The 144,179-nt window shown below is 40.6% G+C and overlaps 6 protein-coding genes across 9 annotated transcripts in view; 2 read left to right on the top strand and 4 right to left on the bottom strand.

Annotated features, from left to right (window-relative positions):
• Positions 1 to 9,092, top strand: part of LOC117520820 (calcium-binding protein 2-like) — a 16,285-nt gene extending 7,193 nt beyond the window's left edge. Inside the window, exons 3-7 of the mRNA XM_034182152.1 lie at positions 5,401 to 5,431; positions 5,532 to 5,666; positions 8,184 to 8,293; positions 8,744 to 8,891; positions 8,992 to 9,092. Coding sequence (XP_034038043.1) covers positions 5,401 to 5,431; positions 5,532 to 5,666; positions 8,184 to 8,293; positions 8,744 to 8,891; positions 8,992 to 9,017 — 450 coding nt within the window. The 3' untranslated portion in view covers positions 9,018 to 9,092. The remainder of the gene's footprint in view (positions 1 to 5,400; positions 5,432 to 5,531; positions 5,667 to 8,183; positions 8,294 to 8,743; positions 8,892 to 8,991) is intronic.
• Positions 9,093 to 21,001: 11,909 nt separating this feature from the next.
• crybb1l1 (crystallin, beta B1, like 1) lies at positions 21,002 to 23,185 on the bottom strand. Its single transcript, XM_034181292.1, is given in 6 exon segments — positions 21,002 to 21,664; positions 21,776 to 21,918; positions 22,011 to 22,143; positions 22,890 to 23,008; positions 23,092 to 23,111; positions 23,114 to 23,185. Coding segments are annotated over 6 exon segments (657 nt in total). The 5' UTR covers positions 23,184 to 23,185; the 3' UTR covers positions 21,002 to 21,492.
• Positions 23,186 to 27,280: 4,095 nt separating this feature from the next.
• Positions 27,281 to 36,815, top strand: cryba1l1 (crystallin, beta A1, like 1). Its single transcript, XM_034181325.1, has 6 exons — positions 27,281 to 27,391; positions 27,746 to 27,828; positions 27,925 to 28,043; positions 28,221 to 28,362; positions 35,759 to 35,901; positions 36,255 to 36,815. Exons 2-6 carry the CDS (start codon positions 27,754 to 27,756, stop codon positions 36,400 to 36,402), a joined length of 627 nt encoding a protein of 208 aa, XP_034037216.1. The 5' UTR covers positions 27,281 to 27,391; positions 27,746 to 27,753; the 3' UTR covers positions 36,403 to 36,815.
• A 1,528-nt stretch (positions 36,816 to 38,343) lies between these two features.
• Positions 38,344 to 46,162, bottom strand: LOC117519649. Its single transcript, XM_034180922.1, has 5 exons — positions 46,017 to 46,162; positions 44,641 to 45,938; positions 41,078 to 42,178; positions 39,596 to 39,712; positions 38,344 to 39,474 (listed from the first exon to the last, which is right to left on the bottom strand). The coding sequence occupies exons 1-5, from the start codon at positions 46,117 to 46,119 to the stop codon at positions 38,344 to 38,346; spliced, it is 3,750 nt and encodes a 1,249-aa protein (XP_034036813.1). The 5' UTR covers positions 46,120 to 46,162.
• A 19,266-nt stretch (positions 46,163 to 65,428) lies between these two features.
• LOC117519809 (catenin delta-1-like) lies at positions 65,429 to 116,313 on the bottom strand. Its single transcript, XM_034181053.1, is given in 23 exon segments — positions 65,429 to 67,065; positions 73,209 to 73,263; positions 73,442 to 73,509; positions 73,630 to 73,671; positions 73,812 to 74,020; positions 78,078 to 78,270; positions 80,107 to 80,257; positions 80,452 to 80,579; positions 81,144 to 81,212; positions 81,538 to 81,555; positions 81,758 to 81,908; positions 82,010 to 82,127; positions 82,340 to 82,532; positions 83,097 to 83,319; positions 83,458 to 83,698; positions 83,828 to 84,112; positions 86,928 to 87,193; positions 87,381 to 87,500; positions 87,747 to 87,815; positions 97,625 to 97,639; positions 97,642 to 97,790; positions 109,500 to 109,631; positions 116,172 to 116,313. Coding segments are annotated over 21 exon segments (2,817 nt in total). The 5' UTR covers positions 97,786 to 97,790; positions 109,500 to 109,631; positions 116,172 to 116,313; the 3' UTR covers positions 65,429 to 67,006.
• Positions 116,314 to 124,616: 8,303 nt separating this feature from the next.
• Positions 124,617 to 144,179, bottom strand: part of LOC117520745 — a 24,023-nt gene continuing 4,460 nt past the window's right edge. The window contains exons 2-4 of one of the 4 annotated variants that reach the window (XM_034182064.1): positions 134,184 to 134,284; positions 134,000 to 134,075; positions 124,617 to 125,747 (exon numbers count right to left, since the gene is read on the bottom strand). In XM_034182064.1, coding sequence (XP_034037955.1) covers positions 125,062 to 125,747; positions 134,000 to 134,075; positions 134,184 to 134,284 — 863 coding nt within the window. In that variant the 3' untranslated portion in view covers positions 124,617 to 125,061. Of the gene's footprint in view, positions 125,748 to 133,999; positions 134,076 to 134,180; positions 134,285 to 144,179 lie in introns of all 4 variants that reach the window. The other 3 variants (XM_034182062.1, XM_034182065.1, XM_034182063.1) reach the window with 3 other exon arrangements.

Here is a 144,179-nt window from a genome sequence, read left to right as displayed (position 1 = left end):
ATATTGCACAAATATCATTGTCTCTGAGTAAACACACAAACACTCATCATGACGTGTTGTGTCACAACTGCGTGTAACTTACAACTGCTACTCTGTCATTCAACGCTGACACCTGAAGGTTTACACAAACGTGTGAAAAGTAATCAAACTGAAACTTCATAAGATAAATAGCCTGTGTACATGTACACATATCGATGGCAAGTAATTTGGCTGATTAACTGAAAACATCAGTAACAGAGAATCTAATTGGTAATTAATCAGGCTTAAGGGTATTGGATGCAGTTCGGGTTACTCAAGCAGCTCCTGGTGTCAGTATCAAGAACCTTCAAGGTCATTTAAAAAAAAAGCTTCACTTCTTTGCTTGATGATGTTGGTTTGTAAGATGAAATAATCAGCGTCACCCCTACATTTACTTTGGCAAAACAAAAATTTGGCTGCTACCTTGCTTAGGGACATTTGCTGGCATAGTTATGTTGACTGTCGTCTGCCTCATTTTGAAGGTTCAAGTTGTAAGTTCTAGTCAATCATTATCATGTACACAAAGTGGATAAAGATTGAGTTATGTTTAAATTACAACCATATTGTACTCTGACGTTTATGAGCATATCAATCGTGATGCCGCGTGAATTAACATGGATTTGCCAAAACCTGTAGGTCCTCCAATAACCACTTGAACTCAATCCCCAAAGACCCTCATGTTGCAGTGACCACCTTTACAGCAGAAATAAACATGTTTAAAGACTGGTATATGTTCAAGTCTCAAGTCATAATGACCACCAATTGTTTGCAAGATGACTTGAGACTTGTCTTGGGACTTGCAGATTGATGACTTAAGAATGACTTGACAGTGACTTACTCCCACCTCTGATTATAAATAGCAAAAAAAAAAAAAAAGTGCCATGAAAATCGGGTGCGTTTCGTTGCACGGGCATGAAAAAAACCATGAGACTGGGCTGGGCACACAGTCTGAGAGCCAAGTGAGACACAGGATACAAAGAGGTTGCCTTTAGTCAATTAATCATGGGTGTATTTTTGGTGCAAAATCAATCAAACTGATCAGATTATCATTGCTTTTAAGAGCCGTGTGCACTGGAACCTGGTGCATTTCCATTTTATATGGCAGAATCTGAAGAGAGAGGCAAACTACCAACCGTCGGTTTCTGAAAATTCAGTAAGGTATATCCAATTCTAAGGTGAAACTATGCTAGTATACTAAGGTACAGTAGTGTTCAGAATAATAGTAGTGCTATGTGACTAAAAAGATTAATCCAGGTTTTGAGTATATTTCTTATTGTTACATGGGAAACAAGGTACCAGTAGATTCAGTAGATTCTCACAAATCCAACAAGACCAAGCATTCATGATATGCACACTCTTAAGGCTATGAAATTGGGCTATTAGTAATCTTTTTGGTCACATAGCACTACTATTATTCTGAACACTACTGTATATCTAAATATCTAAAAAGGAAGAGTAAAATAGAAGAGTAGAAAAGAGCAGAGTAGAGTCACTTAGTTGCCTGGTCTTGAGAACCAGGGATGGTAGGTTGAAAAGCTTTTTTATCCATGGGAACTCTCCCTACCCACTCAAGCAGCTCAAGAAAAAGGTATATATATTATATAATAAGTAATAAGACATAAGAAAGATAACACATCATATATATAACTATATTTATTATTATTATATTTATATTCTGCTAGCACACTATAGGAAAATAAACAATCAATCAATATGCTATCAAATGGAAACCTAAGTAATTAGGTACTATATGTTGATATCTTTAAAAAGAACACAATGTCAGTCATGTTAGTTACTATTTTTGTATTGTTAAAAGATTAATTTAAGTAATATTTAATTATTTACAAATTTGGAGATAGAGTTGGCTTTCAAATGACAAGTTAGTGCATTTTCACACTGAGGTGCACTTTTATTTATTTATTTATTTATTTATTTATTCATTCATTCATTTAAATCATTTTTCTGTTGTAGACATGTCTGCCCGAATTTGAAAAACAAAATAAATAATTTATTATCAAACATAATGTACAATATTAGATACACAATTAAAATGTATTTATTAGTTCTTAAATTAAATTATTAATTAAAACGATCTTGCTAAATACAATGAGTGAAAATGTAGTAAACACGTAAGAACAGTGTCTTAGTATATCAGTCTTACAGTAGAAGTTAAAAGCAGTGATACTGTACGTGTGACGGTTAAACGTGTCACATAAACACGCAAGCTGTGTGCTGCATTTGGAGGAACTGCACATGCAACTCGTCAAATCTGCTCGTGGAGAGATTTGTGGAGAGAAGCTTTGGACGAGCTCAGATCCTCTCATCGGCATCGACTTGTGAATTTAAGCGGTGTCTCCGTGTGAGGTCGTGAGAGGTCACTTACAGTGAGTGCACGGCGCAGCGCGCGTCATCCTGTTGAGCTCTTCACAAACACACACTCGCTGTGTCTCGGGATGTGCTGCACAAACCGAACCAACTCAAACTCGCGACGCTTCTTCGTCACTAAAACTGTGAAGGATTTGTGACGCTTGATGGCAAAAACAGAACTGACCTCAAATATTTGTGATGGGTTTTCTCTCTCTCTCTTTGAATTTCTTATTCAAAACATCAAATAATTTTTTTTTTTCTATTTCTGCTTGTAAAAAGTAACCTGTCTTAAAGTTATCCAAATGAGTGTGTACTTTATAATTTATTAGATTGCTTACGATCTTTCCTTTGTTCACAGGACTACTCAAAATCTTCTCATCTCTGGTCTCACACTGACACAGAAAAAAAAAGAGATTATAATAAAAGATTTTACATCAGTTAAAAATGTCACATTTGAATGTTTTAATTCTGGATTCATAATTTGTTGAAAATAATCAAGTTTCACAGCATAACTGAGGTTTAATCTCATCAAATCCTCTACTTTGGAGATGGTCAGTGACCTCTTATGTATTAATTCTTAACTGCTGTTACTTATTACTGTTGTTATATATGTTATGTCACTGACTTTTTTTGTTACATTTATTTCCTTTTTCAATGATATAACACACAAAAAGATTTAATCACATAAAAATATTCATCTGGTTATCTGAAAACAGTGACATAACTGATCATCTCAAGAGGAGGAACACCAAATTGTGGATCTTCATCTGGATCCACATGTGGCTTCTGAATCCTTTTTTACTTTCTTTGATATATCCGTAGAGGAAAAATTGCTGTTTTTCTCATGTCTGCAAGACAGAGTGTATTGGGCAAGGGTCAGCCCTTACTTGCTTGTCTTTCTTGATATAACATGTTGTGTTTCTCCAATTTCACAACTAAACATCTGATCATGGTCCAGACGAGCCAAAGGCCATGTTTGTATTATAGTTTTGTTTTCATTATGGCAGAGGGTTAACACAGCTCTGTGAGTGTGGAAAGCCAGAAGGCTTGGTGGGTACGTTGCATGTGGTACCTTCTGAACTGCTCCAGGTGCACCTGTGTTCTGCATCGACCAAAAATAAATCTCTTTGCATCACTATGTCTGAAACCTGAGTGCTCCTTCGTCACCTGTCTCACTTAATTCTGACATCATCACAGAAATTACACAATATGAAGAAGACGATGGGCATGTTACAGCAACACACACACACACACACAACACGACACACTCTGTAATCATTACAATAATAATAAATTAATTAATTAAACTGAATTAGTAAAAATAATTGAGAGTAAATTTAAGTTGGGTCCTTCCTTTCAGTCTCTTTAATAATATATCACTTTATCTTTACACCATGTCTTCGTGCTTAATCTGACGGATTAATCCCACTCTCTATACGTCCTCTTAAATCTGTTGCTCAAACTCGTTTCAAAGCTGTTGCATCATGAGAGAGATTGTGAGATAGTGACAGAAGAGCAAAGACACAGTTGGATTAAATGCTGATGAGAACTGACAGATAGATAGACACCGATACAACCATGAGAAGACAGAGATGAGTTTAGGGCCGCTTTCCTTCATGACATCATTTAAATTTGAATAATATAGAAACAGCTGGAGTCTGGGAGCAGATTTTATTTCTCTGGTATCTGACACTGAAGCCCAAAAGCAGCACAGGACACCAGGAGAGACCTGAGCCAGGTGCTTTAAGAAGCAGAAGAACACAGAGAAACAAAGAGAAACAGATTGTGTGAGCGAAAAATCATCAGTGAGATGATGGCGAGTAACTGGCAACTGCAGCAAACCATGAGAGCTAAACTGAGGACGTTAAGAGCAAATCAAACTGACTCTGACTGCTTCTTTGGTTTAGTCAACTTACATCGTGAATGCATTCAACTGCAACACATTTGTTGTGATTTATGCTGTTTGCTTGAACCTGCTCACATAAAATGTTTCATTTTGCTGTGAAGTTGTATTGTTCAATATTTTACCCTATCCAAACCATATGGATACTGTAAATGTTGCACATTGTGTCATTTTTAAGCGTAAATGTTTGGAGTCAAATGTTTTTTTTTCTGCATAACCCTCCATACCACAACCTTCACTGAAAAGCAGATTTTTTTTTTCATGCGTCACATTATTCCAATTTAGGTCAGGTCAGGGAGCATGCGCTTGTGCTGTTCTTCATCACACCCAGCACAGTATGGAACCAGCCTCGGTCCAGAGTTGTCCCCACCCAGACAGACCACCCATTAAAAAATAACAATCTAGCTCTCACAGCCAAATGGTATGTGGACATTCTGTTGGTTTTTTCCAATTTCTCGGGACTTGAGTACCTGTGTGTTGGATCTTGTTCAGGGAAGTGCACCACATGGCCATAGTTTGGTAGCTGACATTCCCAAACAATGCAAGTAGTAAGCCTTATAGGAGTCTCTGAAAATAACCGCTCATTTTACACAAAGTCATTCCAATAGTGCCCAACGATTCTTCAGAGACCTGGTGGCAAAGACATCCAGTCATTGCTTTCGGTCACTGGTTAGAGTCCAACAGCTCTGTGTTACACCTGTTACAATGTGGTGCACAGTGAAGCATAGTAGGTGTTACTGCTAGTTTCCACCCAACCCAATTGTCATTTTAATGCCCAGCACCCATGTTATGCTAATAGCATGTGCACACATGTAGGTGTGTTGGTCTAAAAATGAGGTGTGGTCAGGTGCTGAACTGACACATTCATATTGTCTGTTACAAGAACACATTTGTACCTTTTAAACACGCATGGAAAAAATACAAAACTTGACCTCACTGTTGCATTGCTTCACCTCAGGGAGCTTTGTTTGAGCTTTTGGCAGTGTGTTTGCTGTAAATCCGATTGATTGATTGTTTGTATGCTTGTTATGTTAGCTTTAAGTTTATTTCAGCTGGAGTTGATGTTTGTTGATGGTTGTATATAACTTGTTTGTTTCTCCTGCCTCTGACAGGACAGAGAGTTGAGACCAGAGGAGATTGAAGGTGAGCAGACATCTCTGCAAGCAGTTTTGTTGATGTCGTTTTATGTTTTACAGCATCTTAGCAGTTTATTGTGGTGTGTTTGTGTGTGTGTGTTTATCAGAGCTCCGTGAAGCATTTGTGGAGTTTGATAAGAATAAGGACGGCTACATCAGTCACAAGGACCTGGGGGAGTGTATGAGGACGATGGGCTACATGCCCACAGAAATGGAGCTCATTGAACTGAGCCAACAGATCTGTGAGTGGAAGAACCAGACAACATTTCTGAGGCTATTCCATCTAATAGTGCTGGTCTGAAATATTGTCACCCAGAATTTTAAGTAAACAAATTGAAAAATGTTCAAATGCTTTCAGATCATGAAATAAATACTTATTGCTGCCCTCTGAAGAATTTACAGTACATGACTTGCAGCCAGTTTTCTTTACATAATTCTGTGAATGATTCATGAAGATTTCTGAGTTGCTGAATATGTCTTGGACTTTATTCATATCAATCTTTAAGAAATTCAAACGGTAGGGTACTGTATAGTCCTGGTTCCGCACCTGGGGTCTGAGCCAGAGATAAGAAGTGAGGCCCTGAGATTGCTGTTTTTTTCCTCCTGCTCCGGGGGTGTTGAAATTAGAACTGCATGTTACATAAAGTAATAATTACTAACTTGAAAATCAAACCTAATTTAAAAAATAATTTTCTTTGGATGAATGAAAATGAAAATAGCATGAAAATAGCCTACAATGCAATTTTTGCTAATGTATACAGTGAGGAAAATAAGTATTTGAACACCCTGCAGTTTTGCAAGTTCTCCCACTTAGAAATCATCTAAATTTTCACCTTAGGTACATGTCCACTGTGAGAGACATAATCTAAAAAAAATCTGGTAATCACAATGTATGATTTTTTTAAAATAATTTATTTGTGTGTTACTGCTGCAAATAAATATTTGATCCCCTACCAACCAGCAAGAATTCTGTCTCACAGAGACCTGTTAATTTTTCTTTAAGAAGCCCTCTTATTCTGCACTCTTTACTTGTATTAATTGCACCAGTTTGAACTTGTTACCTGTATAAAAGACACCTGTTCACACACTCAATCAATCACACTCCAACCTGTCCACCATAGCCAAGACCAAAGAGGTGTCTAAGGACATCAGAGACAAAACTGTAGACCTGCACAAGGCTGGGATGGACTACAGGACAACAGGCAAGCAGCTTGGTGGAAGACAACAACTGTTATGATTATTTATTAGAAAGTGGAAGAAACACAAGATGATGGTCAATCTCCCTTGGTCTGCGATTCCATGCAAGATCTCACTTTGTGGGGTAAGGATGATTCTGAGAAAGCTCAGAACTACACAGGAGGACCTGGTCAATGACCTGAAGAGAGCTGGGATCACAGTCACAAAGATTACATTCGTAACACATGATGCTGTCATGGTTTAAAATCCTGCAGGGCAGCAAGGTCCCCCTGTTCAAGCCAGCACATGTCCAGGCCCATTTGAAGTTCACCAGTGACCATCTGGATGATCCAGAGGAGGCATGGGAGAAGGTCATGTGGTCAGATGAGACCAGAATAGAGCTTTTTGGAATCAACTCCACTTACCATGTTTAGAGGATGAGAACAACCCCAAGAAAACCATCCCCACCGTGGAGCATGGGGGTGGAAACATCATACTCTGGGGGTGCTCTTCTGCAAAGGGGACAGGACGACTGCACCGTATTGAAGGGAAGATGGATGGGGTCATGTATTGCGAGATTTTGGCAAACAACCTCCTTCCCTCAGTAAGAGCATTGAAGATGGGTCATGGCTGGGTCTTCCAGCATGACAATGACCCCAAAAACACAGCCGGGGCAACTAAGGAGGAGCTCCGTAAGAAGCATTTCATGGTCCTGGAGTGACCTGGCCAGTCTCCAGACCTGAACTCAATAGAAAATCTTTAGAGGGAGCTTAAACTCCAAACCTGAAAGATCTAAAGAAGATCTGTATGGAGGAGTGGACCAAAATCCCTGCTGCAGTGTGTGCAAACCTGGTGAAAAACTACAGGAAACGTTTGACCTCAGTAATTGCAAACAAAGGCTACTGTACCAAATATTAACATTAATTTTCACATGTGTTCAAATACTTATTTGCAGCAGTAACATACAAATAAAGTATTTAAAAAAATCATATTGTGATTTCCGGATTTTTTTTTTGTTTTGTTTTAGATTATGTCTCTCACAGTGGACATGCACCTAAGATGAAAATTTCAGACCCCTCCATGATTTCTAAATGGGAGAACTTGCAAAACCACAGGGTGTTCAAATACTTATTTTCCTCACTGTATGTGTGTGGGTGTGTCACATACAGCAGTCCGTCATCCTCAATTCGGATGAGGGACTGCTTCAAGTTTAGTGCACTTAAACAATTGTTGATTAATTGCTGTATTTTGTCTGGGGTAATTGGGTGTGAAGATGAATTGCACTTTTAGGAATCAATAAAGTTGTTTGAACTTGTTTTGAACTTGAACAGATTGGCTGACGTGTCTCCCTAAGCAAGCAAGAAGTTAGATATGTGACATATGTAACAGAAAGCTTGCAAGAGCTGTTTCATGTTTAACATTTGCTTTTAGCAGAATAATTTCCACATGCACAGTTATAGAATTGTGGAACTTTAGGGGTGTTCAACAAAAAACCCCAGCATTTATAAAAGGGCCATTAAAACTGATTTTGTACAATGTGACTCCCTTTAAAAAATTGCATTGGGCATTTGTGCATTTTGTAGGTGGAGGAAAAGTGGACTTTGAGGACTTTGTGGAGCTGATGGGGCCTAAGATGCTGGCAGAGACAGCAGACATGATCGGAGTCAAAGAATTGCGAGATGCATTCAAAGAGGTCAGAGGTCACGGATGATTTGTGAAAACTCCTTTTTTTCTTACCAGGAAATAAAACACATTGCTTATCACAAGAGAAGGCAAGAATGCATGAATCCCCATCGCCAAAGAAGCTAAAACATATTTTGTCTGGCACAGCATGATGTAATCTGTAACTTCACCACTCAATGACACAAAATCCTACAAACTGTTGCTTTAAGGCAGTGTTGTGTTGAATGTGCAGTATATTTGTGAAGAATTACTGCAGTCTGGATGACGCTGTCCCTCTTGTCCATGCCTGTCCCTCCATCTGGTGAAGACATAACACATGCTTGACTAAGCAAAGCACTCAGAGAAAATTAGTTAAGAGTCACCTCATCTCCTTGCACAAAGTGAACACGTGCATTGACAGTTTGATACTTTAACCACGAGATCGCTGAACCCTTTCCGTCATGTGATCCTCTCTGCCCAGTTTGACTCTAACGGTGACGGTCAGATCAGTTTACCAGAGTTGCGTGAGGCCATGAAGAAGCTGATGGGTGAACAAGTAACCGGCAGAGAGATAACCGAGATCCTGCAAGATGTTGACCTCAACGGAGACGGCCTGGTAGACTTCGAGGGTGAGACAAGATCTGGATTTTGGATCACTTGTACTATCTGTTATATGATCAAATTCATTTTCTTCTTTTTCTCTTGTTTATTTTGTATTATTTTCTTCAGAGTTTGTGAGAATGATGTCACGCTGATCTGATCAGCTGCCCACATGTCACACGGAGAGATGTCATGCAACTGCTGGATTCCAGGACATAAAACGTTGTTGTGGGGGGTTTGCGCTTGCATTTAAAATATTTTTATTGCAGAAATTACAAAATGACACTTTCTTCAGCCCTACATGCAGCATGATGGCACAAATCTGACACACACAGATGGAGTGTCTGTGCAGCTGCTGTTTTTTTAAATGTATTTTGATATATATTTGTGTTTATCCTCTAAGTGTAAAAATCTGATTGTACATATGTTACATTTTTATTATTATTATTAAAAATTGTACAAAAATTGGGTGTATGAACAGTTAATGGGTAAGTTCACTTTTTTATGATCCTAGTCAAAGTAAAACATTGTTAGCAATCACGCCTCTGAGTGTTAAACTCACTTCTGATGTTTGTTTTGTTTGCATGAAATTCTGTGGAGGAAAAAAAAAGGTTTATGAAGGAATGAGTGACAGTGAACAGTACATCCACCCAATGAGTTATTTCTTCCATACGCTCACAGTAGCAACAACTAACAATTTTGTAGCTGTCGGTACACACGTTTTGCAAAAATATGTCTACTTTTTTTTTGCCTAATATATGTCTTCATTAGTCAACTAGTCAGTTTCAATTCAATTTCCATTTTAACTTATTTATATCACATAAAAACAGTCACCACAAGGTGCTACCAGTGGTGGGCAGAGCTAACCAAAATGTTAGCTTTGATAACCATTAAACTGCTAACTGAAAAGTTAACTTTTATAATGCTAAAACCGCAAAAAAAAAAAAAAAATTGTGGAAGTTACTGCTGACTTTGAGTATTGGCTCGGTACACTGTTGGATTCTGATACCAATTTCGAGTTTAAGCGCTGCAGGGGCTGCTGGGTAAATTGAAAGGCGATCACAAACATAAAACGAACACATGAAAATAAATACATAAAAAGAAAACCCCCAAAGACGGTCATCGTCTTTATCAAAAGCAGTAAATCGCAGTATTAGAAGTCATAGTTTATCTCTATATTATTTATATTTATAAACCATTAATGGAGCTACAGCTCACCCATATTGCGTTCACAAACACAAAACAAATGCACAAAAAATAAATAAATAACAATGCTGACTTTTGAGCTGCTTATATACAGCTGTTGTCTGCAGTGCAACTTGTTTTCTTACCACCTAGCTCTCTGCATTCATAAACAGGAACTAACATGTATGATTTTAGGGTTTACAAAGGTTTTGACTGTTTACTCACTTTACCAGCCCCCCACCCCCCCAAAAAATGTTAGTAGACTGAAAGTTAGCGGAACTAAATTTAGTGGAAGCTAATTGTTCCGCTGATGTTTTTCAAAGTTATCTGAAAAGCTAATCTGCTAACAAAAACGTTAGCTTCACTAATTAGCAGTTAATGGATTAGCAGAACTGTGCCCACCACTGGGTGCTACACATGAATAAGGTCTAACCACACCGAACCCATGGGCAAGCACACTGGCATTAGTGGTGAGGAAAAATTCCCTCACATGTTTTTGATGAGAGGAAGAAACCTCAAACAGACCAGAATCAGTGGGGTGGCCATCTGCTTTGGTTGTACTTCCAAAAGCAAAACGACAAATAAATCAAACCACACCAAAAATGGTCAAACATGTAGAGGCAAAAATTTTGCAGTTAATCAACTAAACACATAAATAGAGTAAAGGTTATTCCAATGACTGATGGCTCAAAAGACAAGAGATGAAGAGCAAAGTCTCAGTAAATGGCAAGTCAGTGTTAAATGCTAGATCAATCACTGAAAGGAACACACCCCACTTTTTGTGCACATCATGCATCTGTAATCCCTTGGCACACTCTGGACTCCTACAGTTCACCTGGAGATCTCACATGCCCCAGTCCTGGATGGATCACTGAGGAACTGATGAATAGCTGGTGGATGGACGGAAGGATCTATGAAGCTCCAGGATGGAACAACAAAATACAGTAGAAGAATCCCAATCCATGCAGCGTCCTCTCCACTGATGGTCCATGTCTTCATCGGTAGCTTGACATGTGATAGAGAACAATACAGAAATCAATCAGCCAGAATGAACAGTTCAGAGTGACACCATCTTACAACAGCAAGCTAAGAGACAGAAGGTTAATGTGTTTTCCAGCAACAGTAACTTGCTTTCTCCACCAGCAATGAAACTGATGTTAGAGGGAAAGACATTAATTCAATACAACCAGTGGTGATTCTACACTGAACAAGTCCCAGGGTGAGACCTCCCCCGAGCCCCCCCCCCCCCCCCCCCCAAACAATCAAACTTTTGCACAAACAGCCATTTTTTGTAATTATTTTCAATATTTTAGAAGTGCCCCTGAAATTGCAATCGAAATTGACATCAAAGGATCACAGGCTACAGTATAACATACAAAACATCCATTAAATGCAAATTTGAATAAACACGCCCTTACATGCTAAATGTCTGTCATTAGACGCTTTATTAATCTGTCTTTCAGGGAGGAACAATTAGCTCCTTCATTACTACCTCAAATTCTATGGCTAAACTATGCTTTGTCACAAAATAGAGTTGTAGCAAACAGCAAATGTTCATCTTTGAAACTACCGACAGACATGAAAATTCCATTGGCTAATTACAGGACCCATCATTAACCCAAATGATGGATATAACTTACAACTTACATCGTAAATGCATTCAACAGCAACACATTTGTTGTGATTTATGCCGTTTGCTTGATTTGATTTGATTTATTGAACCTCCTAATTCATGGAGAAAAAATAAATAAAATAAAATAAAATATATAAAATCAACAATAGACAGACACAACAATATTAAAATGGTGACAATAAATCATTGACATTTGAGCGCTCAAAGCCGCCAGCGGCAGTTAAAATGAAGCGAACACTGTCAGCAACACCACATTCAGGGGTTCTTTTGATGGTTCTCTTGCTAGCTCCTTTATGAGAAGTGTCGCATAGATATCTAGCTAAGGATATACCATACTCCTGGCAGATATTAACAACAGCTGAAACAAGATTAGCCTGACTAAACAATTGACCCTGAAGTGCTTGACATAAAAGATATTTACACAGTACATCTGTACGTGAGCTCGACAAGAACATAGACCTGAACAATGATAGTTTCTGGATGCTGACATATTTTTGACACAATCGACACCTAATGCTTGGAGAAGGGGAGATGGCCTACAGTAGGACTTGAGATCAAGGGCAGCTTTAAGAAACTTACTTTGGGCAACTTTAACCCTATCCATAACAGTTTTATTCTGGTAGGTACACTCTAAACCATAGGTCAGAACAGGTCTTATAGCAGAGATGTAAATATGAGTGATGGTGCCAGGATTACAACCCCCTGCACACAACCCCGCACCTTGCAGGGAGTAAAACACGTGTCTGGCTGCCTGAATGTGCATTTCTGAGTGACTTCGGGCATTGTTGGCAAGAGTGACTCCTAGATGCTTCACCTCTGTGGATTCGACGAGCCTAGTGCCATCAAGGGTCCAACAGCGGTTGGTGTAAGGACTCTTACCAAATGTCACACACGTGGTTTTCAAAGGATTGAAGCTGAGTCCATGTTGGGTAATGTAGCTGTTAGCGTGATCGATTAGATCCTGGAGACTGGATCGTCAGGCTGCAGAGTAACAAGTCATCAGCACAGCAGCAGACATTATGTGTCGTTCCGTCTATAGCGATGCCACGGCTCATTGAAGACAGACCCGTCACCAAGTCCTGGTACAACAAGTTAAAGATGAAAGGGGATGAGAGTCCACCCTGGTGGGTCCCCTTCCGAATAACGATCACGTGGCTGAGCCTATCACCCCATTTGATGCATACAACAAGTCTGCTGTACCAGTATACCAAAAGACGCCAGTATAAAGTCTGTAACCCGGCAAGCAACCTTTGCAAACATCACTGAATGTGGGATACCATCGAAGGCACCTTCCGCATCAAGCTTGCATACATAAACGGGCAATCCTCTACTGACACAATACAGTAATGTCACTTGTCACAGCCACAGCCACGGACGTTCCTCGGCGATATTGACATAATCAGCGTATAACTGGCACTGGGAGTCGTCCGACCAGTCTATCCTAGGGAACCTAGGAGTGGAGGGGTAAAGGTTCGAGTCCCTAGCACCATCACTCGCCTGTATAACAACTGTGGTTCTAATAGGCAAATGGTCACTCACAATATCTGGCAAACACATAATAGTACAGTCACAAACATTTTCTTGAGTGAATTTAGAATAAAACACGTGATCTATATATGAAAAAGACCCTGCCTTTTGATAGGTGTAACTAACATCCATCCATCCATCCATCTTCTAGGATACACAGGATACAAAGAGGTTGCCTTTAGTCAATTAATCATGGGTGTATTTTTGGTGCAAAATCAATTAAACTGATCAGATTATCATTGCTTTTAAGAGCCGTGTGCACTGGAACCTGGTGCATTTCCATTTTATATGGCAGAATCTGAAGAGAGAGGCAAACTACCAACCGTCGGTTTCTGAAAATTCAGTAAGGTATATCCAATTCTAAGGTGGAACTATGCTAGTATACTAAGGTACAGTAGTGTTCAGAATAATAGTAGTGCTATGTGACTAAAAAGATTAATCCAGGTTTTGAGTATATTTCTTATTGTTACATGGGAAACAAGGTACCAGTAGATTCAGTAGATTCTCACAAATCCAACAAGACCAAGCATTCATGATATGCACACTCTTAAGGCTATGAAATTGGGCTATTAGTAAAAAAAAAAAAAAAAAAAAAAAAAATAGAAAAGGGGGTGTTCACAATAATAGTAGTGTGGCATTCAGTCAGTGAGTTTGTCAATTTTGTGGAACAAACAGGTGTGAATCAGGTGTCCCCTATTTAAGGATGAAGCCAGCACCTGTTGAACATGCTTTTCTCTTTGAAAGCCTGAGGAAAATGGGATGTTCAAGACATTGTTCAGAAGAACAGTGTAGTTTGATTAAAAAGTTGATTGGAGAGGGGAAAACTTATACGCAGGTGCAAAAAATTATAGGCTGTTTATCTACAATGATCTCCAATGCTTTAAAATGGACAAAAAAAAAAAAAAAACAGAGACGTGTGGAAGAAAACAGAAAACAACCATCAAAATGGATAGAAGAATAACCAGAATGGCAAAGGCTCACCCATTGTTCAGCTCCAGGATGATCAAAGACAGTCTGGAGTTACCTGTAAGTGCTGTGACAGTTAGAAGACGCCTGTGTGAAGCAAATTTATTTGCAAGAATCTCCCGCTAAGTCCCTCTGTTAAATAAAAGACATGTGCAGAAGAGATTACAATTTGCCAAAGAACACATCAACTGGCCTAAAGAGAAATGGAGGAATATTTTGTGGACTGATGAGAGTAAAATTGTTCTTTTGGGGTCCAAGGGCCGCAGACAGTTTGTGAGACGACCCCCAAACTGTGAATTCAAGCCACAGTTCACAGTGAAGACAGTGAAGCATGGTGGTGCAAGCATCATGATATGGGCATGTTTCTCCTACTATGGTGTTGGGCCTATATATCGCATACCAGGTATCATGGATCAGTTTGGATATGTCAAAATACTTGAAGAGGTTATGTTGCCTTATGCTGAAGAGGACATGCCCTTGAAAAGGGTGTTTCAACAAGACAATGACCCCAAGCACACTAGTAAATCAGCAAAATCTTGGTTCCAAACCAACAAAATTAATGCCTCGCAGATGTGAAGAAATCATGAAAAACTGTGGTTATACAACTAAATACTAGTTTAGTGATTCACAGGATTGCTAAAAAAGCAGTTTGAACATAATAGTTTTGAGTTTGTAGCGTCAACAGCAGATGCTACTATTTGTTGTGAAAGTGTAGTGACACGGACTCACAACAGGGGGCGTAAATGAACGGACAATGGAAGGAGTCAAATTATAACACTTTACTGGTGTGAATGTCACAACCAAACACAGCAGAATCAGAATGTGCAACAGTCAATTAATAAAGGTGTCATGTGGGCAGGCTCGACGATAGGAGACGCCCGTCTGGAAACGAACCGGAACCACACGATCCCCACCGCCACCTGAACCCGAGGAATACTGGAGCCGCCAAGTTCCGGAGTCCCCAGGTGGCCACTTTCCCGGAGTGTCGGATCTGGTACTGCTGGCAGAAAGCAAAAGACAGTCAAAGGGTGGGTGTGTGAACACCCAGTAACAATGGTGGGAATGCCACCTCCACCTCTCACTCAATACGTGTTAAGCAGTGATCCTTCAGAGGAAAAGAGTGCCGTCTGCACTCACTCAGCCTCCACAAACTAAGGACCAGTACTCCTGCAAACACTCACAATAGATAGATTAGTAATTTACCACACAGGCTGAGGATATTACCTCCAGATGAAGATGATATCTCGGCAGTTTGGTGGAGGTGTCTTCCTGCTTTTATACCAGATGTGTTGATTAGTGACAGCTGTCACGGATGATGGGTGACAGCTGTCACCACGGCTTGTTCCTGAGGCGGCAGCGCCCTCTCGTGCCCTTTTTGGTCACATAGCACTACTATTATTCTGAACACTACTGTATATCTAAACATCTAAAAAGGAAGAGTAAAATAGAAGAGTAGAAAAGAGCAGAGTAGAGTCACTTAGGTGCCTCGTCTTGAGAACCAGGGATTGTTTCGGACGTGGTCGGAGCACTGACCCAGCGTTTGAAAGGACCCAGCATAAAATAAGCAGAGCACGGTTCAAAAGATAACAGAATTTAATAAACATAACAGTGGGTGCGGTGCTAAACAACTAAAAGGTCCGCGGTCTGGTAAGGTGGAAACACGGCGCGCTCTCAACAGCGCAAACGGTCCGGAGCCACAGCAATTCGGACCCAGGGACCCCGCCGACACCCCCCAGGTGGCCGCGACAAACCGAGTCTGTGAAGAAAGAAAACATGAGGTGAGTCCAACTCCACACAGAGAGACACAACTCAAAGGTGCACGCAATCAGCAAACACTTCCTGGCATGTCTTTGGATGTGGGAGGAAACCGGAGCACCCAGAGGAAACCCACGCAAACACGGGGAGAACACGCAAACTCCACACAGAAAGGCCACGGGAATCGAACCCACAAGTTTCTCGCTGTGAGGCAACAGTGCTAACCACTAAGCTACCGTGCTGCCTGTGTAACTAACATTCTGTTTAAATTCGACTCAGTGAGTTCGTCAATTTTGTGGAACAAACAGGTGTGAATCAGGTGTCCCCTATGTAAGGATAAAGTCAGCACCTGTTGAACATGCTTTTCTCTTTGAAAGCCTGAGGAAAATGGGACGTTCAAGACATTGTTCAGAAGAACAGCATAGTTTGATTAAAAAGTTGATTGGAGAGGTGAAAACTTATACACAGGTGCAAAAAAATTATAGGCTGTTCATCTACAATGATCTCCAATGCTTTAAAATGGACAAAAAAAAAAAAAAAAACAGACGTGTGGAAGAAAATGGAAAAAAAAAAACATCAAAATGGATATGGCAAAGGCTCACAAAGGATCAGCTCCAGGATGATCAAAGACAGTCTGGAGTTACCTGTAACTGCTGTGACAGTTAGAAGATGCCTGTGTGAAGCTAATTTATTTGCAAGAATCTCCCGCAAAGTCCCTCTGTTAAATAAAAGACGTGCAGAAGAGGTTATAATTTGCCAAAGAACACATCAATTGGCCTAAAGAGAAATGGAGGAATATTTTGTGGAGTGATGAGAGTAAATTGTTCTTTTTGGGTCCAAGGGCCGCAGACAGTTTGTGAGGCAACCCCCAAACTCTGAATTCAAGCCACAGTTCACAGTGAAGCATGGTGGTGCAAGCATCATGATATGGGCATGTTTCTCCTACTATGGTGTTGGGCCTATATATCGCATACCAGGTATCATGGATCAGTTTGGATATGTCAGAATACTTGAAGAGGTCATGTTACCTTATGCTGAAGAGGACATGCCCTTGAAATGGGTGAACTGTGGTTATACAACTAAATACTAGTTTAGTGATTCACAGGATTGCTAAAAAAGCAGTTTGAACATAACAGTTTTGAGTTTGTAGTGTCAACAGCAGATGCTACTATTATTGTGAACACCCCCTTTTCTACTTTTTTTTTTTTACAAATAGCCCAATTTCATAGCCTTAAGAGTGTGCATATCATGAATGCTTGGTCTTGTTGGATTTGTGAGAATCTACTGAATCTACTGGTACCTTGTTTCCCATGTAACAGTAAGAAATATACTCAAAACCTGGATTAATCTTTTTGGTCACATAGCACTACTATTATTCTGAACACTACTGTATGAAACCGACACCTCCGTATGGTCGCCTACAAGAACCTGCTCGGGGTCAGTGCTCGACTTAAGGTTACACCATGCTTGAACCTGCTCACATAAAATGTTTCCTTTTGCTGTGAAGTTGTATTGTTCAGTATTTTACACTATCCAAATCATGAATTTGGGGAATTCTATCGAGTATTTCCATCACTGTTAAAAGTGAATCTTTGTACACAAGGTCACCTCACTAACATACTCATCGATGATCCTCTGAAAACCATGGAAGAAAGGCATTGATCCTCCTTTCTTTATACTGTTAATAATAGGAAAAACATAAGAGCTGTGAGATGTTGTTTGAAAGAATAACTGCTAATAAACAATCAATTATCAAAGAAATAAAACACAAGTTTAAGTCCACTATGAAGGAAACGTCAGCTTTCTGTTGTTTTGTTCCAACAGGCCTGACTGCCCAGACTGGGTGGTGATGGAGTCACGCTGCAGGGAATGGTCCACCCTGGCCTTTTTGGGATCCTCTGTCCCGCTTCCACCACTTAAACCGCCATAAATCCAGTTGTGAAACATTCACTAAAAATCTGGGCGCAATTTTGAAAATGTTCTGATCTTCCTAGTTTTTCCTCTTTACAGCCCTGTCATGTCTAACTACCTTTTCAAACCCTCATCTCAGGACTCTGTTTTTAAAGAATGGCAGAAAAAGGGCATAGTACACTTCAAGGACATGTTTTTTAATAACATGCTTGCCTCATTTCAACAACTAAGTGAAACACTTCACCTTCCCAAGTCACATTTCTTTAGGTATCTTCAAATACAGCATTTTATCACTTCTCATTTTTCTAGCTTATCCATCCCAACAGACATAAATATGACATATAATGACACTGTTCTCTCTTTAAAACCTAACAAATAACATCTTATTTCATCCATTTACAGTGAGCTATTGGACTTGAAGTGTGCCTCCTCAGACAAACACAAAGATGCCTGAGAGGAGGATCTGAGCTCCTCTATTTCAGAGGAGTCCTGGACCTTCATACTCAGACTGGTGAGCTCCAGCCCTCTGTGATCCAGTTCAAAGTGATAAATTTGAGAAGTTTTGGGGACCATTCTTGAAACTATTCCAGTCTCTTTGACGACACAGTTTACTTTGAGTAGTGGAGTTTCTTGGCGATTTCCCCAAATTGGGTACTTGACCCGTTTTGGAACATTTGAACGCTCATAACTAACCAATGCTGACACAAACATACACTTATTATACATCAAAATGTCAAGCGAAGTCTCCTCTACAAAAGTATCCACTTCAATCACATATCAACTAACCACAGCCCAAACGCCAAGCAAATAAAGACATAAATCAGAATTCATTTTATGGGAAAAAAAAAACCCCTCATTTACTCCTACCAAGTATTATTTACTTTCAGTTTTTTGCATCCACAACATCCCCTAGGACCTGTCTTTTAGCTGATCCAAAGTTTTGCATTTTTGACCTTGTACAAGCTGAGAAATAAATCATAATGTATGGGTATGTGATGTTGGTGAAATAGGCCATAGGGCTTAAGGGCCCTGTCCCACTGGGGAGAGGATCAATTGCGCATGAATTGAGTACACAAATACGGGCGTTCGTTGTCATCCGCAACAAAAATGGCAAAAAATGACAAATGTCCCAGTATGAATTATGGATATATTAATAATATATAGCGAATATATGATGAACAATCATGGTTATACAAGTATAACGCATGTAGTGAGGAAACTGATCCAACACATTGAGATTATCACAACAGTATTACGGGTGTATAATGAATGCATCGCGCACATGTTGCGCATGCACAGCATCTGCATTGCGGTCATAAAATAAGCACACTCGCTCCTTTCGGCATCACTATTCACACCAACAATACAGCCTCTGGAGCATTTGCTGGACTTGGACAAGTTGATCACAGAGTTAATGTTAATTTTGTCATGCGAGGGTTAACTGTTCATGAGTTTGGGGAGAGGGAGGGGGGAAGCCGTTTTGGGTGTGAGACAGTTTTTTTTTTTTTTTTTTGAGAGTGTCACAGAAAACAGACTTCAGCGTGAGTTGTGGCTAAACAGCAACTCTTCCTTTTGTTGGTGTTAAATAAAAGTCCTGGAGGAGACGCGATTGCAGCAGCTACGTCTTTGTGGATCTACACAGCCGGACCGGCGCTGACTGGCAGGTATGATGCTTTCTACCACAGTTTGGGTTTACGTGACGTGTTTGTTATGCATTCACAGAATGTCCGCAAATCAGCTGCAAAGCAGATGTAATAAAAACGCTTTATTTGTGGCCAATTTATATGCATTCGCTACAACATATTTTAGTTTGTGATGTGGACATGATAGGCACGATATATATATCTGTTTTACACACTGTCCCGGTCTGCTGCCAAGCCGCAAATCCCCGTCAGTTGCGGATATCAGCGGTTAACAGCAGATATACAGCACATAGAGTGAGTATGTATTGTGTATGAATTGAGTATATATGGAGTATGTAAGGCGGATGTTATCTGCATCCAGATTTTTGAACAGCTCAAAAATCCTGGCTGCGGACATGCGTGCCTCTGTGGATGATCACGGGCGTGTTCGGATGACGGCCGACTCATACAGGCATGTTACACGGATATTGTGGATGTTTGGTGAATATGGGCCAATTTTGTGCACAATCAATATGCAAATCCTCCTAAACGCCAGTGGGACAGGGCCCTAACAGGTTAACAACCCCCTTTTTGTGGCAGGGATGAGATTATTTTCTCATTCTTTTTTATTATTGTTCTTACTGCACATGCTATGGTAGAGAAGCTTGAACCTTCGAATGGACTGGGTTGCTTGATGCAACCCAGTCTAATGTAGGTTAATTCTCCAGCCAAGGCTGGTGCCCATTTACTACAACTTATTTATTAATGAGAGAAACAAACAAAAACAACAACAAGGACCAAGTCAGCAGATAGATAGATAGATAGATAGATAGATAGATAGATAGATAGATAGATAGATAGATAGATAGATAGATAGATAGATAGATAGATAGATAGATAGATAGATAGATAGATAGATAGATAGATAGATAGATAGATAGATAGATAGATAGATAGATAGATAGATAGATAGATAGATAGATAGATAGATAGATAGATAGATAGATAGATAGATAGATAGATAGATAGATAGATAGATAGATAGATAGATAGATAGATAGATAGATAGATAGATAGATAGATAGATAGATAGATAGATAGATAGATAGATAGATAGATAGATAGATAGATAGATAGATAGATAGATAGATAGATAGATAGATAGATAGATAGATAGATAGATAGATAGATAGATAGATAGATAGATAGATAGATAGATAGATAGATACCAACCCACCCATTTTTTAGTACTTTTGTTGGGTTATGAAGCTTTGCAAAGTGTTTGCATGCATTGCCCAAATTCGTAGCATACATTAACAAATCCAATTCTGTTTGTATTCTTTATGTTGGCAAGCATTTTTTTCCATTTGCAAGTTTTTTTTAATGCAGCAGCTGCTTGTTGAACTGTTATTTGAAGTTGTAAATGTTTACCACTGTGCAACCTTTTATGGTTTGCAGACATATATTTCACCCACATTCCTCCCAGAATGCTAATAAAAAGACCATATTTGAAACCAAGATTTTCCTTTTTATTGAAAACTAAGCCAGGATTCTGTACAGCAGAGTAGAGGTGCAATGCACAGGGGCCAGAAGAGGAGCAGGGGGCTCCAGAAACTCAGTTTTCAATGGTGCATCATACCCTGAGCTGAAAATCATGTGTAAGACAGAAAATGATGTTTTGTTCCCTCTTTGGTGTTTCAGGGGACTGGATGGGGAAGGAAGAGAGGGACTAGGAAAAAAAAAGGATAACTAGCGAAAAGCAAAGCTCTGCCCACAGGGGAGAAAGAAAAAGTAGAAAGAGAGAGAGAGAGAGAAAAGGAGAGAGGAACGAAGGGTGGTCAGATCCAGGTGCTCCTTCTGCTGAGGTGCTTTGTCAGATCCGGTGTAGATCTAAATCCTCACCCTTTCCCTCGCTGCATAGATCACAGGCCATTTTATGAAGGAAACTCCTCAGACATCTCTCCCCCGTTCCCTCTTCCTCCGTCCCTCTCCCTCATTTCCGCTCTTTCTCTTTCTCTCCTTCACTGAGCCTCACTTGCTGGCCATGGTGTAGCAGCCCTGTTGGTGCCACTGCATGTCGCGGATACGCCTCACGGACTGGAACTGAGGATAGCGGGCACCATACTCATTGAAGTGCCTGTAGTCTCCCTTCTCCAGGAGGTACTGGCTGCCGCGGTATCCAGGGAACTGGTATCCCACCCAGCTGCAAAAACAACAAACACAATTTTTTTATTTGCATTGTATATGAGTGCAGTCTCATCCAGATGTTTCTTAATTTGCTAACATTAGACTGATTTCACTGACGGATACTCACGTGCCACAGCTGACGATAATGCTGCCCACTCTGTCAGTGAAGCCGTAAGAAAACATGCTAGGAACGTCGTCATCCATAATCTCCATCTTGCGGCCCTTGAACTCTCCCACCTCATAGAGGCAGATCTTGTGCTTCTCGGGGTCCTACAGACACATACAGAAGGGCGGCAAAGTCAGCAAACAGACTAAAGCAAACTACAAAGTAAGTATGTTCATTTCAGGTGTAGGTTTAGTACCATTCTGACAGGCCTGAAGGACAGAAGGTAGTCGTTCTTCTGGCAGTTGCTCCAGCAATCCCAGCGAGGATACTCTCCCTTCTCCAGGATGTACATCTCACCACAGAAGTTCATCTGTTCAAAGCCCACAAAGCTGCAAATAAGAAGAATAAATAAGACCTACACAGACACTGATGTTCATTGGTGTCAAAGTCGATCCACAGATTTTGTAGCGTGAGGCACGTGATAGTCTATGACACTCCCTGGACTTGACACCAGGACGACACAAGTTACTTTCTAAGCCAAGGCCAATACCCATTTGTAGCTGGGCAGACTTTGACAGCACAAGATGAAGTATCTTGCCCAGTGACATAGACAGGTAGCATGACTAGGAATTAAATCCGGGTCTACATATTGGTAGGCCCGACTATTTATTCAACTGAGCTACCTGTAGAACAGAAAGTAGACAAAGGACGACTGCATTTCTATAGTACTTTTCCATCGAGCAGATGCTCAAAATGTTTTGCAATGCTGGCTTACATTTACTTCTCCAGCCCCAGGCGCGTACCCATTTTACTGCTAGGTGGACTGGAGCAATACAAATCAAGGCCCAATCCAAAGTGGCCTTTCGTCCTTTCACTATATTTTGCACATGTGCAAAGTGAAAGAAAAGGGGCAAAGGGAGAGTATTGGGATTGGGCCTTTGTGTGTTGTCCATTGACACAGGTAGTATGGGTCATATGTTGGCGTTCCAGCTCCTTATTCACGGATCGAGCTATTCGACAGGTAGCAACTAAGACTGCACTATGAACCATCTAGACAGTACCTGCTAAAATGAAGGTAAATGAAGACATTTTGCAAAGCCTGTTATGTGCATTCTAAATTTTAAGGGATACTTACGGTCCACACTCAACACGCAAGGAGCGCACGCGGTCCATGCCCATTTCACACACATTCATGCACTCATTGGAGATCTCAATCATCCGACCCTGGAAGTTCTCCTGGTCGAACACGTACATCTGGTGGTGACACACGCACACAGAGGAGTCGGTGTGGGTCGATATGTTTTTAAAATTAGCCACTTCTATGAAGCAAAACCCACCTTGTAGGACATCATTCCATCTCAGACTTCTTGCTCTGAGCAGCTTTCCCATCAGTCTGGGATGAAGTCTTGGACTTATCTCCACTAGACATGATTACTGGGGTGAAAAGAGAGCAAAACAAAGGACCATGTAGATTTTTGTCAAATCCCAACTGTGCCAAGTGGTGCAAGAAATGAAATGATGACTGACAAATCACAGATGAAGTATTCTCTCCTTTGCATCTGTGCACACCTGCCGTCAGGAAGTGCAGGTTGTGTCCCTTACCTGTTGGTGTGTGCAATGTCTGTGCCGCACCGAGCCTCACTGAAAGTGTGTGGCTCGGAGTGCGCTCCTCCCTTTTATACGCTGGCGCCCACAGGATGGGGATTAGGGAGAGAGAAATGAACCTGCTGAGGTCAGAGGCACGACACAAAAGAAAGCCCACATCATCAGAGAGGGACAGTCAGAGGGGAATGCTCGGAGGAAGAACATGACCGACAGATACTGGAGAGCAAACTAAAGTCTGACTACCTGATTCCTGATATGACTATTCAGAGCTCATGTTTCAGCTTCTTAAATTATTGGACTCTACATAATAATTTTCTCATTGTGTGACTTAAGCCCACTTACCAGTTTCATGAATACACATCACAGAAGGTCATAATTTGAAACTGCTGAAACCCTTAGAAAATCTGGGAGTGTGCCCATAATAAACTAGGATGTTATATCATTGTGCCATGGTCTTGCTTTAAGGATTGCAGGATTTTTGTTATGTTTAGGTTCTTTTTTTTTTTTTTTTTTTGCATGAATGTGAGGTACCTTTTGTAATTCCTTGCATTTCCAAGGAGCCTGTAACATTGCAGTCCCACGATTTGATTTTGTGATCCAGTCACATTTTCGTGATGCGTTTATTTATTTATTTTTTTACTTTTACTTCCTCTTACCCAAACCCTTAGCCCCACTGACACTCCCCCCCCCCCCCACTCCCCGTGCATTTCATGATGCCGTCACAAAATCATTTTGTGCTCCTGTTACAAAAATGTGCTGCTTTTTGTGATGTATCAAGAACTAATATATAAATTTCCTTGTTATGATGCCATCACAAAATGGCATGAGATTGGGTTGCACATTGTTGTACATGCCATGACATCAAGAGAAGGTTGTCTAAAAGTGCCAAGGACATGCTACAGATGCAGTACATCCATTAAGTATTCACAGCACTTCACTTTTTCCACATTTTATGTAACAGCCTGATTCCAAAATGGATGAAATTCATTTTTTTCCCTCAAAATTCTACACACAATACCCCATATGACAATGTAAAAAAGTTTTTTAGATTGTTTGCAAATTTATTAAAATAATAAAAAAGAAATCATATGTACGTAAGTATTCACAGCCTTTGCCATGAAGCTCGAAATTAACTCAGGTGCATCCTGTTTCCACTGATCATTCTTGAAATGTTTCTACAGCTTAATTGGAGTCCACCTGGGGTAATACAGTTGGACTGGACATGATACATATAAGGTCCCACAATTGACGGTGCATGTCAGGAGCACAAACCAAGCACAAAGTCAAAGGAATTGTCTGTAGACCAGTGAGACAGACTGTTTGAGGCCCAAATCTGGGGAAGGGTACAGAAATATTTCTGCTGCTTTGAAGGTCCCAATAAGCACAGTGGCCTCCATCATCTGTAAATGGAAGAAGTTCAGATCCACCAGGGACTCTTCCTAGAGCTGGCCGCTCGTCTAAACGGAGCGATCGGGGGAGAGAGATCTTACTCAGGGAGGTGACCAATAACCCGATGGTCACTCTGTCAGTGCTCCGAATTCCTCTGTGGAGGAGAGGAAAAACCTTCCAGAAGGACAATCTGCAGCAATCTACCAATGTATGGTAGAGTGGCCAGATGGAAGCTATTTTTTAGTAAAAGGCAGCAAAAACAGAACAAAGGGCGTCCATGTTACTCAGACAAAAACATTGGCAATAAAAACACTAAAAATACTGAAAAAGAACATATGCAAAACAAAAGCATGACACAGACACAAACAAGTACTCACGGGCTAAAAGTTTAACAACAGGAATAAGAGAAACCACTAAAAGGCTGCCAACATAAAATCAGTATGCAAAGGGAAATTAAATAGTTGCATAAATAAATAATAAGTAAATAGATAAATAAATAAATAAATATGTGCAAACCCTGGAGTTTTGCTCAAGTGACCAATCGCAGATGGAATAAAACTGCTCCTATAGCATTTTGACCTACACCTTGGGACTTTGAAACTGCAACCAGAAGGTAGGAGCTGAAATTTGTTATCCAGAGGGATGTGTGGGGATGTTTTTTCAGCGGCAGGAACTGGGAGACTAGTCAGGATTGAGGGAAGATGAATGCAGCAATGTACAGAGGACATCCTGGATGAAAACCTGCTACAGAGCGCTTGTGATCTCAGACTGGGGCGGACGGTTCACTCCTTTCAGCAGGACAATGACCCCAAGCACACAGCCAGATATCAAAGGAGTGGCTTCAGGAATGTGAATGTCTTTGAGCGGCCCAGCCAGAGCCCAAACCTGAATCTGACTGAACATCTCTGGAGAGATCTGAAAATGGCTGTGCACTGACGCTCACCATCTAACCTGATGGAGCTTGAGAGGTGCTGCAGGGAGGAATGGGCAAAACTGACCAAAGATAGGGGCACCAAGCTTGTGGCATCATATTCAAGAAGACTTCAGGCTGTAATTGCTGCCGAATGTGCACCAACAAAGTATTGAGCAAAGGCTGTGAATACATGTGATTTCTTAGTTTTTTTATTTTTAATAATTTTGCAAAAAAAAAAATTGCAAAAAACTTTTTTTCATGTTGTCATTATGGGTGCTGTGAGTAGAATTTGAAGGAAAAAAATTATTATGGAGGAATATTTGTGGACTGATGAGAGTAAAATTGTTCTGTGAGATGACCCCCAAACTCTAAATTCAAGTCACAGTTCACAGTGAAGACAATGAAGCATGGTGGTGCAAGCATCATGATATGGGCATATTTCTTCTTCTATGGTGTTGGGCCTATATATCACATACCAGGTATCATGGATCAGTTTGGATATGTCAAAATGCTTGAAGAGGTCATGTTGCCTTATGCTGAAGAGGACATGCCCTTGAAGTGGATGTTTCAACAAGACAATAACTCCAAGCACAGTAGTAAACAAGCAAAATTTTGGTTCCAAACCAACAAAATTAACGCCTCGCAGATGTGAAGAAATCATGAAAAACTGCGGTTATACAACTAAATACTAGTTTAGTGATTCACAGGATTGTTAATAAAGCAGTTTGAACATAATAGTTTTGAGTTTGTAGCATCAACTGCAGATGCTACTATTATTGTGAACACCCCCTTTTCTACTTTTTTACTAATAGCCCAGTTTCATAGCCTTAAGACTGTGCATATCATGAATGCTTGGTCTTGTCGGATTTGTGAGAATCTATTGAATCTACTGGTAACTTGTTTCCCATGTAACAATAAGAAATATACTCAAAACCTGGATTAATCTTTTTAGTCACATAGCACTACTATTATTCTGAACACTACTGTATATATATATATATATATATATATATATTATATATATATATATATAATATATATATATATATATATATATATATATATATATTATATATATATATTCTATTTCTACCTCATTTCTTATGTTTTGTACTGTTACAAGTATTATTATTATTGCTTATCTTTGCACACGCTGTTTGATGAACATTTTCCTCTACTTGCACCCATCTTGTGATTTTTAAGAGCTGATGTACCATGTGAATTTCTCCTCTGTGAGATCAATAAAGTTTATCTTATCTTATCAGGACAACTATATGTTTTATGGGTTTCTGTCATTTGTGCAATAAGTTATTTCATGCCATCAAAAATCACTGTGCACGTCTGCTGGTGTGAGACGGTTTGGCGATAGGTCTTGACACATGAAGGTAAAACTTTCACCCATCACCCTGAGTATATGTTCATGTACAGTTGTGTTCTCCGCCTTTAATCCCCACATTCTGCATGCAGATCGCGGCCCTTTGTGCGTGAGCGCTCGCTGGACTGCTGACCGGGGTCCGAACATACCGGAGCCCTTTTGTTTGGGGCCGCCAGCAGCACTATGAGATCTGCTGAGCTGGCCACTGCACAGCGCACGACAGGAGCGCGCACACGTCGGTATGCGTGCTCCCTGACCTGCTGGTATAAAACTGAAGCGCCAGGTTCTCTCAAAACTCTATACGCGAGGCAGGCGGCAGGTGCGTAACACTCCGGACCTGTTCCATTCAGTCTAGGTAAGGATCCAGCTCTGCTTCCAGCACTGCAGCGCAGCACCCCCCCCCCCCCCCCCCCCCCCCAAAAAAAAACACTTAAATAATCTGAGCAGTGTCATCTCTTCATATTACCATTCATTTCTGAGGACAAAAAGTGCTTTTGTGACATGAAATATTAAATAAATAGCTGATTGGTCTTGATAGAATGGCTCCTGGTCACCAAATTAACTATAAGTGATTTTTTTTTTTCTTTTGATATCTTTTAAAAATTCACTGTGTACCACTTTGATCCTCCGGTGGATCAAAGTGGTACACCTGGAATTTCCTCTCCTGTTACGTCCCACATCTCCTTTCTTGTTCTGTTTGCCTCCTCAGACATAAAGATGTTCAGAACTACAAGATCCCCAATGATGCAGCCGCTGGTCAACTCAGGGATGGGCATGGCTCCTTTCTTCAAGGTAAACATCCCTCTGTTGCCATTTCAAGCAATTCCCAGCCTGATTCTCCAAAACTAAATAGATTTTGCTGCGTTGTTGCCCCATCTGTCCTTCCAGGTGACTGTGTTTGAGCAGGAGCATTTCCAGGGCAAGTGCCTGGAGTTCACCTCAGAGTGCTGCAACATCCAGGAGTGTGGCATGGACAACATCCGCTCCATCAGGGTGGAGAGTGGAGCGTAAGTTCAACCATATTTCAATATTCCACTAACATTTAAAAAAAAACACACAAACTCTGAGTGAATGAAGGAAAAGCAGACGTCCTTGTTTTTCTGTTTGGTTTATGGCCATCAAAGCCATGTCTGTGAGTTGACCCCTGTCTCTCTCTCTCTCTCTCTTTCTGTGTGTGTGTGAAGCTGGGTGGGTTTTGAGCATCATGACTTCCAGGGCCAGCAGTTCATCCTGGAGAGGGGCGAGTACCCCCACTGGGATGCCTACAGTGGCTCCCTGTCCTACCACGTGGAGCGCCTCATGTCGCTGCGCCCCATCTACTGTGCTGTGAGTCCATCCCGACTTTGTGTTTGTGGCTCCAAGGAGCAAACGGGAGGGGGAGAGACAGTGTGTGCTCTTTTCCTGTATTCAGCAAATCAAACATTTAAAACAATGTGCAACTGACCACAGGCGGAGCTACGGGGTGGATTTCTGGTTTGAACCCCCCTCTTGAAATATCCAACACTAGTGATGGTGAAATTATTGGGAAAACAAGTGCTGGCTTGGCTAACAGCTTAACTTCCGCATAGCCATGGAAAAGCTGAGGACAAGTTTTCCACGAGGAAAAGTTGAGATTTCCACAATGGCTCTGCTTTATAGACAATTTTTAAAAAAAATTATAATAATAAAGAGCATTGACAAACATCAGGCAGAGCAACCTGATCTCATGCTAGTTCGTGATAGCATCATGAAAATCAATTTAATCTATTTACTCCTTGCTTGCCTCTACTGGTGGTTGGCTCTCACTGCGGTATTGTATCACTTCCTGTTCCGGAGCACAGCGGTGTTTTTCTGTATCTGTTAGCTGTTTAATCTGCGCAGTTAGATTGATCTAGTTATCTAGATTACGATTTGTTTCCCAGTGTAATCTTTACGTGCCTTAACTAAAGCACTCCTTCTGCTGAATCACCTCTAAATTATTTACACATTATTCACTTTGCGTGTTTTTAGGAATCCGCTAGCTTAGCGTAGCTACTAGCTCTTAGCCGATTTAGCATGGCGGTTTCTCCTGTCTCTCCCGCACTTTTCTGCTCTGGGTGTGAAATGTTTAGTTATTCCTCGGCCTCCTTTAGCAGTAACGGTACTTGTAATAAGTGTAGCTTATTCGTAGCTTTGGAGGCCAGGCTGGGCGAATTGGAGACTCGGCTCCGCACCGTGGAAAATTCTACAGCTAGCCAGGCCCCTGTAGTCGGTGCGGACCAAGGTAGCTTAGCCGCCGTTAGTTACCCCCTGGCAGATCCCGAGCAGCCGGGAAAGCAGGCTGACTGGGTGACTGTGAGGAGGAAGCGTAGCCCTAAACAGAAGCCCCGTGTACACCGCCAACCCGTTCACATCTCTAACCGTTTTTCCCCACTCGACGACACACCCGCCGAGGATCAAACTCTGGTTATTGGCGACTCTGTTTTGCGAAATCTGAAGTTAGCGACACCAGCAACCATAGTCAATTGTCTTCCGGGGGCCAGAGCAGGCGACATTGAAGGAAATTTGAAACTGCTGGCTAAGGCTAAGCATATTCACGTCGGCAGTAATGACACCCGGTTACGCCAATCGGAGGTCACTAAAATTAACATTAAATCGGTGTGTAACTTTGCAAAAACAATGTCGGACTCTGTAGTTTTCTCTGGGCCCCTCCCCAATCAGACCGGGAGTGACATGTTTAGCCGCATGTTCTCCTTGAATTGCTGGCTGTCTGAGTGGTGTCCAAAAAATGAGGTGGGCTTCATAGATAATTGGCAAAGCTTCTGGGGAAAACCTGGTCTTGTTAGGAGAGACGGCATCCATCCCACTTTGGATGGAGCAGCTCTCATTTCTAGAAATCTGGCCAATTTCTTAAATCCTCCAAACCGTGACTATCCAGGGTTGGGACCAGGAAGCAGAGTTGTAGTCTTACACACCTCTCTGCAGCTTCTCTCCCCCTGCCATCCCCTCATTACCCCATCCCCGTAGAGACGGTGTCTGCTCCCAGACCACCAATAACCAGCAAAAATCTATTTAAGCATAAAAATTCAAAAAGAAAAAATAATATAGCACCTTCAACTGCACCACAGACTAAAACAGTTAAATGTGGTCTATTAAACATTAGGTCTCTCTCTTCTAAGTCCCTGTTGGTAAATGATATAATAATTGATCAACATATTGATTTATTCTGCCTTACAGAAACCTGGTTACAGCAGGATGAACATGTTAGTTTAAATGAGTCAACACCCCCGAGTCACACTAACTGTCAGAATGCTCGTAGCACGGGCCGGGGCGGAGGATTAGCAGCAATCTTCCATTCCAGCTTATTAATTAATCAAAAACCCAGACAGAGCTTTAATTCATTTGAAAGCTTGACTCTTAGTCTTGTCCATCCAAATTGGAAGTCCCAAAAAACAGTTTTATTTGTTATTATCTATCCTCCACCTGGTCGTTACTGTGAGTTTCTCTGTGAATTTTCAGACCTTTTGTCTGACTTAGTGCTTAGGTCAGATAAGATAATTATAGTGGGCGATTTTAACATCCACACAGATGCTGAGAATGACAGCCTCAACACTGCATTTAATCTATTATTAGACTCTATTGGCTTTGCTCAAAAAGTAAATGAGTCCACCCACCACTTTAATCATATCTTAGATCTTGTTCTGACTTATGGTATGGAAATAGAAGACTTAACAGTATTCCCTGAAAACTCCCTTCTGTCTGATCATTTCTTAATAACATTTACATTTACTCTGATGGACTACCCAGCAGTGGGGAATAAGTTTCATTACACTAGAAGTCTTTCAGAAAGCGCTGTAACTAGGTTTAAGGATATGATTCCTTCTTTATGTTCTCTAATGCCATATACCAACACAGTGCAGAGTAGCTACCTAAACTCTGTAAGTGAGATAGAGTATCTCGTCAATAGTTTTACATCCTCATTGAAGACAACTTTGGATGCTGTAGCTCCTCTAAAAAAGAGAGCTTTAAATCAGAAGTGCCTGACTCCGTGGTATAACTCACAAACTCGTATCTTAAAGCAGATAACCCGTAAGTTGGAGAGGAAATGGCATCTCACTAATTTAGAAGATCTTCACTTAGCCTGGAAAAAGAGTCTGTTGCTCTATAAAAAAAGCCCTCCGTAAAGCTAGGACATCTTTCTACTCATCACTAATTGAAGAAAATAAGAACAACCCCAGGTTTCTTTTCAGCACTGTAGCCAGGCTGACAAAGAGTCAGAGCTCTATTGAGCTGAGTATTCCATTAACTTTAACTAGTAATGACTTCATGACTTTCTTTGCTAACAAAATTTTAACTATTAGAGAAAAAATTACTCATAACCATCCCAAAGACGTATCGTTATCTTTGGCTGCTTTCAGTGATGCCTGTATTTGGTTAGACTCTTTCTCTCCGGTTGTTCTGTCTGAGTTATTTTCATTAGTTACTTCATCCAAACCATCAACATGTTTATTAGACCCCATTCCTACCAGGCTGCTCAAGGAAGCCCTACCATTATTTAATGCTTCGATCTTAAATATGATCAATCTATCTTTGTTAGTTGGCTATGTACCACAGGCTTTTAAGGTGGCAGTAATTAAACCATTACTTAAAAAGCCATCACTTGACCCAGCTATCTTAGCTAATTATAGGCCAATCTCCAACCTTCCTTTTCTCTCAAAAATTCTTGAAAGGGTAGTTGTAAAACAGCTAACTGATCATCTGCAGAGGAATGGTCTATTTGAAGAGTTTCAGTCAGGTTTTAGAAGTCATCATAGTACAGAAACAGCATTAGTGAAGGTTAGACCTCAGTGCTGCTTTTGATACTGTTGACCATAAAATTTTATTACAGAGATTAGAGCATGCCATAGGTATTAAAGGCACTGCGCTGCGGTGGTTTGAATCATATTTGTCTAATAGATTACAATTTGTTCATGTAAATGGGGAATCTTCTTCACAGACTAAAGTTAATTATGGAGTTCCACAAGGTTCTGTGCTAGGACCAATTTTATTCACTTTATACATGCTTCCCTTAGGCAGTATTATAAGAAGGTATTGCTTAAATTTTCATTGTTACGCAGATGATACCCAGCTTTATCTATCCATGAAGCCAGAGGACACACACCAATTAGCTAAACTGCAGGATTGTCTTACAGACATAAAGACATGGATGACCTCTAATTTCCTGCTTTTAAACTCAGATAAAACTGAAGTTATTGTACTTGGCCCCACAAATCTTAGAAACATGGTGTCTAACCAGATCCTTACTGTGGATGGCATTACCCTGACCTCTAGTAATACTGTGAGAAATCTTGGAGTCATTTTTGATCAGGATATGTCATTCACAGCGCATATTAAACAAATATGTAGGACTGCTTTTTTGCATTTACGCAATATCTCTAAAATCAGAAAGGTCTTGTCTCAGAGTGATGCTGAAAAACTAATTCATGCATTTATTTCCTCTAGGCTGGACTATTGTAATTCATTATTATCAGGTTGTCCTAAAAGTTCCCTAAAAAGCCTTCAGTTAATTCAAAATGCTGCAGCTAGAGTACTGATGGGGACTAGAAGGAGAGAGCATATCTCACCCATATTGGCCTCTCTTCATTGGCTTCCTGTTAATTCTAGAATAGAATTTAAAATTCTTCTTCTTACTTATAAGGTTTTGAATAATCAGGTCCCATCTTATCTTAGGGACCTCGTAGTACCATATCACCCCAATAGAGCGCTTCGCTCTCAGACTGCAGGCTTACTTGTAGTTCCTAGGGTTTGTAAGAGTAGAATGGGAGGCAGAGCCTTCAGCTTTCAGGCTCCTCTCCTGTGGAACCAGCTCCCAATTCAGATCAGGGAGACAGACACCCTCTCTACTTTTAAGATTAGGCTTAAAACTTTCCTTTTTGCTAAAGCTTATAGTTAGGGCTGGATCAGGTGACCCTGAACCATCCCTTAGTTATGCTGCTATAGACGTAGACTGCTGGGGGGTTCCCATGATGCACTGTTTCTTTCTCTTTTTGCTCTGTATGCACCACTCTGCATTTAATCATTAGTGATCGATCTCTGCTCCCCTCCACAGCATGTCTTTTTCCTGGTTCTCTCCCTCAGCCCCAACCAGTCCCAGCAGAAGACTGCCCCTCCCTGAGCCTGGTTCTGCTGGAGGTTTCTTCCTGTTAAAAGGGAGTTTTTCCTTCCCACTGTAGCCAAGTGCTTGCTCACAGGGGGTCGTTTTGACCGTTGGGGTTTTACAGAATTATTGTATGGCCTTGCCTTACAATATAAAGCGCCTTGGGGCAACTGTTTGTTGTGATTTGGCGCTATATAAAAAAATTGATTGATTGATTGATTTTTCCGTGATACCGTTACGAAAATGTAACATTTTGTTACAGTGTCACAAAATTATTTCATGATAGTATCATGAAATTTGAGGTGACGCATTTCGCAACAGTATCATAAAAAAGCATGACACTAGGCTGGACAGAGAGGCAGTCTCACGCTTTTTTTCGTACCCCTGCCATTTTCGTGACTTTTTTTTCCTTTTGGTATTTATAATCCTCCACCTTCTCCTAACTCTAACCACAACCATGTCTCCCCTCCCCTAACCCCCCCAGACTCCCCCATCACCCCACACTTTGTGCCATACGTCTCTGAGCTGTCCACCTGACACCCCCCCCCCCCCCCCCCACACACACACACACACACACACACGTTACTCAAAGTGATGAAGAAAGAGGGAACAATCCAGAGGTGGGACAAAGTCACCAAGTCAGTTTCAAGTCATGAATCAGCAAGTCCCAAGTCAAGTCTCAAGTCATAATGACCACTAATTGTTTGCAAGCTGACTTGAGACTTACAGATTGATGACTTGAGAATGACTTGATGGTGACTTCATCCCACCTCTGGAATAATCACAACAGGAGCTTATACAAAGAGCCACAGAGTGCCTCCAGTGGCCACTTGTAGTACTACCGCCCAGGACAAAACAGGAAAGCTAGTGAGTTTTACAATAGCGGTAACAAGGATTTGTGGAAACTGAACCAAGTGAACAACGTCTTCTGAAAATATTTGCTGTTTTAAAATGCTCCAAACAAATGAACTAACTGCTGCAAAAAAGTGATTTGCTGTTTCAAAACACATGAAACACTGAATGACTGTTGTTTTGGAAGATGATGGTATTAGGAAATACTCAAAAACAGTTGTTTCAAAACACATTAATAATGAACCAACTGTTTGAAAATGGTTCACCCACTAAATGTTCCAACTCCTTCAGAAAGTGAAACACTGTGTCAAAACACTGGAAACTTTCTAATAAAGTTGAACAGCAAAGTACGCATTTCAAAACATCCAAAACACCCAATGAACCAACATCTTCAGTTGGTGATTCACTGTTTCAAAATTCTTGACACACTAAATGAACCATTTGTGTTCGTCAGTTATTCAATGTACCTCAAACATTAAATGACATAATTGGCAAATTGTTTAATAATACAGATTCAGTTTCTAAATGAACAAAACGTTTTGACAGCATTCCAGTTTGTAATAATAGTTTACACACTAAATAATCCAGTTTCTTCAGAAAATCAGTTAGTTTCAAAACACTGGAAACACTGATACAGTTGCCTCAGAAAGTGCTATTTTAGTAACATTCAGAAAAGTAAAGGAATGATTTGCTTCAGAGTGATTAACTGTTTCAAAATGTGGGCAGACTAAATAACTGATTTTTTCAGAAAATATTTATTTCAGAATGTTTGAAACACTGAATGACAATCCTTCAAAACACTGTTGTACAGTGATCCACCATTTTAAAATAGCACAACTGTAAAATGAACCAATTTTTTAAAACAATTTAAATGTATCAAAACATGTGAAACATTAAATGGCACATTTGCTTAGAAAATTGTTTTCAAGCCTCAAAAAAAAAGAGAAAAAAAGTTCCAGGTAGTGATTTAAAAAAAAAAAGATGTGTAATAAACCAATTTCTTTAGACGACAATACACTGTTTCAAACTGCTTGAAACACAGAATGATACAATTGCTTACAATACTCTTACAAAACACCAGGCAAGGGTGGTGACCAAGTGGTTAATGCGCTTGGTTTCAGTGCGGCAGGTTCCTGGTTCAAATTCCACCCCTGCCACATTTCTCCATGTAATGTGGCGTTGCATCAGGAAGGGCTTCCGTTGTAAAGATTGTGCCACAATCAACTTGCAGGTCCACCTTGGATCTGCAGTGTCGACCCCGAGTGCAAACCAGGGAGCAGCCGAAGGGACTTACTTACTCACCTGACTCCAGCAGGTGATTTCACTGATTAACATCCCTTTGAGCAGATGGAATCAGTTAATCAGTGAAATCACCTGCTGGAGTCAGTGGCTTCAAAGAAAACCTGCACCCTCTTGGCCCTTTCTGGAATACTTTGGAGACCACTGGATTAACTGTTTCAAAATGCTTATAATGATAAATAATAATAATAAAAAAAATGTTTCAAAGCAGTGACACAAATGATTAACAAAATACTTTCTAAACACAAAATGAACATCCTCCTTCATTGATTATCAGGTTCAAACTAACACTGGGACACAAAATTAACCAATGGAACCACAAATAATTTAGCATTTCAAAAAACCAAGAACCCCTACAATGGAAACAGGTAGTGGAATCACCCCCCCCCCCCCACCCCCACCTGAAACATTTGACTACACCCCTGTGACTGACTGTTCTCCTCTGTCTACCAACAGTCCCACCAGAGCAGCCGTATGATCATCTACGAGAGGGAGAACTTCATGGGCCGCAGTGTGGAACTCTGTGACGACTATCCCTCTCTGCAGGGAATGGGCTGGATGATGCCTGAAGTGGGCTCCATGCATGTGCAGTGTGGCGCGTAAGTTATTGTGAACTACTAGACACCTGGACACATTTACCCATTAACCATATCCAGGAACTGTCACGTGTACAAGGACAGTGTGACAGTGGTAAGATGTGCAGTAGGATTGACACATACATTGATTTGTATTGATGCGTGATCTGTAGTGAGGGTAGAGAGCAGGTTAAGACAAGCCTGGAGTTGTGGAGATATGCTCTGGAGAGAAGGGGAATGAAAGTCAGTCAGACTAAAATTATGTATGTGTGAATGAGGTTGCCCATGGTAGGACAGTGAGGTGAGCTGAAAGAACAACCTGTCACACTTGTCACGTTGGCTGAGCATCTCCTAAAATAATGTTTGTCCATCCACAGCTTTGTGTGTTACGAGTACCCTGGCTACAGGGGCCAGCAGTACATCATGGAGTGTGAGAGACACAGTGGAGACTACCAGCACTGGAGAAACTGGGGCTCCCACTGCCAGACACCGCAGATCCAGTCCATCAGGCGCATCCAGCACTGAGAGGAGTCTAGGAGTGAGACTAAAGCTACAGCCCACAGACAGCTGCTCCCATCCTCTCCTCTTCCTGTGACCCAGAACGCCACCTTTCTTTCTCTCTTCATCCTTTTCATCTTTGATCCGCCCCAAATGAAGTCAACACCACCACTGACACACAACCTCTGCCCTCGTGTGATAAGAGACAATATCACACTGTTAAAGCACGGGGAAGCACACATCTGCACACTGACACCGAGGGTGTCTTTTTATTTGGTTTGAGGGATTGACACGCACACTCGTGATGTGGGCGAGGAGCAATGCAGCACCTCAGTGCTGGAACACTCCTCAGGATGACAGACAGCGTTGATGTGATTTGTTGCGTGTGGTATTCTGATCTGCAGCAGGTTGATGACTAATAAATTCATATGTCCACTTCACACGGTCTTGCCCTTTTTCCCCCCCAGTGTCACAACTTATCAAATACACGCCCTTGATTATGAGCGTGACTATAATGACTTGTGACTGATGCGGTGTGATGGACTACAGAAAAATGTAGTGATGTACAGTATACAGCCCCAAATCAGAACATGTTGGAATGGTATGGAAAATGATAAACAAAGAAAAACAAAGTGATTCTTACATTTACCTTGATTTCTATTTCATTGCACAGTATGAACCCAAGATATTTCAAGTTTTGTGTGTATTCCTGCATTTCAGGGCTGCAACACACTCCAAAAAATGATGTTAGTCAAGCAGGTGATGTCAACAGGTAATTGTAACCATGATCTGGTATCTGTGAAAGTCTGAGTCTTTCAGAAGCAAACTCGGGGAGAGGAACTCCACTGTGTCAACAAATGCATGACAAAATTATTGAAATATTATAAAACAATGTAACAATGTTACTCAAGAAAAAAAAAGAAAAATGGAATGGACCCAGTGGAGTTTGGTGATGTGGTGCAGCACAGAAACACAAGGCTTGACTTTATAGAAGTGGGGAACACCCCCCCCCCCCAAAAAAAAACACCCCCCCCCCCCAAAAAAAAACACCCCCACAATGAATATGACAAGTGATTTTTAATTGACAAATCCGAAACTCAGTGCCACAAAGAACATAAAGCCAAACACGGCTTTACAGTTAATAAAAAAAAATAAAATAATGATTTTTCCCTGAACATTTAGAAATATGTGGCAGAACAGAGGCTGACATTTAGAACGAGTATATTCATTGTTATATTTACAACAGATAAAAAAAAAAAAGATTCTTCTGACAACGCAAACCTGATTTTTGTCTCATTCTTTCTAAATGATTGTAATTGCGTTATAGTGCTGTTGCTGACAACTCAGGACAGTTAAAATAAACTTCAATCTAAAACCTGAACATGACTGCTGAACAATCACAAATTACTGAACCTCGTAATTCCTCACACAAAATCAGTCGCAACACTTGTCAGAAATGCACAGATGAACAATCCTAGTTTGCAGTTGCACAGTTCTCAATTTTGCAGTTCTCAACTAAAGAGCTGAAACGCAGCAGCTCCCGTTGTACCTGGTGAAGAAGTCACCTTAGAGGCTTCACGGACAGAAGCGCAGAGGTTTTCTCTTTTACAATGGTAAGTATCAAATAAAACACGCTGCGCTTTAGCTGAGTATAGATGAAAACAAGGAATAACTTCTGCTTGTGGGCATGCTAGTACAAAAATATAACCTGGACATAACATATGTAATGAATCAACATCCGTCGAGGTTTCTGTCAGTACTTTTTGATCTGCTGCTGTAGGGAAGAGGTAAATTAACCTCAGGAACGTTCTCTGGAGGAGACATGCTCTTAAATGCTAAGTGGAAACACTGGGCTGAGGGAAAGCAGGTACAGTACATCAATTAAAACAAAAGTAGTATCTGGTTGTTCTGTACTGGACTGAAAACACAGAGTATCTGCATAAGCCTTTCTCTTAGTCCTACATTCAGTCACAGCATTGAGAACAGCATGAGAGAAGATGAAGCATAATCCATAGCGGGTCCAACCACATCAATCTCTTCATCTTCTTCCACTTCTTCACATCCTGAAGAATCCATCCAGTTGATACATACCACACCGGGAACAGGACTGCACCCCTCAATCACGTCGATGTATTCTTCATTTTCATCTTCATGAACATCATACGAGTGTGAGTGCAGCAAAACAAGAGGATTCATCTGACCACAATGTGCTCCTGCTGCCTCTCTGGATGGAGAGATCTGGCTGAGCTCACCTTTCATTTTCAGCAGAAAGCTGCTATCATCCCAGTTCTCGTCCACGTCAACTATCGAATCACTGCTGCTCTCAAGATCTTCATCTGTCAAATATTCATTCTGTCCCTCTTTGGGATCAATGTTTCTCTGTGAAACATCTCCTTCGTTGGTGTCTACGTCAGCGGCCTCCATGTAGATTTCCTCCTCTGTGGGACTGAAGCCACAAACACAGGTGGACACATTTGCCTCAGCTGCTGGCTGTGATATTTCATCAATGCAAATCCTCTTAACCACCGTGGCATCTGTGCTCCTCTCCTCCACTGCATCCATTTGTCTTTTTCTTGCCACCCTCATTGACCCTTTCAGCTGTTCCTGTGAGAGTACAGTCGATTCTTCACATGTTCCTTGGTTTTCCTCTGCTGTTTCTTGAGTATTCTCTTGGTCTTCATCTCCTTCTTGGTTTTTCTCTTGTTCTTCATGTATCCCCTTGTTTTGTTCTTTGTGTATTTCCTTGTTTTTCTTTTTTTCTTCATCCATTTGTTGCTTTTTCTCTTGTTCTTCATATATTTCTGTGTTTTTCTCTTGTTCTTCACGTGTCTTTTGACTTTCTTCTTGTTCTTTATGTCTTCCTTGGTTTGTCCCTTGGTTGTCTCTACTGTAGGACTCCACAGGCTGCTGCTGAATTGGGACTACTAAACTCTCCCTGACTGATAAATAAAGATGTCCATTTTGGGGGGACCTGTTACTTTTCAACTTACATTCAGTGACTTCTGTTAAGTTTTGGTTCATAGGCTGGGCAAGCTGAGTACTGGCATCTTGAGAACTGTGCACAGGTTGGCAGAGTGGTGTTTCCCTTGAATGTGGCTGCTGCAGAAATGAAATGGATGACTGAAAAACAACTGCAACAAATAAATAATAAAGACAACTACTAATAAATCTATGTACCTTATGTGTTTATTCTGAGAAAAAAAAAAAACCTCACCAGGACCTGTACTTTCTTCATCTTGGGGCTGAATGTCTTCATGTAGGATACTGGTTGCTGGTTCCTTTCAGTATCATGTGGACACGTTATTGATGAGGAACTGGTGTTTGTTTTTACAGGACTCTGTAAAACAACAAAACAACAACAAACAATTATACAGACAAATCATATGACCATTCAGCACTGATGTGAATTGAAAAAGTGATGGAAACAAGTACTTGCAGGTTCTTTTTTATCTTTTCACAGTAAAATTTATTGTATCAAAATATCTGCTGTATTCAAATATAAAAAAAAAACTTCTCAGTTAAACAAAAATTAGAGCTCTACTTGGAAACACAAAAAGTTCATCACTGTAGCACTCTTTTTTAATTGTATGATTTTTGTCGTGTTATGCTGTGTTTACACATAAGCAAGACGCGTTATGAATGCCATATTTGCGTCATTCTTGGCACATTCCTGACATTCTTAACGTGACTTAATGCATCTGAATAGGTTTCTTAATAGTGCATGTTGGTGCGTGATGTTCGTGATTTTCCGTGGAGCATGTTTTTGGCTGTCAAAAAATCTTCCACGAATGTCACGCACCACCCTCATTTCACCTCATGTCATGGAGGTCGCAACTGAGCGTGTTGATCCGTCTTGATTAGTGGTGATCCTTAATAGAGTGTGACAGTGTTCTTCTCTGACGTGCGCACAATTAAACCCTGCTGCACCACATTCAGTTTCATTGCTGCAATATGCCAAAAGAGGACAGTGACGCCAAGTTGGCTAAAAGTCTCGTTCCAATGCTCATCAGCGTGCTCCTGCAGGTGTTCCACCTGCTACTGCTTCTGTGCCTGATGTTTGGGAAAATAAGCGAGAAGAGAGCCGTGTGGAGCCACACATCTGGCTCTCAGTCTCCTCCTCCTTTCTGCGCCACTCTGTGGTACAGAGCCCAACTAAGCATGCAGTCAAAAAGTTCTTCTGCTGTGGATTTTGAGGAGCAAATTGGAGCAATGTGAATTGTTCAGCAACTGGTAGGATGAATGGGTATGTGTGTGGAGACAATTCACCTCATTCAGAACGTGACAGAACATAAGGATGCGCTGTTACACACAATAGCGCGTAACAACGTGGAACATTATTCTTGACCGTGCATAATGGTTCCTGATAATTCTCCAGCAACACGTGCCATTAATCGTAATGCGTGGTAACAAGTTGCAGCAGTTCTTGAGGACACCTGACGCCTCTGCATCAAATCATCACATTCGTGATCAGCTGCCAAGAATGTATACTTTGTGGCATTCGTAACTTGTCGTTGTTATGTGTAAACGCAGCATAAACTGTTTGAGCTGTATGAGTTCTGAAGTATTTGCACAGATTCAAGAACCACCAATACATGGCGCAGTATGCAACAATACATAAAGTTTAGCATGTATTTTATACATACGGGCTTGTTTGGATCTAACAGGTATTAATCCTGTGACAAGTTTTTAATAAAAGGGTCACCTTGACCTGATTGATGAGTACCTGTAATGTAGTAACTTGTGTGTCCTGCGCTGGCTCGTTCTTACGCTGCTTCCCTTCAGAAATCTGCTGCTGCTGCTCGTCTTTTGGATCGTTTGTGATTTTGGTTATTGGGGCCTTTAAGGACACAGGATTCTTCATGCAAGTTCTCTTTTCCTCCACTGATTTAACACAAGCTGTTTGACTGCTCTTCATCTGTTTGGCTTTTGCTTGGGTAATGGGGCTCTGTGCGGGCGCCATCTCTGGTGGCGCCTGGGTCATTGTGGCTTCTAGGCTCATGTCATCACTGTGCAGCGGCTCAGTCACTCTGGAAACTGATGCTTGTTCTGGACAGTGATCGTCACTGTGGATGAAGGGTGGGACAGCACTGACTGAGTCCACATGAGGAGAAGTTTGAGAAGGCCTGACTTCACTGTGCGTGTAGCCACAACCTGCAGGAGCCTGTGTGTGCTGAACAGAGCTTTCTGGATGAGGAGTCTGGCTTTGGCTGAGCACAGGCTGAAGCTGGCTGCCTTCTGTACCGCTCTGCCAGTGTGCCACCGCTTCTTCCTTGGCGTTGCATGCCTCAACATGTTGCTCAAAGGACTGAAGAAAGCTGTCCAGAATGTCACTGATCGGTCCCTCTCCCTGTTGCTGCTCTTCACTGTTTGCAGAGCTAAATCCAGTGCCCTCTTTTCCTCCAGTAACACCCTCAGTGGAGCAATGTTCTTGATGACTGCTGATAAGGGTAGGAGAGGAAAAAATACAACTACTGCCACCTGCTGTAGGAGGAGGATGACAACGTGGACCAGCGGCATCGAGGTTGAGACCCAACAGAACTTCTTCTAGCAGACATTCAAAAGTTTCCTGATGATTCTCATGAGGTGGAGTTGTCAGAGGAGGGAGCTGGGTGGTGTGAAGGAGGGCAGGCGCTGGAGTCCCATAGGTGGTTGGACATGACAGCATACTAACAGATGTAGATGGCAACGTCAACTGAGAATCGGAGGTATGACTGTTGTAGAATGTTATGGGAGTAAAAACAGTAGAATCTGATGCTGCTGATTTGGGTCTCCCTCGCCGACCCCTACCAACAGGACGACCTCTCTGTAATAAGGCAGCAAAGAGGCAACAGCTTAATACCAAATCTACAATATTTTCCAGACTATAAATTACACTTTTTTTTCTTTTTTTTACTTGTTTGGCTGGTCCTGCCACCTAAATTTATAATATGCCAAAAGTACCCCATTATCATCTCCGACCACAAGATGGCACCATCTACAAGTGTGACAAGCTGCTACTGTATACTTAACTGAATGAGATACTGTCTAATCCACACTCCAGAGCAGAATGTGGTGGCAGTGCACCTTTAAGTTGGATGCTAATTGCCATAAAACAAGAAGAAGAGGGGGATAACCTTTGTATTATTCTGCACTCCAACTGTTTGCCCTTTGTGGAACAGCTAGGAAGGCAACTAGGCTAAGGTAAAAGTAGGTATAATGTTTTATATATATATATATATATATATATATATATATATATATATATATATAAATCTATTTAAAAATGTATTTCCATTTAGTAAGGTAACACACTTAGCTCCTTCAAGGCATTTTTCATTTGTTCAGCGTCAACAAAAAACAGTTTACGCTTAAATTCTTTGTGCCTCATACAACATTACCTCGTTAGCTTCTGCTCACTAACACAATGTTTAAATTATATATAAATAACTAAATAATGTAAGGCTCTAATTAAATTCATTTACTTCTTACAGCATGAAGCAAGTAGTACTACATTTCAAAAATAAATGTGGCTTATTGATCCATGCACTTTATATGTTTCTTCCTCTTCATGAATCCGTTTAGGACAGATGCAACTAATACATTTTTACAAGACGTAGTCCAGGAAATATGGTATACAATTATTGTATCTTATAAGACACCTTTCTTTACATTAAAGAAAGATGACGTAAAAAAGTAAAGTATATAAAGTCTATAAAGTATAATGCTGGTAAATGCAAAAATGCTGTTGCGAAACAGAGTACATATTGAGAGATGTAAAGCTGTTAATGAGCAAATTCAAACTTTGTAACTGCTATACAGAAATACAACTGCAGTATCTTAAGTTACAAGTTGACCAAGTGTTAAGCACCTTGTAAAATGTCAGAAGAGTAAACATTTTTTTAAACAATCTTGAATAAAATATCACTTAACAAACATTATGTATGGAGAAGGTCATCATTAAAAGATGATTGAAGTGAATTCATTACCATTTCAGTTTGGGCCATTAATGATCAATCAGGCATTGTACAGAGAATAAACTAACTAAATAGAGATTGATGCTTTGATAACTGTTACCTCTACACACTGTATGTGAGGAGTATTTTGATTGTGTAAGGTATTTAAATTTTTTAAAAAGACTTTTTGTGACAATGTTCAATGTGGATATTATAATGCAGCTGTGAGGAGTCATGTGTTGCAAAAGTAATTGCCAATACAGTCTTAGTCCAGTATACCTTTGGAGTGTAGTACTGATGACATATGAACTGTAGGGGGGAAATAAACCTTGCTCAAATATGTAAAACTATTGATTTCTTTTTTTGTTAACTATATCTTCTAAAACAAACAGTTACACTTGTAATACAGTCAACATCATACAAGGAACAGTAAAAACATTGTGAACCAATAAAAACACAAGTTGGCATATACTTTGTCTAAAACAACCAAAATAAATGTTGCCCACTTACATGCTTAACGTATGCATATACCCTTGTACACATAATGTGTATTCTACACAATGTATTCTTTATGTTCATTGTCCAACAGGTGTATATAACATACACAGCTTTATTTTTCTTTTACTTCGTATCTTATTTGTAGTTTTTTACACTTAAATTTCCCCCATAAGGGCATCAACAAAATTCAATTCTTCTTATTTTATCTTCACATATACCATTTTTCAAACAATATGTGTGTTCTGTCAGAATGTCTACAGGTTCTGGTGGTGCTTTGGAAAAAACTGTTTGTGGTATCATGGCTTTTTTATGTGGAGATCCAAAACTGTGCTAAATAAAATAAAGCCACTGGTTCAACAAATAACGCCTTAAATACAGCCACAGTCTCTCCAATTACCCCCTAATTATAATAATTGGTCATTCACAAGTGTGTACATGTAAATTACATGCATTTCTGGAATCTTACATGTTATTACAGGTTGTCATTGTAAATGAGAAAGTGTTCTCAATTGACTTACCTGGTAAAACATTGAATAAATAAATAAATAAATAAAATTTACTGCAGGATTTGTCTTGGTGGATGTGAACTGTGAATTGTGATATAGTGAAGAAAAACTGAAATCAATCTACCTTGTAATTAGTATTATTTTTAAATAAGTTTATATGGAAATGTCCACAACTGTATATCCACCTCTGGACTGTGGCTAATATCGACTTTTAAAATAAATTCATCATGACGCTGTGTGTTCTCAAAGCACTGTGTGTGTGTGTGTGTGGCCTTGTGACAGGTTTTGCTCCTGCCACAAATAGGACAGTAGTGAAACAGCGCCCTCACCTGCCGCTCTGCTGTATTTGATTTCTTGCCACGACCTCTTCCTCTCTTACTTTGTAGCAGCACTTCTCCAGTGTCGCTGACCTCCCACACTTTGCTGTGTGGCCTTCTGCTCTGACAGGTCTTGGACGATGTCAGAAGATCTCTGGTTTTTAGCTGCAATTTCCTGCCAGTGGCTCCTCCCCCTTGACCTGTCCTGAGTGCCTCCGCTGTCCACCTCTGGACCCATTTTCTGTGAAACACACTCACCCCGACCTTTTGAACATCCACTGTCTGCATTAGCCCCATTCCCCTTCCTCCTCGTGGTCTCCTCGCTACCGGGTAGGCCCTCCTGGCTCTGCCAACTCCTGCTCCCCGTCTCCTCCCCGCTCGCCTGCGGCGGGAACTGTTCCCTCTATCTAGGAAATAGGTGATGAATCCTGGAATGTTGCCTTGAAACTGCTCATATGCCTCGTCCTCGTTTTCAGCTGCCACATGTCCTCCTGTTTCTAGAAGGTCTGCCCAACAATGCTGATGGTCACCAGCACACACGGACGTTTGGCTTGAACCTGCTGTAGAAACATGGCTGACCGCAAAGGACGACGGCACAGAGGCATAGGGCTGACCTAGAACAAAAGATCTGCATCCAGCTGGAGTCGATTCCCCGAGAGAAGCTGCTGGAACAGAGGGCAGAGACGGGAGTGCAGAGATTTGGTTTTCATTGTGTGCGTGAATGACAGTTACAGGGGCGCGAGGAATGTGGGTGGGACAAAAATGGAGCTCTGAGTGTCCGAAACTTTTCAAAGCAGGTATATTAAGTGTCTCAAAGGAGGCTGCTGGTTCAGTCGTGTGTGCGGTGCTTCCCTGCACCTCATCCGTCTGAGTCCATGTGTCCTTTTCACCGTTTGGCACTGTGTCTTTCCACAGAAGTGTATACCCATCCCTCACCTGTCTTCTCCATTTGCCCCGCCTACCTCCGCTCTCCTCACGCAGCAACGATTCTGTCTGCACACCAACATCTACGTAATGGCCTCCTCTTTCCCCATTTTGGACTTGATACCCCCTTTCTGAGACTTCCACGAGGCCATGGATGCCCAGCTTGGCTGCAGCAGAAATTGCCTCTTGCCTTTCCTCCTCCCCCTCTCCCGCCATCTCCCCAGAGTACAGCAGCCTCATCATGTGCAGCAGGGTGCAGGCACCAAAAGCCCGAAACTCCACCACACGACTCTGTCCAGCTGGGGGCGCTGGTGTAGAGGATATAACGGAGGAAAACTGGGAGCTGAATGCTGACAGAATGCAGCTATGTGCTGGCACAGACACACCTGGAGCAGAGGAGAAACATCAGTAGGTGCTTCTCAGAACAAGTAAAAGTATAAATGTGCTGCCTTCTGCATCTTTACCTTCTGACTTGAGCAGAGTGTCACAGAACTGGCTGCGCTGTTGCTGTTTCTGCAGCTCAGTGACGAGGTGGGCTTCAAACCCAGGTCTTTGGTAGCACCACATCTCTCCATCCACTGCCAATGGTTAGCAGTGAGAAGCAGAGAAAGAGTGAAGGAACACAATGATTGCTGATCTGATACTGCATCTCTTAATAAAGCTTTTTGGGTGCACTTTGAGCAGTGAAAATAATGTGGCTCCATTGTTGAAATCAAACTGCAAGGAGACGTTTGTGAGCTTGTCAAAATACGTAGCGCAGTCGATAGGAATGGAAGTCCAAGAAGAAACCGCATGGACATGTGGAAGAACTCTAAATAAGTGTACATAATGGTTATTTAATGTGTTATATGCAAATGTTATAAGATAATCCTTTAATAGTCCCACGACGGGGAAATTTACAGTGTTACAGCAACACAGGGACAGTTACAGAACAACAGTGCAATTATATACTGTTTCTCGTGGTAAACTTGTTAAAGTTGTGTTGATTAATAATTGTGTTAAAAAGCAAAGTGCCACTTGGCACCATAATTGTGAACTATATCCAAGACAATGATATGAGCTTGTTTACAAGGTCAACTCATGCTGTTCACCACTGTTTGGTACTGCTTATTGTTGTAGATGTGTGATATGCAAAAGTCTAGTCTGCAATTATAAGATGCACCTGTATTTTTTCTGATACATTTTTGAGAAAAATTTGGGTCAATATGGTACTTTGTTCAGTGCTTGCATGGACTGGTTATTAGGAAAAGGTGTGGAGTCTAGAAACTTGGGTGCCTTTGCTGGTGAGGAAGGCTTCACTGATTGCAGTGAGGAGTGACTGCCTGGGTTTGGTTTCCTGAGGCATAATCACACTAAGCCCAAATGACTGAAGTCACTTTCTCTGAAGTCAATTTCTATCATGTAGCTTCGGTCTGCTTCACTTTATTATTATTTGGCTCTTTGAGCCCAAAGCAAAGACGGTGGTGTAGCCCCCTCTCATACAATCACACAACAAACATGTTGTTGTGGGTTGGCTTAGTCTCTGCTGCTGGTCTCTGTCTCTCTTCCCTTCTGCACAGGTGGCGCGCCTCAAGCTGATCGACACACCTGCCGCTCATCTCAGCACCTGTACTTAAACCCCGGCTCTTCACATCATTATCATCAGAAACTCAGTGATCCTCTCACGGTAACCGGGCCTCTCTGTCTACTCAGAGTTTATTCGTGCCTACGCAGCTATTTTCCGAGCTCCCATGCTCAGTAGTTTGTGTGCTGCTAATTTTCCTGCAGCTTTTTCTGGGCTTCCATGCTCAGCCCCTTTTTGTCTGACATTCCAGCTGTCAATACGCTCTGTGTGATTTTATTTCAGCTAGAGACTGTAGTGGTCATAGCGCCCCTATTACTACCTTTGCACCACCCCCAGGACTAAACCAAACCAACTTTTTTAGGTTCCTTAGATGACCCCAAAACACAATTAGGATGTTCCCAAAAATAAAAACTGGCCTCAAACAACATGTAAACAACTTAAATATCAGAGATTCAATGGGAAGACCATTGCAGGTCACAGCAAACTCATTTGTGCTTAAACTAACTTCATTCATGTGTTTAAGATTCAAAATGCTGTCCAAAATGGCCACCAATAGACCCTTATCACTGAATCTCTGTGTTATTTAAGTTGTTTATATGTTGTTTAAAGGTGTTTTAGTGGAAAAACCCTATTTTGGCAGCCATCTCGGATAACTGGCTTGAGGCCAGTTTTTATTTGTAGGAACATCCTGATTGTGTTTTGGGGTCATCTAAGGCAGTGTTTTTCAACCTTTTTTGAGTCGCGGCACCCTTTTTATATTTACAAAATCCTGTGGCACACCACCAACTAAAATAATATTATAATTCTATTACCTCTGGTTTTGTGCAAAACCCAAATATCGCAATAGAAAATCGATACAGAAAACATCGCATTTCGAAAATCCTCAAGCATTTTGCGCTCTGATCTCAAGTAGGGCTGTCACGATTAGAAATTTCTGGAGACGATTAATTGTCAGACAAATAATTGCGATTGACGAATATATTGTCTATTTTTTTTCTTTTTTTCTCTTCTTTATATTCTACTATTGTATGTAGTATAATTACACAACTGTGGAAGAACGTTTGGCTTCTGCGAGTGGAGAAACTGGGAATGGTGCAACATTTTTATTTTTATCTTCATTTTACATACAGTCCCAACTTTTTCCGATTTGTGGTTGTTTCTGTTGCATTTCTGAAACTGTTTCTCCTCATCAGTCACGTTTTGTGCTTAAACACTGCATTAAGCTCAAGATTGAACAAATAAATACCTTTGGAAAATAACAGCTGTTAAAGTTCAGAGTTCTCACCTGCTTTTTGTGATCTGTGCGTCTGAACATTTTTTTTGTGTATCTCAGTTCATTCATATATTCTCATTTTTTAAGTATGTTTTTAAAGATATTTGACCGTTTATTTCATCTCATGATCTCATAAATTCAGCATACGACGCGCACATGGTGTGAACAGGACGGTAACGGCAGAATCACACCTTTAGAGAAAGTTCAGAGAGAAGTAAAAGCTTCACGTTTTCGTTTTGTTAACATGTTCACTCCATTTAAAATCCTCTCTCTGCTCCGTGCTCGCTGCGCACTGAACGTGTCGCGCCTGCATTCAGGAATCTCCCTCACCCCACCCCCTCCCCTCCCTGACCCAGCCCCTCCCTCACAGTCTGCAGCCTGTTAACTCCGCGCGCGTGCACACACAGGCACAGACACACACACCGACAGCTCCGCATTTTAGACGGCTTTTGAAGGAGACGGTACTGTTTTAATCGGCCGTCAGCCTCCTTGTTATTGTCCCGCCTTAAGACGAGAGCGAGGCTGCAGCACAATGACGTCAGATTCTGAGTCGTTTTATGCTTTGTGGATAAAATAAATAATTCACGGTAATCGCGAATATGAAAAATACCCACGGCACCCCTGACGATCGATCACGGCACCCTAGGGTGCCGCGGCACCCCGGTTGAGAATCACTGATCTAAGGAACCTAAAAAAGTTGGTTTGCACTCAGGAACTCTTACTGGGTTTGTGTGCTCTGCACACCACTCACCTGTTTGTCTCCTCCAGATCTCACGTCGACAGCTTGCAGGCGGCCACCTGGCTCCCGGAACCACATCTCCACCATTGCACCTCCTGGTTCTCAGCATCCACTCATCTCTCTGGTTCCAACACCAGTTTGGCTGCGGTTCCCTGGTTCCACCACTGTGCGGGCCGTGTTTCTCCGGGCCTCTTCCATATCCATACTCTTCAATGTGTTGCACATTTGTGTGTCAAATTAATCGGTTTGGGTTTGGAATTCATTCCACTCTCTTTTCTGCTCCCTGCGTTTGGGTTCACCGTTCCACTCCAGTCCTAACCGTAACACTTGTCCCATCCCACTGACTGTGAATTTTATTTTTTTTTACCTGCATGCAGAGCCATAGTCTTCATTGTGCGTGTGACAAAGCAAGTGATCCAAAGATGCAAAAGGTGTTTTCCAAATGTGTCTTTCCACACGTCTATGCTTGACATAACTAGCAGAATCTAAAAACTCCTTTATCACAGGATATTAGTGACACTTGTGTTCACTGGGAATTAATATAAGCTGAGGTAGTTTCTATGGTTAATTTTACAGAAGGTAAAAGGCACCAGAATATTTACTGGCATGGATACGTACAGTCAGCAAAAATGACTGAAATAGTGTATTCGGACATGATAAAAATGACCGAGGAACTGGTAATAATTACTTCACTCCACCTCCCCATATACCTGTCCCATTTGAATAAATTATGCAATAAGGGATTCATCAGTTAATCATACTGCAGACATGACAAAATACAGTGGCTTGCAAAAGTATTCAGCCCCTTGGTATTTCATGCATTTTAATTTGAGGAGGATTTTATTAAAAAGAAGACCTGAAAATTCAGCTACAATTTGCCAGAAGGTACATCTGATATGTAAGCCTAGATTTGATGTTTTGGTGAAAGAAAACCCTCCTCTGTCCCACTTCATCATGAAGCTGTATAACTGGGGATACAAAATGCAAACATGCACTATGCACAATTTCTCCAATCACAGCAACAGAAGCCTGTAACTTCTTCCAGGTTGACTGGGTGTCTTGGTGGCTTTCCTCACTCTTCTCCTTCTTGCACAGTCACTCAGTTTCTGAGAACTGTCTACTCCACACATATTTACCACAGCGTGCCATACTGTATTTCTTCATAACGGTTGTAAATAAATTTCAAGACATATTCAGTGACTTGGAAATGTTCATGTATCCATCCCCTGACTTGTCTGAAGAAAACTGGCAATTAAACTGATTATTTACAGGTATTATACCAAAAGGGCTGATTACTTATGCAACCCATCATCTTGGCTTTTATATTTTTACTTAATTTATATCAAGTTGTAGAGATTTACTTTCAGTTTGAGCCTAAGGAAGATAATTTTTGAAATTTTTATATTGAGAAGCCTGGTTTACCTTTTGTATCTGAAATGCCATAAACAAATTAAAATGTGTGAAATACCAGGGGGCTGAATACTTTTGCAAGCCACTGTATTTATGAAAGCAGGAGATGAGGAAATATTTGTGTTCATCAGTGAGGAGATAAACAAACCCCTTTTTTAACACAAATATTGAATGACTTTAAGACTGTATAAATATCAAGAATCACTCTTAAATTGAACAGTCATGTCAGTGATGCGACATCAGTGATCCATACTCAGGAGTTGTTTGTAATCACACTACACATGACCTGAGTCCAGCTGGAACATGCTTCAAAACACCTCAAAAAGTCGTGCCAGAAAAAGGACCAGCCACACCCATGACCCAGAGCACTCACACTAGTCCAACATACTGGACTTTGGAGGCACAGTCCAGAGTGCCAAGTATGAGTGCACCCTAAGATGCAAGCTTTCAATCCAGGTACAGAATGGGAAACAACCTGCTCTACACACCAAAGTGTGGCCTGCTGATACTTGAGAGTGAGTTGGGCCCTCCTCTGGTTTTTGTCTTGCCCCCTGTTGTTCAGGGCTACCACAGCGGATGATGCCGAGGTCCACATTGGGATTTCACACAAATTTATTACAAGATGGCCTTCCTGACATCTCCAGTTCAACATGAAGAAACACACACAGCAGTCTTCTCAAGTGGTCTCCCAGCCAAGTACTAATCAGGACCTACTCTGCTTCACTTCCGAGAGCTGAAGGGTATTAAGCGTGCATAGCAGACTGGCTCCTTGGTCCCACTTCAGTATGGAATGCTACATACGAGGTGCATTTAAAAGGTATTAAAACCTTTGGGTTCAAAACATACAATTACTCATCTGGGGGTCTGAAATCCTAATCCCCTTTGAAGTAGTCTCCTTGCAACTGCACACACTTCTCCCAGTGGTTCTGCCATTGTTGGAAGCATTTCTGAAGGGCTGTGGCATTCCGCATGATGTCATCATTGAGCCTCTTTTCGTGTTGTTCTGATTAGTGCAGCGGATAAGAATATTTAGCGGGGAATCCTGCAAATGGCGATAAAAGCATCAAATTTGGCAGAAATACTCCTCAGACAATCCTCTTTTGAAAAAACGATTGGCCACTTGAATTTTCAATCAGTGATCAGGTAGGGGAAAATTGAAGAATTACACAGGTCAAAATTAAAAGATGCTCCAATCATATTGAAAAATAGTCCACATTATTTGCTTGATCATAAAGATTCCAAAATGGTATAGTTTGGACTATCTGTGACTGAATTCTATGGAGTTACGGGATAAAAACAGCAAGAATAGTGACAAAGGTCAGTGTCATTTTGTACAGGGGTCAAAAGTTAAAGTTGCTCCAATCTTGGTAAAAAGTGATGCAAATTACTAGTTAACACGGTTTTACTTACTTATCACATTACGGAGTAACATATGTCACGTCATAGAATCCAATAGACGAATACCTTGTTTGACCTTTACTTTGGAGACCAAACATTCAACACTGCCAAAATTATTCCATTTATTAATCCTATTAGCTCAACCAATAATTTGCATCAATTTTTACCTAAATTGGAGCAACTTTAACTTTGGACCTCTGTACAAAATGACACTGACCTTTGTCACCATTGTTGCTGTTTTTATCCCGTAACTCCATAGAATTCAGTCACAGATAGTCCAAACTATACCTTTTTGGAATATTTATGATCAGGCAAATAATGTGGAATATCTTTCAATATGATTGGACCATCTTTTAATTTTGACCTCTGTGTAATTCTTCAATTGACCCCTACCTGACCACTGATTAAAAAATCAAGTGGCCAATCGTTTTTTTCAAAAGAGGAGTGTCTAAGGAGTATTTTCTGCCGAATTTTATGCTTTTATCACCATTTGCATGATTATTTCACTTATCTGCTGCACTACATCTTGAGGAACAGCCAAACATCAGAGGCCGCCATGTCAGGAGAGCAGGGAGCCAAACAAATCACCAGAGTGTTGTGGTTGGCCAGGAAAGCCCAAATCAGCTGAGCAGAATGGGCGGGTGCATTGTCATGATGGAGCTGCCAACTTTTCACCCACAGATCTGGTCGTTTGCAGTCCACAACATCATGAAGGCGATGCAGGACCTCCTGATAATACGCTTTATTAATATTTTGGCCTTCTTATGTGTACTCATGATGCACTACCCCATGCAAGTCAAAGAAAACTGTCAACAGGACTTTGACACTGCTGCGCACCTGCCGTGCTTTATTTAGCCTGCGTGATGTTGGATGCTTTCATTGCGATGACTGAAACTTGGTTTGCAAGTCATACCCGAAAATCTATGTCTTATCACCAGTGATGATGGTGTTCAGGAAGACAGAGTCACAGTTTGTCCATCATGTCCTGTGTGACTTCCACATGCAGTTGCTTCTGCACCACTGTTGGTAGCTTTGGCATTAATTTTTCCTCTCTGCTTGAGGTCCTGCTCCATCCAGAAGTGGGAGTGAGTGTCTTCTTCTGCAAGCCTCCCCTCCTGTACACCAGCATGTACTCCCCAAAAGTTCCTGTATATTTGTATTGTCAACTGTGCTGGTAGCATGCAGGGGTGGTGGCCAAGTGGTTAATGCGCAGAAGGGTCCGGGTTCAAATCCCACCCCTGCCACATTTCTCCATGTAATGTGGAGTTGCGTCAGGAAAGGCATCCGGCGTAAAACCTGTGCCAATTCAACATGCAGATCCACCTTGGATTTGCTGTGGCGACCCCGAGTGCAAACAAGGGAGCAGCCGAAGGGACTTAATAACTGTGTTGGTAGCATGGCCCAAGCAAAGGGTCACCCCTTTGGGGCTGGTCTGCTTGAGATTTCTTCCTCAAATCATCAGAGGGAGTTTTTCCTTACCACTGTCACCTGTGTGCTTGCTCTAGGGGTTAGTAAGGTTAGACCTTTTTTTTTTCTGACACTCTCTATATGCCCAAATCCTCCATCAAAACAGAATGTGCCAAACCGCGTCCACAAGTTCATGGATGGTAACACAACAGTCACCTTTGACCAAAGTCTGTATTCTGTCAATCACTTGGTCATTGTGGCTTGTGGACAGCCTACCAGAACGTGCTTGCAGAATCATCACCAAACGCCTGCTGAATGTTGTGAACGGTTTCCGCTAGTGAATGGTGAATGGTATCACCAAGCTTTTGGCAAAATTTGATGCAATACGTTTGCTCAAGTTGTTCAGTCATGTCATAACAAATGAGAATCCAACAGGAGTTCAATACACGTGTTGACTCTAAGGCTGGTGCGACTGATGCGCTCTGCAGGTGGGAAAAACTTCATGCATGCACAGGAAGGTTCCCAGTACCTCCCCACCAAACATCTCACATACTAATTTGTTTCCATGGCATATATTAAGGTCCGATACCTTTTGAAAGCACCTCATATTACGATCATGTATTACCTCACATAATGATTTCTGACGTTTCTCTTCATCTTTTCTCAATTCTACATGTGGTTGATGCATCAGATCACCCCATACAGCCCAGACCTACACCTCCTCCACTTCAGCTACGTTTACATGCCGTTAATATATGGATAAGGTCAATATTCTGGTTTCTGAATCATTAGGAATAACCCGTTTACATGCTTTTAAGCAGACAGAGTTACTCCTGTATACATGGTCATTGGTATCATTTGGAATAATCCCCATCGTCTTCCACCGGTGCTTGATCTGATCTGGCGTTCGTACTTTCTACCGTCAATAAAAGACATTATATTCATGTCTTTCACAAGACTAATGAAGTACTTGGTTTCCTGCTTGCTCCAAAAGTGTGGTGCATTGCTACCGCATCTGGATTTCCCCATGCTTGTTTACCTCTGCTTCTGTGGTGTCCGCTGGGTTGCGCGCGCTGCACACAAGTAGTTGCTGTACTCAGAAGACCAAGATTCCTTGCGGATAGGACATGCTCAAAACACAAAATAATGTGCCTTTCTATGGGGATATTCTGATGCGCGTTTATATGACCTGATATTCGGGTTAGAAAAGGAGTAACCCAGGGATCATATTTGGGTTTTTAAAAACCGGAATATGAGCATATTCTGTATTTTGCGGGTGTTTACATGGCTGTGAACAACCGGGTTATTGCTATTATCATATACCTATAAATGATACACCAATACGATTGGATAAAACACTAAAGAACAAATAGCAATACACCCTTTTCGTGGACGGGTAATATTTTTCATACCACCCGAGTAATCAGCCAATCCGGACAGCGGAGCGGCGCCACGACGAAGAGGCGCGGTCAGAGGAACTGTGAAATACTGGTGAGTCACTATTAATAATTTCTTACGTGTCCAACCTCGTAGGTTGATCGTTAAAATTAAATTTGTTAGTTCTAAAAGCCATCATAATTATTTATAGGAAAACATTCTATTTTTTTCTACTAAGGTTTGAGCTTTGAGTGTTTACACAGGAGAGAAAAGTGAGAAAATGTTAATGCCTGTTTGAGAAAAGTGTATAAAGTGTGTAGTGAGGGGTTTTACAGCCTTAAAACATCTAGAATAATTGTAAAAAATAACGCTGACTACTTCGCGGATTTCGTCTATCGTGCGTTATTTTTAGAATGTAACTCCCGCGATAAACAAGGGATCACTGTATATGATAAAATCGTTATCAAGTTGTTCACCAATGAATATGGCTTTTTATACACTTTGGAAAACCATACAACATTTATCATTTATAGGTATTTGATAAAATCGTTAACCTGATAACGTGATAACTGATGATATTCCGGTTATGAAAGGGTTATTGGCTGCATGTAAACGTAGTGTTTTCTTTCCTTCATGCTTACAGTTTGTCATTTTGCAATCTTTGCAGGTTTGTAACTCCACACATCTATTTATGCATCATGTCTGCCAGAACCAACTTCTTCTGCACTCCCTTCACCGCCTGCTCTCGACATTATCTTTTAACACTTGCATTGAATCCTATTTTTCTGTACTCCATATCATATTTGTCATATATTTTACATATTTTCTATGCAATTCTATGTTGTGTGAGGGGAAAAAATAAAATTAAAAAATGCTTCAGAAAAACTTGGCTTTTCCTTCACTTTTAGAAAATGAACTGACATACATACTTCACATAATGTAATTTCCGAATGACTCTTTTTCTATTTGCATAATTACACAACACAGTTTATCTTTATTTTTAAAGGAGTTCGAGCTGCTGACACACCTGCAGATTAGCATCTCTGCTCGCGGCTAGCCGACTAGCTGCGTCACATCCAGTGTACGGAGGAGTTCAAAGTAATCATAACGAAACAGCTGTTTAGTTAGGATGTCAGGACTCCAACATCACCGGCTCTAAGAGTTAAACTCCACACTTTGTATTGTTTTCGATCTGCTGATGCGCAACAAAACGCCAGCACATGAGAAGACACGCATCGTGTGAAAACTCACCGTTTATGATCACAAAATTCTTCAACACTTCAGAAAAAACAATTCCGTTTATAAAACTAAATTTAAAACATGTATTTTAAAAGTAACCAACAGATTCTGCTTAGTTTTTTTTTTCCGAATGGAAGATGTGAGGCCATTAAATAAAAGCGCTAAATTAAGGCAACGCAAACGTCAAATTATGTGCCTGCCACCAGGAGGCAGTATAGTCAACAAAGTGAAGAACACAAAAACACAAACAAAAAACAAAAACGCTTAGAAATATTTCAGGGACTTTCCTTGAAAAATGTCATTTCTGTTTGTTTCATGTGTGTGTGTGTATACACACAGTACAGGTAATAAATACACTGTAATAAATGCTTACCAACTTTTTTCTATGTAGTATTTTTTTTTATATAGAATGTTTGTCTTGCATCAGCTCTGTGGTTTTATTTATTTGCGGGAATATGCTCCAGTTAGTGCAGAGGATAACTGAAAAAATGCTTCAAATGGTGATGCAAGCACCAGATTTGGCACACATACTCCTTAGACGTTACTCTTTTAAAAATGCAGAGTGGCCACATGAACTTTCAATAGGCGGCCAAGAAGGGGTCAATTGAAGAATTACACAGGGGTCAAAATTTAAAAATGCTCCAACCATATTGAAAGGTATTCCATAATATTTGTCTGATCATAAAGATTCCAAAAAGGTATAGTTTGGACTATCTGTGAATGAATGTTATAGAGTTATGGGGTTAAAAACAGCAAAAACACTGAGAAAGGTCAATTTCAGTTTGTACAGGGGTCAAAAGTTAAAGTTGCTCCAATTGTGGTAAAAAGTGATGCAAATTATTAGTTGAGTGAATATGGTTTTAAAAAGGAATAGTTTGCATCATGTATCATGCTTAGTTATCATGTTACAGGGTAGCATATGTCACATGTCATAGAATCCAATGGATATCAACACTGTTTAACCTTTACTTTGGAGACCAAGCAAAGTAAAGGTTAAACAGTCAAAACTATTCCATATATTAATCCTATTAGCTCAACTAGTAATTTGCACCACTTTTTACCAAAACTGGAGCAACTTTAACTTTTGACCCCTGTACAAATTTCTCTGTGTTTTTGCTGTTTTTACCCCATAACTCCATAACATTCAGTCACAGATAGTCCAAACTATACCTTTTCAGAATCTTTATGATCAGACAAATAATATGGAATACCTTTCAATATGATTGGAGCATTTTTAAATTTTGACCCCTGTGCAATTCTTCAATTGTCCCCTTCTTGGCCGCCTATTGAAAGTTCTTGTGGCCACTTGGCATTTTTAAAAGAGTAATGTCTAAGGAGTATGTGTGCCAAATTTGATGCTTGCATCACCATTTGAAGGACCCCTCAGTAAATATTCACTTATCTGCTGCACTAAGTGTTTTACTGCACAGCCTTATGTTTCTAATACTCTGGTCTAAATAGAAACACTTTTAAATAGTGTCACGCACTGCACACTGCAAATTTTTCAGAAGACACAAGTGAAACAGATGGAAAACAACAGATTGGAATTTAAGACTGTGCATTATTTGGATAAATTGTATAAAACATCACAAATAAACTGCTTACATTTAGTTTAAAAAAAAAGAGATAAGTAACAACCAAAAAAACTGAAGACAAAAATTAAAGTACATGTTAATATATATTTCCAAAAAAGTAACATTTGAAGTTGGGATTTTTTTTATTTTATTGTGTACATTTGTTTTGGATTGCAACATTTCTGTTATGTGCAGACGCAGGTTGAGGAGCGGACCAACGTCTGACCGAACCCAGCGCTAAATAACCAGAAAGCGGTTCCACAAACAAAACGATTTTATTTCCCCTCCAGTGCAATAATTAGTGTACAACATAAATATGTGGTTTGTCTGGCGGAGTGAAGGACGGCGCGCTGTCCAGCGCCCAAAAGGATCGAAGCCTCGGCGCTTCTGGACTCAGATTCACCGCCAAACACCCCCCAGGTGGACACGACAAAATGACTCTGTGAAGGATGGAAAAGGTGAGGTAAGTCAACAGAGCTACAGCAAATATCTGTCAGAGGCACACACTATCAACAACACATTCAGGTCTGAATTTAAGCTTTATGTAAATGAGCAGCTTCTCACAACAGGTGGAGGATCATCAGTCCGTACGCCACGGCAGTGAGAAGCAAACTGCACAATTCTCATCAATGTTCAAATATACTGCGTAACAAAATGCCAAATTACTATTAACGATCATTCAGACAATAATCACCTCTGATGTGTGCTGACAGCATGTGTCCCTCACCCGTCCTCCTTCACAGGCACGATGTGTCAAACCCTGGCGCGGTCCTCAGCGTCTCACAAACGAACGTCACAAGGTCGAGTTCCCGGCAATTCTGCTTGAACCACTCATGGCTTAAATGCAGAACGCCATCTCATTATCTGCTTCAGCTGAAAGTCTTTAAGTTTACACTTGAGCATCATCCACAGGTGCTGCGAGTCAGTAGGCCTGCATGTGAACATCCTCCACAGGTGCAGCTAATAATGCTGATGAGGGTGAAGGACTCTTCTGCCAGCACCTTCTCCACAGACAAAAACCAGTTTGCATACCACCTGGACAGCAAAGAAAAGAAAACAACACAAAAACATCCAGCCAAACTCCCCAACACACAACAGTTTAAAGAAATTAAAAACAGTTTATTTGTAAACACACACACACATATATGTCTGCATAAAATATGTAACGTGAATAACATTTAAGTCTTGACATTCGAACAAAACACAAAAGTTGTACATTTTAAAAATCAGGCCTGTTTTGCAGAAACTGCAATTACATCATTCTCAAACAATAGTGTAGTGACACGTTTTTAAGTAAATACTCAGTATTCTGAATAATAAAAAAAATATATAGAAAACAAGTCCTGTTTTAATCATGTCTGAAGTTTCAACTTCAACTCTGGTCCTGATCCACTAAATAAAAGGGGATGAAAAGAGTTCAAAATGACATTAAATTTTCCATTCTCCAAACTACAAGTTGGTGCTTTATTCTGGGTTAATATCCAGAGTACAGCTAAAATACTTATGTCTGTACAGTTCAACAACAGTGACATCAGCCTGCTGTATTTCCAGTTAAAACACTTACAGTATCATTATTTCTTTGGAAGATCTGAATACACCCCCCCAACAACAACAAATCACTTTAATTTTGTTTAAAATGCTGCCACGGCCCAGTTTCATGTGTTGTTTCCTGACCTGCAGCATGTATATGTTCAACAGCGCAGGTGAAGGACACCCTGAACATGAGCGACTGTCCGCACTCCCAGAGACTCGGGTTATTGTTCTCACGTCCACACCAGGGGAAAGTCAGACATCTCCTCTTTGAACTAGAAGGACATTCAATTTCATCACATCGTCCCATTTTCTCTGTGTAGATCAAACAGATCCCACAAAGAGGTCAAGGAGGGCACTGGGTCAAAACGCTCGGTGGGGGACGGAGAGTCCTGTAGCACTGGACTGGGTTTGGGCCAGCGCTCATTAAATTTGACAAAGAACAGCGGGTCCTTGAAGGGCCCCCCGTAGATGATGGCCTGCATCAGGTAGACCAGGGCCATAACCAGGAAGCTGATGAGGAAGAAGGGGATGAAGGGCCTTAAGTGGTCCCACGCTACAGCAAGACCATAACCCACGCCGCTGAGGCCGTCCTGCTTCCCGGTGTGAGAGGTGTGACGGGAGGAATCAGCCGCTGGAGTGCCGTCAGGGGAATTATCCTCAGAGTTTGCAGATGAAGGGCCAAGGACACTGAGTGAATCCATGATCAGGTTCCTGTGTGGCTCCCGGGTTCTTATTCTGGAAGTTTGTCCCCACTATGATCCTGAAATAAACTCCAGGGATCAGAAGGACCAAATCTTCGCAGTCATCCCACTTACAGGCCACAGAGTCGCCCAGCGATGCGGTTTCTGTGCATCATCATTCACGGTCACAGGCACTGACGTGTCGTCTTGCTCACAGCAGGCAGCCTTCAGAATGTGTGTGTTTTTTTTAAAATAATCTCCAGGAATGTGCTGTAAAACTTTCTTTGGTCACGTCTTCCAGTAGTTCCCACAGCTCCTGTGCGCAGATGAACGCTGACGATAAATGACACCGATTCTATTTGAGCTTGAGAGAAAATTAAGAGCAGCAGGGAGCCAAAAATAGGTATGACTCCAAATGACAGGACGCAGAGAGGGCAGGAGAATCTGCTGCTTAGTGCTCTCAAGTTTAAGGAGGACCAGCTGACCTGACACAGAGCATGCACACCTCTCACACAACATGTGCATAAAATGTGTTCATGCATACAGGAACATGAGCAGGAGATAGGTACGCTGCTAACTAGAATGGCACTTGAGTGCACTCTTTTGCCAAAGACATGCAACGTCTCAACTCATGCACAAAAAAAAAAAAAAAAAAACCCAAATATATCAATTGGTAGCAGGTTATACTGAATGTTACAATTACACAAAAAGCAGTTCATTTAAAACAAAGTTTACACCAAGTGCATTTCTTAATCAGTTCAAAGCAGCCCATGAATTCAAAAATAAATAAAAATGTGTAAATAAACAGATCAAAGGAGTCTGTAGCATTAAAAAAAAAGAAAGAAAAAAAAAGAAAAACAAGAAAAAAAACCTCTGGCTTGGAACACAGATGTGCCACAACTGTGAATGGAACACATCCTATAAATCAGTCCAGACGTCTTACATTTCATGGAAACTTTTCCCAATTTAAAAGGACGGTATATTTCCTAGACCCGGCTATTTACTTTTTTTTTTTTTTTTTTAAGTTCAGCCTAAAATACAAGTTTCTCTACGAGATCAGATGCAAAACGCTGTGTGTGAGAAAATCACTTAAATGGTTTTTCAGTAATCCTGATAATAAAAATGAAAAACATCCTCTACAATCGAGATGAAACTATAATGAGGACCAAATCTGCAAGTATTTATTTTAGGGTTTGAAAGCTGGTGCATCTCATACACTAGTAAAGTATTTTCATGTGTAGCAACACCTAAGTTCTGATAGAAATACATTTATCTCGAATGAGTTTGTGGATCACAGTCTCAAACATGCAGGTCATACATAAAAATAAATAAATAAATATATATATATAGTGATAATGGATGCCACTGAAGAGTTTTGGAAGACGGAAAGACTGTGATTACAATGAACTGATGGAGGCGATTAAGCTGTACTTGAAGGATTTCACTTAACCCGCTGGTTTTAAAATCCAGAAGAGAGGGGTGGGTGAGGAAGGCTTTGGAAAAAGGGCAGTATGAGCTAGAAGGTAAGTTTTTGCTTGTTTTTAAATTTTTCAAACAGTTTATCATTCCAAAAAAAAGAAAAAAGAAAAGAGTAAAAAGGAAGCGCTGTGGTGCAGCGTGGTCTTGTGTGACTAAGCCATGCAACCCCAATTCCAATGAAGTTGGGACGTTGTGTGAAATGTAAATAAAAACAGAATACAATGATTTGCAAATCCTCTTCAACCTATATTCGATTGAATACACCACAAAGACAAGATATTTAATGTTCAAACTGATAAACTTTATTGTTTTTGTCCAAATATTTGCTCATTTCGAAATGGATGCCTGCAACACATTTCAAAAAAGTTGGGCAACAAAAGAAAAAACAAAAGCAACAAAAGACTGGGAAAGTTGATGAATGCTCAAAGAACACCTGTTTGGAACATTCCATTCCACAGGTGAGCAGGTTAATTGGAAACAGGTGAGTGTCATGATTGGGTATAAAAGGAGCATCCCCAAAAGGCTCAGCCATTCACAAGCAAAGATGGGGTGAGGATCACCACTTTGTGAACAACTGCGTGGAAAAAAAAATTAGTCCAACAGTTTAAGAACAATGTTTCTCAACGTTCAATTGCAAGGAATTTAGAGAAGAAAACGATAAAGCAGAAGAAGGTCAGAATTAAATGAATGGAATTTAATGGAATGGAATGCAGGTGCTGGCAACATTTCCCAAGATGTCAACAAGAAGAAAACATTAAAGCAGAAGGTGGTCAGAATTAAATGAATGGAATTTAGGGATTCCATCATCTACAGTCCATAACATTATGTAACAATTTTTGTTCCTAGCTTCTAAGTGTTATATTTCAACTGCTTATGTCTAAAGTCTATGGAAAAATGACTACATTCAGCACAAACTTTGATTTAATTTTTAACGTTCTACAAAGTTCAAAAAGTTTCTTGAAATTTCTACATAATTCTGGAAACTTCTATAAAATTCTGGACCGTTCTAGCAGTTAAAGAATATTCTAGAAGACTACTCAGTAGTAGTGAAGGCGAATCGAGAATATTCTTGAAAACAGACAAATTTCAAAATATTATTGTCCTGATCACAGAAGCAAAGTTTCTGTGGAATAACAGCTAGTACCCAGGAACAAAACAAAAATAAAAATTTGTTACAGTGTAATATAATAAGAAGATTCAGAGAATCTGTAGAACTTTCTACATGTAAGCGGCAAGGCTGAAAACCAATATCATTGTGTAAAGGATCTTACCGCATGGGTTCAGTTCAGGAACACCTCAGCAAACCATTGTCAGTTAACACAGTTCGTTGCTACATCTACAAGTGCAAGTTTAAAACTACCATGCAAAGCGAAAGCCATACATCAACATCCAGAAACACTGCCACCTTCTCTGGGCCCGAGCTCATTTGAAATGGGCAGACGCAAAGTGGAAATGTGTGCTGTGGTCTGATGAGTTCACATTTCAAATTGTTTTTGGAAATCATGGACGTCATGTCCTTTGGACAAAAGAGGAAAAAGACCATCCAAATTGTTACCAGCGCAAAGTTCAAAAGCCAGCATCTGTGATGGTATGGGGGTGTGTTAGTGCCCATGGCATGAGCAACTTACACATCTGTGATGGCACCATCAATGCTGAAAGGCACATCCAGGTTTTGGAGCAACACATGCTGCCGTCCAAGCAACGTCTTTTTCAGGGACGTCCCTGCTTATTTCAACAAGACAATGCCAAGCCACATTCTGCACGTGTTACAACAGTGTGGCGATGCAGCAAAAGCGTGCACGTACTAGATTGGCCTGCCTGCAGTCCAGACCTGTCACCCTTTGAAAATGTGTGGCACATTATGAAGCACAAAATACGACAACGGAGACCCCGGACTGTTGAGCAACTGAAGTCGTACGTCAAGCAAAAATGGGAAAGAATTCCACCTACAAAGCTTCAACAATTAGTGTCCTCAGTTCCCAAAAGCTTATTGTGTTGTTATGCCTCGTTCACACTGGACGCCACAAATTTGCGTCCCTCGCCGGGCGCCACCATCGCTTGGTGTGTCGCTCTGCTTTCGCTGCGAAAATTCACCCCAATGCATTATCAAAAAGGAGGAGCTTCCATTCCGCTCACCGTCAACATGCCGGACCTTGATCACACGGAGTGAGTTGCTATGCTCTATTTGTTGTGGAAAGCTGACAAACGTCGCCAGCGGCACCGTCCCTGGGTTCACAACATCCTCATGAGACGTTCCCAATTTGGAGAGTTTCATTATTTGCTGCAGGAGCTGCATCTGGATGAGGGCCACTTTCAGCAGTACTTCCACCTCTCCAGGACCCAGTTTGAGGACCTCCTGTTCCGTTCGCGAGCACACATTTGAGAGAAAAAAAAAAAAAAAAAAAACCTTTCTGCCACTGCAGTTCCTCGCTCTCCCCTCCAACTCTGTCATAATTGTGTTATAAACCGGTCACCATTTATTATACATTTGTGTAGTTAATAAAATTGTCTTCAGACGATACGTTCACGCGCAAATGAAAAAAAATAAATAAACTGGCTGCTGCGGTGCTGCTCGCTCTCCCCTCAAACTCTGCCATAATTGTGTTATAAACCAGTCACCATTTGTTTTATTATACATCTGTGTAGTGAATAAAATTTTCACGGACGATTTGTTCGCATGCGCACGTGAAAAAAAGAAAAAAAAAAAAAAACTGGCTGCTGCTCGCTCTCCTCTCAAACTCTTGTCATAATTGTGAAATAAAGGACAAAAGGTACATAAGTCCTGCTCACAGGCTGGCTGCCAGAGACAGGACATGTCCACACCAAGTATAAACTCCAGACATCTCCGCGTTACTACATATTCAGTCCCTGAACGGTCATTGTGGCGCGACAAGACGAAAAAGTTCAGATTTTTCAACTTGGGGAAGAAGGCGACGGGACGCAACTCGACATCGCGCCACAAACACGTCAATCGTTCGAAAATCGCATCATTCACATCCATCGCGTCACATTGTGTGGCTTGGACTTTTGTGGCCCCACAACACGTCCTTCCATAGGGATTACATGGCAACCTGTTGCCGCAGTTGCCCACGTGTGATGTGTGGTGTGGACACGGCCTTAGAAGGAAAGGTGATGTAACACAGTGGTAAACATACTACTGTCCTAGCTTTGTTGAAACATTTTGCAGGGATCATTGCAAAATAAGCAAATATTTGCACAAAAACAAAGTTTATCAGTTTGAACATTAAATATCGTCTTTGTGGTGTAATCAATTGAATATAGGTTGAAGAGGATTTTCAAATCGTATTTGTTTTATTTACATTTTACACAACGTCCCAACTTCATTGGAACTGGGTTGTACATATCTATTTGTAATACAAAACTATTAAATACAAGTATAAGGTTTTTGCTTGTTTTTAATTTTTCAAAGAAGTTATTCCACCTTCATGCAGGTTGGAGTGATGCAGGAGGCTTGGGGGGGTAAAAAAAAGCACAGTGGTGTGGCGCGGTCTTACTTCGCATTTAAAAATGACAGGCGTAATAGATCCTTTAATTTATTAATATTATGACAACGATCAGATTGCCACATTGAAAAAAGAATGTATGTATATCAGGAGCGAGAGCCATCTATTCCTTTGGTGGCAAAGCGAGAAACCCGGGAGGGGTAATGACTACTTTCCTGAAAATAACAATACATGTCACCACTGTTGCGAGCATGTGCATATGCAAAAGGGGGACTGATTTTGAGGGGGGACCGTTCGGTCTGCGACACCGGCACTTTGGTTCGCACTCAAAGCCCTCGTGGCTGCTTTCTCAATCAGTGTGGGAGGATTTCAGATTCATGACATACTGAGGACACCAGGACACCTTCACATCCTCAAACAACCTTGTTGCAGGACTTGTCCAGGGTGCATAAACAGGCATGACCAAGCAGGATAGCTCTTGCCTGTCAGCATGTGGCTCACTATGAAATTAGAGACACCGGCAAAGCTGAGAACGTCAACACTTAATCTTTAACTTTGCTCCGGTGTTACTGCCATGAACACTGAGGCCTGAGTACTTTAACACATTAACCACTGCATTCTTAAATAATAATAAAAAAATGCTTTGGCAACACACATAACTGCATAGAAAATAACTCTCCAATTAGAGATGTTAGCATTTGAATAAACACTGCTCTCTCGCCACACAAACTGCCAAATCTTGTCTAAGAAAAGATCTTTATTTATATATATATAAAAACAAAAAACAGCAATACCAGTTACATAATTTACTGAAAAACGCAACTTTTCAGAGCCAAGGCAGGTATGAATGGTACATCATAATTTTACATTAATAGACAACATTACAAATATACTGTGTGGAGACTTTAAAAAAAAAAATTATATACGGCTGGTCTCTTTTACCATTAAAACAACTCAGCATTAAAAGTGGAACTAAAATAAAAAAGTAGACCTAATTGCATAATGCTTTCACCCACCACACCATAAAATCAGGTACAAACAAAAAAGTGAGAATTAATGTAAAATAGATAAAAATAATAATAATCAGAACAAAAAGGTGCTTTTTGTTTCTCACACCAAACCTCCCAAGTAACAGCCATCTGCCTAAACTCGAGTCGCCTCTGAGTGAAGCCTCCCAAAAAACCATATATACGCTCTTATAAAACAGTACAGCACAAATCACGATGTACACGTATCGTCGGCTACATCGCAAAAGACAGCAAGTAGTGGTTGATTTCAAAGTAGAAAACCATAGTTAGCAGAGACGGACAGTGATGGTATTAAAGAGGAGGAGAAGCCACAGACTCCCGTTCTGAAGTGTCTGAGGGAAGAACAGAGTTTCAGAGCATGTTTTTGTCCTAAGTGTTGTTCTGCTACAGTCAGGCTGGGAATGTTTCCATCACTGAAGTAGAACCCCAACATGCTTTATTCATTTATGCTTCAGGTGTCACAACACGCTTTTCAAGACAAAGTTTGGCGTATTAGCCAATCAATTACGTCGGAACCTCTGGCAGTAAACACAAAAAGAAGCATTTGGAAGAAAAGTAACGAAAAACTGTTGCAGTGTAGAAAATAAAGCAAACAAGAACAAAACACCACACACAAAATGAATGCTTGAACTAATCAATATATGGTCTAATGGGTGTGGTCCTTAAATTCATTCCAAAGCCCACAGTAGTGTCTCCACAGGTTTACTGTATGACAATTATTCACACCTGCTCCTTCTGTGCCCGCCGCACTGAGACAAAATAACTGCACAGGAAAATAACTCTGATATAAACATTCTAAGCTACAGGGCGGCCGCGTCACATCAGCCCGTCCCAGCTTTCCACCACGGTGACTTAAATTAACCAGCAAATCTAATGCAGTTATCCCCTTTTTCTTTCTATATACAGTATACATCCTAGACAGAAGTCTACGTACAGATTCGTCATCAGGATGCAGGTGCTAGCAACATTTCCCAAGATGTCGACAACACAGAAGAAAACGATAAAGCAGAAGGAGGTCACAATTAAATGATTGTCACCAAACAAAGAGGCTTGCTTTTGCAGCATAATTTTTTTTTTCCCCCCAAAAAATGCAGTATGCTTCTGATGCTACAAAGAACTTAAAGTTAGATGGATGTATCTACAGTACATGTTGTTGCTTCATTTTTTTTTTTGGCCAAACAAGCACTGTCTTTGGATGCCAACCCTCATCTTCTAATCCCATCTGTCCTTTGATAGAAAGAGGAGGGGTGGGGTGGGGGAGAGAAACTGCGCATCTGGATGTTCTCTCCTCAGTAGCAGTGGCAAGGCAGGGAAGGCCCCATCTGGGTGATGCACACTATCAGTTTTTCTGTAGGACCAGAGAGTAAAAACAAACAATTAATACAGAGATGTGATGAACGTGAGCAACTTTACAGAATAACTAAGAAGCCAACACAGAAACGCACTATGTGGTATCAGTACGGCACTCTGCACACTGGTGCTGTCACAATAGCCAACTCTTTAATAGTACTGAACAAAAATAAACTAAATGACATTTTACTGCACGCCATAGAGGAACTCTGACTAAAGTGTGGAAAAAATGGTTTAACAAGTTTAGAAAACACATGAAAGGGAAACTGAGATTAATCAACATGGATTTTTTTTTTGGGGGGGGGGGGGGGGGTATTTACACTTTGGGGGAAAAGTCATCAGTGCAGTCGTGATTTTGAATGTAAACACGGTCATGGGCTACATAGTGTAATTGTATGAGGCAAACTAAAACCACGTGCAGTAAACAGCTTCTTGGTGCCAGTGCACAGGCACAAATGTCACCAAAAGTACTTGGTAGCACAGACAGGATCCCTATGGAGGCACATGTGTGCACATTTGCCTGACTAAATGTAAAGAAACTTTTGAAAATGATTGACAATGCAGTTTTCCTCCTGCTGGTTTGAGAGTGCAGCTGTGCACAAAGTAATTACAAGTCGATTGATGAGGGACTCATTCTACAGTTTACAACTGGAATGTGAATTCTTCTGAGCGTCAAAACGGGGATAACAATGGTGCGTAACCAAATTTCCTGTGGTTTCTGCACCGAGTTTGATCCGCATGCAGCCCTGTTGACGCCCTTCCTTCCTGACGCAACTCTGGATGTAAAAAGGTAATCAGGCACAGGTGGCCTTGACTCAGGGACACATTTGTCGGGAAGCAATCATACTAACTGCAAGTGCCAACATGCTGAAACCGGGACAACTATGGTGCCAGATGCCAAGTACCATAGGCCCCCCTCACCCCAAGTTTGTTTCTGTAGTCACTTTACATATTTAGTAACCAGTGAAGGGAAAAGAAGCCAGTGACACATTGTCCCACACCCCAGTTTGTGGACGTGTAATGGGACAATTGCCAAATGCTGTGGCAACAATTTTTTAACAATTACACAAAAAGTTGAATTTAGTCTTCATTTATACATATTTTATGTTTATTTATCAATACCTCAGGCATAGTTGCCTCAGTAGCCAAGCTTCCAGCCTTGTTGAGCACATTTAATGTTTCTCAGTTTGATGAAATGTAACTTCAGCTCAGTCAGAACTAGGCAATATGGCCGAGTTTTGTTTCAAGTTAGTGTTATATATTTTAAAAACCCACCAAACTGATCACAAACCAGCCCAAAGATGTACTCATGCAGGTGCTGTGACTTCATTTAACGAGTTGGCTTCACTTATCTCTATATAATACTGGATCGCTCATTGGCCAATATTTCTGAAGCAAACCGGCTGTCATATTACCGCTCCGATGTCCCGCTCCTGAACGCTTTTTTCTATTGATCTTTAATGAGGTGCACGCAACTTTATTCTTTGTAATTTTGTTACAAAATACCTTCATGTGCAGCTATAAACTGCGCAAATCACCAGATCAACAGCTGTGGACGAACATTTCACCTGTGAATATGATTGAAACTGGAAGTAATGAAGAATAATTTGAAGAGTTCTATCCCTTATTTCAGCATATAGACAAATATAATAATAATAATAATAATAAGTGGCTTACTGACAACATGTGTAGCCACGTGTTTTGTGTTGGACAAACTATTTAAGACATTTATTAGGTCTACTTGTGAATAGTTTTGGAACTATAGGCATTGTTACTACGAGCTTTATTTACTTAATTTAGGCTGAAGCTCAGAGCGATGTGCAATAAATGTTGTCCTTGCAGGGAAAACTAACTCTCCTGTAGCTAGTTAAGTGGTGTTTTACTCTTTTAGTGCAACTACAAAAAAAAAAAAATAAATAAATAAATCTACTACTATTTCTGTATTATCCATCATGACTTTTGTTATCCATCCACTTTTGTTCATGTTATATTTGGTATATTGTTCGTGTTATAGTACCAATACATACACATTATATATATATATATATATATATATATATATATACACATTATATATATATATATATATATATATATATATACACATTATATATATATATATATATATATATATACACATATACATACATACACACACACGAGGTCTATTAGATAAGAAACCGACACTTATTTTTTATAACTATATGGATTTGAATGACGTGCGATTACACCAATCATGCTTGAACCCTCGTGCGCATGCGTGAGTTTTTTCACGCGTGTCGGTGACGTCATTTCCCTGTGGGCAGGCCTTGAGTGAGATGTGGTTCAGCCCTCTCGGCTGAATTCCTTTGTTTCACACGCTGCTCGAGACGGCGCGCGTTGCTTTATCAAAATTTTTTCTGGACCTGTGAGGAATATCCGAGTGGATACTATTCGAGAAATTTAGCTGGTTTTCAGTGAAAAGTTTAACAGCTGATGAGAGATTATGGGGTGTTTGTCGCTGTAAGGACTTCCCACGGAGCGGGACGTCGCGCAGCACTTCGTGAGAGAACAGAGAAGATTCAGAAGAGGCCGGCATGAGGACTTTATGCGGACATTCCACTGTTTAAGGACATTTTGTAATGAAAAACGTGTGCGCCGCGACAGGAAAAACACCTCCGTGTTGAAAACCATTTGTAAAATTCAGGCGGCTTTTGATGGCTTTCAATAAGTGAGTAACTGAGAAATTGTTTAACAGCTTGGGCATGTTCCAACTTGCCCGTTAAGGTTTCCAACGGAGGTGTTTTTCCTGTCGCGACCCCCCGCGGTCGGGTCCGGCCCGACATGCGACTCTGCCCGCACGTTCTTTCATTACAAAATGTCCGTTAACAATGGAATGTCTGAATAAACTCCTCATGCCGACTTCTTCTGAAAGTTCTCTGTTCTCTGACGACTTACTGGGTCAACAGAGCCTGAAATGTGGAAGTTTTCAACTTGAAACGGCGAGGCGCTGCCGCCTTGAAGCGGAGATCGCCGTCAGGCACCGTGGGCCGTCCTTAAAGCGACACTACCAGACCAAAATCTCTCAGCCGTTAAAATGTTTACCGAAAACCAGCTGAATTTATCGAATGGTGTCCACTCAGTTGTGCCTTACAGTTTTGAAAAAATTTTGATCAAACAAAGCAGCAGTCTCTGAGCCATTCCTAAACAATGAAAAAAAAAATTGACGAGAGGGTGGGCCACTCCTCACTCAAAGACTGCCCACAGGCGAATGACGTAACCGACAGGCGTGAAAAAAACTCTCGCATGCCCACAAGGGTTCAAGCATGTCTGATGTAATCACACGTGATTCAAATCCATATGGTTTTTGAAAAAAATAATAAGGTCGGATACTTTTCTAACAGACCTCGTATATATATATATATATATATATATATATATATATATATATATATATATATATATATATATATATATATATATATATATATATATATAAAGGCTTGCTTCCACAAAACTTGTATAAACTGATTAAAGGATGATCATTTTTATAATTGAGTATTTGTCCAGTGAGATACGAGTAAGTGAAAACAGAAGGGAAGAAATGTCAAAGTAATAAAATAAAATAATAAAATGGCATGCATAGATTATGAGGGATTAATCTTACATTATCCAAAGAACAAAAATAAGTAAATGAGAGAATCAGCTCAGTTATTACTTGAAATTGTTGACGTTCTAATAAGCTGTCTATGTGCGGTCTGGGCAGCACGGTGGATTAGTGGTAAGCACTGTTGCCTCACAGCGAAAAGGTCATGGGTTCAATTCCCACCTGAGGCCTTTCTGTGTGGAGTTTACATATTCTCCTCGTGTTTGTGTGGGTTTCCTCCGGGTGCTCCAGTTTCCTCCCACATCCAAAGACATGCAGATTAGGTGGACTGGAATCTTTAAATTGTCCGTAGGTGTGCGTGTGGGTGTGACTGTGTTTGTTTGTGGCCCTGCGACAGACTGGCGCCCTGTCCTGGGTGTATCCTGCCTCATGCTCTATGACTGCTGGGATTGGCTCCAGCCCCCTGCAACCCTCAATTGGACTAAGCGGTTGAAGATGTGTGTGTGTGTGTGTGTGTGTGTGTGTGTGGGGTCCCCATAAGTTGGGAGTGGCAAGATGTCTGCCAGTTTACTTCAGCGGATTGTACAGTGTGTGTGTGGGCCAATGAGCTATCCAGTATTATATACAGATCAGTGGTTTTCCCCACCAGCCTTACTTTCTTCACTGGTGCACAAGCATAACTGTTCCTCCAGAAATGGAGTTCGTGAAACTAAGTTCCTAGTGACATCTCCTTTGTTATTTTTAGGAAGTTTTAATTTTAAAAGATTATTTTTCTTTCTTCATAATTTATCATTCCAAGTTTGACTCAACATTATGGTGCAGTAACAATCTAGGGCTCTTTTTGTGAACGGTAAGGACAGGAGGTCTGTCTGTCTTCTTGCATCATGCCTGATGTTGAGTTCAAGGCAACAAAGTTTTGCTAAATATTAATCTCTGTTTACAGAACAGAGCCTCCCTGTCTTTACTTTCAAACCATTCAATTGTTTTTGTTACCCGAAGCCATCAAAATATGGCCATCAGGTATTGCGAAGGCTTTGCGTCTGTCCATCTGTCTGTGCTCAACATAAGTCCAGTCCTATTATTGCCAGGGTCTTCAAATTCACAGGGAATTATTTTGGGACACAGCCAATCAGAGTAGAGAGGCATCATGACATCACTGGCTGATGTCTCTCAGGCTGCCAAAACCGCTGTGTTTCTGCGCAAGTCTTAACGTGTTTCTCATCTATTATGTAAAAGTAAAATAAACGCTTCTAAAACTGAAAATGCTGTTTTTGTAACCAGATAACACCTCTGGAGTGATTTACAAGATATCTCGTGGATGTCAGCGTGCACACCCGTCACACATGGTCAAAGTTTCTGTGAAGGCTCTCAGCTGTCCAGGTGGTTTCCATAGTAGAGAAGCTTGAATCGACTGGACTGGGTTGCTTGAAGCGAAACGTCCTCGCATCAAGCAACCCAGTCCAGTTGAAGATTCAAGCTTCTCCAACATGGTCAAAGGCTTACGTGGTCTTTTCAAAAGCTCATGTATGTGCACACGCATGCCCTCCTGCAGACGCTGTTAAAAGGCCCATGGTCATACAGCCGAGCGTATTTTAGCGTTGCATTATTTATTTATTTTTTTAAACTTCTAAATCTGTAATACAGAGGTCCATGGGTTAGTTTGCAATCCTGTTGTATCAGTAACTACAACCCTGTGTTCAATAACTTTTGTCAACAGTTTCTGCAGCTTGGATTATGAGTAATTTTTCATGCTGTTTCCACTTTCCCCTCTTTTTATTTTTTGTTTGCACTTTGACATGCAATCTACAACCTGCAGATGTTACCATAACATTTACTTCTGCTGTGTAATGCATTATAAGATCTGTCCATAGAGTATAAATGTCAAAAACTTTGTATACAATGTTTATCAGGGTGCTTTGCAATCTTTTTTATCATCCAACTGTACAGCAGTCACAAGACCACAAACAACAGATTGCATAAAAAAAGAAAGAGGTGCATCCTCGCTTGATCAGAGTAAAAACAAAAAGTCATACATTATCATATACATGGCGCGCCACATTGTGCATTCATTGGCCATCGGGGAAGCCTAGGGCGATACCTGATTATGCATTACATGAAATACTTTACAATGGTTACTGTGACTGAAATCAGCAACCAGGGAATTCAATTTTAGATATTAAAATTACAAGGTAGGGACAAGTCTTAACTCTGGTATTGTGACAACACTACTGTACATACATGTTGTCATTAAAGTTCAACTCTTTATTGGAGGAATTATTTCTACAGTGACAAACTGCATGGACCACAAAGCACGAGAACACTGCAGCATGCCATACCAGCATGTGCATGTCACATCAGGTTATTATAGAGTCAAGTATCAACACCAGTAGACTTCAAACACTTCGCTGTACAACATCGCAGATTAGGTTTAGTGGGGCTTTCAGTTATTAAGAAATATATGAACAGAGTTCATAGAGTCCATGCAGGACAAGAGGTCAGTTGGACATACCATGCTGTTACATGCAGAAGGGGTAGAGGGGAGGGAGGGGGCTAACCATCATAGGAGTCCAACAGGGGCAGAGAGCCCTTTCTGGGCCCGTACACCCCTCGCTGAGAGACAACCAGAAAGAGAGAGAAGAGGGAAACGTGGTGACTGTGAGAACATTTTAGTAATTGTGAGGTTTAAAAGACAGGAAGACTAAAAGAAAAGTGACATTTCACAGTGGTGCAGGAGACTAGCTGTTAGTGTAGGTTAGTCATCATTCCCATGTGTAAATGAAAAATGTACCGGTAAAGTGTCTGTCGTGTCATCCAGAGTGTGCCTCCTCTCCCTCTGGTCCAGTGTTGAGTAGGCCTCTAAATAATTAAAGTCACCCAATATGACATGCTTAAAAAAAAAACAACAACAACAAAACACACACACAAACTTTTTTGTCATCTTGATCAAGAGTGTTAAGAGTTTCAGGATGTACTTACCAGGGCTCAGGTCATTTAGTGGAATCATGTCCCTCTTCTCTCCTACAACAAAGCAAAACAGCCAAAACACAAACTTTAAACACAATCACAGGAAATAAGTTTGCTTTTTATTCCACATCTCTAGCTCATTCAACAAGTCATTTTAGTAATGTTGGAAGTGTGACCATATTGAAATCATGCACCTCTGTCCAGCAGTGGTGTGGTGCTGTCTTCATAGGTTCCGTTGGCTCGGGTGGTGGGACCATTGGAGGTGCCAGCATTAGTACTGAGGTTGACCATGAAGTCAGTTTTCTTCCAGCCGTCCTTCTCAAGGGGCCGGCGCAGCTCCTTGTGGGCCCACACAAGTTGTAGCACCTGGCCCGCGCCACGCACCTCACGATCCGAATGCTTCCTGTTAAAAAATTTTGAACAACTCTAAATTGTGCTTTTGTAAGTACTATTAGACATCCAGCCATCCCAATATATTGTGTCTTTGCATAGCCTATGAAAAGGGTGGGTATGATTTTTACCCGAGGCCATCAAATATGGCCATCGGGTATTGCAAAGGCTTTTCGTCCGTCCATGCTCAGCATAAGCCAGTCCTATTACTGCTAGACTCTTGAAATTCACAGGAAAAAAATTCTTGGGACACAGACCTTGGACAAGTTCAAAGATTGTTAACCTTGATGTATTTTAAGAGGTTAAAAAGTGACATTCTGTCTCAATCTGATCCATTTTGTGTTTGAGTGATGCAGGTGAGTAGAGCTACACCGCGACACCAGTCGCTGGTCTCTTCAAAACCGCTTCATTTTGTGCGTTTACATACATGTTTCTCATATAATATGCAAAGGTTGGTGAGAAATAAACCCTTCTAAAACTGAAAACATTTTTGTAACCCGATAATATGTCTGGAAGGATTTACAAACCATTTAGCAGATGTTAGCCTGTGCACTAACGTCCTGGCTAATGACAATCGCCGCAACACAGCGGTTCAGTGACATGTGGCGACAACATAGCTGCCTACAGTGAAGACGATGCATTATCTTCAAATTAGAGATATCTCGGTAATCTGTATCGGCTGTCTGATAATCCCTCTGGGTACTCTGTAGAGACAGACCGATAAACGGCAATTAGCCGGGGGTGATTATTGGCCCCGGCCGATATATCGGCCAATGTCAATAACTGGCATGGCCCATACACAGCCAATTATTGGCCGACCGATATATTGGTCTCTCTCTACTTGAAATGAAGAAAAAAAGTGTATTTTGTGTGCATCTTCCCGTCCAAAAGAGCAAAGTAGTACCATTTTCAGAGAAGACGTGCGTGCTTTTTGGAATACATTCCAAAATGGGAGACGCTGAAAGGTGCAGAAGCAGAAATTACAAGGAGTTACGTCAATAAACGTCTCACATGTCAGTACCACTACTACTACAGAGATGAAAGTGGTGAACCCCCCCCCGCGCAATTTTTTTTTCAATTCTAGAAGCTCTGAAATGCAATCTGGGGCACCCATTTTGGTGAGAGGAAAACCCAACTTTCTTTATTCAAAATCACACCTCTAGTAGTATTATGCTCTTACTAGGATGCAGCAGTTTTCTATCTTGGCAGATAGTTCTGGAGTAAATCACAGAAGAAATGAACAAATTGAAAACATGGTTTGGCCAAAACAAATTATCATTAAGCTTAAATAAAACAAAACTAATATTATTTGGGAACTGCAGAATGAATGACCACGTACAAATGCAGATAGATGGGGTGCAGTTTGAAAGGGTTAATTAATAATTAATTAATTGTTGGAAACCACACATCAAATACATACAAACCAAATTATCAAGAAGCATTTCAGTGTTAAAAAAAGCAAAACATGTTCTGGATCACAAATCACTCCACATCCTATACTTTTCCATTGTTTTACCGGATTTCAATTATTGTGTAGAGATCTGGGGCCACAACTACATAAGCTTAATAAAATCACTAATTTATTTAAAAAGAGCAATATGGGTCATAATGCCAGTTATCAAGACCATACTCACTCTTCTTAAAGTCAAAAATATTAAAATTAACAGACATACTAAAATTACAAACAGCACAGGTATTGTACAAAGCAAAAAATAACCTTTTATCAAAAACATACATAAACTGCTCAGGGATGGAGAGGAGAGATATCATTTAAGAGGGAAAAACAACTTCAAAATAAATAAAATCCATACAAACAAGAAAAGATTCTGCATTTATTTGTGGGGTGAGACTGTGGAACAGTGTGGGTGAGGAGCTAAAGCAGCGTCCAAACATTCAACAGTTTAAAACTAAATATAAAGAATGTGTTTTCACAGGATACAGGGATGAAGTGGGGGTGTCAGAGTCACTAGGTGTTCACAGGAAACATTTATTTCTATATTTATGTTCATTGTTAGTTGGTTTCATCTTTTCTATTGTGTTGTTTTATCAGGTTCTTTTTGTCACTTTCTCTAAAATTGTATTGTAGCATTATTATTTATATAACTACAACTGTTGTCATTGCTATTATTAATATATAAATAAACAAATGAAAAACTATTCATTTGTAATGCATTTGACTCTTTTACAACAAAGTCATTAATTGTTATACAGAAAACAAATGCACACAAACGTGCTGAGATGCGAACAGCTTAATGCTATCTTTAACATTGAAAATGCCATAGACATGCTAACGTGTTAGCATCTCTCCAGTTTTTAACTTATAAAATACATCTATCAACTGTTTCAGAAGACCATAACAGGTCAGTTCCATAGAAAGGCAAGTATTACTCACAGACATATGCGCTTTAGGGTTTAGCAGGGAAAAATGAAAAAGCGAAATAAAAACCAAAAGCTTTGCTTCAAGGGCCCCTAAGGTGCCCAAAACCTGCCTGATCGAAAATTCAGCACTTAACGACGATCTAAAAAAAATGACCCAAGCAACTGGCAAAGAACTTTTCAGTGAAGGCAATGTGATGGCAGCATGATGTACGTTGATTGGTTGCGTAAACAAAATCATCCAAGATGACAGAAGTATGTCTCAAACAGCTGTATTTCTCTCCAAATCTAATCTGTTTGCCAATTTTTCCTCTTATATTGGCAAACAATAGCAAGAAATGAAAACTATACATATAATTTCCAAAAATAATTTCTGTCTCATTCTCTGTATCATATCTGCCTCCCAAAAATCCATATCAGTCAGGGTCTAGTCTTGATTGATGAATACATTTTAAAAACATTCAGTCTTTATATATTTCCAGGGATGGCTGTCTAACAGTAAGGTATGGTGGCATCTTTATCCATAAAAGTAGTACATAAAGGCCCAATGAAAATATCCTCCCCTCATCCTTCCAGTCATAGAATACACAAATATAACACAATGCTAAAATACACTCGGCTGCATGAGCATTGTGTTCTTTGTAATTTGCAGTTGTTTAATTAATTATGAAGATTCTATTGTCTTACATACAATTAGTACATGTTCAATAAAGCCCCTCTATCAATCAATCAAAAACAATATGTTTTAACGGTGTCTGCCGGAGGCCTTGTGTGTGCATATATGAGCTTTTGACAAGAGTGGAAGTTGTGCAAATCAAGGAATATTAATATATCACCTTCTGTGCATTTGCTAGTATTGATGAGAAATTTAATTCAATAAGAAGTTAGCGTGCACGCTAACGTCCACAATTTTGCTCCAAGGGTGTCATTAGATTCCAAAAACAGCATTCTCACTTTAAGTGTTTATTTCTCGCTAGCTTTTACATAATATATGAGAAGCATGTCATATAAACACATAAATTAAGTGATTTTAGAGAGACCTGCACTGACGTTACGGCGCAGCACTACTATTGGCTGTTACCCCCGCCACTTAAAAAAAAAAAAAAAAAAAAAAAGTGACTTTTTAAACCTCTTAAAATAGGTCAAGGTTAGCCATCTTTGAACTTGTCCAAGGTCTGTGTCCCAAGAATGTTCCCTGTGAATTTCAAGACTTTGGCAGCAACAGGACTGAGCACAGACAAACGGACAGACATAAAGCCTTCACAATACCCAATGGCCATATCTGATGGCCTCAGGTAAAAATGGAGGGAAAGGGGCAAAGGGTATTAAGATTGAGCCTAAATGTTGCAATATAAACATAAAACATGCATACATGTTTGTTGGTATACTAAAAATGTCTTAATAGCAACACAACAACAAAAAGGATAACATCAATGGATCCAGAACTGATAAGCAAAAAAAAAGAAGAAAAAAAAAAGTGTGCATTTAATTAATGATAGATGCCCAAATACAGGGTTTGGCATCTTATTTATTTATTGCATATGTCAACTGTACATACGTGCATTCTTTACACATTTGAAGTTGGCCTAAAGACTGGCTAAGCTTTAATCTGTATTGATATTATATGTCCCATTAGCTCTTCATTTCTGCTTTACAGTTTATTAAATCCTGACCCCAACTAACGAAAAACCTACCCATCCTTGTTGATAAGAACCAGCCTTTCAATGCCCTGTGATGCTCGGAGGGTGTTCGCTGCATCCAGTCTATTACCTAGCACCTCAGCAAGTGTGCTTAGTACAGACACGACAGTCTCCTCTGACAGACTGCGTCCGGATTGGCTCTGACCTCCAGGAAGATTTGCTACAAGGTGAGGCACTGCATGCATTCCTGCAGACAAAACACAGTGATGTAACGGGGTTCTCACTATCCATTTATAGAATCCGCTATGTCGATGACGATGTGCTACTCATTTCAATTTGATATTGAACAGAGACTTTATTGTCATTGTACATACATACAATGAAATTTGTACTCTGCATTTAATCCATCCTAATCACAATTAGACACACTCCAACCACTAGGAGCAGTGGGCAGCCACAGTGCGGCACCCAGGGACCAACTCCAGATGTAGAGACACTGCCTTGGTCAAGAGCAGAGAAAGATGCAGGCCGTAAATAAGCATGTTTTTGACTGTGGGAGGAAACCAGAGTCCCCGGAGGAAACCCCCACAGACAGGCAGAACATGCAAACTCCACACTGAAAGAGCAGGAGGCGATCCCACGAGCTTCTTGTTGTGAGGCCCTGCCAACCACTAAGCCAACGTACCGGACTCGCAGGTGGCTGTGGAGTTACCTACAACTGACCGCAGGCAAACTGCCTAAGGACATTAAGTGCTGCTATCTTTTTTCTCTGACAGGCCTCCGTGATACTTTGATGCCAGCACTTTTCAAAGTTGACATACATTTGCTGTAACAAGAGTATGCCAGATCGCCCTGCCCTGTATATGCTCTTTCAGCTGTTTAGGGAGGATGCCAGCACTTGCAATATAGACCTTCAAGTGATCACTGAAATGTTTTTCAGGTCTTCCTTGGTTTCTTTTGCCAAGGCAGAGTAATGTTATACAAATAATGAATGTTTATGGGTGCAACAGTAAGAATGTTTCATGAGGTGAAAGATGAAATGTTCTATTCAATGAGGCACACCAAATGAAATATTCTTTCCATTGCACAAATGAAAAAACAGTAATTATTTGTTTTATATAATGCCTAAAATAGATCATTGTCATCTATTTTATAAACAAGAGAAAAGGGACTCACTTTCAGTTTAGCTGACAGCTGTATGCTATGGTGGCTCAGTACTCAGGATCACAGTCTACAGGGTGCTTGGATTGTTTTGTAGAGCCTGGAGTTTCTGCTCGTCAAGGCAACAGCCACTGTACTTTCGAGGTATGGGAACTCCTCTACAGTCATCAGTTTGGTTTCATCAATGGAAATGGAGGGCAATCAGTAGCAAATAGTGGGGTAGACTGGCACAGGACGTTTGTCAAGACTGATGGTAAAGCCATGGAGGCATGCTGCTTCAGTAATTTGTTAACCAGCAGCTGGAGGATTAACTCCTTGTGTCAGAACATAAGGAGTTATGTTCTGTATCGTATTTGCTTTGAATAATTAATGGCATGATTGTACACAGTCTTGATATAGTAGGTGACAGTATGCACCTCTACAGCTGGTGTGCAACCTGCCAATAAACAGAAAGGAGGAGTTTATTTATTTGTTTTAGGTTTTTCAGACAGCAGCTGACCAAAAGGAGTGCCTTAAAAAAAGTGGATTTAATCATTCACGTCTTGAAAATGACAGTCTTTTAGAAGTCACTAGTGTCACACCAGCGCCAGACTGTGGGTGCCCACTGCTCCCAATGGTTGGATTGTGTCTAACTGTAATTAGAATGGGTTACATGCAGAGGACAAATTTCATTGTATGTATGTATGTGTACAATGACAATAAACCCTCTATTCTATAAAGCAACACTAACTGTTAATGTTAGCATGAGCACCTCCTTTTTACCAGCATTTTATTGCAAATATTTGTAATAGTATGACTTCTTGTGTGGTTATATGTCCTATCATAAGTGTCTTCTCTTAGTCTCCTCCTTGCATGGCCACCAAAAAAAAACATGCAAGAACATCAGTGAAACATGCCAACACATCCTGCAGAAGGCTCTTACCAAGCAGCTCACAGTTACGGTTGTCAATGGCAAGGTTCCTCAATGCTCCAGACATTGCCCGAACCACACGGTCATTGCCATGGGCCAGTAGCTCTGCCATCATGGGAAGACCCTGCTCAAGACGTACAGTGGCACGAATGTACCGACCATACTGGACAAAATGAAGACAGAGTTATGAAATCAGTTTACATGAAGAGACAACCTTTAAGTTTCAGAACGGCAGTTTCTGTGGGGTTATCACAGCAACTAAGTGGAGACTAAATGTGACAATTCATGTAAAAGTGTTATTTTATGTTTAGTTTTTTTTTGCAGGAGAAATTCACTGTGTTTAGTAAGGGTACTAACAGTCCAACGACCGGCACACAGGTTCTGGATTGCACCGGCAGCAGCCTCCAAAACAGATGGATTCTTGCTCTCTCTGAGCAGTGAAGTGTAAACGCGAACCACTTCCGGTTGGAACAAGAGCTCGTAGCCTGAGAAACAACAGTTTAATGTTAGATTTACAGAATGCTGAACAGAATTTAAAAGTCTAAAACATTTCTGTGTGGTAATGCGATTTGCAGACTACAAGTCATTACACACAATACAGGTTGTACATTTGGAGAATTAGTGAAAGGTGAAATTGAGATGGTTTGGACATGTGGAGAGATCAGGAGAAGGATAGTGAGGATGGAGCCATCAGGTAGAAGGAGTCGAGGCAGGCTAGAGGGGAGGTTTATGATAGGGTGAGAAACGCAGGTGGTGTTGTGACACAGAGAGGGTGAGATGGAAGCAGATGATCTTCTGTGGTGGTGCTTAATGGAAGCACTCGGAAGAAGCAGCAATTCAGGTTTGGTGAAAATAAGATAAGTTTCTTAAAGTTATCAAGTGCACAAAAAGTGTGACTGATGTACATGTGGACAGATTATAATTCTATATCCCTTTCTGGTTTTATGGCCAGCAGGGAATACTGAAGACCACAATAGTAGGGGTCTAAATTTAGCTGTGCAAGTGTGTGTGATGCAGTGGACTGAACAGGTAAAAGGAGACAGACATACCTTTGGCAGGCGCTGTCCTCTTTGGAATATCGATTTGGTCTGCACTTCCATCATGTCCATCTTTCTTTCCTGTAGATACACAAATAAAGGCAGAGACCCAGAAACATTAGAAGAGGCAACAAAGCCAGAGGGAAATTGACTGGGATGTACATTTAAGTGCCTGAATGATGAGCAGATATGTGCAGTATGACCATGCAACCAGTGGAATTAAAAATGTAACCATGCAGTGCCATGTGCATCGTGTGTTCATCATGCCCATCTACTGGATGTCCATTCAACAGTGTGAAACATTCCCATTTGTCCAATGATGTACATTCTGCATTAGTAAAATGGAAGGTGACAGAGTAGTCAACCATTTCCAAAGTTCACAAGAGCATCAAGAGAAGACTCTTACCTTTGGAAAACCACTCATCTAAACACAGCAAAGAAAAAAGAAGGAGGGTGGAAGAAGGAATGGAAAAAAAATAAGGCGAGAGAGAACAGGACAAGGAGGGAACAGTGGCAACGTGTGAAAAACAGGAACAGGCGTTTCCACCACCAACAAGCTCAAACCCCACCAACAACAAATTCCTGATGCACAGTTTGTAGGCTTATTACTGTCAGCTGACACTGACCTTTCCCCTTTCGAGACCCAAAGCAGCCACCCTTGTTTGAGCCAGGCCCTTGGTTTATGGGTGTGGTTTCTGCATAGCGTTCACAGCCAGGGACTTCGCGGTGGACCTGATAGGATAAATTCCTCAAGAGGCAGACACTATTCTCCACCAACTACAGAAAGGTCAAAACAGAAGAAACAAGATGGTCAAAGAGATGCTTCCAACTCAAACAGTGTTTAAAGGGCTGACTGTAATTAGATAATGAAATGTCACCTTAATATCTACATCTTTGCGATTGATCTGTGACTGGACAATGAACATTAGTGAATCTACTAATCCTGTGCATTCTCTCAGCTTTCGTCTAGCCTCACTGCGTTCAGAGCTCACATTCCTATTGGAAGAAAGAGGAGAGAAAAACAGTCCCACATTTTGCCTGAAAATAAGCGATTGTGACTCCCATCTGTCAAAGCTGGAAAACTCCAGCTTCAGTGAATAAAAGTCCTTCCGTGTATTGCTTCTAAAACTGATTAATTCAGTGATGAGCTCTTTTACTCAGTGAAGTCAGGGTTTCCCACCTCTGCAATCTATTGACATCTTAAGTACCTAAGGCAGCCAGCAGTGTTGGTCAAGGCAGTCTCCCACTCTAGATGGCGTGGTTTACAGCTTTCATCTCCTCCACTGCTCCCTCGTTCCCAGCCAGAGTAGGGAACAATCACTTCATCAGCCAGGGCATGCAGAGCATGGTCCACAATCTCCATCTTTACCGAATCATGGGACGAAAGGTTCCACAATGTGCCTAGTAGATCAAAATCAAACATCAGTAACACCATAGTTCTGTAGCTGTGCTCTGCCATTAACATGATCTCAGTTAAAAACTAAAACAAATCCAAGCTTAAATCTCAAGTTTGAGTTGTCCCCATACTAATAATTTTTTCATAGTGTTTTTAGTTTTATTAAAATTTCCTTTGGGATGAATAAAGTATCTATATATAAAAACATAAGTTCAATAAATTTGTCAGTCTGATAACACTTTTCACGGAGCATAACCTTGCATCTCCATCATAGGTAAAACAGGTACATGAATTTAAATAAATAGTTGGCCTACATCACAGTGAAATATTTAAAGCCAAATCCTTTTTGTAAAAATACACAACAGTTAACGGAAATATAGTTTCTGAATATAAATAGATTTTGCTTATTACTGGGCCACTGCAAAAATTCACCACGAGCTTTCTGCAATTTACAGACCTACTTCTAAAAATAAATATCCAATGTGTTTTTAAGGCCCAAAGAAAGAAATGGAAAACTTACATAAGCCATGGTCAAAAAGTATAAGAGAAACTTAATATGAGCAAACAAACTGTGATGGTATCAACGAGGTCTTTGTCATGGGTTTTTCTCAATAACCTAATGAGAGCTGGCACACCATCGCAGTTCTTGATAGCGATCTTGTTGTCTGGGTCTCGCCCAAAAGAAATATTCTTCAGTGCTCCACAGGCTGAATGGTGCACCTCCTTATTGGGGTGGTCCAGTAATGATACCAAAGCAGGGATGCCTTTCAAGCGACGAACTTCAGATTTAACCTGCAAGTAGTAACATGCAGAGCAGAATAAGAGAATTATCAAATCTCCAGAGATTTGCCAATTACCAGAAACACACGCATACAAACAAATTCCAAACTGTAAAATGATACGCTATATTTGACATGACCACTGTTGCACCTTGTCATTTTTGAAGGTGAGATGCTGAAGGAAGGCAGCAGCATTGGTCTTTACAGGATCCAGACGATAGTTCAACATGGCAATAACCTCTGGCAGCTCTGGTTGTCTCCATGAAGTGGGAGGAGCCTTCCTCAGTGTGCTGTCCAGTGAAGCCATGCTTCCCCTCTCCATTGTCATGGGAACACCCCAGGCGTAAGGATCAACACCTACCACATCCCCATCCAATGTATCCTCACAACTTCTGCATGTGGAGTGAAGTTTAAACCCATTATGTTAAAAGGAGGCAAGTCTCAAATATGTGTTTCATTGTTCAGCATTCCATGAATAAGCAAGTGCACAAATGATGGGCAGGAATGCATTTACATTTTACCTGAGTCTTCGTCTATCCATGCCCCCTGAGCCGGGCCCCAGACGTGGCATAGTTCCATAGCCTCCGGGATGCATGGGTGGAGGCCCCATTACATAGTCATCATATCCGACACTACGCTGATCATCCTCCAGACCGTAATGGCCGTGGCCATACCGCACCTCCATTGCGGAGCCCAAGGCCCTCATTACACGGCCCACCTGGGGCTGGGCTGCATATGGGTCAATCTGCTGCTGACGGCTTGGGGCCCGATAGCCAGAGTCAAGTGTCCTGTAGCCATCAACTGGCCTGGGGATGAGAATACGGTTGTCAATTGTGATCCAACTGCAGTTTTTAGTTGTAAACCAAAACATAAGACAATGCTAAAATACCCTTTTCCATATGAGCATTGTGTTCTTTATCATTTGTCTTTGTTTAATTAATTATTAAGATCCTATTGTCTTATGTATGATTTGTACATGTTCAAATCAAATCATTTGTTCATGCTGTGCAAATCAAGGAATATTTGTAGTCACCCTCTGTGCATTTGCTGTTACTAATTAGACAAATTTAAATCCACAGGAAGTTAGCATGCAAGCGAACATCTGAAAAATGTCTTGTCAATGACTCCAGAGGTGCTATCAGGTTCCAAAAACAGCGTTTTCAGTTTTGCAAGTGTTTATTTCTCTAGCATTTACATAATATACCAGAAACAAAGTTGTTAGCAAACAGCTACACCAGGCAGTGACATCACCATGCTAACCTCGGTGAAATGTCTTGTAAGTTCAGAGGTGTTATTACCAGTAGGCTTCAAAAGCAGCGTTTTCAGTTTTACAAGTGTTTTATTGCTCGCTAGCTTTTACATAATAAATGAGAAACATATATAAACAGAGACCAGCGACTGACATCACGATGCAGCTCCACTCTGATTGGCTGTCACCTGCATCACTCAAACACAAAACGGATCAGATTGTAACAGAATATGATTTTTTAACTTCTTAAAATACATCAAGGTTAGCCATGTTTGAACTTGTCCAAGGTCTGTGTCCCAAGAATGTTACCTGTGAATTTCAAGAGTCTGTCAGTAATAGGACTGGACTTAGGCTGAGCACAGACTGACTGACGTAAAGCCTTCACAATACCGATGGCCTCGGGTAAAAAGTAAATTTTACAACCCCTGGCAAAAATTATGGAATCACCGGCCTCGGAGGATGTTCATTCAGTTGTTTAATTTTGTAGAAAAAAAGCAGATCACAGACATGACACAAACTAAAGTCATTTCAAATGGCAACTTTCTGGCTTTAAGAAACACTGTAAGAAATCAAGAAAAAAAATTGTGGCAGTCAGTAACGGTTACTTTTGTAGACCAAGCAGAGGGAAAAAATTATGGAATCACTCAATTCTGAGAAAAAAATTATGGAATCATGAAAAACAAAAGAACGCTCCAACACATCACTAGTATTTTGTTGCACCACCTCTGGCTTTTATAACAGCTTGCAGTCTCTGAGGCACAGACTTAGTGACTGCCACAATTTTTTTTCCTGATTTCTTATAGTGTTTCTTAAAGCCAGAAAGTTGCCATTTGAAATGACTTTAGTTTTGTGTCATGTCTGTGATCTGTTTTTTTTTCTACAAAATTAAACAACTGAATGAACATCCTCCGAGGCCGGTGATTCCATAATTTTTGCCAGGGTTGTACCATCCGTTTCACCCATATGACAGCTTGTGTCAAGAGTTAACATTCTGGTGACTATTTTTAAGGAACATACATTACCTATTTTTGGTGGTGGTGGGGTGAAATAGCTGCATTTATTTATCTACAAAATACACTGAATAAAAGCGATCCTTAAATTTTGAGTCTAGTTTATACTGTAAACATGCATGATGTAACTCAGTGTAAAGTCATCTTGCCGCAAGGCAAATACACTCCATCAGGCATCTACTAAATATTAGTGGGCTGACATTTCAAGGGTTATAAAGATATATAAAGAGTACCCAACACAAATGATATGGCTACCTCAATACTTTACTTTCAATTCACTTGACTTGACTTGTGTAGCAGGAAATCATAAGTTACCTCAAAACGGTACACACACACAAGTAAGGTCGAGAACTAACCCACTTCATGAGCAAGCACACTAGCAGCAGAATTTTGGTATGGATCTGTAGGTGTGTTTTTGAAAAAAGTAAAATAAATTAAAAATTTTTGGGGGGGGGGTTACCTTACAGTGCTACTGATGTGCAGTGTTCACAAGTGGTTAACACGAAAGCACACAAGAACTAGGGATGCACATGACTGCAAACAGTCTGTCTCGGAACTAGTGATGAATGATGCTTTAGTTGTAAAAAATACATTTATTATTATTATTGTATGCACATATGTCTTTAAATGTCTTCAAAAGTGGACTTTTACTCTGTTTAACTCCTGTCTCTGTAAACAATACTTGAACAGAAATGACAAGGAAAAGCTTTTTTGTGGAAATTGCAACCTGAAGGCAGAGAGGAAGGTCATCACACTTTGTTGATTAAAAATAAAGTTTGTGTGTATCTGAAGCAATGTTAAATATGGTTCTGAAACTCTTACTGTGGCAACCCCGAGGAATATCTGTTTATCACTCCGTGCTTAAAAAGAGGAAGAGTAACACACAATGTTGATCCATGAGAATAAAATAGGCCTGTTGTGCATTTAAAGCTAATTACAATTAAATTGCTTTTAAAACTTTCACTGCGACTCTGTAATTAAGCAGCAGGCAGGAATCTGTTCGGCATGCCGACACTGAGCTTAAGATAAACAGAGGAAAAGTGTGTGCATTTATTTGAAGATTCTGGTTAAATCAAGTTTAATTAAATAGACACTGATCAATCAAAACGATGCCTTCATTGGGCTAATATTGATCAGACTCAATGAGATTGGGACATCCCTACTGTGGGAACTAAAATCCAGATCTCGACAGCCATTGAGGACCATCTTCAAACTACAGTTCAGTTTAGTTTGTGCTACAGAGTACAAAATTACTACATATATTTAAGCAATTTCCAGCCTTATTTTGAGATCCCCCCCCCCCGAGGTGGACTTGTTAGGTTGCACAGTTCTCAAACAAGGCTCAACGCACAAATCCTGTACCTGTAGCGTTCATCCATGTGTGTGCCCCTGCTCAGACTGGTGTATGCTTCAGATGGTGGGCCTCCCCTGTAATCATCGTAACCCCCTACAGGTCCATAGTGGTAATTTCTGGGCACTGTGGCAGTGGGGTATTCTCCTCCCCCGACCTGCCTATAGGGACGGTCCAGTGTGGCGCTGTACCCACCCATGCCAGACACTGACAGGCCTCCATCAATGGACATGGAGTCAGAAGGCAGCACTGTGCGCGAGGCAACTGGTTTCTTCATCTGAATAAGAGTAAGATGGTAGTGAGTCATGTATATCAAAATGTCTTTGTGGAAAAACAACAATCAACTGAAAACCTTAAAAACTTTTTAACAAAGTTTGACTGGACTGACTAAGCTTTAGGGGTGGGGGACCTCAAAAAAGGAGTGATGACATCTTTGTAACTGGTGCACACATCACATTATCCTACCCATTGTCTGGCCGACGTGTGGTGCTTTCATCAGAAAACACAGAACGTACTTCCTGAGAGTCATCTTCGGGTGTGTAACTCTCCTCAACAGCACCATGTGCAGGGTCCACCATCCTGTACTGTAACAGATCCACCACATTCATCATTAATTTTTTGACCCCCTACCACCCAACCTCATTTTGGCTTGTCAATATCTCACAAATAAAAGTGAAATTTCCCATCGATGGGATATACAGGCTTAAAGGGGTTAAATCAACTCTGCATCAACAGTGATACATCACTGGCACTTACACATGTGTACTAAAAAAAAAAAAAAAAAAAAAAGTTACATTCTTGTTAAGCGTTTCAAGATTATATACACATACCTGTGTCCCGTTTATGTACGCGTCAGACAATTTCAGTCGTTCTATGTCTGCATCCCCCAAACGCCCGTTCTGGACAGAAACAAAGAGGAAAAACCTGTAACCAAAAGCTTAAAAACATTAAATCATATCACCAAGAATTTATTTATTGTTAATTCTTGAAAAAAATAAAATAAAATAACACTGCAGAGGCAATTTCCATTTACCAGAGCTCTGTATTTTCTTCCAGTCACATATAACGTTACTGTGGCTGAAGGACATTCAGTGATGACTACATGATGCCTTCACATTTACACATGTAAATCACAACCAGGCACAAGGGGAAGACACTCACTCTCACACCCAGTTTCCTCCTACTGTAGTCCCTTACATAAACAATGACCATCACCTGACATATTTTGAACTACCAACTAACTAGTAAAGCTGTTTTATGCAACATAAACTGCTTCTTCTCAGAACCAGTGTCAGACAGAACGCCATTTGAAAAATTATACTTGACAATTATAACAAACCAATAAACTACTCAAAATGTACCATCATGATAATTCTGAATGTCATTGAAAACATTATCATTACAGAAAGAAATATTTACAGCAGTTTCATTGTGTGTCCACACGAGGGCGAGACTGTTCATAAAAAAAGTGCGAGATCAACACTATTACAGCAAAAACATTTTCTCTCCAGTTTGTCTACCTACCAAAATGACACATGGCCAATTGTTCCAAGGCCAAGAATACAGATTAAAGCCTTCAACTTTCATCTAAAATACATTATGTAAATCTTTTAAGTCACTGCCAAGGAACATAAAACATTCAATCGAACCAGTGTCAGCCTTGAAGGAATATTTCAGATTTATCTTAAAATGAATGCCCAGTGCTGATAAAGACAGCTGAGTACACAGAATCTCAACATCAATGCCAACAGCCCTACATTGTGTATTACAACTTAAGTACTGCTCTTTCACCAAAGTCTTGATTATCTTTTACAGACAATTGAAAGTTTTGGACGAAACCAGAAAGAAATAGGAAACAACAACATGAGATGAGCCCTACAACTTTCAAGACAAGCAAGCAAGCCTATTTCTGATGTTATAAAAAATAAAAAATAAATAATATGGACAAATGCACAGTGGTTCAATATTTAAGCAATAAGAATGAGTCAACTCGCATGCAAAAGATTACCGTCCAGGTTTACTACATGTATGTAGTACAAATGGATGTTGTAATTGCCACACACACACACACATATACATACATACACACATACATACATATACTCAACAAAAAATATAAACGCAACACTTTTGGTTTTGCTCCCATTTTGTATGAGATGAACTCAAAGATCTAAAACTTTTTTCCATATACACAATATCACCATTTCCCTCAAATATTGTTCACAAACCAGTCTAAATCTCTGATAGTGAGCACTTCTTTGCTGAGATAATCCATCCCACCTCACAGGTGTGCCATATCAAGATGCTGATTAGACACCATGATTAGTGCACAGGTGTGCCTTAGACTGCCCACAATAAAAGGCCACTCTGAAAGGTGCAGTTTTAACACAGCACAATGCCACAGATGTCGCAAGATTTGAGGGAGCGTGCAATTGGCATGCTGACAGCAGGAATGTCAACCAGAGCTGTTGCTCGTGTATTGAATGTTCATTTCTCTACCATAAGCCGTCTCCAAAGGCGTTTCAGAGAATTTGGCAGTACATCCAACCAGCCTCACAACCGCAGACCACGTGTAACCACACCAGCCCAGGACCTCCACATCCAGCATGTTCACCTCCAAGATCGTCTGAGACCAGCCACTCGGACAGCTGCTGAAACAATCGGTTTGCATAACCAAAGAATTTCTGCACAAACTGTCAGAAACCGTCTCAGGGAAGCTCATCTACATGCTCGTCGCCCTCATCGGGGTCTCGACCTGACTCCAGTTCCTCGTCGTAACCGACTTGAGTGGGCAAATGCTCACATTCGCTGGCGTTTGGCACGTTGGAGAGGTGTTCTCTTCACGGATGAATCCCGGTTCACACTGTCCAGGGCAGATGGCAGGCAGCGTGTGTGGCGTTGTGTGGGTGAGCGGTTTTCTGATGTCAATGTTGTGGACGAGTGGCCCATGGTGGCGGTGGGGTTATGGTGTGGGCAGGCGTCTGTTATGGACGAAGAACACAGGTGCATTTTATTGATGGCATTTTGAACGCACAGAGATACCGTGACAAGATCCTGAGGCCCATTGTTGTGCCATACATCCAAGAACATCACCTCATGTTGCAGCAGAATAATGCACGGCCCCATGTTGCAAGGATCTGTACACGATTCTTGGAAGCTGAAAATGTCCCAGTTCTTGCATGGCCGGCATACTCACCGGACATGTCACCCATTGAGCATGTTTGGGATGCTCTGGACCGGCGTATACGACAGCGTGTACCAGTTCCTGCCGATATCCAGCAACTTCGCACAGCCATTGAAGAGGAGTGGACTAACATTCCACAGGCCACAATTGACAACCTGATCAACTCTATGCGAAGGAGATGTGTTGCACTGCATGAGGCAAATGGTGGTCACACCAGATACTGACTGGTATCCCCCCCCCCAATAAAACAAAACTGCACCTTTCAGAGTGGCCTTTTATTGTGGGCAGTCTAAAGCACAACGGTGCACTAATCATGGTGTCTAATCAGCATCTTGATATGGCACACCTGTGAGGTGGGATGGATTAGCAAAGGAGAAGTGCTCACTATCACAGATTCTAGACTGGTTTGTGAACAATATTTGAGGGAAATGGTGATATTGTGTATGTGGAAAAAGTTTAGATCTTTGAGTTATCTCATACAAAATGGGAGCAAATCAAAAGTGTTGCGTTTATATTTTTGAGTGTACATACACACACACACATATTATATATATATATATATATATATTATATATATATATATATATATATATATATATATATATATATATATATATATATATATAAAAAACAGTTGTATGCAAAGCTTTGGGCACCCCTGATAATTTTCATGATTTTCCTTTATAAATCATGGTTGTCTGGATCAGAAATTTCAGTTAAATATATGATATAGCAGACGAACACACTGATATTTGAGAAGTGAAATCAAGTTTCTAGTATTTACAGAAAGTGTGCAATAATTATTTAAAAATTATTTAAACAAAATTGGGCAGGTGCATACATTTTGGCACCCTTGTCATTTTATTGATTTGAATACATTTAGCATCAATTATTGAAACACAAAATTGGTTTGGCAAACTCACTGACCCTTGACCTCCTTACACAGGTGAATCCAATCATGAGAAAGGGTATTTAAGGTGGCCATTTGCAAATGTTTCCCCTCTTTGCATCTCTTCTAATGAGGGGCAACATGGGAGCCTCTAAACTCTCAAATGACCTGAAAACAAATATTGTTCAACATCATGGTTTAGAGGAAGGATACAAAAAGCTATCTCAGAGATTTCAGCTGTCAGTTTCCACTGTGAGGAATGAACATAGTGAGGAAATGGAAGACCACAGGCACAGTACTACTTAAGGCCTGATGTCGCAGGCCAAGAAAAATCTCAGATAAGCTGAAGTGAAGAATGGTGAGAACAGTCATAGTCAACCAACAGACCTACTCCAAAGACCTACAACATGATCTTGCTGCAGATAGTGTCTCTGTGCATCGTTCAACTATACAGCACACTTTGCACAAGGACATGCTGGATGATGCTATAAAGCAGCAGAAGCCTTTTCTGCGTACACGCCACAAATAGAGTGCTTGAGGTATGCTAAAGCACATTGGACAAGCCAGCTTCATTTTGGAATAAGGTGCTGTGGACTGATGAAACTAAAATTGAGTTTTTTTGGACATAAGGAGCGGTATGCATGGCTGAAAAAGCACACACTTGCTACGTACAGTAAAATTTGGAGGTGGTTCCATCATGCTGTGGGGCTGTGTGGCCAGTGCAGGTACCGGGAATCTTGTTAAAGTTGAGGGTCACATGGATTCCAGTCATTATCAGCAGATTCTTGAGAACAATGTTCATGAATCTGTGACAAAGTTGAAGTTGCGCCGGGGCTGGATCTTTCAACAAGACAACAACCCTAAATACTGCTCAAAATCTACTAAGGCATTCATGCAGATGAACAAGTAGAATGTTCTGGAATGGCCATCTCAGTCCCCAGACCTGAATATTATTGAAAATCTGCGGTGTGATTTTAAGCAGGCTGTCCACGCTCGGAAACCAATAAACCTGACTAAACTGGAGATGTTTTGTAAAGAAGAATGGTCCAACATACCTTCAGCCAGAATCCAGACTCTCAATGGAAGTGTTTGAAGGCTGTTATTTCTGCAGAAGGAGGCTCTACTAAATATTGACATATTTTTTCTTTTGGGCAGGTTTTATGCACCTGCCTAATTTTGTTTGAAGAATTACTGCACACTTTCTGTAAATACTATAAACTTCATTTCAGTTCTCAAATATCACTGTGTTTGTCTACTATAAAATATATTTAACTGAAATTGCTGATCCAAACAACCAATGATTTAAAAAGGAAAATCATGGAAATCATCAGGGGTCCCCAAACTATATGCATGTCAAATCCAGCTCATGCACAGTAAGAGAGAGAACCTTTCACATCACAACATGGGAAAAAAATAAGTTTCAAATGTGAGTGTGAGGCTGCACCCTGGTGAGTGACAGAATGCTGAAAATGTGTGACAACAAAGATCATCTCCTGGCTAGGCACAGGCCGATTACTGGTTTTACATTATACCAGAGAGAGAATGTGCACATACGGTGGTGTTTTTTTGTATGAGGGTATTAGAAGATCAAGTTCTTATACCAGTCCAGTCCATGCCTACTTCTGGCAGTAACACAGAGACACAAGATGATGAATTTCCAAATGAGGGCTGACACGCAGATGAACATGTGTGATGACAGGCACTTTACGATAACACCCACCAACACTAGGGCTGGGATGACACACTGATGTGATCTGGGGTGGCGCTGCTCTTGTGGCGACACGCAGCTTGATGTTCTCTGTGTCTATTTTATGTTCTTTTTAACCTGTTTTAAGTGTTTGTTTTTGGAAACCTGTACATTTGTGATTGTTTTAACAGAGTCCCTGTCGCAATGGAGATGATTTATCTCTTATTCGCATTGTTTATTGCAAATTTTACCTGGAGCTATGAGCACTCCCAAACAATCACGTATACACGGGAGGCTCTCATAGGATTAAGATGGCACTGTCTAGCCGGGAATGATCCCACACACTCTTGGCTGGTCAAAAACTCTACAAAAAATTTATCTTTTGTATTTCGGGAGAGCTTTGGGAAGCCGAGATGTCGGAAACGTGGACGGAGAGGCGGCGTGCGTCAGCGCATCAGGAAACTTCAAAGTAAGAACCGTATTCCTCTGCCTTCTATGATCATGGCAAATGTTCAGTCTTTAAGGAATACGACTGATGAACTACATGGAAATGTTCTTCACTTACGGGAATTCAGGGATGCAGGTGTCTTAGTATTTACTGAGACATGGCTGTCTGATTCGGACTGTGACTCTTCTCTGGAACTTAGCGGCTTCGGTGTTCCTGTGCATCTGGATCGGGACAGTGAAGCGACGCGTAAAACTCAGGGAGGAGGAGTATGCTTGTACATAAACCGCAGATGGTGCAGTCGGGTAACTGTGCGCCAGCGGCTGTGCCTACCTGATATTGAGCTTTTGTCTGTGTCACTGAGGCCGTTCTACCTTCCAAGGGAATTTCCTCAAATATTTGTCATGGTGGTCTACATCCACCCCAAAGCTGACGTCAGATCTGCTTCAGACACAATCTTTAAAGTGATACACGACCTGCAATCTATTTCTCCTGATGCTCCAAATTTTATTTTGGGGGATTTTAATCACTGTAATCTTAAGAAATCACTGAGAAATTTTTATCAGTACGTCACCTGTCCTACAAGGCATAACAGAACTTTAGATCTTTGTTATGGATCTATTAAAGGGGTGTATAAATCTGAGGCAGGACCCGCACTGGGCTCTTCAGATCATAACACTGTTCACCTCCTTCCCATGTATAAATCTGTGCTGAGGAGGGAAAAGACTTGCAAAAAGCAAGTCAAAGTCTGGAGCAATGACAGTTCACTTGCTCTACAAGGATGTTTCGATTGCACAGACTGGTCTGTATTCCAGGAGGACTGCTCACATATTGATGAACTCACCGATGTTGTGTGTAGTTATATCTCATTTTGCAGAGACTCCGTGATTCCTTCTATGGAGGTTAAAATTTTTCCTAATAACAAACCATGGCTCTCTAAAGATATTAGGGGACTTATTCACAAAAGGAAAATTGCCTTTGATATGGGTGATGACCTTACAGAAAGAAAACTAAAGAAGGAAGTGAGGTCTGAAATAAAAAAGGCAAAATTAAGGTATAAAGATAAAATTGAGGCTGAACTGAGCAGTAACAATCTGAGGAAAGCCTGGAATGGAATGAGAACAATGACAGGGTTACTGAGGAAGGAGAATGACAACATTTCATTGGATGGTTTTACTTCAGATAAAGAGTTAGCAGATGATTTAAACAGTTTTTATCTTCGATTTGAAAATCAGAATTTTATTGCACGGACAGGTGTTTTTAAAGATACTTTGACAATGTCTCCAGCATTTTCTATTGATGTGGATGATGTGGCAAATCTTTTTTAAGAAAACTAAGGCTAAGAGCCTGGACCTGATAATATCTGTGGTAAAGTATTAAAACTTGTGCAGATCAGCTGAGCAGCATTTTCCATTATATTTTTTCACGGTCTCTTGAGTGCCACAAAGTACCTAAGCTTTGGAAACATTCGGTTATTGTTCCAATAGCAAAGAGTGGCTCCCCCAAAGTATTTAATGATTTCAGGCCTATAGCTTTGACTTCCTTAGTAATGAAGACTTTGAGAAGATTCTCAGATCAGAAATTTTGTTGCATGTTGAACAACAGCTGACCCACTGCTGTTTGCATATCGAGCTGGCAGAGGTGTCGAGGATGCAGTGGTAACATTACTGCACTTTTTGTTTAGGCATTTTGGAGGGGCAGAAGACACATGCCAGACTCTTATTTATAGACTTTTCCTCAGCATTCAATACCATCCAACCCTTTTTGCTTGCTGATAGGCTCCTCCATCATTTTAAACTTGATCCTCACCTGATTAGCTGGATAACTGACTTTTTAACTCATAGGTCACAGTGTGTGAGAGTCAATGGTGTTCTTTCTCGTGTGCTCCCCTCTTCTACTGGCTCTCCTCAGGGTGCTGCTTGTCACCCCTGCTCTTATTTGTACACTAATGAGTGCCGCAGCAGTGTCAGTAATAGACACATCTTAAAGTTTGCTGATGATACAGTTATTGTCAGTCTTCTTCAGGGAGATGAGCAGGACCATGGGCCTGCTGTTGATGACTTTGTCTCTTGGTGTGAGGAGTCTTTTCTGGAATTGAATGTGTCAAAAACTAAAGATATGATTATGATTTTAGGAAGTCTACCTGTTTTCCATCACCAACTGTTCTTAAAAATGTTGAGATGGTGGAGAGCTATAATATCCTGGGTGTGGTCCTTGATAATAAACTTTGCTTTGAACCTCATGTTGATGTTATCTCCAAAAAGGTTGCAGCAAAGATTGTTCTTTTTGAGGAAGATGAGAACCTTCCAGGTTTCTTCTGAGATGACTCTTTTTATAGAAGTTTTATTGAATCAGTTTTGACATTTGTATGTTGCTTGTTTGGAAATTTGAATTGTCCAAATAAGAGTCATCTTGGCAGTCTTGTCAAACTGCTGGAAAATCTCAGGCAGTCAGCAGGCCGGGGTAATGTCCATCTATAACAGACAGGTCCTGAGAAAGGCTAATGCTGTTCTGGATTGTTCTAATCATCCACTGAAAAAAAGAGTTTGAGCTTCTTCCCTCAGGCCGTCGTTTTAGGGCTCCTATGAGGAGGACTAAAAGATTTCAGGTCTCGTTTATTCCTAGTGCAATTTTATTACTCAATGGCAATTAGCCTTGATGTCGTTTATTTTGCACTACTATTGCTTATTTGCACATCACATATTGCATTTTGCAATACTTTTTGTTTTTGGCATGGACTCTGGATTGAATATTTGACATTGTATGGGTATTGTTTTTATTTTATTTTATTATATTATTAAGTTTTACTTTTATTACTAAGTTTAGTGATAAAAGTTACTTAGTTATTTTTTATTATTATAAGTTTATGCCTTTGTTTCCTTCTTGTTTGATTTTTAGACTTTTAATTGGGTCTTATTTTCACTGTTGATATTGTTATCTTTGTGTACCTTGTCCTTTGTGTGCTCCTGCTGCAACATTAATTTCCCTTTACGGGACAATAAAGAAATTCTGATTCTGATCACCTGATACAATGCATATCACGTTTGGGTGCCGATTCAATACATATTGGGATTCTACAACTATTTCAATGAGGATTTTGTTTTGCTTTTTCCTAACACTGGACCATGAGGAAAGCTAAATATTCATCCTAGGGACTGTACATCAAAAATCATATTTACAAAAACAACGCACATCATATGAGAATTCCCCCCAGAAGAGCCATACTGTATATTAGGTAATTAGTTTTTTTTTTTGGCGGTGAACTACTGCCTGGCAGTGCATCTTTCACAAACCAGGCTTGCCTACTTATAACACAGTGCCTTCTGCTCTGAATGAGAATGATACTACAGTCTTGCCGTTATTGTTCTATTAGCAATGGAATTTGAATTGTATTGATTCTGGATTTTTTTCTCATATCGTAAAAATGAATGTGTTGATTTGCAGCTAAAATTGGCCCTCCGCGAAACTGTTTGTACATCCGGGACATTGCCGTGATGTAAGGGAGAAGACAGAGCGCTAGCGCCTTCAGTCCGATCCCGTGCGTTGAGTGAATGCAATACTAGCTATTTCTCAATTGAAATTATCTGTTAGTAATGTTACTGTTATACACATCCTGGTTTCAACATGAAAGAGTAAGCTGCAATGAATGCAAGATACAGCTCTGCATGCTCAGATCAGCAGCAACATCACAGCGGGCAACGTTCTTCCCCGACCGCGCCAGTCAGCTCACTAGCGCAGCATGCGAGTGGGTCGTCACAGTAACCCCGACCCCAGCCCTGCATGGAGTGCCTCCGGGGAAATATGATCGAATATAGATCTAGTCTAAAGGCAAAACAATCATAAACAACCTCGAAACGGCGGTAGGCTAAAGACAGATTTTCAATGCAACACCACTCAATCAAATGGGCATATGAAAAAGTCCCTAAAAATAATTTTCAGGCAAAAATAAAAGACATGTATACTCACCAAACATACCGCAAGACAATATGAAGTTTTAAAAAAGTCAATCCTTCCATATAAGACAATAAAAAGGTGCTTTTGTAAGAGATGCAAAACTGACGTAAATCCACAAATTACAGTTGGGGCGCGCAATGCATGCTGGGATAGGGTCTTCTCTCTTACATCTCGGCAACGTCCCGGATGTGATGACAGTTTTGCGGAGGCCAAATTTTAGCTGTAAATGTCATTTTTAAACAAAGATTTCTCTGTTGAATGACAGAGCTGGGCTTGCAGATTTACTTTACTACATTCAGAAGATCTTATGTGTAAATATAAGTTATTTTCTGGTCCAAAGATCTGACTGCATTTATTTCAGTGCAGGTCTACTTTAAGCAGGATTAGATGATGGGAAAGACAAATGCAGCCAAATGTTTTTATGTCTAACCAAAACTCTGTTTTTTTAAGTGGGATAAGAATGTTAACATGAGTCACATGATGTGAAAGAAAAGCGCAGGGTTACTTTCAAACACTTGGATGCAGATGTTCATTGTTGGGGGACATTACCTGTGCATGCGGGAGGAGGGGAGACCCAAGGTTGAGGGGCTGGTAGCGGAGAGGCCCACTCTCCTCCTCTCCTCCTCCAGCGCCCGGGTCAGCTGTTCAAACTGCACCTCTTGCTCCCTGACAGACTCCAACAGAGCCGCTGCGCTCTCACACTGCTCCATACACACTACTCTGACCCAATGGGAGAGAAGGGGAGCCGTTACTCATGTTCATGAGAGACCATATACACACTAAGAACAGGGAAAGGATGTCTCACACACACACACACACACACACACACACACACACACACACACACACACAACACACACACACACACACACACACACACACACACACACACACACACACACACACACACACACACACACACACACACCACACACACACACACACAAAAAACCTCACCATAGGAACATAGAACAATCGTTCCTTGGATACGTATCAGAACTGCACAAGAAGGTACCAGTTCTACTGTACTTAATATATATATATAGCAGTAGTAGGACCAGCCGATGAGAGAAAAATTCTTTAAGTTCTTCCACCAGTTGAAATTAATTATAATAATGACAGCATAAACAATCCAGTGTTTGTTATAAGTTAAAATGTTAGTTCTCAGCTGTGTACAAAGTCACAAAAAATTATATGACCTGAATTCAGCAAAATAAAATTAACTTCAATAAAATTGTCCAAAATAAAATGTAATACCTTGTCAAAATAATAATGAAAACTGTTTGTTGTAAAATAACCTGAAGCACAGAGGAGAGAGGAAGAGAGAAAGTTTCATAGATGCACACTTACAATAATTCATTTCTGAATCACATATCCTATTGCTAAAATTATAAAAAGGTAAACATCGTGGCAGTCAAAAAGCAATTAATTACAAGACCACGAATTTCATAAGCAGTTACAACCAGAAATCTTTAAGATCACGCCACCCAGAATTTAAAATAATGAAGCAAAACAAGGCACAAGGCCAATTTTTTGCCAGTACTTCCTTCACGAGACTGTTGTTCTTCCCTGGGCTGTAACAGTGTAGGATCTAGACAACAAACATGTAGACGAGTGGGTCAGTGCTACATTATGCTAACAGGCTGAAAAACTCTTGATAACCAAAGGAAATTAAGGAAGTCTTATTTTTCTTTTACAGTCCAATATAAAATCAATGCAAGAGTCTGTTTCTACAGTCACTTTCAATTTTCCTGTCAGGTTCTTTGCTCTCTTTCTTTGGCTGGGTGCTTCAGAGCAGATAGTCTGAACTGCTCATAGAGGCACACAAACATTTCACATCACACCAATTTGATTTCTTTTTTTTTTTTTTTTTTTTTTTATTGTGGACACCACATGTGCATGTGAGTTGGCCCCAAAGAGGCAAAACAGATGGAAAAGGGAGGATAACAAACTCAGGTAAACTTGCATGCTCACACCGGGGGAGAAGAAAAACAAAAAAAAAAAACAAAAACAAAAAAAAGCACACTTTTTCCCCTCTCCAGGTCCCGATTCCTATAATGTTTAGATGGCTTTGTCTGCTGTGATGACAGTTTTTTAGTTGATGCAACAGGGTGTCATTCAAACAGTAATCGGGGTGCAGATTATTCAGTGGCTTTCACCAGAGCCAACATCTCTTCTGCTTTCTGCTGGCTGCAAAACATCCATTTAAGGATCCACCAAGAGAGAGAGAGGAAAAAAAAGTAGTTACATTATTAACAACAACATCAAGTGATTAAATATGAGCCGCTGTGGTCAACAGGTGGTTTCAGAAACATTCCGTGTTACTTGTGCACATGGATATGCAAACTCAGCGTTTTCAGATTTACTCACTCTGGGACCTGTTTTCAAATACTATCATTTTTGGCCACCCAAAACGCTGTTTGTGTGTGGATGAAATGCCAAAATGATACAAAAATTATGCAGCTACACCTAAATCTGTTCCCATCTGGATAGGGCCTAAGAGCAGCCATATCACTCCCTCTTTCCAACGCAACATGCTACATAAATCAATGTATTTACATTATTAATTACAATGACTTATTACCATAGCCCGAGTTTCAATTTATTTTCATTTATATAGCGCCAAATCACAACAAAGTTGCCTCAAGGCGCTTCACACAAGTTTAAATGGAACTCTCTTCCTTTCAAACAGCTGCCAAATTGATGACAAACTAATGTCAACATCTACAAACCAATCATGCATGTAGTGTGAGCACAAACAACTTTGAAGCACCGAACACACAAGTTAGTGACACGACTGTTCAATTTAACATGCTAATATTATTACGACTACTACCTGGACAATACAGTCTTGAATTCATTCAGCAATAGGTCTGCTTTCTCAACTCATTAATGAACATGAACTGTGGTCAACACAAAGTCTCAAAATATTTCCTTATCCTCTGCCTCCATGAAAATCTTATGGAGGATTGAGACAACTCTGTTGTGGATTTTCACAGATCTGGCAACTTGCTTCTGACGGACTGTTTGTTGCTGTGACGCCACTCTGAACTTCACACGGTTGTATACGCTTCTTTTATTTCTGTTTAGCACTCTTCTGGTTATTAATTGTATCTACTCTGAACGTTATTTAACAACAGTCCTGTTGTGAATCGCTAGCAGTTAGCATTCGCAGCTAGGGCGACCCCTCCCCTCTTTGTCGTTACTTTTTATAGCTGTTCTTTTTTTACCCGTTTAATACTTCTGTTCGTTTTTCAGTCGAACTGCTGTGAATTTAATTTAATTTAATGTAATTATTTTACTCGTGTAAAATCTTAGGAGTGGCTAGCATTTTTGCCAGCGGTTAGCTTGCATTAGCTATTTCAGACCCCGTCATCATTTTTTCATTTCATTTTTTTACACTCCTGTTAGTTAACCGTTTAGTGTATTTTATAGCTGCTGCTTTTTTTTTTTTTTACCTGTTTAATACTTCTGTTAGTTTTTCAGTGTAACTGCTGTGAATTTTAATACAATTATTTGTGTCTGTGTGAGCCTTAGCAGTGGTTAGCTTATCCATTATTGGTTAGCTCGTGTTTGTTTGGCTACATTCTTGAATTTCTTAGTGCACAAAGTACACTACTAATTCTACTTTACACCCTCAGTAAATCCTGCGTGATGTTGGAAGATAGGGTGGCTCTCTTAGAGAGCTGTGTCCGTAAGTTAGAGCAGCTTCTTAACTCAGTGGAGTTAGATCTTACAGGCACTCCAGATGAGGTTAGTGTTGGGCTGGCTAGCGAGCCCATTAGCATCAGCTTAGAAACGCCGGTTGTGGAGGACAGCTTTCGGACTGTGGCTAGGCGGAGGAAGCCCCGTAGGGCTTGGTGCCCTGTTGTGGCACCCCGATCACACTCGCCAGTGCGAACTGTGAATCGGTTCTCCCCCTCGGATTTGCCAGATGTGAATTCTCTGAGCCCACAAGTTACTTCCACTCCTGTCTCCAGGCCGAAACACCGGACTTTAGTGATAAGGGATTCTATCAAACGCAAAGTCAGGTTACAGACGCCGGCTGTATTCCTGGGGCCAGAGCTCCCGACACTGCATCTCATCTTAGGGTGCTGACGCTGCAGAAGGGAAGACAGACGAAGGAACATGACATGAGATATAGTCACATAGTTATTCACGTTGGCACCAATGATATCAGGATGAAGCACTCAGAGGTCACAAAAATGGACATAGAGAGGACTTGTGACCTTGCCAGAAAGATGTGTCGGCATCGATTAATAGTCTCTGGTCCCCTCCCCTCCCAGGGTACTGATGAGGCGTTTAGCAGGCTGACATCGTTAAATAGGTGGCTGGCGCAGTTTTGTAGACAGCAAGGCTTTAACTTTATTGATAAGTGGTCTTCGTTCTGGGGCCGCCGTGGCTTGCTGATGCTGGACGGCCTCCACCCTACTGGGGAAGGCGCCGCCATCTTGTCTGCGAACATAGATAGAGCTCTACAGGGAAGGTAACATTAGGAATCTACAGCAGGCCACGGAGCAGGTGATTAGAGACCATGCAAGGCTTATGACAAATGTGGGTGTGGAATCCATTAGCTTAGCGGGGAATTTAGTGCAGAAAATCCACGATGGTGATAGTGCAGTTTATTTGCCAGGGAGGGAATTTCAACAAGTTGAGACTGTGGCCTGCTTCTGTAGTCGTGTCCATAAACATCATAGAGGGATTTGCTTTCCAAACTCAATACCCATTACTATATTGGATGATGTTGAAATTGAGGATGACCCAGTGGTTGTTCCGGCAACAGCAAAGATTTTGTGTCTGCTACCTACAACGCGCGTGGAATGTTTATAAACCTAAACCTACTTCTAGGCATCTTATATATGCTACTCTGGAACCACCCCTAAACCCAAACAGTTCAACTGTCAACCCCACTGAGGTACTTAGACTGGGTCTCATTAACATAAGATCACTGTCCTCAAAATCATTGTTGATCAATGATCTAATTATTGATCATCACTTAGATATGATTGAGCTATGTGAGACCTGGCTTAAACCTACAGCTGTCCTCCCCTTAAATGAGGCCTGCCCACCAGCTTATACATTTAGTCACGTCCCTCGTGATGCAAAGCAAGGCGGGGGTGTTGCTCTTATTTATAAATCTAGGTTTACCTTATTACCTGTTGGGGGTTATAAATATCACTCGTTTGAGCATCTGATTCTCCGCTCTGCTCAGGATATTACACATTGCCAAGGTCAGAAGAATAAAAATCAGTCGTATTATGTTGTCACTGTATACAGGCCTCCTGGCCCATATCCTGAATTCTTAGATGAATTTGGTGCGTCCATTTCTAACTTGTCAACTAGTGTAGATAACATTCTGATCATTGGTGACTTTAACATTCATATAAATAAGCCTTCTGATCACTCACTTATTAAGTTTGCAGTTTCACTGCAGTGTTTAGTGGAACAACAACCTTATATATCATTACGGCGATGCATCAACTCCTCAACTAAGACTGAACTCGAAGCTAAACTGCCTGATGTCTTAGCTTCACATTTGACAAATACCCAGTCAGTAGACAGACTTGTGGATAGTTTAAACTCAGTGCTCAAAACTACACTCGACATGATTGCACCACCTGTGTTAAAACCGCGCCCCCAAAATCACAGTCACCTTGGTTCAATGATTATCTGCGTGACCTCAAGCATAAAGCAAGAGGTCTAGAACGGAAATGGCGCCGTTCAAAATTAGAAGTATTTCACCTTGCCTGGCGTGATGCTATCTTAGACTATAAGCATGCATTACTGGCTACAAAGCAGACTTACTACTCTGATTTGATCAACAAAAACAAGCATAACTCAAAGTTCTTGTTCGACACGGTGGCAACACTTATGCATGGACAACCACCTATAGTTCGCTCTCCTTTTACAGCACAACATTTCCTGGATTACTTTGGGAAGAAAATAGAAGACATCAGGTTAAACATATCCCAGCATGCCTTAACCCAGCCACTACACCCTGCTATTGAGATGGGCACCACTACTGAGGTATTACCTAGATTTACAGAATTTGCTAGTATCTCACTCGGCATGCTGACAAAACTCGTAATGTTAACAAAAGCACAACCTGTTTATTTGATCCTATACCAACAAAACTGTTTAAGGACCTGTGGCCCACTCTTGGGCCGACTGTGCAGGAAATTATTAATCTTTCTTTAACTTCTGGATCTGTTCCTAAATGTTTCAAATCTTCAGTGATTAAACCATTACTTAAGAAACCTAATCTTGACCCTAGTATATTGACAAACTATCGGCCGATATCAAATCTATCATTTTTCTCTAAAATTCTGGAAAAAGTGGTGTCACTGCAGCTCGTAGACTATTTTACTGAGAATAATCTCTTTGAGCCACTGCAGTCTGCTTTTAGAAAATATCATTCCACAGAGATGGCTCTCACTAAAGTGGTGAATGATCTTCTGCTTACAATGGATTCGGGTACCACTACGGTCCTGTTGCTGTTAGATCTCAGTGCTGCATTTGGTACAGTGGATCATCATGTTCTACTTGATAGGCTGGAAAATCATTTTGGGATTACTGGGAGTGCCCTTGCATGGCTGATGTCATACTTGACCAGTCGTTCTCACTGTGTTTTGTACAGTAACACTACCTCTAACCTTAGTGACATGAAATTTGGGGTTCCACAGGGGTCTGTCTTAGGCCCCCTGCTTTTCTCCCTTTATATAGCACCCCTTGGGCACATATTGCGGCATTTTGGGATTACCTTTCACTGCTATGCAGATGATACTCAGTTATACATGCCGATAACTGCTGGTAATCTCGTTCACATGAAATCCTTAGAGGATTGCCTTGCAGCAGTGAGAAGTTGGATGTCTAGAAACTTCCTACTTTTAAACTCTGATAAGACTGAAATGATGGTTTTTGGTCCAGTGAGACATCAGCATCAATATGACCAGTTAACGCTCAGCCTCGGCTCATGTGTCATACATCACACTGACAAAGTGAGGAACCCTGGGGTAATTTTTGATCCTTTGTTGTAATATGGCCTCCACATTAGAAATATTACTAGGACTGCTTTCTTCCACCTGCAAAATATAGCGAAGATTCGTCCCATCCTGTCTATGGCTGATGCCGAGACCCTGATCCATGCATTTATCTCTTCTAGATTGGACTACTGCAATGTTCTATTTTCTGGTTTACCGCAGTCTAGCATTAGGGGTCTCCAACTGGTTCAAAATGCTGCAGCCAGACTTTTGACACGAAGCAGAAAGTTCGACCACATTACACCCATTTTGGCATCCCTTCACTGGCTTCCTGTCCCAGTGAGATCAGATTTTAAGGTTCTGCTACTAACCTATAAAATTATTCATGGACTGGCACCTCCCTACCTCGCTGACCTAATTAAACCTTATGTACCGGCCCGGGCTTTACGTTCTCAGGGTGCAGGACTACTTTGTGTCCCTAAGGTGAATAAGAAGTCTGCGGGTCACAGAGCTTTCTCTTATCGTGCCCCTGTTCTGTGGAATGATCTCCCTGCATCAATAAAACAGTCAGATTCTATGGAGATTTTCAAGTCCAGACTTAAGACACACTTATTTTCCCTTTCATATGGCTAGCATACTGGTACAGTTTTGTTTTACACTTTTTACTCTTTTAATTCATTTATTAGTAATTGGAGCGGGCTGCGGCCTCAACTTTACCTAAATTCTGGGTCTTTTAGTGAAGTTTAGGGCTAGTGGCCAGCGATCACCTTAGTATTTCTCTGTTTTTCTTATTGTTTAATGCTGGCAAATTATACAGTATTTCTTGTCTTTCTGATGCCTGATTCTGTTTTTTCTCTCTGTTTAAGGTGCAGCTCCACCCAGAGATGGGAGTTGTGTTCGTGTTGGCGATCCTCCTGTCCTGTGCACCAATAGCATTTCTTGTATATTCGTCCGTGAATTGTTCTGTGAATTGTTCTGTAATTTATGTTTGTAGCATGGCCCAAGCAGAAGGTCACCCCTTTGAGTCTGGTCTGCTTGAGGTTTCTTCCTCAGAGGGAGTTTTTCCTTACCACTGTTGCTCTGGGGGTTGGTAAGGTTAGACCTTACCTGTGTGAAGCACTTTGAGGCAACTCTGTTGTGATTTGGCGCTATATAAATGAAAATAAATTGAAATAAATTGAAAATTGAAATGCACGCAGTATGACTGATTGATAGATAAATCCCTTGTTGTACAATTTATTTGGGTGGACAGGCTTTATATGGGAAGTGGAGTGAAATCTCCAGTATTGTGCTGCATCGAATGTGCTAAAGGGACTGCACACATCCAAGAAGTCACACCTTTTACCTTTTGTAAAACAAACCATAGAATTTACCTCGTTATGTTAATCTTGTGTGAACACAAGCATCTGTTTAAGACTTTTCCATTGTTTACCTCAACCAAGGAGGGGTTCAAGATAAACTGTGCATCTCTGGCTCACCTACTTTTTCAACAGCAAAAACAGTGTATGGCTCTGTATGCTGATAAGAAAATAAATAAAGATGTTTGCGCATGTATGACAGGTGGATGGATTACCACAACAAAGCAGTCAGTCTGTTTTTCCTTTGTGACCAAGAGGATGGAAAAGGAAGGACAGCCAGCTGAAATAAGTCAAGAGTATGACTGCTTCCACTACAGTGTCAAAACTGTGCCTATGCTGCATGATGTGTGTTCAAATCCAATGACACACACAAATATGAGCATGTGTTGTGTAATTTTATTTATTTAAAGAGCCCAGAACAGATGACACACCCCCCTGCATTGTTGGCGTGTTGTTAGTATGCCTAGAAAATGAACCAACTTCCAGATATATCCGGGGTTCCCGACACACCAGGGACATTCTGTGTCACAAAACTTGTCTTAAGTACACTGTCATATCGATGATCGTAGGAGACGAATTCACCCTTGAAGTCTTTATCTAATAAGAAGGGACACAGCTGCATTGACAATGAAAAATGTGTGTACCTACATTTGATTTCTTAGGGGGTGGTGGCCAAGTGGTTAATGCGCTTGGTTTCAGTTCAGAAGGTTCCGGGTTGAAATCCCACCCCTGCCACATTTCTCCATGTAATGTGGAGTTGCATCAGGAAGGGCATCTGGCATAAAACTTGTGCCAATTCAACATGCAGATCCACCTTGGATTTGCTGTGGCGACCCCGAGTGCAAACAAGGGAGCAGCCGAAGGGACTTTACTTTTTACCTACATTTGATTTCTTCTCCAAAGAAACTGACGAAGAATCGAAAAACAATCTGACCGAGAAGTAGAACTGATAGGTGAAATATCAATTCCCATCCCTATATAGCATCCTGACTACCTTCCTGGTAGTCAGGAGGATTTGGTATATGTTCTTGTCTCTTATATGAAACTGATAAAAATGCTTATTCCCACCTCCCTCAAGGGGAGGAAAAAAACAGCCCTCCAGTGACAGACTGAGCAGCAACAATTTGTTTGATTAAATTAGATTTTCAAGTGACGTGTGAAATGTGCCTCTCTCCTATTATCCTACATTTGAGCAAGCAAAAATAGGGTACTCTGAACACTCCCACAACAGGAAGTCCTGCATTGTTTAAGCATGTGTTAAAGTGGTACTGACCATCATGCATGCAAATGTTTTCTTAAAAGGACAGAGAGAGATGGGGCTTTTCACAAAAAAGTTCTGTTGAATTTGCAAAGTTACAATTATGTATGTAATGTAACACAACAGCCTACCTTCAAAGGCAACATTGGATTCTGTGTATTTTTTTATGTTTTGTTCCACCAAAGTTACTATGCTTATTTATTTCACATATTTGGGGTGTAATGGTTCATGTAATTGTACTGCAAAAACAAACAAACCAAAAAAGACAAACAAAAAAAACAACAACAAACAGACCTTTCAAATCTGCACGCATGTATACAAAATGACAACAGCAACTAAACTTGCTGAATTTCACTCAAGAAGCCTGAAGAAACTATGTCAGGTTGTAAAATCTATGTCAGATTGAAAATATTTTCTCATCTTTAAGCAAAAACAAACCATTTTGCAATGTAAAAATTTGCTACCAGTGTCATGTTGGGGGGTGTACAAAACACTGGAGACATGCTATTGTCCCAGAATATCAGGGGGAAATGCGTGGACATGGGGCCAACAGCCTGTTGTAGCTCAAATAAAACTGTATGAGAAAACTGAAATTGACATCAACTTAATCGTGATCCAGGTTCTATATTGTATAACCACCCAGGTTATTCACTCAAGTCACGACAATTTTTTTTTAAAAGAAACAGAATGTACTGTGCACAAATTATGGCTGAAAAATATTCCTTTAATTTTGGAAACTGCAAAACTGCATGCATCATCTTCTTAAAAAGTGCAAGTGAAAATTAGATTTGATCTTAAAACAACAAAAATAAATATTGGATTTTTTAAACAAATCCCACACCAAATAAAAAAAGTGATAAAAAAATGATAAAAATGCCACCACACTTGACTTGAATAAAAACAGCACTTTTCCCTTATAAATTATATAAATATAAGTGCTATTTTTATTTTTTTCATCACCCACTGGTTCAAAAGCGTGATAAAATAGCATACATTGATTGGCTGTTAGCTTGGCCCAGCTCTGGTCAGGAGAAAATGCAGTGTTTATCACTTTACATGTTTGGATTACATCTTGGAATTACATGTTAGTAATATTCTATATTATTATATGATCGTGTATCATATTTGCGACTTTGACATTTTCCCTTGTTGAATTGGAGGAATTAATAGCAAATGAGCTCAAAGTGGACATGCAAAATGAAGACCAACAAGATGAAAACACAGCTCCTAACAGTTAATAACAGACTGAAAACTTCATTACAAACCAGAAACCTAAAGACACAATTAGAAAAACCAAGCTTGACATGAACGTACTCCATAAATACCTATTAAATTCTGTTGACACAGCCGAAAATAGCCATATAATAAACAATTTATTAACCTGGCTTGCTCGGTTAATAACCCATTAATATCACCTTTATCACCCAACCACGCAAGGCTCTAATTCAATGAATCTTTGTGAAAAGGAAATGTTAAAGCTGCAAACGTATAACCAGTAAAATCTCTGGCATACCACAGTGAAGATAGTTTTGGGTTGGTTATTTGTAGGGATGTCCGATCAGGTTTTTTTGACCCCGATCCGATTCCGAGTCATCGGATTTTGAGTATCTGCCGATACCGAGTCCCGATCCGATACTTTAATAAACTGAATTAACAATGAACAAATGCTAAATGTATAATATTTTCATTTTAATCACCTTATTTTATTATTGATCACTTAAACAGTGCACTTCTCCTTGAGGTAGCTTGAACAATCAAGTAATAATCTACCAGACTTAAAAATGTACAAATTTCCATGTTATTTTATTTGTCTAAAAATAAATGTCCAAGGTTCCTTATGTTAAACAAGAAATGATCTAATCTGAAATAACAGGTGGTTTTAATTTACAGATGAAAGGTTTCTAAAGAAACATTTATTGACTTATTTAGCTATTTTAATTACAAGTGTTCTAAACTTTTTTAAGCAGTAATCAGAAATTTTGAGGTAACAACAACAAAAAACATTTCCAAGGATTTTTCTTCAGAAAACTGCTCTATAAATGAGCAGATCAGTGGTTTCTGCAATGATCTGTTTTGTACAGATCAGTGGTTTCTGCCACTAGTCTTCCGTGTTTTGGCCCGACGCGTCGTTTCTATTGGACAGCGCAAAGCTACATCACAGCTCAGAGCGTTGAAAGTTGGATTGGGAAACTTATGTTTTTTCTTTTGTTCAATTAAAAAAAAAAAAAAAAAAGATTGGACTGAACTTGGACTGCGTCAGCCTGCCGACAAGCGGCAATGCGTGCTCCCGTCAGAAGCGTCGCTTCAGCTCAGCTTTTGACGCCTCTAAAAAGCAACGCGTCTCATTGAAAATAATGCTTTTTAGACCAATTCTTGACACCTCTGACGCGTGAAAGGCCCATTAATCTGCAATAATGAGCTTGAAATAGCGCTGATCAAAATAACGAGGATAAAATCTATATCGGATTCCTGATCGGGATGCAACGTTCGATTTCGATCAAGTTTGAAACCACGTGATCGGGCCCGATTTCCGATCATGTGATCGGATTGGGACATCCCTAGTTATTTGAGAAACGCTCACCTCACCTTAAGGTGTGTGTTAGTGTGTACGAGCATTGCAATTTTTTTGTCATACATTTTTAAACAGATTCTCAATGCATTGTTACCTTCCTAATCATGGGGTAAAGTTATATGAAAAACTGTTCTACTGTATAACATTCAGTCAAGGGATTTTTTTTTTTTTAAGTCTTGCAATGCACAAGATATACTGCAGACTTTATTTTAGAACCAAAAAAGAAAGAACAAATCCTGATGTACACACCTTTTACCTGTGGGCGTGGTTTGGTAGAAGAGGTGAAAGATTACACCAGCTCAGAAACTGAGCTCTAGGTGCTCATTGAGAAGAACGTCACTGAACCACCACAAGCCAAGAAACAGGAGGCTCAACAGGGAGGAACAAACTGCAGAGCAACACAAAGAAATGACAAAAAGTGTTAGACAAGGAACCGCTGTTTGAAAACGAGCAACAAAGACAAAATGCTGTTCAACTGTGTCAGCAGGGTTACATATGCTCTGAAGACAAAAACATATGGCAGCCCTATCCGCCAGACATTCCGGGTATTGACCTGTAAAGTAGCTTAGCTGTGTTACACTGACCAAACTCGTATATCCCTTTCTGGGCCAGAGAACAATCTTTAAGATGAAATACTGGTGAAAATAGCTATAACTCCTCTTAACACACCTAAACCATCTCCAGCATTCTCTCTGTTTTGCACACATTTACTTGCAGACACTTTCCTCTAATCAGTCTTCATCTACCTTAGCCCTGCTCCCTTTTCATACCACTTCTGCTCTGTCAGCTAATGCTCACTGCTACCTTATCTCAACTGTATTCTGCGTGAGAGACAGGCATTGCTGCATTTCAAGCAAGTGCCGACTCAGATGTGCAACACCTTCCTCTTATCTGCTGATAAGACGAGCAGGTAGCCAACCCGCAGTAACTTTAAAGCTGAACTGTATACCAATGGAATTGTCCCACACACCAGTATGACCAGTTGGACAAGGTAGAAGGAGAGGTGACTAAATTTCACTGTGCCTCTGCGTGAATTTTGCAATGTCTGCCGCTGCCTAACCAAACTGCAGGCAGACATGTTTCAAAGTTAGGGAAGAGAATCATCAAATTTCTACAACACTTTGAGCAATAAAGCGGAAGCTGTGTCATTTCAGGTGTGCATTTACATGCAAGACAGAGCGTTTACAAGCCAAAATGGAGACTAGGGTAAAAGTATGAAAGGAGATGAGCATAATGAATGACTCAGTTTCACCTGCAGAAAGTTGAGCCTGCAAGTAAGACATTGTGACATCATGACAATAACCACATGTTTTAACTAGTAAAGTGAAACCTGCAGAGATGGCATCCGATGTAATTACTAAAATGCGCGCACAGACACACAAAACCAAAGAAAAATGAAAGGACAGCTTGTGGGTGTGCCCAGTGTGGGAAATGTGGAGGAAGGAGTGGGAAAAAAAAAAAAAAAAAGGAGGCTTGGCTGAATGCCATTTTACTAGCTAGCAGTTTTTCCAATTGATGCCTTCATTTTTTTTCAAGAACAAAAACCAGAATCCACATGCATGACAGAGAATAAGACATTATGTCATCCAAACATATATTACCCTTTGCTTTGAGGCTATGACGCCTAACAATCATAACCTTCCACCTGAGCAAATCCTAAACCGCTATCCTGTACTTCACATGCCTATATATGGTCACAGGCAGAGCTGGTACTGCCCACGACAGACACAAGGAGACAGGAGATGCAAACAAATAAAATGAGAAGAAAGAGTGAAAAAGACAAGTGAGATGGCACACAGATAAGTACAGAAGCACTGAATCAAAGATAAATGCTAATCTTGCATTCCTAGCATTGTATCTTGCCAACCACAGCAGCCCACCCACCCACCTACTACACAAAAAACAGCAACAACAAAAACCCCACAAATGTGGGACAATGGCTAATGATCACCTCAGGATGCATGTTACCCAAGTGTGACAGATTTTCAATACAACTTTCTTAAGTGGTTGCAGTGACCCAGACATACAATAATAATTTAAATCTCTTTTGGCATCATTCTGTAATTCCTCATTTAATCTCAGAAGCGCACGCATGCGCACACACACAAACAAGCCAAGAGAGAGAGATCCCCAACAGTGTGAACACGACGCATGCACTCTCACAAAAAGTCTTATTTCAGTAATGAGTCTATCTCACTCACACAAAATAAATGATCAACTGTGAATGACATTCTTTGGCACATGTTCTTGGTATTGTGTACGTGCATGTGTGTTTTAACCACATGCCTGTGAGGAGAATGTGCAGCTGTCAGCCTGGGAGTTTGCTGCTGGATCAATGAGAAGTTTGTGCAACTCAGACTATAAACACAAGTGTAAGAGTACCAGCCAAACAAGGAGGAAAAGTGGCCAAATGTGAGTGAATGTGTGTGTGTGTGTGCCTGCAAAATATAAGAGTTCATGATAGCACGTACACACACACACACTTCTGTCCTTCTCCTCCCACAGCTGCCTGTTTTGGCCTTGAAAGTCAGCAGCTAGTTTCATTGAACAATGATAACAATAAGTGACCTTCCCCACACCCCCAATTCCCCCCCAACCACTTCCTGAGAAACAGGATGTTATGGGTGCTTCATCTGGGATAGTTAAAGCAGTGATTTTCAACCTTTTTTGAGCCGCAGCACCCTTTTTATATTTACAAAATCCTGCGACACACCACCAACCAAAATATTATAATTCTATTACCTCTGGTTTTGCGCAAAACCCAATTATTGCAATAGAAAATCGATACAGAAAACACCGCATTTCGAAAATCCTCAAGCATTTTGCGCTGTGATCTCAAGTAGGGCTGTCATGATTAGGAATTTCTGGAGACGATTAATTGTCAGACAAATAATTGCGATTGACGAATACATTGTCTATTTTTTTCCTTTTTTTTCCCTTCTTTATATTCTACTATTGTAGTATAATTACACAACTCTGGAAGAATGTTTGGCTTCTGCGAGTGGAGAAACTGGGAATAGTGCAACATTTTTATTTTTATCTTCATTTTACATACAGTCCCAACTTTTTCTGATTTGTGGTTGTTTCTGTTGCATTTCTGAAATTGTTTCTCCTCATCAGTAACGTTTTGTGCTTAAACACTGCATTAAACCCATATTGAACGAATAAATACCTTTGGAAAGTAACAGCTGTTAAAGTTTAGAGTTCTCACCTGCTTTTTGTGATCTGTGCATCTGAACATCACCACAGCTTCTCCATGTCAGGGTTTTTTTTTTTTTTGGGGGCTCAGTTCATTCATATATTCTCATTTTTTAAATATGTTTTTAAAGATATTTGACCGTTTATTTCATCTCATGATCTCATAAATTTAGCATACGACGCGCACATGGTGTGAACAGAACGGTATCGGCAGAATCACACCTTTAGAGAAAGTTCAGAGAAGTAAAAGCAGCTTCATGTTTTGGTTTTGTTAACATGTTTACTCGGGTTAAAATCCTCTCTCTGCTCCGCGCTCGCTGCGCACTGATGGTTCTCAGACTGTAACGTGTCGCGCCTGCATTCAGGAATCTCCCTCACCCACCCCCTCCCTCGCAGTCTGCAGCCTGTTGACTCCGTGCGCACGCATACAGAGACACACACCAACAGCTCCGCATTTTAGACGGCTTTTGAAGAAGACGGTCACTGTTTTAATCGGCCGTCTTCAAAACGGCAGGACGGATCGCTCTTCAGCCTCCATGTTATTGTCCCGCCTTAAGACGAGAGCGAGGCTGCAGCACAATGACGTCAGATTCTGAGTCGTTTAATGCTTTGTGAATAAAATAAATAATTCACGGTAATCGCGAATATGAATATGTCAGCACCCTGACATCGGGGTGAATGTCAGGCATAATTGTAAAGCGCTTTCAGCGTCTGATACAGATGGAAAAGCGCTATATAAATGCAGTCCATTTACCATTTACCATATGAAAAATAATCGCGATTGACAAATATTGTAATAATTGTGACAGCCCTAATCTCAAGTGTTTTTTTTTTTTTTAGACGTGTCGACACTTTTATTCACAATAATCTGCCACTCTAATATTCACGGAGCGCAGAGGCTGCCTTCAGCGAACTCAGTTGTGAGCGAGAAGGCCCAAGTCTGACCACGGTGACATCAACGGAGGTCAGGCCGCCTTCCCTGCACACCTCCACAGCCAACGCGGTTTCTCCTTCCCCAGAGGAGCCATGCTCCGTGAGCAGCTGAGATTCACGCTGTAGTCAGCAACCCGTAACCATGGAGACGCACAACGCTATGTGCGCAAGTATGTCTATTATACTATAGTACAGCGCTTTGCTGCCATCTACTAGAATAAAAGAGCATTACATCATATGCCACACTATTACAGCACATACACCTGATAATGGTGATATTTGATAATTGCCCACGGCACCCTTGACGATCGATCGCGGCACACCGGTTGAGAATCACTGAGTTAAAGGGACAGAAGGGCTACGCTGGTTTCCAGTAACTATTACACTACACAGAATCCAAAACCACACATTAACCAAGACCCAGTGATAGTTGACCTCTTACATTAAGACATCTGGCTTTGAAAATCCCCTTTTGATCAGTATTGTGAACATGCGACCAGAAGGCCCATTTCCACTTTAAAAAAAAATAAGGTTCTCCATCTACTGATTTCTGTTCTGCTTTGACAATTTTCAAGAAAACAGATTAATGAACAATAAATCATTCGGCACAATTCTGAGAGTTCTCTCCCCCCATACATACCGATTTCAATCCTTCATTCCCAAGACACTCAAACACACACAACACTGGGGTTCTTGAACTCTACAGTATAAAAGCGGCATGCAGATGCACAGAAAAGATCACGTCTATGACACTAACAGACAAAATGTGAAACAATGTCTTAAGTTCAACAACCCACACACTCTTCAAACATCTGATCAACATCAGACACCATGAGTCACATAGTTACATTTGATTCTGCGGCCAGTCAGTCATCACTTAACTCTCATGAGACATCTGGGATCAAATGAGTACCTGACCAACAATGCAGCTTTTGTCAACTTAATGAAATTCTGTTTCATGCACTTACACCTCATGCACTTACCATCTGATGAGCAGTACAAACTCTCACTAAAACAGCAAAGTTACTGTGAAAATGTAGACAGTCAGTGTTCATACAACTTGGAGTAACTGTGGCTGTTATAGTACTGTGATGCCACCAGTGCAGAGTTACACAGTGCGCGACTTGTATAATGGGACTGACATTTTATTACACTAGTCCAATTACCCCCAAATACACAAACACATAGCTATACAGACACAAACACTAGGCCAGCTGTGGATTAATTTACACACCTCAAGAGAGCTTGCAAATAACTGCAGTCAGCATCAACAATCAGCCTGTACTTTAGAGACAAGTACTCAAAGAAGACTGATGAATGGGTGTTCACAGATGCACTAGTATTAGTGGAAGCACCTGCGTATCCAAAGTGCACATCAAAGCATCTAAGCAGGCCAATATCTAACCTAGTGATTAATACACACAATTTTGGTTATTTCTGAAGCCCAGGAGGATAGTCACTGACTTCACTGAGCGCCCGCATGAATACAGTGTTTGCAAGACAAAAACAGGTTTTCTTGTTCACACTCGGATTATGTTGACAGTTATCTCCACCCAGGCATTTCCATACAAAAACAAGTTCACACAGGAGCCACCCAACAGGTTCACTACGTGAGGACCCTTCCTGTGAGAGACCACCACCCTTAAAAACAGCCCCAGACACAAAACAGGCTCAATGTATGAACATCTTGTCAAACAGGTTTCAATTTATTTTACAGTCAGGTCTTTTTAACTGGACCACTTTATACACGTTTCAGGCGTATAAATCTGCTAAATTACTGAGAGTGACATGCAAAGTTGTTCCCAATTAAGAAGCAACATTAATGTTATGGGACTCAACACACAAAGATTTATGAGATAGCTGGAGATTCAAAGTTTAATCTGGTGTCTTACATTAACCAGACTGTCACATTGCTCAGATTCACTTCAAACCTCTCGAAACAAACCTTACTATGGAAATTCCAAACAACTTCAGAAAGTAGAAGAGTTAAGGGGTACTTAATTGAAATGTACAAATTAATGTATGGCTTTGAATCAATTAATAACATTTTCTCTGAGAAAAAGCCATAAATTGTTGAGGTAAACAGATCTAGACTGCTGACTCAATGTGTTGTTTTTATGTGCGTATTTTATAGACACATGTATTTTATTTATTTATTTATTTTACACACTAACAAAATAATTGTGAATTAAATTATAATCGCCAACATTGCCAATCAAATTATCAATCTGGGACAGCAGTTAGCAAAGCACCAACAATACCCAGACACACACAAACAAAAGACTCGCATATTAGGTTACTTGTCTTGCGAACACTGTTGCCTCGATAAATAACAGAGATCATATCAGTCCACTTGTCTCGAACGCTCGCTCAGTGTGACCTGGTTTGGCTGTCTTGCTACGTTAGCATCACAATAACCCACATAAACGCCTGCAACAGTGCCAACAGCTAGGCTAGCGTTAGCAGAGCCACCAAAGAAAACAGATTAACCGTAAAAGATGAAGTTAGCATGTGCTCAGCTAAAAGGCCCTATGGTGTCATCCGTGTAACACAAGACGACAATATATATATATATATTTTTATCTGAATAATTTCAAACTTGAGCACGTACAACGAAAGATACACTCCCTGGTGTGAACTCTTATGTGTAACCTCGAGGCTAACAAGATAGCTCGTGTTAGCTTGAGAGAGTCGTGTTGTCGATGATGCGACCACTCCTTGCCAACGCTGCACTGCTCCCGTTATACAGGGAGAGGAGGGGAGAGAACTCGGTACAACTGTTTCACCATTTACTCACCTGTTACTGGAAAAACCTTATCCTTTCTGCCTTCCGCACTATTCTGCTTTAATATTTGCTCCCTTCCTCTGGGTTCTCCTGGGTCAAGCTCGTTAAAGACGAAGCGACATCACCGAGTTTTCGATCAAAGAGAAGGCGGGGTCAACACGCGCCGTTACCGTAAATGCGGCGCAGAACGCACAAACTTTTTCTTAATACGTCCAAACATTTTTTTTCAATATATAATTTACTTTAAATATCATTTGTTTCTATTTTTTAATCTGCAGGACCGCAATACACACAAGAAGTTCAATCATGCCTGCTTGATTATTATTTAACAATAAATTTACATTCGACTAAATTCATTAATTCATTCATCTTCTACCGCTTAGTCCAATTAAGGGTCGCGGGGGGCTGGAGCCTATCCCAGCAGTCATAGGGCGGGGTACACCCAGGACAGGACGCCAGTCTGTCGCAGGGCCACAAACAGACAAACAAACACAGACACACCCACCGACACACACACGTAAGGACAATTTTAAAGATTCCAATCCACCTAACCAGCGTGTGGGAGGAAACCCACGCAAACACGGGGAGAACATGCAAACTCCACACAGAAAGGCCACGGGAATTGAACCCACGACCTCCTCGCTGCGAGGCAACAGTGCTAACCACTAATCCAAATGATTGGAGCAGCATACATATTTAGTTATAGAAAATAAAAAATAGCACCAGTGATTTAATGACCAAACAATTTATGACATCATGACTGGGGTAAAACTGATCAAATAGAAAAGATTATAACTTTGTTTGATATTTGATATTATTTCAAATCATATATTTGATTTATTCTCAGACGTGATTTGACAATTCTACTTTTTAATTTACACTGACATATATGTTGTTTGTTTTTGTATCTATCTTATACATTTTAAGGTGTTTGAGTTATTTCTTAGTTTATTTCATGTACTGTGTGACTGGAAATTAAATATCAATACAAATAAATCTGACTGGTAATCTGTCTATTTCTTCAAAAGTCGAATAGGTTGATCGCAGTGGGTCCTTAATTAGATATTGAAGTTGTTTAAAGACAACTATCTATTCATTTATCTATCTTGCGCGCGCGCACACACACACACACACAACACACACACACACTCACTCTCTCTCTTTGTCTCTGTGACATCATTATACTGATTGCCCAACAACAGAAGCTTGAGAGGAATCGACACTCAATTCTCAAGAAGTATGATGTCATTCTACACCAACACAAAATTGCCACATAACTGTCCACTTGTCCTCACATATCCAACCCAGTCATAACTATGTCGCAATTTGCTTCCACATTTTTGTCTGCATACATTTTAATCTCTTCTGAGTCATTCCTGGCCCACAGAACTATATTTTGGGTCAGTTAGTGCCTGTTTCTGTCAGGGACTGTGTGAAATGTTATTTCTTTAATAGTTTATGACCATTAAGGATTCATCTCACACATATAGACATTTGGGAGAAAAGCAAAGTAATAAAAATATTTTCATGTGGGCAGTGTGGAAAGAGGAACAATGAAAGAATTCCCCCACATTTTTATTCCTAGTGCTGTGAGGAGACCTGAGTCACCCATTTGGGAAAATGCTGCACTCTAGGGGTCCAAAATGAAAAGGCTTTTGTGTTCACACTCACTCATCTTCATGTGCTTCAAGTTAAGGGTCACAGGGGCCTATCCCAGCAATCACAGGGTGTGAGGCAGGGTACACCCTGGACAGGACACCAGTCTGTAGCAGGGCCACATACAGACAAACACAATCACACCCACTCGCACACCTACAGAGTTTGCAATCCACCTAATAGTCCACTCATATTGAGGAGACCTGATCCACCATTAATTGCAAAAAAAGTTTTATTTCATTTACATTTCCTGTATATTTGTTTTGTGAATTGTTTTGTAAATTGTGTCAGTAGCATGGCCCAAGCAGAGTGTCGCCCCTTTGAGTTTGATCTGCTTGAGGTTTCCTATTCAAATCATCAGAGGGAGTTTTTCCTCACCACTGTCACCTGTGTGTTGCTCTGGGGGTTGGTAAGGTTACCAGGGGTGGGCACTCATGTGCCATGAAGGGCTGAGACACTGCAGGTTTTCTCTGCAACCAGTCATCTCAGCAGGTGATTTCATTGACGATCAGGTGTTTATATTCAGGGGAGAAGCTCATCAGCAACCCACATGCTGAAGTGATTGGTTGCAAGGAAAACCGGCAGTGTCTCGGCCTTCGTTGCCCACCCCGGGTTAGACCTTACTTGTGTGAAGCGCCTTGAGGCAACTTTGTTGTGATCTGGCGCTATATAAATAAAAATAAATTGAAATTTATGTGTGATTCTCCTCTGATATACAGTCGTGTTCAGAATACTAGTAGTGCTATGTGACTAAAAAGATTAATCCAGGTTTTGAGTATATTTCTTATTGTTACATGGGAAACAAGGTACCAGTAGATTCAGTAGATTCTCACAAATCCAACAAGACCAAGCATTCATGATATGCACACTCTTAAGGCTATGAAATTGGGCTATTAGTAAAACAAAAGTAGAAAAGGGGGTGTTCACAATAATAGTAGTGTGGCATTCAGTCAGTGAGTTTGTCAAGTTTGTGGAACAAACAGGTGTGAATCAGGTGTCCCCTATTTAAGGATCAAGCCAGCACCTGCTGAACATGCTTTTCTCTTTGAAAGCCTGAGGAAAATGGGACGTTCAAGACATTGTTCAGAAGAACAGCGTAGTTTGATTAAAAAGTTGATTGGAGAGGGGAAAACATACGCAGGTGCCAAAAATTATAGGCTGTTCATCTACAGTGATCTCCAATGCTTTAAAATAGACAAAAAAAAAAAAAAAAAAACAGAGACGCATGGAAGAAAATGGAAAACAACCATCAAAATGGATAAAAGAATAACCAGAATGGCAAAGGCTCACCCATTGATCAGCTCCAGGATGATCAAACACAGTCTGGAGTTACCTGTAAGTGCTGTGACAGTTAGAAGACACCTGTGTGAAGCTAATTTATTTGCAAGAATCCCCCGCAAAGTCCCTCTGTTAAATAAAAGACGTGCAGAAGAGGTTACAATTTGCCAAAGAACACATCAACTGGCCTAAAAGAAATGGAGGAATATTTTGTGGACTGATTAGAGTAAAATTGTTATTTTTGGGTCCAAGGGCCGCAGACAGTTTGTGAGACGACCCCCAAACTCTGAATTCAAGCCACAGCTCACAGTGAAGACAGTGAAGCATGGTGGTGCAAGCATCATAATATGGGCATGTTTCTCCTACTATGGTGTTGGGCCTATATATCGCATACCAGGTATCATGGATCAGTTTGGATATGTCAAAATACTTGAAGATGTCATGCTGCCTTATGCTGAAGAGGACATGCCCTTGAAATGGGTGTTTCAACAAGACAATGACCCCAAGCACACTAGTAAACGAGCAAAATCTTGGTTCCAAACCAACAAAATTAATGCCTCGCAGATGTGAAGAAATCATGAAAAAACTGTGGTTATACAACTAAATACTAGTTTAGTGATTCACAGGATTGCTAAAAAAGCAGTTTGAACATAATAGTTTTGAATTTGTAGCGTCAACAGCAGATTTGTGAGAATCTACTGAATCTACTGGTACTTTGTTTCCCATGTAACAATAAGAAATATACTCAAAATCTGGATTAATCTTTTAGTCACATAGCACTACTATTATTCTGAACACAACTGTACCCCAGGAATAACATACTAAAAATAGAGAATAATACAAGAGGTGGAAGGGTCTACATATGTTAATTTATGCTAATTACATACAAACATCAAAGGAACCAATCAAACAACTGGAAATCTTGTATCTGTCATAAAAAAATGCTGTCCAAACTCACCTGTAGTGTTGTTAGAAATACTACAAACTGAAATTAGGTGCCTTTTGAGATAATCTGCTAATTATGTAATCATAATGAAGCTAATTAATTACCACTATTATTGCAAAGAACACATTTTTTCATAATAGTTCAAACTCCGAACAAATGCATTTGAGATAAGTGTCAAATTCAGGAGATGTTCAAAAAACACATGTAAGAATCCTAAAGAGGTTGTAATTATGCAAATATGGCTTAAACAAAAAGTACACCTCGTACCAGAAAAGACAAAACTCGGTCCCGGAGCGAGATGATTCCAAAGTCACAAAACACTTTTTGAAGATCTGTGATTGTTCATTCATCAACTTCAATCACAACTTTTGGATCCATTGCATTAGAGCAGCAAGAACCTTTGCAGTCTCCACAAGCAAATATATGCAATGCCTGTGACAAGTGCATTTCAATGCACTACATCCAGTTTTACAGTTAGTAATTTCCAGTAAGCAGTCATGAAATGGAGGCAGGTCTGTTCGTACTGGAATTAACTTGCCATTCTTTTCCTTCCACCCATATTCAGTAGAATTTAGGCTTTCTCCTTTCCATTCACATATTTGATAGAAGACACGTAGTGAGTGGTACTTTGCTGCACCTTAAGTTGGTGGCAAAACCTGTGCCTGATTCTATTTTGAACACCTGACAATCTTATTTAAATCGCCTTCATCTAATTTTGTCGAGGCTGTCATTTTTTCCTCCATTGTACAGTGACATTAACTGCCATCTCCACAGCTTCAATAATTCAATCATGTTCAGTATCTGGGCCAGTCAAAGATTTCTGCATGTTTCCTGAATTCAGAATCATTGAGCAGCATAATGAGCTAATTATGCAAAAGGGCACCCAATTTCAGTTTCTAGTATTTCTAACAACACTACAGGTGAATTTGGATCGCATTTCAGTCCTTTTTTTGATGGCAAATACAAGTTGTTTGACTGGTTCCCTTGATGTTCATACCTAATTAACATGAATTAGCATATTTTGGGCCCTATCCCTATCCTGGCATATTATCAGGATTTTTTTTTTTTGCAATTAATGGAGGGTTGGAGCCTTAAATTGAATAACTTGACTGGACTATTAAAGTGCATGTCTTTGGATGTGGGAGGAAGCCAGAGCACCCAGAGGAAACCCACACAAACACAGGGAGAACATGCAAACTCAACACAGAAAGGCTGCAGGCAGGAATTGATCCCTTGACCTTCCTGCTGGGAAGCAACAGTGCTAACCACTAATCCACTCTGCTGCCCCCCTTTGTGTTCAAACTTCACAAATAAAAATCAACTAAGTGCTTAAAAACCTGGTTTTTACTTTATAATTGCATTGAATACAAAGTCAAAGAAGGAATTTTACACAAAACAGATTATTGCCAAGTCAGAAACTACCTGGGTGATACAAGAAAGTAGATGAGAAACACATAACAGCAGAGGTCCAGAAGATGGCTTTTTGTGCACAAGACATACTCATAAGAAAAGAGTGACCTTCCCCCAACATTAAGATGCCCTTGCATACTTTACAAGAACACGTTTGAAATTGTGAAAAAAAGCACACCGAAAGCACAAACCATTGCCAAGATGGAAGAATCCCCAAGATTTTGTGCTACAAACTATATAGTCTAACAACTAGATAATATACTTTGAAGAATTAGCACTTTGAAGAGTATACAGTTGAAAGTATTTATATTTAGTTTTACACAAATCATTTTATATTGCATTATATTTTATATTTCCCATTAAAACAGTTTGTCCCTGCCCACATTATGCCATCTTCCAATTTTTATAGTTTGAAACAGTTCAGTATTTTTGGCCGTACATGGACACATACATTTCATCCCCTCTCTGATAAAAAAAAAAAAAAAAGTAAAATAATTTATTTTAAAAATTCCTGGATCCAGATCTGGAATTCTCACAAATTATAATCTCTTGTTCTGTGCCAGCTTGTTTAACCAAATTCCATAACAGATTTAAAACATTTACAGTTCTACCGGTAATCATTCAGCCTGGAAAACACAGGCAATAAAGCAAAAGGTGTTCAGTGCTGATAAGGGGTTATCAATCCCACTGTTCATGTCATCACATAACTCAAGGTAGAAAGTGGCAGAATTACCAAGTGTAAAATAACAAATGTGTACTTATGCTGTGTTGAGATACACAGTGGATATACAAAGTCTACATATCCTTGGACATTTACAGTTTCATTTTCTTAATGCTATTAAAAAAGTAAATTGCCTATAAGTGGAAGGAACACAACCGTAAGTTGATTTTTATTTTTACTAAAAGTTAACTTCTCGAATTTGCTGCACATTTGAGCAGCTTTTGCCCCATCGAGTGGGAAATGTGAGTAGTTCAGGGCTTCTACTATAGATCTTACTTGAAATCCAAAATTCAGTAAAAAAAAAAAAATATATATATATATATATATAATATATATATAAATGTCATGAATGCAAGATTATTTATTTATTATTTTGGCCAGGCAGTGCTCTGACCTCCCAGTATTAATGTAGACAATTTTTGATTTTGAGAGTTTTACAGTTCTTGAGTTTTAGGACGTGGAAGGTTTTGCTGTACGGACCGGAAAGGATTTTCTTGACAAGGCACAACTTAGTTGTTAACTCTGCCTCCCTCTAAAATTTCCCCTTTAAATATGCATTAAACACTTGCCGTTTAATGACAATTGCAGCACAGATGGGGTTTGTTTTTTATGAGCAAAATATAACAAGTGAAGAAACACAGAACTGCCATGAATCAAAGAAGGGATCAGTAATGACCATCCAAAACTTAAGCCTCCATCACACATAGCAAGACTGTGCAGGAACCATACCCAACACGGCAAATATTGCCATAAGCCGACGCAGTCGAGGGGAAAAGAGGCATGGTCAGCAGCGTCAGAACGCATTCGAATTATCTCATCCACACCTGCACGATGGCATCCAAAGCACATATAGACAACAGGTAGATGACAAAGACTGCTGTCAGGCGGCCATAAAAGGAGCTGCAGACTGTCTGATATCCAAACGTCTGGATGGCAACATAGGACCAGAGGGGGATGCAGCGCTGTGCTCATCACACACTCTTGGGCGCGAGTGCGCAATGTGACTGTGTGTGGCACACATGTATTAGAGACTTTTACTGCGATAAACCAAATTTCAAGTCAGTCTCACAAACCTTGTAATATTAAGAGGTGTTTGAGAATAATAAGTGTAGGAATTCACTTAAAAGTTAACTTAAGTGATTAGATGAACCGTTCTTCTTTATGGATAGAAAAAAAAATCCTTATGATTTTCCCACAATCTGTCAAGAGGTGTGGGCAGACATGTATATACAAAATATAAACGCAACACTTTTGGTTTTGCTCCCATTTGGATGAGATGAACTCAAAGATCTAAAACTTTTTCCACATACACAGTATCACCATTTCCCTCAAATATTGTTCACAACCAGTCTAAATCTGTGATAGTGAGCACTTCTCCTTTGCTGAGATAATCCATCCCACCTCACAGGTGTGCCATACCAAGATGCTGATTAGACACCATGATTTGTGCACAGGTGTGCCTTAGACTGTCCACAATAAAAGGCCACTCTGAAAGGTGCAGTTTTGTTTATTGGGGGGGATACCAGTCAGTATCTGGTGTGACCACCATTTGCCTCATGCAGTGCAACACATCTCCTTCGCATCATCCGTGAAGAGAACACCTCTCCAACGTGCCAAACGCCAGCGAATGTGAGCATTTGTCCACTCAAGTCGGTTACGACGACGAACTGGAGTCAGGTCGAGACCCCGATGACGATGACGAGCATGCAGATGAGCTTCCCTGAGATGGTTTTCTGACAGTTTGTGCAGAAATTTCTTTGGTTATGCAAACCGATTGTTTCAGCAGCTGTCCAAGTGGCTGGTCTCAGACGATCTGGAGGTGAACATGCTGGATGTGGAGGTCCTGGGCTGGTGTGGTTACACGTGGTCTGCAGTTGTGAGGCTGGTTGGATGTACTGCCAAATTCTCTGAAACGCCTTTGGAGACGGCTTATGGTAGAGAAATGACATTCAATACACGAGCAACAGCTCTGGTTGACATTCCTGCTGTCAGCATGCCAATTGCACACTCCCTCAGATCTTGCAACATCTGTGGCATTGTGGCTGTGTGATAAAACTGCACCTTTCAGAGTGGCCTTTTATTGTGGGCAGTCTAAGGCACACCTGTGCACTAATCATGGTGTCTAATCAGCATCTTGATATGGCACACCTGTGAGGTGGGATGGATTATCTCAGCAAAGGAGAAGTGCTCACTATCACAGATTTAGACTGGTTTGTGAACAATATTTGAGGGAAATGGTGATATTGTGTATGTGGAAAAAGTTTTAGATCTTTGAGTTCATCTCATACAAAATGGGAGCAAAACCAAAAGTGTTGCGTTTATATTTTTGTTGAGTATATATATATATATATATATATATATATATATATATATATATATATAAGCAAGCAATTTATAAGATGATGTGGTATTGGAGAGTATTACTACTACAAGCCTATATCCTGAGTTTTGGAAGAAAAAAATCAAAACAAAATTTGTATTTGTGCAACTTCAATAAATTGTTGGAATTGAAAAGAATAATCACTCTGAATCTGAGACAATGTTCTATGAAGCTATGTTTTAAACCTCAGACTTCATTAACTTTATGAAACATTAATGCGTTAATAACTGATTAAGTATATTTTTTCCCCCATGAAGATTTCCTTGTGAACTGGCAGAATAAGACACTGACACACTGCAAGACAAAATAACTCCCACAGATACACCACTGTGGTTTACAAAGCGTCTGGAAAAATAACAAGCTTAAAAACTGCACCTGACCGCAGTGTCAGACCACCCCGTTGGTGTTGTGCGTGCTCTTATGTCTGCGGAGGTTGCTAGGTTGTTGAAGCTGGCACTGCAGTGACAGCAGGTGTACGGCTTCTCCCCAGAGTGAGTCCTCAGGTGGATCTTCAGGCTGCCGTTCTGTGTGAAGCGCTTCCCGCACTGCTGGCACGCGTACGGCTTCTCTCCGGTGTGAATGCGCATGTGGATGTTGAGCGTGGTCCTGTTGACAAACGATTTGCCGCACACGGTGCAGAGAACGGTGGCTCCCCGGTATGAGTTGCCCGGTGTACAATCAGCTCTTCACGGCTGGGGAACCACTCGCCACAGAAGCCGCAGTCCAAGGATTTGTTGGCGCCGTGAGGAAAGACAGGATTCTGCTGCTGCGGAAACTGGCTGATGTGACCTGGGTGGGCCCCTTTACCTTCAGAACCCGTTTCTAATATTGCTGTTGGGTTCAGTGACGTTGTTTGGGCGGACTGAGTTAATTCAAGCTGGCTGCTTCTTCCCAGTCCCACACCGTTGTCCTGCATCCCCGGCATCGAGGCTCTGTCGTTAGTACCTGTGGTGAAACCCGGCAGACTGCCGTGGCTGATGGCCTGGTCAGAAGACAGAGAGCTAAACACCTGCAATTCAGAAGCACTGAAGAGGGTGTCCCTCTCTTCTTGTAGAGGGCCGTGTCCACGACCATGTACGCTCACGATTCGCAGCTCTCCGTTATCACCTGTCAGACAGGAGAAACCAGTAGCTGCTAAATTTGGAGTTTCTGTGGCAGCAGGAATTTGTGTGTTGTGGTTTCCAAAGTCCCCCTGACCTAGAAAGGCAAATGAAAACAAGAGTTAGTTTCTCATTTTATTTCCAACAAGTCAACACTTAAAAACCAGAATGGTCACTCAAACCGCAAACCTGTGTCTTACGTGTTTGATAAATATTCATGCAAATTGTTTCTTTATGACTCAGTGACACCATAAAATATGGTTCTGTGCTGCCTTGACATTTGGCCACATCTCTCTAAAATTAAAAACTTCAGCATTGAATAACACACAACCCCAACCACTATGTTTAATCCACACCGGCTCCAAACTGAACTCATCAGGAACTTTCAAAGTCCCTTTAGGTCAAATGTCACATGGCCAGTAATACATAACTTCATATTACTGTTTATTATAGCATTATTGTAGTGTAAGCAATTCTTCCAACTAGTCATTCTAAGAGTTGACCTTTCAAAGTCACCCAAGGTCAAAAGCTCATGTGACTAACAGAAAGGCAGTATAGGACTTCATATTAGTGCTTAATAGTAACTACAGGTGTATCTAATTAAGTTCTAAAATAGCTACTGTGAATATCCCTATAAAAATGAAGAAATAATAATTATTATTTTAATAATAATAAATAACAGGCCGTTTAAAAAAAATAATTAAAATGTATTACTTTAATTCATGAATTAAAATGTATAAAATAAGGGCTTTTAAATTAATCTCTACAACATGACATCAATGAAATAAAAATATAAAAGCCAAAACAATAAGTATAACACAAATAAATCATCACTTTCACAGCCAGTTTTGGGCATTGCAGTGCATCCAGAAAGTATTCACAGCACTGCACTTTTTCCACAGCCTTATTCCAAAATGGATGAAATTTATTTTTTCCTCATAATTCTACACACAATACTCCATAATGACACGTTTTTATGAGATTTTTGCAAATTTATTAAAAATAAAAACTAAGAAATCACATGTATGTAAGTATTCACAGCCTTTGCCATGAAGCTCTAAACTGAGTGCAGGTGCAGCCTGTTTCTACTGATCATCCTTGAGATGTTTCTACAGCTTAATTGGAGTCCATCTGGGGTAAATTCAGTTGACTGAAATGATTTGGAAAGACACACACCTGTCTATATATAAGGTCCCACAGTTGACAGTGCATGTCAGAGCACAAACCAAGCATGAAGTCAAAGGAATTGTCTGTAGACCTTTGAGACAGGACTGTCTTGAGGCACAAATCTGGGGAAGGGTACATTTCTGCTGCTTTGACGGTCCTAATGAGCACAGTGGCCTCCATTATCTGTAAATGGAAGAAGTTTGGATCCACCAGTACTCTTCCTAGACTTTGCTGCCCATCTAAACTGAGCTATCAGTTTAGATGCCTTAGTCAGGGAGGTGACCAAGAACCCGATGGCCACTCTGTCAGAGTTCCAGCATTCCTCCGTGGAGAGAAGAGAACCTTCAAGAAGGACAACCATCTCTGCAGCAATCCACCAATCAGGCCTGTATGGTAGAGTGGCCAGACAGAAGCCACTCCTTAGTAAAAGCCACATGGCAGCCCACCTGGAGTTTGCCAAAAGGCACCTGAAGGACCCTCAGTCCATGAGAAACAAAATTCTCTGGTTCTGATGAGACAAAGATTGAACTCTGGTGTGAATGCAAGGCATCATGTTTGGAGGAAACCAGGCACCATCCCTACAGTGAAGCATGTTGGTGGCAGCATCATGCTGTGGGATGTTTTTCAGTGGCAGGAACTTGGAAGACTATCAGGATTGAGGAAAGATAATGCAGAAATCTACAAAGACATCCTGGATGAAAACCTGCTCCAGAGCGCTCTTGACCTCAGACTGGAGTGACAGCTCATCTTTCAGCAGGACAATGATCCTAAGAACACAGTCAAGATATCAAAGGAGTGGCCTTCAGGACAACTCAATGTCTTTGAGTGGCCCAGCCACAGCGCAGACCTGAATCCAACTGAACATCTCTGGAGAGATCTGAACATGGCTGTGCACCGACATTCCTCATCCAACCTGATGGAGCTTGAGAGGTGTTGCAACGAGGAATGGGCAAAACTACCCAAAGATCGGTGTTCCAAGCTTGTGGCATCATATTCAAGAAGACTTGAGCCTGTAATTGCTGCCAAAGGTGCATCAAAAAGTATTGAGCAAAGGGTGTGAATACTTATGCACATGTGATTTCTTATTTTTTCTATTTTTAATATCAATCAATCAATCAATTTTTTTATATAGCGCCAAATCACAACAAACAGTTGCCCCAAGGCGCTTTATATTGTAAGGCAAGGCCATACAATAATTATGGAAAACCCCAACGGTCAAAACGACCCCTGTGAGCAAGCACTGGCTACAGTGGGAAGGAAAAACTCCCTTTTCAGACAGGAAGAAACCTCCAGCAGAACCAGGCTCAGGGAGGGGCAGTCTTCTGCTGGGACTGGTTGGGGCTGAGGGAGAGAACCAGGGAAAAAGACATGCTGTGGAGGGGAGCAGAGATCGATCACTAATGATTAAATGCAGAGTGGTGCATACAGAGCAAAAAGAGAAAGAAACAGTGCATCATGGGAACCCCCCAGCAGTCTACGTCTATAGCAGCATAACTAAGGGATGGTTCAGGGTCACCGATCCAGCCCTAACTATAAGCTTTAGCCAAAAAGGAAGTTTTAAGCCTAATCTTAAAGTAGAGAGGGTGTCTGTCTCCCTGATCTGAATTGGGAGCTGGTTCCACAGGAGAGGAGCCTGAAAGCTGAAGGCTCTGCCTCCCATTCTACTCTTACAAACCCTAGGAACTACAAGTAAGCCTGCAGTCTGAGAGCGAAGCGCTCTATGGGGGGTGATATGGTACTACGAGGTCCCTAAGATAAGATGGGACCTGATTATTCAAAACCTTATAAGTAAGAAGAAGAATTTTAAATTCTATTCTAGAATTAACAGGAAGCCAATGAAGAGAGGCCAATATGGGTGAGATATGCTCTCTCCTTCTAGTCCCCGTCAGTACTCTAGCTGCAGCATTTTGAATTAACTGAAGGCTTTTTAGGGAACTTTTAGGACAACCTGATAATAATGAATTACAATAGTCCAGCCTAGAGGAAATAAATGCATGAATTAGTTTTTCAGCATCACTCTGAGACAAGACCTTTCTGATTTTAGAGATATTGCGTAAATGCAAAAAAGCAGTCCTACATATTTGTTTAATATGCGCTTTGAATGACATATCCTGATCAAAAATGACTCCAAGATTTCTCACAGTATTACTAGAGGTCAGGGTAATGCCATCCAGAGTAAGGATCTGGTTAGACACCATGTTTCTAAGATTTGTGGGGCCAAGTACAATAACTTCAGTTTTATCTGAGTTTAAAAGCAGGAAATTAGAGGTCATCCATGTCTTTATGTCTGTAAGACAATCCTGCAGTTTAGCTAATTGGTGTGTGTCCTCTGGCTTCATGGATAGATAAAGCTGGGTATCATCTGCGTAACAATGAAAATTTAAGCAATACCGTCTAATAATACTGCCTAAGGGAAGCATGTATAAAGTGAATAAAATTGGTCCTAGCACAGAACCTTGTGGAACTCCATAATTAACTTTAGTCTGTGAAGAAGATTCCCCATTTACATGAACAAATTGTAATCTATTAGACAAATATGATTCAAACCACCGCAAGCGCAGTGCCTTTAATACCTATGGCATGCTCTAATCTCTGTAATAAATTTTATGGTCCAACAGTATCAAAAGCAGCACTGAGGTCTAACAGAACAAGCACAGAGATGAGTCCACTGTCCGAGGCCATAAGAAGATCATTTGTACACCTTCACTAATGCTGTTTCTGTACTATGATGAATTCGAAAACCTGACTGAAAACTCTTCAAATAGACATTCCTCTGCAGATGATCAGTTAGCTGTTTTACAACTACCCTTTCAAGAATTTTTGAGAGAAAAGGAGGTTGGAGATTGGCCTATAATTAGCTAAGATAGCTGGGTCAAGTGATGGCTTTTTTAAGTAATGGTTTTAATTACTTGCCACCTAAAAGCCTGTGGTACATAGCCAAACTAACAAAAGATAGATTGATCATATTTAAGATCGAAGCATTAAATAATGGTAGGGCTTCCTTGAGCAGCCTGGTAGGAATGGGGTCTAATAAACATGTTGATGGTTTGGATGAAGTACTAATGAAAATAACTCAGACAGAAACAATCTGAGAGAAAGAGTCTAACCAAATACCGGCATCACTGAAAGCAGCCAAAGATACCGATACGTCTTTGGGATGGTTATGAGTAATTTTTTCTCTAATAGTAAAATTTTGTTAGCAAAGAAAGTCATGAAGTCATTACTAGTTAAAGTTAATGGAATACTCAGCTCAATAGAGCTCTGACTCTTTGTCAGCCTGGCTACAGTGCTGAAAAGAACCTGGGGGTGGTTCTTATTTTCTTCAATTAGTGATGAGTAGAAAGATGTCCTAGCTTTACGGAGAGCTTTTTATAGAGCAACAGACTCTTTTTCCAGGCTAAGTGAAGATCTTCTAAATTAGTGAGACGCCATTTCCTCTCCAACTTACGGGTTATCTGCTTTAAGCTACGAGTTTGTGAGTTATACCACGGAGGTCAGGCACTTCTGATTTAAGCTCTCTTTTTAGAGGAGCTACAGCATCCAAAGTTGTCTTCAATGAGGATGTAAAACTATTGACGAGATACTCTATTTCACTTACAGAGTTTAGGTAGCTACTCTGCACTGTGTTGGTATATGGCATTAGAGAACATAAAGAAGGAATCATATCCTTAAACCTAGTTACAGCGCTTTCTGAAAGACTTCTAGTGTAATGAAACCTATTCCCCACTGCTGGGTAGTCCATCAGAGTAAATGTAAATGTTATTAAGTGATCAGACAGAAGGGAGTTTTCAGGGAATACTGTTAAGTCTTCTATTTCCATACCATAAGTCAGAACAAGATCTAAGATATGATTAAAGTGGTGGGTGGACTCATTTACTTTTTGAGCAAAGCCAATAGAGTCTAATAATAGATTAAATGCAGTGTTGAGGCTGTCATTCTCAGCATCTGTGTGGATGTTAAAATCGCCCACTATAATTATCTTATCTGAGCTAAGCACTAAGTCAGACAAAAGGTCTGAAAATTCACAGAGAAACTCACAGTAACGACCAGGTGGACGATAGATAATAACAAATAAAACTGTTTTTTGGGACTTCCAATTTGGATGGACAAGACTAAGAGTCAAGCTTTCAAATGAATTAAAGCTCTGTCTGGGTTTTTGATTAATTAATAAGCTGGAATGGAAGATTGCTGCTAATCCTCCGCCCCGGCCCGTGCTACGAGCATTCTGACAGTTAGTGTGACTCGGGGGTGTTGACTCATTTAAACTAACATATTCATCCTGCTGTAACCAGGTTTCTGTTAGGCAGAATAAATCAATATGTTGATCAATTATTATATCATTTACCAACAGGGACTTAGAAGAGAGAGACCTAATGTTTAATAGACCACATTTAACTGTTTTAGTCTGTGGTGCAGTTGAAGGTGCTATATTATTTTTTCTTTTTGAATTTTTATGCTTAAATAGATTTTTGCTGGTTATTGGTAGTCTGGGAGCAGGCACCGTCTCTACGGGGATGGGGTAATGAGGGGATGGCAGGGGGAGAGAAGCTGCAGAGAGGTGTGTAAGACTACAACTCTGCTTCCTGGTCCCAACCCTGGATAGTCACGGTTTGGAGGATTTAAGAAAATTGGCCAGATTTCTAGAAATGAGAGCTGATCCATCCAAAGTGGGATGGATGCCGTCTCTCCTAACAAGACCAGGTTTTCCCCAGAAGCTTTGCCAATTATCTATGAAGCCCACCTCATTTTTTGGACACCACTCAGACAGCCAGCAATTCAAGGAGAACATGCGGCTAAACATGTCACTCCCGGTCCGATTGGGGAGGGGCCCAGAGAAAACTACAGAGTCCGACATTGTTTTTGCAAAGTTACACACCGATTTAATGTTAATTTTAGTGACCTCCGATTGGCGTAACCGGGTGTCATTACTGCCGACGTGAATTACAATCTTACCAAATTTACGCTTAGCCTTAGCCAGCAGTTTCAAATTTCCTTCAATGTCGCCTGCTCTGGCCCCCGGAAGACAATTGACTATGGTTGCTGGTGTCGCTAACTTCACATTTCGCAAAACAGAGTCGCCAATAACCAGAGTTTGATCCTCGGCGGGTGTGTCGTCGAGTGGGGAAAAACGGTTAGAGATGTGAACGGGTTGGCGGTGTACACGGGGCTTCTGTTTAGGGCTACGCTTCCTCCTCACAGTCACCCAGTCAGCCTGCTTTCCCGGCTGCTCGGGATCTGCCAGGGGGGAACTAACGGCGGCTAAGCTACCTTGGTCCGCACCGACTACAGGGGCCTGGCTAGCTGTAGAATTTTCCACGGTGCGGAGCCGAGTCTCCAATTCGCCCAGCCTGGCCTCCAAAGCTACGAATAAGCTACACTTATTACAAGTACCGTTACTGCTAAAGCAGGCCGAGGAATAACTAAACATTTCACACCCAGAGCAGAAAAGTGCGGGAGAGACAGGAGAAGCCGCCATGCTAAATCGGCTAAGAGCTAGTAGCTACGCTAAGCTAGCGGATTCCTAAAAACACGCAAAGTGAATAATGTGTAAATAATTTAGAGGTGATTCAGCAGAAGGAGTGCTTTAGTTAAGGCACGTAAAGATTACACTGGGAAACAAATCGTAATCTAGATAACTAGATCAATCTAACTGCGCAGATTAAACAGCTAACAGATACAGAAAAACACCGCAGTGCTCCGGAACAGGAAGTGATACAATACCGCAGTGAGAGCCAACCACCAGTAGAGGTGTTTGCAAAACAAACAAACAAACAAAAACAACTTTTTTTCCAAGTTGTCATTATGGAGTGTTGTGAGTAGAATTTTTTGGGGAAAAAAATTAATTTACTCCACTCTGGAATAAGGCTGTAACATAACAAAATGTGGAAAAAGTGAAGTTCTGTGAATACTTTCCGACTGCACGGTATATTGTATTATATATATACCGTATTTTCCGGACTATAAGTCGCACTTTTTTACATGTTTTGGCAGGGGGTGCGACCTATACTCCAGAGCGACTTATAAATGAAAAATATACCAGTAGATTCTCAATTAATTTACCGTAATAAAACAATTTTACGTGACAGAGTCGCTCTATGTTTTAAAATGGCCGGAAATGCAATGCATCATGGGCACTGTAGTATGGCAGCCGTCCTATAGGTCACGCTGGTCGCGATAACCAATCAGAGAACAGAACATTGGACGCGTATTCCTCACTTCATCCAGACAATGATTGTGAAACAGCGTGTGAAGCAGACGAACACGGTGCTTATTCCGGGAGGGCTAACAAAACAGCTTCAACCCTTGAATATCAGTGTGAGCAGAGTTGATGCTCAGAGCTGTGTGGGAGCACTGGGTGAGCGACGGCGGAGGATTAGCATCTGCACTTGGAAGGAGCTGGCTTCGACACCACAGGGAGGTCATGAGCTGCGCAGGTAGGTGCTGCATGGTTCGGCTCGCAATGTGGTCCGCAAAATGCAAACATATCCATAGGTAAAATGCAGCTCACGAGAGGGCGCTCAAGGCTTGTGTGACTGTTCCTGCAACTTCTGACTACCATAGAAAAATTAAAATTTCAACATTACTGATGATAAGACAATGGAGAAGGCCAGAAAAAAATGCCACCAAAAAGAAAAGCATACTCTGCAGATTACAAGTTGCGACTGGTGAAATATGCATCCGAAAACAGTAATCGAGCAGCAGAGAGAGAGTTTGGAGTGAGTGAGAAACTTGTGAGGGACTGGAGGAAAGCGGAGGTTACTCTAACCACCATGAAAAAAACAAAAAAAGCTAATCGCGGGCTAAAACCTAGAGGAGCGAGTCCGCACATGGGTGCTCGAACAATGTGCAGATATTATCATCATAATATCATAATATTATCATCTGAACTTTCATGTTAAGTTAACATACCTGTATGTCCATGCGACTTATACTCCAGAGTGCGACTTATCTATGGTTTATTTTTTCTTATAATGGATAAAGTGGCTGGTGCGACTTATACTCCGGTGCGACTATAGTCCGGAAAATCGCTATAATATATATATATATATATATATATACATATATATACATATATATATATATACATACATACATACATACATACATACACACACACACACACACACAATACATACACACACACACACACACACATATATGTCCACATTTTTAAGTGCTTACCTACACCTGGTCCACAATCTCCGATATCATCTTCATCTTTAATCAGGATGACATCTATGGACTCCACATCTGTACACTAATACATGAGAATGCATTTCAAAAATAATTAGAATTAATATTATACACACACACACACAATTTAAATTTTTCATTTATTACCGAGAACATGTATTGCACTTATCACCTTTTCTGCAGCAGGGTTGGGATTCTTGTTCTCCACTTGTAAAGGAATAGTAGCAGCTTCTCCCACAGCCTTTTGGCCCTCTGGTGGTTTTATAACAACTGCTGGAAGAAAGAAAACACTGACAGTCAGGAATTGCTGGTGTAGTGACACAAGAGGAGCAGGAATCTGGGGCTGTGGAGCCACAAACTTTATTCATTCTTGCTATGTAAAAATTTCACTGATGCCATTTGGACCAAACTTTGCAGAATGTACAACCCCTGGCAATAATTATGGAATCACCGGCCTCGGAGGATGTTCATTCAGTTGTTTAATTTTGTAGAAAAAAAGCAGATCACAGACATAACACAAAACTAAAGCCATTTCAAATGGCAACTTTATGGCTTTAAGAAACACTATAAGAAATCAGGAAAAATAATTGTGGCAGTCAGTAACGGTTACTTTTTTAGACCAAGCAGAGGGAAAAAAATATGGACTCACTCAATTCTGAGGAATAAATATGGAATCACCCTGTAAATTTAATCCCCAAAACTAACACCTGCATCAAATCAGATCTGCTCGTTAGTCTGCATCTAAAAAGGAGTGATCACACCTTGGAGAGCTGTTGCACCAAGTGGACTGACATGAATCATGGCTCCAACACGAGAGATGTCAATTGAAACAAAGGAGAGGATTAGCAAACTCTTAAAAGGGTAAATCATCACGCAATGTTGCAAAAGATGTTGGTGTTCACAGTCAGCTGTGTCTAACTCTGGACCAAATACAAACAACATGGGAAGGTTGTTAAAGGCAAACATAATGGTAGACAAAGGAAGACATCAAAGCGTCAAGACAGAAAACTTAAAGCAATATGTCTCAAAAAATTGAAAATGCACAACAAAACAAATGAGGAACGAATGGAGGAAACTGGATGTCAACGTCTGTGACCGAACTGTAAGAAACCGCCTAAAGGAAATGGGATTTACATACAGAAAAGCTAAAGGAAAGCCATCATTAACACCTAAACAGAAAAAAAACAAGGTTACAATGGGCTAAGAAAAAGCAATCGTGGACTGTGGATGACTGGATGAAAGTCATATTCAGTGATGAATCTCAAATCTCCATTGGGCAAGGTGATGATGCTGGAACTTTTGTTTGGTGCCGTTCCAATGAGATTTATAAAGATGACTGCCTGAAGAAAACATGTACATTTCCACAGTCATGATGATATGGGGCTTGCATGTCAGGTAAAGGCACTGGGGAGATGGCTGTCATTACATCATCAATAAATGCACAAGTTTACGTTGATATTTTGGACAATTGAAAGGATGTTTGGGGATGATGAAATCATTTTTCAAGATGATAATGCATCTTGCCATAGAGCAAAAACTGTGAAAACATTCCTTGCAAAAAGACACATAGGGTCAATGTCATGGTCTGCAAATAGTCCGGATCTTAATCCAATTGAAAATCTTTGGTGGAAGTTGAAGAAAATGGTCCATGACAAGGCTCCAACCTGCAAAGCTGATCTGGCAACAGCAATCAGAAAAAACGTTGGAGCCAGATTGATGAAGAGTACTGTTTGTCACTCATTAAGTCCATGCCTCAGAGACTGCAAGCTGTTACAACCCCTGGCAAAAATTATGGAATCACCGGCCTCGGAGGATGTTCATTCTGTTGTTTAATTTTGTAGAAAAAAAGCAGATCACAGACATGACACAAAACTAAAGTCATTTCAAATGGCAACTTTCTGGCTTTAAGAAACACTATAAGAAATCAAGAAAAAAAGATTGTGGCAGTCAGTAACGGTTACTTTTTTAGACCAAGCAGAGGAAAAAAATATAGACTCACTCAATTCTGAGGAATAAATTATGGAATCACCCTGTAAATTTCCATCCCCAAAACTAACACCTGCATCAAATCACATCTGCTCGTTGACATTAACCCTATGTCATGAAATTGACCCTATGTGTCTTTTTGCAAGGAATGTTTTCACAGTTTTTGCTCTATGGCAAGATGCATTATCTTCTTGAAAAATGATTTCATCATCCTTAAACATCAGAAAAGTGTCCAAAATATCAACGTAAACTTGTGCATTTATTGATGATGTAATGACAGCCATCTCCCCAGTGCCTTTACATGACATGCAGCCCCATATCATCAATGACTGTGGAAATTTACATGTTGTCTTCAGGCAGTCATCTTTATAAATCTCATTGGAACGGCACCAAACAAAAGTTCCAGCATCATCACCTTGCCCAATGCAGATTCGAGATTCATCACTGAATATGACTTTCATCCAGTCATCCACAGTCCACGATTGCTTTTCTTTAGCCCATTGTAACCTTGTTTTTTTCTGTTTAGGTGTTAATGATGGCTTTCGTTTAGCTTTTCTGTATGTAAATCCCATTTCCTTTAGGCGGTTTCTTACAGTTCGGTCACAGACGTTGACTCCAGTTTCCTCCTATTTGTTCCTCATTTGTTTTGTTGTGCATTTTCGATTTTTGAGACATATTGCTTTAAGTTTTCTGTCTTGACGCTTTGATGTCTTCCTTGGTCTACCAGTATGTTTGCCTTTAACAACCTTCCCATGTTGTTTGTATTTGGTCCAGAGTTTAGACACAGCTGACTGTGAACAACCAACATCTTTTGCAACATTGCGTGATGATTTACACTCTTTTAAGAGTTTGATAATCCTCTCCTTTGTTTCAACTGACATCTCTCGTGTTGGAGCCATGATTCATGTCAGTCCACTTGGTGCAACAGCTCTCCAAGGTGTGATCACTCCTTTTTAGATGCAGACTAACAAGCAGATGTGATTTGATGCAGGTGTTAGTTTTGGGGATGAAAATTTACAGGGTGATTCCATAATTTATTCCTCAGAATTGAGTGAGTCCATATTTTTTTCCTCTGCTTGGTCTTAAGAAGTAACCGTTACTGACTGCCACATTCTTTTTTTCTTGATTTCTTATAGTGTTTCTTAAAGCCAGAAAGTTGCCATTTGAAATGACTTAGTTTTGTGTCATGTCTGTGATCTGCTTTTTTTTTCTACAAAATTAAACAACTGAATGAACATCCTCCGAGGCCGGTGATTCCATAATTTTTGCCAGGGATGTACCAGCATGTGGACTCACACAGGCAGATCCAGGAAACAAATGTTAAGTATTCTTGTCACACAATGCAATTTTATTTATTTTAAAACAGCTGCCTCTGCAAGGTTCTTTGAAGTGACAGTCGCTCAAAATATCAACTAATGGTTTTACTATATTTTTACTAGTAGCTACCAAAATCCTTATATGAACACAAGGCAACAGCTTTGATGAAGAGCTCTTGAATTGTTGGATCTCTTCACACAATATTAGAAGTGGGACCAAAACTGACGATTACTTGCACAAGGGTGCTGCTGGAATAGGAATAAATCTCTAAGCTGATGTTTGAGCTCACTGATGTTTGAGATCACTTTCTCTTAAATGGTTTATTTATGCTTTAATCCCTCTGAAATGCACATAAACCTTTGAAATTTGAACACTGTTTATAGCCCAACTTCTAAAACTGTGCACAGACCCTTTGCAAGGTTTCCATCATCCAGTCCACCTTCACTATATTCTGCACTTGAATAACATGTCCTGAATCCAAACATATTTATTGACTGTGACGCAGTGAGGGAGTAATTCTGTTCTTAACCGGAACACCGGGCACTGACTGGCTAAGAGTTGGTGGTGACTTAACTGCCCCACAAGCAGGATGAATTTGGAGGAGAAAATTATTTAGCAATTCACAGAGACCCCATCATTAAGTGCCACGTTATTTGAAACAAAAACAATGCGAATGCTTCCCGCTTATGTTGAAGCTTCTGCTGCACAACAGGGGCATCACCATTTTCAACTAATGATCACAGTCAAAGCGCCCTCAGGCTGTAAGATCTCCTGCACACGATTGAAACACTAGACAATAGAAATATGTCTCACCTCTGTGACCATCAGAGGGCGCTGTGAAAAATGTGATGCATAACAAAAGCTTCCAACAGAAGATGTAAGCACTGAATTGTTCATTCATTCATTTTCTGCCACTTATCTGAGTCCAGGTCACGAATTTGCGAAACGTAGTATGGTAGGGGAAGGTTCCGCCTTTTTTGTCTCTGGGTTCCGCTCTTTTCGCCTCTGACTGGCTTGAAGGTGAGCAGCAGTAGAAGTCTGTTTTGAAACGTTATCTGATGCTCGAGCAGGGCAGACTGACTGACTGACAGCTGAGCAGAGAGAAATGTTTTAAAAGTGGTAAATGTATCTGCAAAATAACTAGAAGGCTGTACTTAGTTATCACAGGTGAATAGTTCATCAATGGCTGCCCACCATACCTTAATTTGAATATGTGCACGATGCCATATTAAATAAGATATGTTTATCAGTATAAACAGTCATTTCTATTTTGCAATTACTACATTTCATGTCAACACAAATGCGTCCGTTTTTCTTTGTTTCTTTTTGATATTAGAATTCTACAATCTAGTAATAAACTGTTACAAACAGGTTACATTATACATGCTCATGCCTTATTTCCCTTATAGACCGCTGGTTTCTTCCTGAATGGTGCCTTGAAAAAGTTTCTGGTGATCCAGTGCATCTTACTACCAGTCACCTCGTTATTACTTCACATCATTAACCCATTTAATCCCAAATTTTTCCCAGACATGAAAATATGTAAATCATGTTCCATTAATACTCCTTTGAAATGATCAATTGTTATTTTTTTAAATTTTCATGGAAAAGCAGGTGAAAAGGTGTTTTTTTTTTTATAGTGACCGGTGGGATAACGTATTATCAGGGTTCTTCGTGGGCAACTGACACATTTCTCTGTGTCGTTCTCAGTATTTTAACATATTTCAGCCAGAGATGATTTGAATAGTTTGTCCTTGATCAGTTCTACATATTTACTTCAAAATATTTAACATCCCCCCGCCACCAACCCTAACTGGATGGACCTAATATATTAGAATTGTACTATGACTGTATGTTTGGTCCACTGGGGTGGGGTGGGAACAATGGGGTGGTGAATGGTGGATGAGGTGTGTGTGTGGGGGGAGAGTGCAATATATATAAAATGCAGTATGTAAGGTCCATTGGGGCGAAGGTGAGAGTGGTGGTGCGGTAAAGTGTGTAATTTTTGGACTATTCTGACATGTTTGGACCACTGGGGTGGGGTGGGGGTATGTTTATGATTTTGATTTGAGTGTGTTGAATTGAGGTGGGACAAAGTCACAGTAACATTTCTGAGTGAGATATGTTCATATTTTGATGATTGCACAGAGCAAATTCTAGAAAATTTGCTAATCTTGGTGATATGTTTATTTGAACAAACCTTCCTACGGTTTTGTTTGAGAGCACTGGTGGAATCAAATTGTTCCGTCTGTGCCACTATAATGTAAACAGCTCTGGTCATGTGACAAATTGCACTACGCACTTGATATTGCTCATACTTCATTCAAACCCTTCCATGTCTCCATTTTTGCTCTACATGTATCGATGATTGATTCAGTAACATTTTTAAAGCCTTGAAAGTGTCGTGCACATATTCAAATTAAGGTATGGTGGGCAGCCATTGATAAACTATTAACCTACGACAACTAAGTACAGCCTTCTAGTTATTTTGCAGATATATTTACCACTCAACTTAAAACATTTACCACTTTTAAAACATTTTTCTCTGCTCAGCTGTCAGTCAGTCAGTCAGTCTGCCCTGCTCGAGCATCAGAAAACATTTCAAAACAGACTTCTACTGCTACTCACCTCCGAGCCAATCGGGGCGAAAAAGGCAGAACCCAGAGGCAAAAAGGGCGGAACCTTCCCCTACCATACTACGTTTCGCAAATTCGCATCCAGGTCACAGTGGCAGTTGACCAAGCAGGTCAGCTCACACATCCCTATCCTTAGCCAAGTCCTCTAAAGCTGGGGTACCCCCGAGGCATTCCCAAGCCAGCTGGGAAATCTAATCCCTCCAGCATATCCTGGGTTTTACCCGAGGCCTCCTCCCAGTTGGATGTGCCTGTAAAGCTAGTATCTCACAGAGCAGCAAATGCTGATAAACATAGCAAGTTTTAGGTTTCATCAGAGTCTGTAAAAGATAAGACAAACTTTATTGATCGCACAGCGGAGAAAATCACTTGTTGCAGCAGCAAGAGCCTTACAGTAGTAAAGAAAAATATTTACATTAAAGAAAAGTGACTAAGATAAGATCAACTTTATTTATCCCGAAGGAGTACAGAAACAGGAAATTTTTTATTTTTTTTTAAACAATAAGTACAACAAATTTAATCTGAATAACTGATTAACTCTGAATAACTCTGTTTGTCATGTATTCATCCTACAGAAGGTGCAGGTATTAAACAGTCTGAATGCCACAGGTAGAAAAGACCTCCTGTGGCGTTCTGTGGTGCACCTCGGGGGTCTCACTCTATGGCTGAAAGTGCTCAGATGGGACATCAGTGTGGCATGCAGGGGGTGGGAGAAGTTATCAAGGATGTTGAGCAATTTCCTCAGCATCCTCCTCTCTGACACCTCCACCACAGACTCCAGCTCTCCTCATGAGCTTGTTGAGTCTGTTTGTGTCAACTGGCTTCAGCCTGCTGCATCTGACTAAAGTATATTGCAGTGTTTGCTGGTGGGTGCATAAATACTAACGTACACAGATTATGTGAAAAATAGAATATAAGTGAGTATAAGTATAACTATGTATAGATATGGTAAAATTACTGCACAGGATAAATTGCACAGTTGTGCATGTAATAAAGCACACGGAGTGGCTATACACCCAACCTTTGGGTCAATAAAGTAAATACGCAAGCATATACGCCCAACCACAACCGACCAAGGAGCGCGCTTGTAAGCTCACTTCCGGTTTCAATGCAGGAGGGAAAAAAGGCGGATATTTTCTCGCCGGCTGCGGGAGGGTTCACAGCCCGCGGAGGAGCTGTGATCTAAAGTGGTTCTGTTTGGCTCATCACACCCAGGGTACTGTGTCAAACTAACACCATCTTACAGCCAACAAGCAGCATTTTGTTCACAAACTGTTTCGTCGTTGTTAACAGGCTTTCATTCAAAATGCTTATGAAGTTTGTCTGCTTTCACCCACTGCGGTGTTTTCGCAGTAACTAAAGACGGCGCCATTAAATGTGTCAATCAATCAATCAATTAATTTTATTTATATAGCGCCAAATCACAACAAACAGTTGCCCCAAGGCACTTTATATTGTAAGGCAAGGCCATACAATAATTACGTAAAAACCCCAATGGTCAAAACGACCCCCTGTGAGCAAGCACTTGGCGACAGTGGGAAGGAAAAACTCCCTTTTAACAGGAAGAAACCTCCAGCAGAACCAGGCTCAGGGAGGGGCAGTCTTCTGCTGGGACTGGTTGGGGCTGAGGGAGAGAACCAGGAAAAAGACATGCTGTGGAGGGCAGCAGAGATCAATCACTAATGATTAAATGCAGAGTGGTGCATACAGAGCAAAAAGAGAAAGAAACACTCAGTGCATTATGGGAACCCCCCAGCAGTCTAAGTCTATAGCAGCATAACTAAGGGATGGTTCAGGGTCACCTGATCCAGCCCTAACTATAAGCTTTAGCAAAAAGGAAAGTTTTAAGCCTAATCTTAAAAGTAGAGAGGGTGTCTGTCTCCCTGATCTGAATTGGGAGCTGGTTCCACAGGAGAGGAGCCTGAAAGCTGAAGGCTCTGCCTCCCATTCTACTCTTACAAACCCTAGGAACTACAAGTAAGCCTGCAGTCTGAGAGCGAAGCGCTCTATTGGGGTGATATGGTACTATGAGGTCCCTAAGATAAGAAGGGACCTGATTATTCAAAACCTTATAAGAAAGAAGAAGAATTTTAAATTCTATTCTAGAATTAACAGGAAGCCAATGAAGAGAGGCTAATATGGGTGAGATATGCTCTCTCCTTCTAGTCCCCGTCAGTACTCTAGCTGCAGCATTTTGAATTAACTGAAGGCTTTTCAGGGAACTTTTAGGACAACCTGATAATAATGAATTACAATAGTCCAGCCTAGAGGAAATAAATGCATGAATTAGTTTTTCAGCATCACTCTGAGACAAGACCTTTCTAATTTTAGAGATATTGCGTAAATGCAAAAAAGCAGTCTTACATATTTGTTTAATATGCGCTTTGAATGACATATCCTGATCAAAAATGACTCCAAGATTTCTCACAGTATTACTAGAGGTCAGGGTAATGCCATCCAGAGTAAGGATCTGGTTAGACACCATGTTTCTAAGATTTGTGGGGCCGAGTACACTAACTTCAGTTTTATCTGAGTTTAAAAGTAGGAAATTAGAGATCATCCATGTCCTTATGTCTGTAAGACAATCCTGCAGTTTAGCTAATTGGTGTGTGTCCTCTGGCTTCATGGATAGATAAAGCTGGGTATCATCTGCGTAACAATGAAAATTTAAGCAATGCCGTCTAATAATACTGCCTAAGGGAAGCATGTATAAAGTGAATAAAATTGGTCATAGCACAGAACCTTGTGGAACTCCATAATTAACCTTAGTCTGTGAAGAAGATTCCCCATTTACATGAACAAATTGGCTTTAATACCTATGGCATGCTGTAATCTCTGTAATAAAATTTTATGGTCAACAGTATCAAAAGCAGCACTGAGGTCTAACAGAACAAGCACAGAGATGAGTCCACTGTCTGAGGCCATAAGAAGATCATTTGTAACCTTCACTAATGCTGTTTCTGTACTATGATGAATTCTAAAACCTGACTGAACCTCTTCAAATAGACCATTCCTCTGCAGATGATCAGTTAGCTGTTTTACAACTACCCTTTCAAGAATTTTTGAGAGAAAAGGAAGGTTGGAGATTGGCCTATAATTAGCTAAGATAGCTGGGTCAAGTGATGGCTTTTTAAGTAATGGTTTAATTACTGCCACCTTAAAAGCCTGTGGTACATAGCCAACTAATAAAGATAGATTGATCATATTTAAGATCGAAGCATTAAATAATGGTAGGGCTTCCTTGAGCAGCCTGGTAGGAATGGGGTCTAATAGACATGTTGATGGTTTGGATGAAGTAACTAATGAAAATAACTCAGACAGAACAATCGGAGAGAAAGAGTCTAACCAAATACCGGCATCACTGAAAGCATCCAAAGATAACGATACGTCTTTGGGATGGTTATGAGTAATTTTTTCTCTAATAGTTAAAATTTTATTAGCAAAGAAAGTCATGAAGTCATTACTAGTTAAAGTTAAAGGAATACTCGGCTCAATAGAGCTCTGACTCTGTCAGCCTGGCTACAGTGCTGAAAAGAAACCTGGGGTTGTTCTTATTTTCTTCAATTAGTGATGTGTAGTAAGATGTCCTGGCTTTACGGAGGGCTTTTTTATAGAGCAACAGACTCTTTTTCCAGGCTAAGTGAAGATGTTCTAAATTAGTGAGACGCCATTTCCTCTCCAGCTTACGGGTTATCTGCTTTAAGGTGCGAGTTTGTGAGTTATACCACGGAGTCAGGCACTTCTGATTTAAAGCTCTCTTTTTCAGAGGAGCTACAGCATCCAAAGTTGTCTTCAATGAGGATGTAAAACTATTGACGAGATACTCTATCTCACTTACAGAGTTTAGGTAGCTAATCTGCACTGTGTTGGTATATGGCATTAGGGAACATAAAGAAGGAAACATATCCTTAAACCTAGTTACAGCACTTTCTGAAAAACGTCTAGTGTAATGAAACTTATTCCCCACTGCTGGGTAGTCCATCAGAGTAAATGTAAATGTTATTAAGAAATGATCAGACAGAAGGGAGTTTTCAGGGAATACTGTTAAGTCTTCAATTTCCATACCATAAGTCAGAACAAGATCTAACATATGATTAAAGTGGTGGGTGGACTCATTTACATTTTGAGCAAAGCCAATTGAGTCTAATAATAGATTAAATGCAGTGTTGAGGCTGTCATTCTCAGCATGTGTGGATGTTAAAATCGCCCACTATAATTATCTTATCTGAGCT

Source organism: Thalassophryne amazonica, chromosome 11, assembly GCF_902500255.1.
Source record: "Thalassophryne amazonica chromosome 11, fThaAma1.1, whole genome shotgun sequence".
Lineage (NCBI taxonomy): Eukaryota > Metazoa > Chordata > Actinopteri > Batrachoidiformes > Batrachoididae > Thalassophryne > Thalassophryne amazonica.
Note: the sequence above shows the minus strand (reverse complement) of the source record. Positions and strands in the feature narration are given on the sequence as shown.

Bases quoted from the DNA above. Each gene is read 5' to 3' on its own strand.
- LOC117519649 (XM_034180922.1), bottom strand. From the start codon at position 46,119: ATGTGGTGCTACCAAAGACCTGGGTTTGAAGCCCACCTCGTCACTGAG. The intron at 39,713-41,077 runs GTGACCCTTTTA...GTTGTTTTACAG, and splicing joins TACTCATCAATCAGGTCAAG to AGTCCTGTAAAAACAAACAC. The intron at 39,475-39,595 runs GTCCTGGTGAGG...TCATTTCTGCAG, and splicing joins CCAAGATGAAGAAAGTACAG to CAGCCACATTCAAGGGAAAC.
- cryba1l1 (XM_034181325.1), top strand. From the start codon at position 27,754: ATGTTCAGAACTACAAGATCCCCAATGATGCAGCCGCTGGTCAACTCA. The intron at 27,829-27,924 runs GTAAACATCCCT...CTGTCCTTCCAG, and splicing joins GCATGGCTCCTTTCTTCAAG to GTGACTGTGTTTGAGCAGGA. The intron at 28,044-28,220 runs GTAAGTTCAACC...GTGTGTGTGAAG, and splicing joins ATCAGGGTGGAGAGTGGAGC to CTGGGTGGGTTTTGAGCATC.